The following is a 144,179-nucleotide window of genomic DNA, read 5'->3' as shown; positions in this document are numbered from 1 at the left end:
AAGAAACCTTTCTGGATCCCATTAATTTAAGTGGCTTCCCTCTGTTGATTCTTTCTAATTTATCTTGTCTGTAGCTTGTTCATATTACACTGTGGTCTCTTTGAAAGCTATCTTTTGCCTTTCTTTGTATTCCTAGGAGTTAACATAGTGCCAGTCACATAGTAGGCACTTAATAAAGTTCATTGGTTGACTGACTGACTGACTGACTGACTTGTAGTTCTCCTAGCCTCTAGGGTTATAGGATTTTGAAGTTTAAAAGGACCTTAGAGATCATCTAGTTACCAAGAGTTCTTAACCTTGTTATTCTGAGGAAGCCTATGGACTCTTTTCTAGGAAAAAAATATCTTAGGAATGGTAAGAATATAGGAATAGGCAGAAATAGGAATAATAATAGGAAATGCTAAGTTTCTGTTAGAGGCAAATGAAAATAAAGCTGTGATTCTTTTTTTCCTTTCTAAGTTAATGAACTTCCTTGAACTCTATGGGTCCATAGACTCCCAGTTAAGAGCTCGTCCATTCTCCTCATTTCCCATATGAGGCACAGAAAGGTTAAATGCCTCATCTAAGGTCACATAGTGCCAAGATTTTAGTCTCCTTTCCTCATCATGGGAGAAGAGGAGAGATGCCTGGACTAATTATCTTCTTTAAAAGCTGTTGAAACTGTCATTAAGAATTAATGGGGGGGCAGCTAGGTGGCACAGTGGCACCAGTCTTGAAGTCAGGGGGACCTGAGTTCAAATCCCACCTCAGACCAAACATTTGACACTTACTAGCTGTGTGACCCTGGGCAAGTCACTTAACCCCAATTGCCTTGGGGAAAAAAAAAGGCAAAAAAAAAAGAATTAATTGACTCCAGGAATTAAGGGAATTAAAGACTTGGCCTGGTGGCTTAGTATAAAAAAACCGTGAAGAGCTGCAGCACCTCCCTGATGCTTGACTTCCTAGTCATAGGCAATTCAGAGGTAGGGAAGCTGATTCTTCACTGAATATTCTTACTGAGTATCTTTCCCCTGCTATGTAAGACTGAGTAAAATCTCTCTTTGTTAGCGGTTAGATGGGCTTCTAATCTCACGAAGGAGGAAACTGGCCTGGTCAGCACAACTCCTTCATCCCATAACTATCCCTTCCACCACACCTTGCCACCTCTGACTGTTGTTGTTGTTTCTAGTGTTGTTGCTTATTTATGTGTTCATTTGTTTGTTTTTTAGGGACTGAGTCTCCCTATCTCAACCAGGTTGAAGTTCAGTGGCCATTCGTGAGCCCAATCCCATTAATGATTGGCATGGAAGCTTTGATATGCTACATTTCCTCCCTGGACCTCTTTGCCCTTCTTTAGGTAGCCTTCCTACCCCCAGCCCCAGCTCTTTATATTGATGACAGAATTAGAGTGCGTCCTCAGTTACCTTTGGTCCTACTGCAGTTCAAAACCCCAGCTCTCAAGTGATTTACCAGCCTCGGCCTTTTCAATAGCAGAGACTGCAGGCAGGCATCACCACATCCAGATATTTCTACCTATTCTAATGCACCCTACACTGTGCCCTCCCTCACCCCCCAAAAAAAATGTATGTCATGTCACTGGGCTATTCAGGAATCTACAATGGCTCCCTCCTATTTGGATGATTAAATCAAAAATCTTTGGCCATTCAAAGTCCCTCAATCATATGCTCCTGCCATTTATTTCATTTCATCTTTCTAGAATCAGGACAATCTCCTTGCTGCAAACTTCCCTCCACTTCCACCCCCTCCACCAGATACACACATACTTGTACCAAGCTCATCTCATCTCAGTGCCCTACCCCCTATCTGAAATGCACGCTTTCTTTTTCTTCAATAATTCAAATTCTCTATTTCCCTTTAGGCTGCTTTATTCAAGGGTCACTTCTCCCATAACGTTTTCCCAGACTGATCTCATTCAACACTAATGTGTTCCTTACTCTGAATTACTTTGGTAAATATTTTCATTCATTTATTTGTTTATTCATCAAACTAATATTTATTGAGCATCTAATGGGTACAAAGAACCATGGAAAAAATGCAAACAATAAGACACTCCATAGACTTTCAAGGAGCTTATGCTTTAGAGTAGCAGAGATAACACAGACCCTCCCACATAACTTCTTGTTCAATTATTTCAGTTATGTCTGACTCTTCTGTGACCCCATTTGGGGTTTTCTTGGCAAAAAATACTTGCCACTTCCTTCTCCAGCTCATTTTACAGATGAGGAAACTGAGGCAAGCAGGGATAAGTGACTTGCCCAGGGTCACACAACTAATAAGTGTCTGAGGTCAGATATGAACTAAGGTCCAACTGACTCCATGCTATTGTGCCCTAGATATCATCTTACAAAGTAGCATACGATACACCCTCTATAAATAATAAAGACATTAGTGCTCTAAAAGGTCAAAGAAAACTTCCTTATGGAGTAATCAGGAAAGACTTCATGGATGGGAGCACATTTAAGTTGGGCCTTAAAAATCAGTAGCTTGTCAACGGATGTTGCCTAAGATTTGCAAAGAGCCTTATAGATATTATCTCATTTAATCCTCACAGCAACTCTAAGAGATAGGTACTATTATTACCCCCATTTTATAGATGAGGAAACTGAGGCAGACAGAGGTTAAGTGACCTTCCCAGGGTCACACAGTTAGTAAGAGTCCAAGGCTAAATTTGAACTCAGTCTTCCTGACTCTAGGTCCAGCACTCTATCCACTATACCACCTAGCTGGGAATTTCATCTGGTATTCCAGGTGGAGAAAACAGAATTGGTAAAATGGCCCAGATAAGGGAATACATTAAACGTGATCAAGCAGTAGAAATTATTCAGTGTGGCTAGAGATGGGTTTGTATGGAAAGGAAGATGAGATACAGCCGGAAAAGTAGGTTGGGACCAGATGGTAGAAGGCTTTGAATAGCAGGCTCTGGAAACTGGACTTTAGTTTACAAGCAATGAGGATCCAGTAAAAGCTTTTAAGCAAAGGAGTGATACAATGAGTGTTGCTGTAGAAAAATAAATCTCATAGCAATGTGCAAAGCAATTAGGAGGGGAGAGACACTGGGCAGACACTGAGAGACCGGGCACAGTGAGGAAAGCTTTTGCAAGATTTTCACATACATTAAGAAGGACTTAAACTATAATGATGGCATTGGGAACAGAAAGGAAGGACAGACATGATGAAAATTACAAATGGATAATTTCTAGATTTGATTAGACAGATGGGGAGAAGGAGAAAAAGAGTCCAAGATGACTCCAAGGTTTTCAGGCTGGAGGATTGGGAGAATGGTAGTCCCTGCAGCAGAAATAGGGAAGTCAGAAGAATGAGCTAGTTTTGCTCAGGAAAATGATATTTTTCACTTAGGTTTATGTTAAATTGAAGATGATAGCAGGCATCCAGGTGCAAATCGGTTTTTTGAGCCTGATGGATGAAATACAGGAATTGTGATAGTCTTTTACTACAATACTTGCCATTTACATATATGTGTATATCACATACATATATAAGTAAATGTATATGTGTAAATTATATATGTAAAAGATTATCAAAATTCCATCAGCTTATATATACGTGTGTGTGTGTGTGTGTGTGTGTTGTGTGTGTGTGTGTTTATGGAAGGCAAAGGCTCAACAGTTAATCCTGGTTGCGTGAGTTCATAAAACTCCACTGTCTACCATCATGAGTTAGGCAGCCATCCAGAGAGGACAGGCATGATGGTGCAGATATATATAGATATAGAGATAGAGATAGAGATAGACATAGAGATAGAGATAGAGATAGAGATAGAGATAGAGATAGAGATAGATAGATAGATAGATAGATAGATAGATAGATGGTATGTGTGTGTGTGTGTGTGTATATATATATAAATATATATATATATATATACATATATATGGGGTGTGTGTATGTATGTGTGTGTGTATATGTGTATATATAAATAAATATATATATATACATATATATATATATATTCTGAGCTGTAACAAAGATGGTGCAAAAGTGCCTACTTCAGGGATACAGGAAAAATTATATGAAATATCACCTACTATTTTAAACATGCCATACCATGACATTATATAAGAGGATGAAATTCCAGACCATTGCCTTGGATACAAAATTAGCCTGTAATACTTTTCCTTAGGCCCATTCATTTAAGTTATCTATATGTAATTGCTGCTGAGACTTTTACTGTATCCCAAGCTTTCAAAATAAAAGTAGTTCCTCCAAGAGAATGCATTCCTGATGTAATCTGAGTCAAAGCCTGGTTACACAATATTCCTCTCATTAGTGGAATTTCTGAGAGGAATCCCATGCTAAGGGGTTTTGAGATTTAGAAGACACAGAGAATCTGAAAAAGCACAATTCCATTTCCCATACACATTTTCACACCATCACTTTCAGTCACCTTTGTAAACGGCAGAGATTACTGAGAATTGGGGATATGAATAGTTCCACTCGGTCGCTTATAAATGTAACCCTAAGTGGAACCGGGCAGCTAGGTGGTACCATGGATAGAGTGCCAGGCTTGGAGTCAGAAAGACTTATCTTCATGAGCTCAAATCTGGCCTCAAACACTTACTAGCTGTGTGACCCTGGGCAAGTCACTTCACCCTCTTTGCCTCAGTTTCCTCATCTGTAAAATGAGCTGGCAAAGAAAATGGCAAATCACTCCAATATCTCTGCCAAGAAAACTCCAAATGGGGTCACAAAAAGTTGGATATGACTGAAAAATGACTGAACAACAAAGGTGGAGCTACTATCCACAAACCTGGTCCTGTTCAGCAAGAAGAAGTTAGGCAAGTTTCACACTCACCCTGGAGGTTGGGTGTTCCAGTGACCAGAAATATTGAGGAAGTTTTTGGTAGTCAAGGAGTAGATGATCTCCCAATCACCACCACCCCTCTGCAGCATCATGCCTCTCCGCTCTGGATGGCTGCCTAACTTGCGAAGCTGGAGAGCGGTGTTTTGTGAACTCATGCAACCAGAATTAACTATTGAGCCCTCACCTTCCATAAACTCAGTCCCTTCCTTCAACTTTCCATATTTACACTGTGCTTTTGGAATGACAAGTCAGCTCCTCACAGGTAGTCTTGAAGTCTGTATGGAGGGTTTTCCTTCTTTGTATTGACTTTTTATCGAATAAGGATAAAATGATACCACATTTTAAAAAATCTACCATATGGCTATAAAACCTGCAGGCCATCCTAGAACCAAATTGCCTTTAACCAGTAAATAAACCACATTGACCAAGGAGCTCTCAGGAACACACAGTTCTGTTTATTTACTCATCTCAGGAGGGAAGAGAGTAAGTATTTGTATGGTGCCTACTATGTACCAGACACTGATTATATCATTTGATCAAGAACCCTGTGAAGTAGGTGCTATCGTCCTCATTTTACAATTGAGGAAACTGAGATTAAGTGACTTGCCTAGGGTCACACAACTAATAAATGTCTGAGGCTAGATTTGAACTCAAGTCTTCCTGACTTCAAGACTTTATCCACCATACTAACTGCTATCTCAGGGCCTCTTCTCTTTGGAGCAGGTAAAGAAGTATGAGAAAAACAATAAAGTTCCCAAGCGATCTTTGGCTCATGCATCCATTAGGACCAGTCAGTAGGTGAGGGACTCAGGAACTCTGAATCAGATTTTCAGCTCCTCCTCACAGTTGAGGGTATAGACTGGAAGAAACCTGATGTAATCTGATGCTCCCTTGGCTGCTGCTTACCTGGTCAATGTCTGAAAACTCCACCTGCTTCTCCATGGCTAACCCATCATTCCTAGTTTGGGGACATAGGCAAGGGCAGGTCAATCACTGAGAGAAGCTCCCTCCACCCCAGTTATTGTCTTGCTTCTTCTGTCCCTCTCATTTCTGACCTTGAGTCCTTCAGCTAAAATGTCTGGTAGCAAGACATATATCACATCCTTTCTCATCTCTTTGCTCTCTCTTAACTTTTCAACTTAATGAGTGGGTTTGAGCCAAGGCACAGAGATCTAATCATCAAATGGGCATAGACATTTAACTCTGTATTACAGGAGAAATTCTTCAATCATTGAGGGAGAAATTGAGGTATTTTATTGGCTCCTGAATCAATTGGAAGTGTTTCCTCAGTGAAAAACACCCCTCCCAGATGGCCATATGAGAGTTTCCTTGGGTAACAGTTCAAATGACCTGTTCAATCCAGCATAAATGAAAGGTTGGAGCTACAGCAATTCATTCAGCAAGAGGGAGATACAGCAATTCATTAAGCTGCTATATGAAAATTTTTATTTAATTTTTTTTTTTGCTATGATTTAAGTTCTGAATGTCTCCCTCCCTCTCACCACGCACCAGAGAAAGCCACCATTTCACACACACACACAAACACCATATGTATACATGTACACGTATGTATTATATATATATATATATATATATATATATACATATAGTGTATATATAAGTATATATGCATACTATGCATACTTCTACTTATCAGTTCTTTCTCTGGAGATAAATAGTATTTTCCTTCATGGGTCCTTTGTAGTTGATTTTAGTATTATAATACTCAGAATAACTTAGTCATTCGCATCGTTCTTCAAACAATATTGTTGTTACTGTATGCAGCTTTCTCTTGGTTCTGCTCATTTCGCTCTGCATTATTTCATGCAAGTCTTTCCATGTTTTTCTAAAATCAACAAGATCATCATTTCATATAGCACAGTAGTATTCCATCACAATCACATACCACAACTTGTTTAGCCATTCCCCAATTGATGGCCATCCCCTCAATTTCCAGTTCTTTGCCACCATAAAGAGAGCTGCTATAAATATTTTAGAACATTGAAGTTCTTTTCCTTTTTCCCTGATCATCTTGGAAAACAGACCTAATAGTGGCATTGCTGATCAAAGGGTGTACACAGTTTTATAACTCTTTTGGCATAATTCCAGAGCTCTGTGAAATTTAGAAGTCAATGTCATAGGATAACTGTTATTAAGAAACTGCTTTATGTTTGAGCCCATCCTCTCCAGGGACTGAAGTGGTATAAAGGAGAATGTGTCCCCAGATGTTGGGGAAAAGTTTGTTTTTCTATTCTTGCTATATTGATGCTAACTGATTAAGTGAAACTGAGATACTAATCACTGGTGGTTGACAATGGGAAGAATATTTTGGAATGGACTGATTGCATTAGACAACCCCAACCCTTCAACTGTATCTCTAGGATGCTGGGAGGGAGATATTAGGGGAGAGGAAATTCAGATGAGGATCCTCAGAGCTGATAAGAGCTGAATTAATAATAATCGACATGTCTACAGTGTTTTACAACATATATTGTCTCATTTGATCCTGAAAACAACTCTATGGGACAAGCACTATAGGTATTATTATTCTCATTTTATTGACGAGGAAATGAAGGCCAGAGAAATTGAACCACCTCTGCACAAAGTCTTGTAACTACTAAATGTTGGAACTGGGAATTAAGTCCATGTCTTTGAGATTCTGACTCCTACATTCTATCATACTATGCTGCCTCCCTGGTTGGTCAGAAACCAATACAGTACCTCCATTTCTTCCTCACTGTCTCTCTGGAGTACTGAAAAGTCTATCTTAGGCAAATGGCTGAGATTCAAAGTGCTCTAGGCTGTGAAAATCTGTGCTAGATACCAGCGTTACCAAAGATGGAAGACAGAAAAAAATCACTGGTTTAGATAAACAGGGAGATTCCCCATGGGAACACTCTTCATTTTGAGAGGTAGAGAGAGTGGAAAAGATCCCGGCACCAACTCACAAGTGCCTTGTCTCCTAAATTTGAGTCTAAGTACCTTTTAGGATAGAATTTGTAATTTCATTGTTGTAAGAAATTCCCTGGCAGAGCTGAGAAGAAAAGAAAACTAACAAGGAAGCAAAGAAAAGAGAGACAGCTCTCCACACAATGTGTAGTACTTATTATATAAGCTTTCTTGAAATGGAAATTTATTGCTATATTTATGTAAAACAATATATTTGTTGCTATACGTTTTGAATCCTCTCATGTTCTGTTATGAACATACCATGTCTTTTTTTCTTTCCTTATTATGTACCTAAGTTTCAATATTTAAGTTTATAATATATTTCTTTTTCTTTTCCTATTGTGTATTTAAGTTTAAAAAAAAAAAAGAAAGAGGAAATTCTCTACCAGTATGGGCAGGTAACTTCTCTACAACTTATGGTCTTAAAGACTTACCGTGGTCACCAAGAGGGTAAGTGACTTACTCAGCCTCACCTGACCACTCTACGTGAGAGGCCAGATTGGAACTTACATCTTCCCTACCCCAAGGCTGGCTCTCTCCACTAGGCCACACTGTCTCTCTTAAATCCCTTATGGGCAAGAGAAGTATATTCTATATCTTTAGTAGCCCCATTGAGAAGAGGGCTTTATATGGCATGAGTTTAAAGAATGCTTGCAAAATGAAGTCAAACTTCACAGTTAGGGACTCTTCTAAATGATCGTTTAGACAAGAGGAGAGCTGAATTCCACTTTTGTTTGAAGAAAGAAGAGTTTGCTGTAGGCATTAACAGTGCTGGGACTATAGGAAGAATGTTTAGGCTCCTGAAGAGACCATACCTTAATTACATATAAATAACTACTAGGCTGATTACAAATAACTTTCATGCATTCATTAAGCATATTCCCAAAGGACCTCTGCTAGGTCCTCAACAACTTGTTAGCATCCTTCAAATTAAAGTTTGCTTGTTCATTTTAAGTCATTGTTAAAATACTTTAAAGGCAGAAGGGATCTTGTTGATCTGGTTCAACCTCTTTATTTTACAAAGAAGGAATCTGGAAATCCAGGAGGTTTAGTCATTTGCACACCCATGATATGTTGATAGGTTGGTTGGCTGTCGTCCTTTGCTCTCGGAGAGGGCAAGAATGGCATCACTATGCTGGAGTCAAGTTACAGCGTGCCCGACTGTGACAGATCAGACCAATACAAGCTCAGAATGTTCTACCACAGGTTGGGCACAAACAGTCCTTGTGAACATTTGGGGTGGATTCTCTAAATCTGTGTGTCTTGCATTTCTTTTGAGCTATTTCAATTCTGCTTTGCTCATAGAGCGCAGAACCTTCTCTGATGTGGACACGCCATGCTGAGCGGTCTTGTACCAGGATATGAACTAAGGTACTGATTCTAATTACAGACTCTTTCCCAGTATCAAACAAGCCATCAGCTAGCATATATTAAGCATCTGTACCATGTGCCAGGCATTAATACTAGACCATGAGGAGAAAAAGACAAAATCAAAGTCCCTGCTCTCAAGGAGATTACATTCTCTTAGGGAAGTCAGTATGCATACATGCAAGAATATGCAAAATAAATAAATACATTTCTTTTTTTTTCCTAAATGCTTCTATCATTTTCTAATTCAGATTTCCCTAATTTAGACTGGCCTAACCTTTCTGTGATTTAATTTCTATATCTGTAAAAATGAGAAAGTTAGACCAAGATCTCTAACCTCTAATCTCTAAGACCTCTTCTGATTGTAACATTCGATGATGTGCAAGGGTAAGGTAACTGATTAACTCAACCTCATCCAACTTAAGATAAACCTCTGATCTTTCCCTAACTTCCTCTCCCAATGCTGTTCAGCCATAAACATTATATAGCTAATATTGTATGCTGTTTCATAACTCAAATATTTACCTTAAACTGAATTTTGTCTCAACTGCTAAGAGGTCAAGGGTTAATTAGAGATAGATATAAATACAAATTTTGGCAAAGATTCCATCCTCTGACATCCTATGGGGGTGTTACAAATTGGGAATCTCATCTCAGATTAATTTTTTTCTTTCCTTTTTTCCACTCTTGTTTGGGAGTTTAAATTAAATCCTGTACTAAAGTTTTATTTTTCCTTCTTCTTGCATTTGGCTTCCTTTGAAGTAGGATTGCCCACATTATTATTCAAGCATAAAATTTTAAGCATTATTTCTTTTAAACATTTTTATCAGAAAAATCGTAATTCTGATCTATGCCTCAGAGAAGACTATTGGTTTTGTAATTTCTATAATCTGGTGATAACTTTTACTGTTATGATTGTTTCTAATTTGATTTGCATTGTTGGAAGTGGTCAAATGGTTTGGTCAATTTTCATATTACTCTTCAGTGGTTGGATAAATATTTGCATTATGGGAAAATATTGTGAAGATATGAGAAAGGTATTTGAAAAATAATGTCCATTTGCAAAGATTGATATTAATAAGGGAGTACTGATATGGAAAAGAAGATGTATTTAACAAAGATGTTATAATAAACTTTATGAAGAACAAATTAAGAGAATAAGGGGAACTATAGATAAATATATGTGGGAATGACATCAAAAGCACCCATTAAGGAAGTACTTTGTGAATTGTTGGTCATTCAAACATTCAAGGATACCTGAAAAAATCCAGATACTACAGTACAGGAGCTTATTAGACATTAGACAACATTCTCAAAAGCAGCTTTGAAAATACAGTAGACTTTCATTAACATAATCCCAACTAATCAGGAACTGGGGGCTAAATATAGCTTTTTGAGCTTTATTTTTTTTTAAAGTTTCAATCAATAAATCAATCAAGTTCTAATTAAGAACCTACTATGTGCCAGGCACTATGCTAAGTACTGAGAATACAAAGATAAAAATGGCATTGTCCCTGCATTCACTGAATATCCATTGGGTGCAGGGGAGGGTGGGCAAAGAAATAAATGGCAGAATTTTTAGTAAATGTTTTATCTATTTAAAAGAAGAAAATGTGGTCAAACTCTTTATTAGTGTAGCAGTACACATCAACATTAATTTAATTTAATTTAATAAAAAACTGATAATCTAGGTAGAAATCACTCTTCTCTGCTCACTGAAGTATTTCTCTGTGATCACACTAGTAGAATTTTCTTCCTTCCCATAGAGCATTGTGCTAGATTTTTGGCATGGGGGTCCAGGGGAGAGGGGAGACAGATACAAGCACCAGGCCCTACCCTCAGAGATAAGACATATGCACAAACAATTATACTCCAAATTGAAACATAGTAATGATTATAGCTGATATTTCTTTAATGCTTTAAAGTTTGTGAATCACTTTACTTTGTCTGCATAGTACAGGAAATAGTGAGTCGGCCTTGAATCTAAGATTTGAGTTCAAGTCTTACCTTTGACACACATTGGCTGTGTGACTCTGAGTAAGTCACTTAATGTCTCAATGCCCTAGGCAGACCCCTAAGACTATAAGTTACCAAAAGTGGCTGATCTGTATTGGTTAGAGGTAGTTCCCTTGTCTGGGAATTGCTTCTACCAGTGAAATCACAAAACTAGTCTCTATCCCTAACCCTATCTCAACTGTACCTTTCAACATCTCTGTAACGTATTATTGCCCCCACTGAAGAAGAAGAAGAATAGCTAGCATTCAAAATGCCTACATTGTGCTAAGTGCTTTAGAATTATCTTATTTAATCCTCAAAATAGCCCTGTGAAATAGGTGTTATTATCCCCGTTTACAGATGAGGAAACTGAGGTCTTATTTACAGATGAGGAAACTGAGGCAGAACTTTAAGTGACTTGCCCAGGGTCACACAGCTGATATGGTGTCTGAAGCTGGATTTGAACATTGCACTGACCAACTGTTCTAGTAATAATACCTCACATTTATAGTTCTCTTTTCTTTTTGAAAATTTTCATATTTTTTCCACTTACATGTAAAAACACTTTTTAACATTTGTTTTCTTAAACGTTAAGTTCCAAATTCTCTCCCTCTCTCCTCTTCCCCTCTTTGAGAAGGCAAGTTGATATAGATTATTCATGTACGATCATGCGAAACATATTTCCATATTAGCCACATTGCAAAAGAAAACAGACCCCCCCCAAAAAAAAATAAAGTTTTTAAAAGCATGCTTCGATCTGTATTCAGACTCCATCAGTTCTTTCTCTGGAGGTGGATAGCATTTTCCAGCATAAGTCCTTTGAAATTGCTTTGGATCTTTGGGTTGCCGAGAGCAGCTAAGTCATTCACAGCTGATCATCATACAATATTGCCATTACTGTGTACACTGTTCTCCTGTTGGTCTATACCTAGTTTTTGTCAAGCTGCTTTCCAGTTTTCCCAGAAATTTTTTGTCAGTTAGTGAGTTCTTGTCCCAAAAGCTTGGATCTTTGTGTTTATCAACCACTAGATTATTATGGTCACTTACTTACTGTGTATTATGCATGTAATCTATTCCACTGATCCATGACCCTATTTTTTTTTGCCAGTACCAGATTGTTTTGATAATCATTGCTGTTTTTCAATCATTTTTCAATCATGTCCAACACTTTGTGACTCTATTTGGGTTTTTCTTGGCAAAGATATTAGAGTAATTTTCCATTTCCTTCTCTAGTTTTAGGTGCCCTCTTTTGATAACTGCCACTTTTTAATACAGTTTGGAATCTGGTACAGCCAGGAAGCTGACTTCTTTCCCACTTTCTTTCATCAATTGTCTTGATATTCTTGACCTTTTGTTCCCCCAAATGAATTTTGTTATTATTTTTCTAGCTATATAAAATAATTTTTGGTAGTTTAATTGGCATGGCACTGGTTAAATAAATTAATTTAAGTAGAATTGTAATCTTTATCATATTGGCTCAGTCTGCCCATGAATGGACAGCTAGGTGATGCAGTGGACAGATTGCCTGGCCTGGAGTCAGGAAGATCTATCTTCCTGAGTTCAAATGCGGCCTCACATGCTTTTTAGTTATGTGACCCTGGGCAAGTAACTTAAACTTGTTTACCTCAGTTTCCTTATCTATAAAATGAACTGGAGAGGAAATGGCAAACCACTCCAGCATCTTTGCCAAGAAAACCCCAAATGGGGCCACAAACAGTTGGACACAACTGAAAAACAACTAAACAACAACAACAACAAAAACATAAGCAATTAATATTTCTCCAATTGTTTAAATATTACTTTATTTGTATGAAAAGTGTCTTTATAGTTTCTGGGTTTGTCTTAGCAGGTAGACATCCTAGTATTTTATATTATCTACAGTTATATTAAATGGAATTTCTCTTTCTGTTTCTTAATGCTGGACTTTGTTAGGAATATACAGAAATGCTGATGATTTATGTGGGTTTACCTTATATCCTGCAACTTTTCTAAAGTTGTTAATTATTTCAACTAATTGTTTAAGGATTCTCCAAGTATACCATCATGTCATCTGCAAAGAGTGACAGTTTTGTTTCCTCATTGCCTATCCTAATTCCTTCAATTTCTTCTTCTCTTATTGCTATAGGTAGAATTTCTTGTACAATATTAAATAATAGTGGTGATAATAGGAATCCTAGCTTCATCTCTGATCTCATTGGGAAGACTTCCAGCTTATCCCCATTACAAATAATGCTTGCTTATGGTTTTAGATCGATACTACTTATCATTTTAAGGAAAGCTCCATTCCTATGCTTTCTAGTGTTTATAATAAGAATGTGTTGCATTTTGTCAAAAGCTTTTTCTACATTTATTGATTATGTTCATGATTTTTATTAGTTTTGTTATTGATAAGGTCAATTATATTGATAGTTTTTCTAATACTGAACCAGCCCTGCATTCCTGGTATACACCCCACCTGGTCATAGTGTATGGTCTTTGTGATATATTGCTGTAATCTCCTTTCCAGTATTTTTATTTTAAAATTTTGCACCAATTAGAGAAATTGGTCTGTCCATAATTTTCTCTTTGTTTTTGTCCTTCCTGGTTTAGGTATCAGCACAATACTTATGTTGTAAAAGTAATTTTGTAGAACTTCTTTGTTTATTTTTCCAAATAGTTTGCATAATATTGGGATTAACTGTTCTTTGAATGTTTGGTAGAATTATTTGTGAATCCACCTGGTCCTAAGGATTTTTTCTTAGGGAGCTCATTTATGGTTTGTTCAATTTCTTTTTTCTAAGATAGGGTTACTTACTTGTTCTATTTCCTCTTTTTTTAATGCAGGCAATTTATATTTTTGTAAATATTCATCCATTTCACTTAAGCTGTTAGATTTATTGGTTACTATTGGGCAAAGTAGCTCCTAAACATTGCTTTAATTTCCTCTTCATTGGTGAAGAATTCATCCTTTTAATTTAAAAAAAAAATTTTGGACTAGGCAATGGGGTTAAGTGATTGCCCAGAGTCACATAGCTAGTGAATGTTATGTGCCTGAGGCCAGATTTGAACTCAGGTTCTCCTGGGCCAGTACTCTATCCACTGCACCACCTAGCTGCCCTTTTAATTTTTGATAGTGGTAATTTGGTTTTCGTCTTTCTTTTCTTTAATCAAATTAACCAATGGTTTATCCATTTTATTGGGGGGGGGGTTCATAAAACCAGATCCTAGTTTTATTTACTAGTTCAATGATTTTCTTACTTTCAATTTTATTTATTTATGATTTTCAAGATTTCCAAGTTGGTGTTTAATTGGGGATTTTTAAGTTGTTCCTTTTCTAGGTTTTTTTTTAGTTACATGCCCAATTCATTGATCTGCTCTTTCTCTATTTTATTGATGGAAGCATTTAGAGATTTTAAAAAATTTCCCCTAAATACTGCTTTGGCTGCATCCCATAAATCTTGGTATGTTGTCTCATTGTTGCCATTCTCTTTAATGAAATTATTGATTGTTTCCATGATTAGTTCTTTGACCCACTCATTCTTTAGGATTAGATTATTTAGTTTCCAATTAATTTTAATCTATGTTTCCACAACCCTTTATTGAATGTAATTTTAATGCATTACAATCAGAAAATGATGCATTAATATTTCTGTTTTTCTTCATTTGGTTGTGAGATTTTTCTGTCGTAATATATGGTCATTGTGTGTGTGTGTGTGTGTGTGTGTGTGTGTGTGTGTGTGTGTGTAGTTGCTATGTACCTCTAAGAAAAAAACTTTATTCCTTTCTATTTTCATTCAATTTTCTCCAGAGGTCTATAATGTCTAACTTTTCTAAAATTCCATTTACCTCCTTACCTTTTTTCTTATTTATGTTTTGGTTAGATTTATCTAGTTCTGACAGGGGAAAGTTGAGGTCCCCCAAAAGTATAGTTTTACTGAAATATTTCCTCCTATAACTCATTTAACTTTTCCTTAAAGAATTTGGATGCTACATCATTTGGTGCATAGATGTTTATTATTGATATTGCTTCATTGTCTATGGTACCTTTTAGCAAAATGCAGTTTCCATGCTTATTTCTTTTAATTAGATATATTTTTGCTTTTGCTTTGTCTGAGATCATGATTGTTGTTTTTTTTAACTTCAGCTAAAGCATAATAGATTCTGCTCCAGCCCCTTACCTTTACTCTGTGTGTGTGTGTGTCTCTGCTTCAAATGTGTTTCTTGGGAACAACATATTGTTGGATTCTGGTTTTTAATCCACTCTGCTATGCACTTTCATTTTATGGGTAAGTTCATCCCATTCACATTCAATTATAATTAGTAACTGTGTATTTTCCACCATCTTCTTTCTCTCTCTCTCTCTCTCTCTCTCTCTCTCTCTCTCTCTCTCTCTCTCTCTCTTCTCTCCTCTCTCCTCTCTATCTGTCTCTTTCTATCTCCCCCCCATCTCTCTCTCTCTCTCTTTCTCTCTCTCTCTTTCTCTTTCTCTCTCCTTCTCTCCCTTCACCTTGCCCCTCCTCATAGGTCTGTTTTGCTTCTGACCACGAGTTCCCCAATCTTCCCTCCTTTCTCTTATCTCTCTCCCCTTCTATTTCCCTGTAGGGTAATATAGATTTCTATATTTAACTGAGTGTGTATGGTACTCCCTCTTTGAGCCAATGCCAATAACGGTAAAATTCAAGCATTGCCCACCACTCCCTCCCCATTTTTCTCTTCACTGTAAAAGCTTTTCACTTCATATCTCTTTCATGTAAGATGGTTTACCCCATTCTATCTCTCCCTTCCCCCTTATTTCAGTGCATTCCTTTTTCCCACTCCGTTTTATTTTTTTGAAACCATCCCATCATATTCAACTTACACTTATGCCCTCTCTCTATGTATCCTCCTTCTAACTTCCCTAATAATAGAAAGTTCTTAGGAGTTAAAAGTATAATCTTCCCATTTAGAAATGTAAGCAGTTTAAACCTATTGAATCTCTTAAGATTTCTCTTCGTATTTACTTTTTTATGCTTCTCTTGAGTCTTCTATTTTAAAATCAAATTCTCTATTCAGCTCTGGTGTTTTTGTTAGGAAAGTCTGACTGTTCTCTATTTCATTGAATATCCATTTCTCTCCCCTGCTCCTGATTGATTATATTCAGTTTTGTTAGGTAGATTTTTCTTGGTTGTAAGCCTAGCTCCTTTTTCTTCCAGAATATCATATTCCAAGATCTCCTTTAATGTAGAAGCTGCTAAATCATGTGTGATCCTGACTGTGACTTCACAATATTTGAATTGTTTCTTTCTGGGTGCTTACAATATTTTCTCTTTGCCTTTGGAATCTAGAGTTTGACTATAATATTCGTGGGAATTTTCATTTTAGGATCTCTTTCAGGAGGTAATTAGTGGATTCTTTCAATTTCTATTTTACCCTCTGGTTCTAGGATATCACAGCAGTTTTCCTTGAAAATTTCTTGAAATATGATGTCTAGGCCTTTTTTTGATCATGACTTTTAGATAGTCCAATAAATCTCAAATTCTCTCTCTTCAATCTATTTTCCAGATCAGTTGTTTTCAATAAGATAGTTCACATTTTCTTCTATTTTTTTCAATCTTTTGATTTTATTTTATTGTTTCTTGATGTCTTATGAGTCATTAGCTTCTACTTGCCCCATTCTAATTTTTAAAGAATTATTTTCTTCAGTGAGCTTTTGTAACTTTTTTCCATTTGGTCAGTTCTGCTTTCTAAGGAGTTATTCTCTTCAAAGGATTTTTATGCCTCTTATACCATTTGATCAATTCTGTTTTTAAAGGTGTTATTTTCTTCAGTAATTTTGTGTCTCCTTTACCAAGGTGTTGACTCTCTTTTCATAATTTTCTTGTATCAGGCTCATTTCTTTTCCCAGCTTTTCCTCTACCTCTCTTACTTGATTTTTAAAATCCTTTTTGAGCTCTTCCAGGAAATCTTTTTGGGTCTGTGACTGAGTCAGATTTTGCTTTGAAGCTTTGTCTATAATTGCTTTGACTGCATTGTCTTCTGCATTTGTGTCTTCATCTTCCCTGTGACCATAAGAGCTATTCTATGGTGGAGGTTTTTGTTGTTTTGTTTTTGTTGCTGTTTATTATTGTTTTGTTTTCATTGTTGTTTGGTCATTTTTCCAGCATATTTAGTGACTTTTAACTTTATGTTTAAATTGGGATCTCCTCCTGGCACAGAGAGTACGTTGTTCCAAGCTTCAGGCTTTCCATGCTATTGTTTCCAGGGCTAGCTCTGGGGATCTATAAGCTTCTGATTTTTCCAAGATGTTATGATATAAAAAGAGGGGTGGTCACTGCTCTCCTGGCCTGTGCCTTGTCTGTTAGGAGCTACAGACATTCTTTTCTATCCTGAAACTGTGACCATGGTCCTTGCTCCCCTGTGGCTACAAGTGTTTTTATTCCTCATGACCCTAGAATTGTGACTCCGACTCCTGCTCTCCTGAGGTTGTAAGCATCAGTGCTCCTTTCTGCCTTACATTTGAGACTCCCACCCCACCCCTCCACTCCCCATGAGTAATTACAAGCACTCTTCTCCACCGTGGAACTGTGACCCCCTGCAGCTGCAAATGCTAGTGTGCTAGTGATCCTCCTTGCCCTGGACCTGAGACCCAGAAATGCATATGGACAATGCAACAGAATCCTGTACCCAGTACCAGCAAAAGATCCCCTGTAATCTCCTTCTGACCAATTGTCTGACCCCATTACCATCTGTGGACTGAGAGCTCCAGAAGTGGCCTCCAATGCAACTGCCCACAGGGCGTGCTAATGGTTTGCCAGGTGCAGCCTACACTGCATTGCACTCCAGGCCTATCACCTCACAAGACAGATCTTTCCTGCTGACCTCCTAAGTTGTCTTGGGCTGGAAAATTACTCACCTCGACCTCTGCCACTCCAGAATTCTATTTGAGGCACGTTAGGAAGGAAGTTAGGAGTGCTCAGGTAAATCTCTGCCTTTAATCCACCATCTTGACTCTGCCCTCTTGTATAGTTCTAAAGTTTACAAAATGCATTAACTCATTTGATCCTCACCAAAATACGTGCACTAGTTATTACAGGTACTATTATCCTGATTTTACAGATGAAGAAGCTGAGGCCCATAGAATTTAATTGACTTGCTCATGGTCACACTGTTAATATAAGAAGAAGAATATAAAACCAGGTTCCTACTGATACGAGATCCAATGCTCTTTACTCTGTCATACTGTATATTGTATATATTATCACAGTATACAGCAATAGGAAATAATTGCATTGACCACCTAATAAAATCCCTACTCAAAAAAAAAATCTCTACTCTTACTACCCAATAAGTGGTCATCCAGTCTCTTCTTGAAGACTACCAAGAAAGGGGGGAACCCCACCCCCACCCTCACTTCTCCAGACAGTCCATCTCACTTTTAGACAGCTTCATCAGGAAATTTTTCCTGACATCTAGTTTAAACTTATTTCTTTGTAATTTCCACCCATGGCTCCTAGTTCTGGCCTCTAAGGCCAAATAGAACAAATGGAATCCCCTTCCAAATGAAAGCCCTTCAACTTGAACCCAACTGTCATGTCCCACCCTACCCCATCCCCCAAAGTCTTTTCCAGATTAAATGTGTTCGGTTCCTTCAGCCAATCCTCATGCATTCAACCCCTTTCATCATCCTGGTTGCCATTCTTTTAACACTGCCTAGTTTATCAATGTCCTTTTCTTTTCTTCTTTTTTTCAGAAAGACAACATTTATTGAGCACCTTTAGTGTGAAAGGCACAGTGCTCAGTACCAGGCCAAGATACAAAGATCAACACAGATAGACATTCTGCCTTCAAAAAGACTTAAAGTTCAATATGGGTTTATGTAATTAAAAAAACAAACAAACATGTAAAATAAAGGAACAATGACCTGTTCCAAGTCCTGACCAGCTGTCATTTCCACCTACCCCTAAATATAATTAATATCAGTTTTTAATTAACACTATCCCTTTAATGATTAGATATTTCAATCACTATTATTTAGTTCTCCATAGAGGATTAACTCAACCCAAATAGATACGGGAAGTCACTTCATTAATACTTTGAAAACTTTTAAAAAAGGGCAAAAATGAGTTTTCAATTGATAGGCCATCCCTTTAATGACCAGGCAATTTAATCATTATCAATCAGTTCTCCATAAAGAACCTTAACAATCCAAATAGATATAGGAAACCACTTCATTAATATTATGAAAACAGGGTAAACCCTGAAGGTGATGAATTAATTACTTTTGATTTGCTGAAAGCCTATAAAATACGGGCTAGCTATCCTTATCTTTATTACTTTGTATCCCTAATTTCCCTACTCCCAATTTGCCTGAGAATCCAGGCTGTTAGTAACTATTTTAGCCATAGTACTAATAACCAAGCCCTCCCAGAAATATCCAGCTGGACTTTCTCTCCATGACATACCAATCTCATTAAGTAGATGATTAAAGTTAGAACACTCAGCCACATCCTCAAGAACTTTTCCCACATGGGAAAAGCTTCACATAGCAAGAGAGGTGGTTTTACTCAAGTCTCCCCAAGGAACAGAGTGGAGTGTCTTTTTTCCTGTTAAGATGAAAACAATGAAACTCAGAACTGGATTACTTGGCTTTTTCTCTTCTCATCTCCTCCCATTTCAAAATTCGTGCACCTCTTAATGGAAAGCATCCTCTCAGAACTGCAGTTGGGTTCCACACATTCAAGCCTCAGTATAATCTTTTTTGTGGTCTTTGCCTTTTCCCAGAAAATTATTTTGCCACTCTGCTACTGATCAGATTGACTTTCCCCTTGCCTGTACAGGGATTCCTTGCCTTTCTTGTTCTGTGTCGCTTTGTGAGGCTGGTGCTTGCCACACTTTTTGCAGAAAGTTCTGTGGATTTCAGAGGCATTCGCCAAAGGGCAGCACTGTGCTTCCAACTGGGCTTTTCTGACGTCCAGGCTGCTGGGATCCCTTGGCTGAGCGCTCATAGGTGAACAGACAAAGAGCAGAAGACTACTGCTTAGCAGGACAGCGGAAGACTGATCAATGTCCTTTAATTGTGCTGATAAGAACTGAATATAACACTCTAGAAATCTGAGAAGAGTAGAAAACAGTGAGACTGTCATTCTCCCTTTCCCCTTTCCCCCATTCCTAAAATCTTATCTTAATGAACCCTAAGCTGGCATTAGATTTTAGTATTAGTTTTTTGGGTTTCATTACTGACCTTACTGACTCCTCTTGATCTTAAAGCCCATTGCACACTGCAGATCTTTTTCATAGTCACTTCTGTCTAAGCATATCTCTCCTCCAATTTTATAATTATCAACTTGATTTTTTTATACCCAAGTCAACATTTACCTGTATTGAATTTCATCTTTTTTTCAATCCAGCTCAATGCTATACCCTAACCCCATCTTTCTGGATTCTGATTTGTTAACCCATGTGTTAAATATCCATCCCAGCTTTGTGTCATATGCAAAATTGATGAATATAGGGTCTGTGTCCTTATCCAAGTCATCAATAAAAAAGTTAAAAATTCCAGGGCCTAGCAGCTAAGTTAGGGCACCAGGCCTGGCATCAGAAAGACTTAAGTTCAACCCATCCTCAGATACATACTAGCTGTGTGACCTGGGCAAATTCACCTCAGTTTCCCCATCTGTAAAATGAGCTGGAGAAGGAAATAGCTAATGACTCTAGTATCTTTGCCAAGAAAACCCTAAATGGGGTCACAAAGAGTCAGGCATCACTAAAATGACTGAACAATAACAAAGTGAAAGATCTGTGGGGCACTTACTCCACTGAGGTTCTTCTACCATGTTGACATTGAACCATTAATAATGATGCTTTGAGTCCAGCCACTCAACTAATCCAGCTAATTATTTTGTCATATTATTACTTAGATGACTCAGTGGATAGAGCTCTGGACTAGGAGTGAGGAAGACCTAAGTTCAAATCATGTCTGAGACACTTACTAGCTAAGCAAGTCATTCAACTTTTACCTACCTCAGTTTCTTCAACTGTAAAATGGGGATAACAATAACTCCTAATTCAGATGGCTGTTGTGAGGATCAAATGAGCTAACATTTGTATAGTGCTTTGCAAACCAAAAGGCACTATGTAAGTACTAGCAATTATTATTAATCCTCTTTAAGCCTCAGTTTCCTCAGATGCCCTTATCTAGTGGATCCATGGCCTCAGAGTCAGGATACCTATGTTCAAATCCCACCTGTGATACACACACACACACGCATACACTGGCTGTGTGACCAACCCTGAGCCAGTGCCTAAATATCTTAGTGCCTCAAACAACTCTCTAAGACTCAAAGTTGGAGAGCAGTGTTCGTCTGCATCAGAGAAGGCAATTACCTCACGTGAAACTCCCTACGTGGAGGAAATCACAGATGCCCCCATAGACATATTTATGTATATATGTATAAATCTATCTATTTATATATATATATATGTGTGTGTGTGTGTGTGTGTACATATGTATAAATCTATCTAGTTTTAGATAGATAGATTTATACATATGTACATACACACACACACACATACACACACACACATATATATATGTATATATATATATGTATACACACACACACATACATCTACCAAGTCCATATGTTGTAAGCGTATGAGGTGATCAATGTGAAAGCACTTGGCAAACTGGAAAACACATAAAATGTACAGAGTTATCATCACTCCATAAGCATTTACATGCATACTATGACTGGCATGAAATAAGGAAGAGCAAAATGAGCAGAACCAATTTGTGTACAGTACCACAAGAACAATTTGTGTTGTAAGAACTTGTGTTACGTAAGAACAACTCTGAGCAAATAAATCATTTTGACTATTATAAATACTCTAATTACAAAGGACATATGAAGGAAGATGCTACCTGCATCCTGAGAAAGAACTGATAAGTAGTAGCATGTATAGAATGATTTCACATCTATGTCTATATGCATACATATACATACATACATACATATTTATGTCTAATGGGTAGCCATGTCTGGGGGGAGGGGAGGAAGAAAAAAAAAAGAAATGCACATGATAACTTTATTATATATTTAAAAGGAATAGCAAGTTGTACATAATAGACTTGCAGTTTCATGGGCAATCATCTCTTTTATTATAATATGTTGTGGAAATGCTTATTGTACCCTATAAATTAAAATTTAAATACATAAAATTTTTTTAAATGCCTACTATGCACCTCACATGAGGATTTTACACCATAGCAGGTCTCAGTGCCCTCTCATCTTGGGTCACCAGTGCCTTGCTTGGTTCTAGGAGGCAGAGCCTGGTCAGCAAGATGCTGGAGGAGGGAAGAGAAGCTCCTCCCATTTCCCAAATGCTTCTCATACTCTTAAAATGATTCTGTCCGCCTGTCATTTGGCTCTCTGGGCTAAGGAGAGAGCAGCTCATTCCAAGTAGAGTGAGGAAAGGGAAGGACAAGAGGTAAGAATGATACCCATTTCTCAAAGCAAGGAGGTGGATGGGTGTGGAGGAGGTGGGGGTGGGGGAGGAGAAAGAGGAAGAAATACAAAACAGGCCTCTGGAGGCTTGGCTCCCGTCCCTATTCATGCTAGCAAATACTTTGGCAGTACTACTTTTCAACATTAAACCCAGATCCTGAAAACAATGCTTGTAACAAAAGACTTCTAACTTAGCTTAGGAAATATGCTTCTCCAAAGAGAGCCAGGGTTTGGGTGAGAGGAGGGATTATATTCAATGGCTGAGATATTAAAATCTCATCATTTACTGCATCCCATTGACACACTTCTACACTGTTAAGAGGCTGTCCTTGATCCACACAGAGACAATGGCGAAGAATGTGGCCATCATAGGAGCTGGGGTGAGTGGCCTGATCTCTCTAAAGTGCTGTCTGGATGAAGGACTTCAGCCCACTTGCTTCGAAAGGACTGAAGACATAGGAGGCCTATGGAGGTTCAAAGTAAGTGGCATCTCCTTGCTTACTAAATGGAGTGGATTGCTCATTGGTAAGCTGATTCTCTTTCATGATTATCCCTGATAAAAGACTTTGAAAGGTGATTTTTAAGCAAACGTCTTTCCAGCACTTCCATAAGCCACAAGTCAGATTGACATGTTTAAATTCATTTTCAGTCACTTTACATAGGCAAGACAAGTTAGCAAAGGGCTACGAGTCCAGCAGCAGACCACAGCCTATGTCTGACTTAAATTCAAGGTAAAGAAGAAGGCAGTGAGTTTCCAATTCCTGATAAGTCTTCAAGCAGCAAGTCATATTATTTGATTATGATTTGACCTTTCCATGCCTCAGTCTCCTCAGCTACAAAGTGAAGAATCATCATATCTATGGTATGGTGGCTAGATAGATGACCCCTAGCAATCAGGAAGACTTGAGTTCAAGTGCCACTTCTGACATACTAGCTATCATTTAAGCAAGTCACTTAACAGATCAATGCCTCAGACAATTAATACTTATGTTGTAGAAGAGTGGATGTTTGCTTCAGGTAGCAGTTTAACCAGAAGCTGGGGATCATTAATAGTCAGATGACTTCATTAAGAACAGCCTCATATTGCAGACTAATCACATTTCCTTTTTTGACCAGAAGATCAGGTTGAAAGATCTTGGGGATGTTTATTTGGATAAGAGAAGAAACAAAGGAAATTTGAAAACCCTCTGCGTGTATTTGCAGATTTATTCTGCCTGGGCAGTACCAGGATCAGTGGGTGCAAGCTGATGAGAGATGGATTTCAGCTAGATAGAAGAGACTAGATTGAATAACTGAAACCTATACCTGAAACCATAAGAGAAATGAGCCATCTCAGGAGCTAATGGGTTTACCCCTCCTAGGAGTCTTCAAGTGAAAGCTGGAAAGTTTTGTGGAATAGATTTCTGAGCAAGTATGAGTTGGATCAGAAGTCCCTCACAGCCAGAGGTACTGGAGCCAGTCAGAACTGCCTCCCAAGACTTGACTGGTAAATTTTCAGTGTGAACATTCACAGCTCAGAAATCAGCAAATGCTCTACAAATCAAGCCTTGATTCATTGTTGTTATTGATTTCCTAGACTTAAGAAAGTGATGGCATTGGGGGCAACTAGGTGGTGCAGTGGATAGAGCACCACCCTGGAGTCAAGAAGACCTGAGTTCAAATCCAGCCTCAGACACTTATTAGCTGTGTAACCTTAGGCAAGTCACTTAACCCCAACTGCCTCCCCGCCAAAAAAAAAAAAGAAGTGATGGAGAAAAAGTTAATAATGAAGATCAAACTTAAAAGTGTATTGTGCAGTTGTTTTACCAGCATACTTATACGCCAATCTCTAAGAACCTGTAATTATAAAGTCTTCATACAACTTCCCTGGAATACAATTGTCTTTTATTCAACCAAAATGACAATGATTCTTTTAAACTTTTTTTTCCCCAGAAAATTACTGACAAATATTTTTGTTGGGGGAGTTAACACAGTTGAACCAGTATTATCATTATTGGCTCTTTGATAAATCGTGTGATTTAGTGCTGGGAGAGACCTTAGAGATTATCTAGTGTGACACCATTTAAATATGAAGAAACTGAGGCTCTGATAGGTTGCTTGCTGTCCAGTCGTTTTTCAGTTGTGTCTAACTCTGTGTGACTCCATTTGGGGTCTTCTTGGCAGAGATACTGCAGTGGTTTGCCACTTCCTTCTCCAGCTCAGTAGATAGATGAGGAAACTGAGGCAAACAGGATGAAGGTCAGGGTCACACAGCTAGTAAGTGTCTAAGGCCACATGTGAACTCAAGAAGATGAGTCTTCCTGACCATAGACCTGGCACTCTATCTACTTCACAGCTTAGGGAGGAAGTATATTTCATTCCTTGTTCTCCAGGGATTTCAGTCAATTGTTTTTGTTTTTTATTTCCACATGGCATTGGCCTGCCAAACAACTGACTAAAAATTGTGACTGCTTCTGGACTGATATTAGGAAGAGTGGGAGTATGATCATCACTCTTGTTTTGATACTTGGACCATCTTGACCTACTTAAGGGATATCAGGGAATCCAATCAGGACCATTTTTGACCCCAATAGTTTTCATTACCAAATATGCATTTTAATAGCGAAGCATCACTGGTGTGTTTTATTATTTCCTGTTTTATAATTCAGTAGGCTTTCTTTTGGGGCGTTGGAGGGCAGGGGATAGGACAGAACTTTTCTTGGTGGTCACTCCCTCTAACCATAGGTGTTCCCCCAGGGTTCTCTCCTGGGTCCTCTTCTTTTACCCCCCTATACTACTTCATTTAGTGATCTCATCAGCTGTCATGGAGTTAATTACCATCTCTATGATGATGATTCTCAAATCTTTCTATCTTATCCTAACCTCTCTGCTGACCTCCAGTCTCACATTTCCAACTTCCTTTCAGACATCTCAGACTGGATGTGCAGTAGAAATCCTATACTCAGCATGTCCCAAACTGAATTCATTATCTTTCCTCCTAAACCCTTTCCCCCTCCAAACTTCTCTATTACTGTCTCTTTTATTTCAAGTACACACATTTATTCAGACTCTCATTAACTATAGCAGTGGCTGCAAGATATTTATGGTTAGGGATGGGGCAGTGAGTAGTAAATGAGGAATAATCCAGTCTTGGGGCCCAGTTGTGCCATAAAGAGGGAACCATGACAAGGGTCATGGATCACCTGAGTGGAACAAAAGGATGAGTGGGAGCCCTTGCAGTATCTGGGAAGGATGTACCTTGCACAAGACCAGAGCAGGCATGGCAAAGCCTGGCTGACAAAGAGCACAAGGAGAGATCCTCCCATCAAAATGTTTCTTGATCTTGAGGGAGGAAACCTCAAGGCCCTTGAGTTCATCATTGCATGCATAGCACAGAGAGTAGGCCAACGGTATAAATAATATTTTGGAGGGGGCAACTGGGCAAGGGGAAAGAGAACCCCACCTTGGCTGGAAAACCACCCCTACTGAGAATGAAGTCTCTTCTCCACTCTCATTCCCTCTCTACTATTTCTCAGGATGATGTGAAGCTTCCTAAATGTATCATGGAAGACAGGATGAAGTATCCCCCACCCCACCCCAACTTTCCCCTATACAAGGGAAGGGGGAGGGAAGACTATTTGCCCTGCTTGCCCCAGCCCTAGAAAACTAACTGGGTAAATTCTGTGCCTTTAGTTCTCCTTGAGTACCAGCTTGGCAGTCTTACAACTTCTGGGCTTCAGAACCTAGATTAACTCACAGGGCCTACCTAGGCTTCCTCAGGCAGGAGGAACAGAGGCAAAGCTTGCTAGTTTTCCAGGAACCCAAGTGACTTATTTCAAAAGATGTGAGATGTCGTTGGTGTGGGCATTTTCCTTCATTAGTACATTCTACCCTCTTTACACCTTAGTAGATTGTATTCACTAGTAGCTGTGGCCAAAAAGATGAACCATCTGGTGAGTGGCCTTCTGGTTATGAGCCCCTGCATGCTTACCTTGGCTCCATCCCATAGATCATCACTTTTCTTCCATGGTAAAACCTGTCAGAGCCTTCAAGAACCTAGGGTCACTTCACACCATCAGGAGGCATTAGAAGATTCTTTGGCCAACTCAAATGTCCCACAAAAGTTAAAAACATATATTTCAAACCCTATATGCTTACTAGGGTTGTGGAACAACTCCACAGAGCCTTCCTCACCCCTACTACCTTCCACCCCACTCCCAAGCAAGGAGAAAAAGAGTTGGATCCCCTGGAGAGGGAACTGTCTCCTGGAGCTTGCAGACTACCCAGTTCTTGGCATAAAAGACCAGGACAAGAATTCTGAAAGTGAGCCGTGGGCCCAAGCAAAACCTGATCTTAGATAAGGTGTCGTACATCTTCCCTCCCTCTTTACTTGTGCCTACCCCAATACTCTCCTCACTACCTACGCATTTTCAGCTCCCTCAAGACCCAGGACTTCCACTACCAGGTCAAAGGCACCAACTCAGCTTTAGCCAGTCTCTCTCCTCAATCTTAAGGGGTAACAAGAGGCTATGGAGAGGACACACTAAAGCTACTCAGGTCCAGGCCTGAAGGGGCATGCAGAAGGATAGTGCCTCTTGAGTCCAAGGTTCCCCTCAACCCTCTAAAATAGGCCACCCAAGATGCCAGTGGCCATGTGTCCCTACCCAGGAGCCTTTCAGTGGCTTATAACACAAACACAGTAAACCCACTGGGCCTGGGGAAGGCCTTTTGCGCAGGGCCTGGGGAAGGCCTTTTGCGCAAGGCCTGTTCTTGGACCCGTGATGTTGTATTTCCTAAAACTAGACCCAAGGCTAAAAAGACGGAATAAAATGTGAATATCTAATGACACACACATACACACACACACCAACTTGGTTTGGGGATGGGGGAGGTAGAGAGGGAGGCCAGGAGGGAAGCATGTTTTGCTTTGTTGGGAAGGAGGTTGGAAAGGGGTGGCTTTTTCTCAACATAGGGCTCATAAATAATCCGTCCCAAGAAAATCCTCTTAGTTGAGTGCCCATAGTTTCAGAATGTAGATGACCCCAATGTAGATGACTTCCTGAATCACTTTCTGTGATCATTCCACAGCCACAATACCTACAAGCCTTCTCTACCGCTATCTAGGGAGTCATCCTCCTCCCGGTCCCCCAAGCTTATAACCTAGGTGCCACCCCAACTCCTCACTATCTCTTACCCCCTCCATTTCTAAGCTATTGCCAAAGTCTTTCAATTTCATCTTTGTACCATCTCTAAAATAAGTCCCTTTCTCTCCTCTGACAAGGCTGACGCATCTTGATAATTACAATATCCTGCCAGTGGGTCTGCCTGCCTCAAGTCTCTTCCCACTTCAATCCATTCTACATTCAGCCACAAAGTGATTTTCCTAAAGCTCAGGCCTGACCATATCACCCTGCTACACAATAAACTCCAAGAACAGCTTTCATTCTCCTCCATGATCAAATACAAAGTCACCTATTTGGCATTCAAAGCCCTTCATAAGCCGCCCCACCACCACGCCTTCCCAGTCTTCTTTTATCCCTTTCCCTGTCACATACTCTTTGATCTAGTGACAATGACCTTCTGGCTGTTACATGAACAAGATACTCCAACTCTCAGCTCTGTCCCCCATGCCTGGAACACTCTCCCTCATCTCTACCTACTGACCTCCCTGTCTTCTTCTAAGTCCCAACTAAAATCCCACCTCCTACAGGAAGCCTTCCCCAATTCCTCTTAATTCCAGCACCTTCCCTCTGTTAATTATTTCCTATTTAATCCATATATAGCCCATTTATTTGTGTTTTCTTGTCACCTCCCCCATTAGATTGTGAGCTTCTTGACAGCAGGGACCATCTTTTACCTCTTTTTCTATCCCCAGCACTTAGTATAGTACCTGGCACAAAGTAAGTGCTTAACAAATATTTATCTACTTACTAAATGATTCATTGACTTGACAGGAGCAATAGTAATAATAATAGCTAGCATTTATATAAAGCTTTCAGGTTTGTGAAGCACTTTACAAGTGTTATCTCATTAGATCCTAACAACAGCTCTGGGAGGAAAGTGCAATTGTTATCCACATTTTACAGGTAAGGAAGCTGAGGCAGACAAGATAAATGACTTTTCCAGAGTCACACAGATAGCAGGTGCCCGAGGCAGGATCTGAACTCCAGTTCTTCCTCATTTTAGGTCTAATGCTACCCATTGCACCAACTAGCTGCCTTCTGATCAAGTTAAAACAAAAACTTTCTTACTTATTTTTGCTGTCAATTAAATTTCATCATGAATGAGCTTTCAAGGAAGCAGAGAAGATAGACAGCTCATGAAAGTCATCATCTACGTGGTCCAATTTGAGGGGTAGTGGGTAGGTCTTTTTGTCTAACATTATTTTCTCTATTAGCCTGTCCCTGAGGTCTGAAATGCCACCATTAGAAATTTCTCCCCTTATGCCTGCCTCTATACTGCATTTATATCTATGTCTATATATGTTGTTCAGTCGTGCCCAAATCTTCATGACCCCATTTGGGGGTTTTCTTGGCAAAGACACTGGAGTGGTTTGCCATTTCCTTTTCTAGCTCATCTGACAGATGAAGAAATCGAGGCCACAGGGTTAATGTGGGTCACACAAGAGAGGGCGGAGCCAAGATGGCGGAGTGAGAGCAGTGCCTTGCTTGAGCTCGCCCCCAAACCCTTCCAAATACCCATAAAAAATGGCTCTAAACAAATTCGAAGCAGCAGAACCCACAAAAAGGCAGAGTGAAACAAATTTCCAGCCCAAGACAACCTGGATGATTGATCAGAAAGGTATATCACACATGGCTAGTAGCAGAGCACAGTACAGCGTGGGCGCGCAGGCCACAGGGAACCTGCAGCAGGCCTCAGAGGACTGAATCACAGGCAGCTGTGGTGGTTTCCAGACCTCTTAACCCATGAACACCAAAGACAACTTAGAAAGTCAGTGGGAAAAGTCTGTTTCGCAGTGCTGAGACAGGAGCACGGGGTCTCAGCTCTAGTTCCCTGAGAACATGGCCCTGGTGGGGCAGCTGCCTCCTGAGCTTCTGACCGACAGACTGAGGGGGAATCCAGCGGCTGATTAGAGAGGGATTGCAGGGATCTCTTTGCCAGTTCTGAGGCAGGAATCTCTTGCTTTGCTCGTGCTTGGATCTAGGTCACAATTCTGGGCAGCGGTCCTGGGGTGAGGAGGAGCGCTGCCACGGTGGAGCTTGTACTGGCGGACAGTTCCAGAACAGAAAGGAGTGCTTGTGATCACTAATAGACCAGAGCACACCCCAGGAAAGGAGTAAACTACTTGCCCCTTATCATACCACCTTGGAAGAACTGAAAATTTACAAGCATCTCTGAAAACAGCTGTACAAACCCCCAAAGCTTGGGACAGTACATTCTCCACACTGGAAGCAGATTCTTACCTTAAAAAAGAGTTTAAAACTCAAGTAATTGGCCAGGATCATGAGCAAGCAGCACGAAAAGAGTCAGACTATATTATTTGGTGACAAATAAGATCAAAACATACAACCAGAAGAAGACAACAAAGTCAAAACTCCTACATCCAAAGCCTCCAAGAAAAATATGAATCAGTCCCAGGCCTTGGAAGACCTCAAAAGGGATTTTGAGAAGCAAGTAAGAGAAGTAGAGGAAAAACTGGGAAGAGAAATGAGAATGATGCAAGAAAATCATGAAAAACAAGTCAACAGCTTGCTAAAGGAGACCCAAAAAAATACTGAAGAAAATAACACCTGAAAAAATAGTCTAACCCAAATGGCAAAAGAGGTCCAAAAAGCCAATGAGGAGAATGCCCTAAAAAGCAAAATTGGCCAAATGGAAAAGGAAGTCCAAAAGATTACTGAAGAAAATACTTCCTTAAAAATTAGAATAGAGCAATTTGAAGATAGTGACTTTATGAGAAATCAAGATACTGTAAAACGAATCCAAAAGAATGAAAAAATAGAAGACAATGTGAAATATCTCATTTGAAAATCTGACCTGGAAAATAGATCCAGGAGAGAGAGATTTAAAAATTATTGGACTATCTGAAAACCATCATCAAAAAAAAGAGCCTAGACATCATCTTTCAAGAAATTATCAAGGAAAACTGCCCTGATATTTAGAACCAGAGGGCAAAATAGAAATTGAAAGAATCCACAGATCTCCTCCTGAAAGAGATCCCCAAAGGAAAACTCCTAGGAATATTGAGCCAAATTCCAGAGTTCCCAGGTCAAGGAGAAAATATTACAAGCTGACAGAAAGAAACAATTCAAGTATTATGGAAACACAATCAGGATAACACAAGATTTAGCAGCTTCTACATTAAAGTACCACAGGGCATGGAATATAATATGCCTGAGGGCTAAGGAGATAGGATTACAACCAAGAATCACCTACCAGCAGAAAAATCTGGTCATTCAGTGGAATAGAGGACTTTCAAGCATTCTTGATGAAAAGACCAGAGCTGAATAGAAAATTTGACTTTCAAATACAAGACTCAAGTGAACATGAAGAGGTAAACAGGAAAGAGAAATCATAAGAGACTTATTAAGGTTGAACTGTTTACATTCCTGCATGGAAAGATGATATTTATAACTCATTTGACCTTTGTCAGTATTAGGGTAGTTGGAGGGGAAAAAATTGTATGTATGTAGATAGGTAGATAGATAGATAGATAGATAGATAGATAGATAGATAGATAGATAGATAGATAGATAGAGGCACAGGGTGAGTTGAAGATTAAGGGGTCATATCTGAATAAAATTAAGGGATGAGAGAGATTATACGGAGAAGAAGAAAGGGAGAGGTAGAATGGGTAAATTATCTCAAAAAACAGAAAGAAAAGCTTTTACAATGGAGGGAAGGTGAGAGGGAATGAGTGAATCTTATTCTCATAGGATTTGGCTTAAGGAGGGAATAACATACATTCAATTGGGTATGGAAATCTGTCTTACCCTACAGGAAAATAGGGGAGAAGGGGACAAGAGAGCAGGGGATGATAGAGAGGAGGGCAGATTGGAAAGGGGTAATCAGAAGCAAATACTTCTGAGGAGGACAGGGTCAAAAGAAAGAATAGAATAAATGGGAGGCAGTATAGAATTAAGGGAAATAGAGTTAGTTTTTCACAACATGTTACCTTGGGAGTGTTTTGCATAACTGCACATGTACAAACTATATTGAGTTGCTTGCCTTTTCAATGAGGGTGGGTGGGGAGGAAGGAAGGGAGAAAATTTGGAACCCAAAGTTTTAAAAACATGTGTTTTTAAAAAAATGTTTTCACATGCAACTGGGAAATAAGAAATACAGGAAATGGGGTACAGAAGTCTATCCTGCCCTACAGGAAAATAGAAGGGAAGGGAATAAGAGAAGGGGGGGAGAGATAGAAGAGAGGGCAGACTAGGGGAAGGGATATTCAGAATGTATGCCATCTTGGGGTGTGGGGAGGTGCGAGATGGGGTGAAAATTTGGAACTCACAATCTTGTGGAAGTAAATATTGAAAACCAAAAATAAATAAATTTATATTAAAAAAAAATGAGGGTCACACAGTTAGTAAGTGTCTGAGGTCAGAGTTGAACTCAGGAAGATGAGTCTTCCTGAATTCAGGCCCAATGCGCCACCTACCTGCCTTTGTAACTGTGGGCAAATCCCTTAACTCCTTGTTATATATCCTCTCTTCCAAGATTAGGATAGCAATGCTTCTGCAAAAGGCTGCTGTTAGGAAAGTGCTTTTAATCTACAATATGCTTTATAGAAAAATTTAGGGGCATAGGTTTCTGGCCTGCTACTTAATAGATAGTACTTATTTATTTAAAAATATATTTCTGGAACACCCAACATTTTAACCACGGTAAACACCTCAAGTTAAAAAAATGTCTCAAATGCAACCCAAGATCTCATCAGAGGCTCTCTGGCGCCCCCTAGTGAGTTTTGGTAGCTTATGTATCTCAGAGAGCAGGGTTTATGCTGCCAGGTGAGAGCACAGTACGGTAGGTAGTATTGCATTCCCTTGCTCCATTTCATGCGGGTACCCAGGGCTTCTAGGAAGCCTTTTACCCTTTCTATTGGCTGTGCAGAACTTAACCAATAAATAAGCAGGTGGCAAGAACCATTTATACGATTTCACTCTGGAAAGGACTTTAGAGAACCTGGAATCCAAGCTCCCCATTTTACAGATGAGGAAATTGAGTCTCAGAGAAGCACAGATCATACAGATAAGTGGCAGAGCCAGTATGCATATTCATGTCTTGTGATTCCAAATTCAGGGCTCTTGGTCACTGTATTGCATTGCCCCTTTTCTTTCATGGCCCCCAACCTGCTTACTTTGGTTTCCATTTTTAAGATTCAAACAACTGATATGAGGCTACTACAGTTTGTGAAATTCATAGTTTGTAGAGTCTTAGAAACAGAAATTATGTAGTCTAACTTGTAATCGAAGAATGAATCCCATCTACAATATCTCCAGCTAAGTCAAACCATTTCTTGAACACTTCTGGCAACAGGGAAATCACTACTTCATGAGGCAGCCCACATCATTTGGAAAGAATGCTAGTTTTGGAGTCAGAGGAACTGGGTTCAAATCTTTGCCCCACCCTTGCTCATACAATCTGGGTGACCCTGGGCAAGTCAATAAACTCTCTAGTCCTCAATTTTCTCATCTATAAAATGAGGGGCATGGGCTAGAAGGCCACCCAGATTTCTTCCGACTCTGAGTCCGTGATCCTATGACTCAGGACAGCATTAATTGCTATTCAACATTTTCTTGTTTTTAAACTTCTTATAACTTCTATCTATTGGTCCACGTTGTTGTTGTTTAGTCATTTTCAGTCATGCCTGACTCTTCATGACCCCATTTGGGGTTTTCTTGGCAGAGATATCAGAGTAGTTTGCCATTTCCTTCTCCAGCTCATTTGAAGCAGTGTTAAGTAACCTTCCCAGGGTCACACAGTTAGTGTCTGAGGCTGGATTTGAACTCCAGGTCCTTTTGACTCCAGGCCCAGCCCTCTATCCACTGCACCAACTAGCTGCTCTGTTGGCACATATTAGGTGCTAAATAAATCTTTGAGGACTGATTGGTCTGTGTTTTCCCTCACTGAGATCACGCAGAGTAAATCTAATCACTGCCCTCCAAATATTTCAAAACAGTTTCCATGTTCCCCTTAAATCTTTGCTTCTCCAGACTAAATATTCCCAGTTCTTTCAAATGATCTGCATATGACATCTTAGATACTCTTCATAGTAACATCAATCCTGCGGCACGTCACAAAACTGAACTCAACAGTAGCCAGTGTTTCAGCCATGGCCTTCAATGCATTAATAAAGGCTGACTTGCCTCCCTGATCAACAATGAGGGGGATGATACCTCAGTAGTTCTCTGCCTGGGGCAGACAACTTCTGGACTATTGAGTTCAGGAGTTTGACCACAAGGTCAAGACAAGCTGTTTTGTCCACAGCAACTCACAAAAACCATTTACTAAGAAGAAGGGTGGTTATAATGTGCATCAGTCAAAGAGTCTTCCCTGTGCCATGGTGAAATCACAGGTTATTTAAAAAAACATGTTTAGAGGTTTTTTTAGCAATTGTGTCACTGAAAGTTCAGGCTATTAGCATATTGCCTTTCATAAATTTTATCCACCTTATCCAGTAAGTTAGATAACCTAACATTCACTGACGTGGAAAGAGAGCTAAAATTTACATATCAATATATGTATACATGTATATCTACACAGTATACATTTATAGTGTGTGGGTATACATATAGGTATACATGTATGTTATAGACATATACACATACTGTGTGCATGTGTGCGTATACATATATACATATCATATACACATACATGATATATACATATTCATACATACATGTATATACATATACTGTTCTATCATGGCCCATGTATGAGGTCAAGGATGTAAATGTACCTTGTGAACTAATGTTAATAGCTTCAACTACGTGACCTGGTAGATAGAGCATTGGGCCTGGAGTCAGGAGGACCTGACTTCAAATCTGCTGTGTGACCCTGGGACAGTCACTTAGCCTCAGTTTGCCTCAGATTCCTCAACTAGAATGGGAACAGTAATAGCACCCACCTCACAGGACTGTTGTGAGGATCACACACAATTTTTTTTTTTTAGGCAATTGGGGTTAAGTGACTTGCCCAGGGTCACACAGCTAGTGAGTGTCAAGTGTTTGGTCTGAGGTCAGATTTGAACTCAGGTCCTTATGACTTCAGGGCCGGTGCTCTATCCACTGGGCCCCCTAGCTGCCCAATCACACACAATTTTTGTAAAGCATTTGGCACATGATAGATGCTATAGATACGCTAGCTACATGCTAACTATTATTATATCAATGGAAGAATGTATGTGGGCAAATACCGTCCCAGTTTTCCACAAGGGGGGAAAGGTTGATGTCCATCCCTACCAAAATCTTAGAGCAAATTTGGTGCAGTCAAGTTTTCAAGGCCCAGAGCTCATCAAGATGTTCAGGCCTCAGATGTGTATGTTGAGCAAACTTTGACTGAATTATGATCCTGCTCCTTCCTTTTTGGGAATGGATGTCACAGAAAGCACAGCTTTCTTTGTGATACCGAAGAATCACAGAATCTCAGAATTAGAAGATACCTCGGGGGTCATCTTGTCCAACCTAAACCCTCTCCAAATGAAGTCATACACACGTTTGGCAGTCTGACAAAGCCTGTGGGCCCGTTCTTTAAATAATAAAAAAAAACACTAAATTTCAGTTAGAGGTTATTGAAAATAGTTGTGATTTTTTTTCCCATCCAAGTTCATGGACTCCTAAGTTAAGGACCTCTGCTCTACAACACCCCTGATAAATGGTCATTCAACTTTTTACTGAAGGTATCCAATGACAGAGAACCCACCATATCCTAAAGAAGCCCTTTTGGGGCAGATAGTTGGCACAGTGGACAGAGTACCAGCCCTAGAGTCAGGAAGACCTGAGTTCAAATCCTACCTCAGATACATAACACTCCCTAGCTGTGTGACTCTGGGCAGGTCACTTAACCCCAATTGCCTCACGAAGAAGAAGAAGAAGAAGAAGAAGAAGAAGAAGAAGAAGAAGAAGAAGAAGAAGAAGAAGAAGCCCTTTCCACTTCTGGTACATCTCTAATTATTAGAGGTTTTTTTCTCATGTCAAACCAAAATCTTCTCTCATCCATTTTTAATAGCTAATCCATCTGGTAATAAATAGAACAAGCCTAATATCTGTTCTATAATTGCCCTCAAATTCTTGAATAGAGCTATCATGCCATGTACCCACACATATACCCACACACACATGCACACATATATGCATGCATGCACTCACGTGCTTGTAAATCTTCTCTTCTGCATAAACATCCTCCATATCCCTTAACCTGATCTCCATATGCATCATGGCCACCTTTTCCTGGACACCCGTCAATGGCCTTCTAAAATGTGATACCCAGAACAGAATGCAACACGATGGATTCCAGGACCTCCCTCCTTCTGATTGCTATGTCTCACCTAATTTAGCCTAGGATTACACTATCTGCCCTTGAATTTATTAACTGCCTGCCTCCCGGGGCTCTTGTGATGATAGTGGCTTTTAAAACTCAAGGTCTTCTATCGAAGTAATGTGAGCTGTCATCATCATCTTCTTCTTCATCATTACATAGAGCTTAGCCTATAAGGAGATGCACTCCATCCTTTTACACATATTGCCAAAGCACTGATTTCTTGATCATTAGTTTAGAAATAGAATGAACCTCCATTAAGCAAACATGCAACTAGGTGGCACTCTGCCTTGAATCAAGAAATTCAAATCTAGTATCAGACACTTGCTTCCTGTGTGATCCTGGGCAAATCACTTAACCTCTGTCTGCCTCAGTTTCCTCAACTGTAAAATGAGAATAATAATAGCACCCACCTCCCAGGTTTGTTGCAATGAACAAATGAGAACTTAGCACAGTGCCTGATGCGTAGTAGGTGCGTATTTTTTTCCTCCCTTCCTTACCAGAGGCAGGTGGCACAGTGAATAAGCATGTTAGACTTGGAGTCGAGATGCCCTGAGTTCTAATCCTGCCTCAGACAATTACTAGCTGTGTGACCATGAACAAGGCAATTTAATTCTTTCAGCCTTAGCTTCCTTGTTTTTAAAATAGGGATAATAACAGTACCTACTGTGTAGCTTTGTTGTGAGGATCAAATGAGATAACACATGTAAAGTGCTTTGCAAACCTTACAACTCTGTAGAAACGCAACGTATTAGTAGCATTTGGTAGCTATTAAGTGTCAGGCACTGTGTTCGCTTTCTAGGTGACAAAGCTGTATAATAGAAGCATGTATCCAGATCAAAAGGACTGTACTGTACTCTATTCTGGTCACACAACATCTGGATTAGCATTTTCAATTCTAGGTGCCACATTTGGGGATTAATTATAATAGCTGACTTCCATGTTGTATTATTATGCTTAAGATTCTGCAAGCCAGGCTTTAGCAATATGTGAACTGAGAATTACCAGAAGAGCAGGTTGGTTTTTGAAAAGGCAGAGGAACAGGAGACCAAATTGCCAACATTTGCTGGATTATGGAGAAAGCAAGGGAATTCCAGAAAGAAAGAAAAAAAAATCTCCTTCTGCTTCATTGACTGTACTAAAGTCTTTGACTATGTGGATCACAGCAAAACGTAGCAAACCCTCGAAGAGATGGGAGTATCAGATCATCTTACTTGTCTCCTGAGGAAACTGAAGCAACAGTTAGAACCAAACATGGAACTGATTGGTTCAAGATTGGAAAAGGAATACCACAAGACCATATTGTTGCCTCATTTATTTAACTTAAATGCAGAATACAGCATGCAAAATGCCAGGCTGGGTGAATCAAAGCTGGAATTAAGATTGCTGGGAGAAGTATCAACAGTCTCAGATATGCAAAGGATACCATTTTGATGGCAAAAAGTGAAGAATTAAGAAGCCTCTTGATGAAGGTGAAAGAGGAGAGTATAAAAGCTGGCTTAAAGCTTAACAAAGATCATGGCATTTTGTCCCATTACTTCCTGGCAAATAAAAGGAGAAGAAATGGAAGCAATGTCAGATTTTATATTCTTGGGCTCAAAAATCAGGGCAGGCTGTGACTGTAGCCATGAAATTGAAAGACTACTGCTCCTTAGAAGGAAAGGTATGGCAAATCTGGAAAGGATACTAAAAAGCAGAGACAGCATCTTGCTGACAAAGGTCCACATAGTCAGAACTAGATAATGTCTGGCTGTGAGATTTGGACTATGAGGAAAGCTGAGCACCACAAAATCAATGCTTTAGAACTGTGCTGGAGAAGACTTTTGAGAGTTCCTTGGACAGTAAGGAGATCAAATCAGTCAATACTTGAAAATTCTAATTCAGACTATTCATTAGAAGGTCAAATAGTGAAGCTGAAGTTCAAATACTTTGGCCACATATTGAGAAGACAAGGCTCATTGGAAAAGCTCCTGATATTGATAAAAATTGAAGGCAAAAGGAAAAGGGGATAGCAGAGGATGAGATGGATAGATGGTGTCATGGAAGCAATGAACATGAGCTTGGATTGACTTTGGGAGGTAGTGGAGGATAGAAGGGCCTGGAGTGCTGTGGTCCATGGGGTCAGAGTTGGACACAGCTGAATGACTGAACAACATATTGTGTTTTATGTGGAAACTGAAGTGACTTCAGTTAGTCAATCAATAAACATGTATTATTGTTATTTAAGATAAATTTATTATTAAGTGCAGTCAGTACTGTACTAAGCCTAGGGATACAAAAAAAAAAAGGTAAAAATATGTTCTCTTCCCTGAAGGATCTCACATTTGAATAGCAGTGCAGATAACTGTACATACAAAATAAATACAGTATAAATAGAAAGTAATATCAGAGGGAAGGCACTGGCAGTGTTGGGAACTGTGACAGACCTCTTGCAGAAGAAGGTAAGATGTGAGCGGAGCCTTGAAGGGAGACAGGAGGCAGAGTACTAGAGGGATAGCACACAAGCAGGGGGAGCAGTAAGCAAAAAAGTCAAGCTTCAGGAGATAGAGTAAGAAGCATTACAACCTAGTCACCTGACCTATTTAGAGCATTAAACAGCCTCCACCTGACACATAACATCAAGTGTGTACTAACATTAAAAATAATTACTTACAGATGCCTGGTTTGTCTAGTATCTGCTTAGAAATAGTCTTAAGGCTGAAAGGGAACTTAAGCAGCAGTCAACTAGTTTAGCTTTCTAACCTACTAAGGAATTCCTTCTACACCACTCCCGAAGTAGGAGCCTCCACTTAAATACTTTTAGCAATGGGAGCCTTACCACTCATTACATTATTCCATTTGTAGTTGGGCATGGTGGTACACCTATAATCCCAGTTATTAGGAGTCTGAGGCTGGCTGATCTCTTGAGCTCAGGAGTTCTGAGATACAATAGGCTAAGCCAATTGGGTATCTGCACTGGGTTCAGCATTCATGGAGTGAGCCCCCAGGAAGGAGGGAGGAAAGGAAGGAAGGCTTTTTTAAGTGCCTGCTTTGTGCCAGGCACTGTACCAAGCACTTTACAAACATTATCTCACAACAGTGCTGGGAGGTAGGTTCAGTTATAATCCCATTTTACAGTTTAAGAAACTGAGGTAGATAGGTTAAATGATTTGCCCAGGGTCATACAGCTAGGAAGTGTCCGAGGCTGAATTTGAACTCAAGTCTTCCTGACTCCAGGTCCATTGTGCTATCAGTTGCCTCTAAGAATGTGTGTGTGTGTGTGTGTGTGTGTGTGTGTGTGTGTGTGTGTGTGTGTGTGTGTGTGTGCAGAGAGGGGCAGTGTTGCAGGTTTCCCAAGGGGAGGTAAACCAAGTCAAGTCAGAAACAGAGCTTCGCACTGATCAGTAGTGAAATCAAAGCCATTTGTAGTCCCCACTCTTCTAGCCTGGGCAACATGAGGCCTGTCAGTCTTTCAAAAAAAATCATTCCATTTGTAAGGCAGGTCTAGTGACTGTAATTATATGTAATTTTATTTAAATCAATCAATAAACATTTATTAAACCCCCTACTATGTTCCAGGCACTGTGCTAAGTTGTAGGGATACAAAAAGAGGCAAAAGACAGTCCTGCCCTCAAAGAGCTTACAACCTAACACAAGAGACAACATGCAAACAAATATATACAAAGCAAGCTATATCCAGGACAAAGAGGAAATAAAGAGGGGAGGTACTAGAATTAAGAAGAGTTGGGAAAGGCTTCCTGTAGAAGGTTAAGTGTTATAATAACCATTATAATTATTACAAGGTTATTGCATCTCCTGAGCCAAAATTTACTTCCTTAAAAATTCTACCCACTGATCCCAGTTACTTCATCTAGAGCCACGTGGACCAAGCCTAATTCTTTTAGATAACAGACCTTCAAATACTTGAAGAAGACACTAATGCTCTACGAGTCTCCTCTAAGCTAAATACTTCCAGCTCTTTCAGCCTTTCTTCATATGAACTGACTTTAGCTACCCTCCCTGCATGATCTTGGTTCTTCTCCTCTGCACTGGCTCAATTTTGTGAACTCAAGAGCCATTCACCTCTTGAAATATGGTGCCTATTTGTTGGTTCATTCATTCATTTGATAAATATTTACAGTATTTAGGAGGCATGAGAATACAAAAGTAAATTAGCTCCTACAAAGTCGTAAAAATCTAGGGGTTTTACCAGCATTTAGTAGGTCTGCCTTTTTTTGGATGCTAAATTGCAATTAATATAGCCTGAGAAACACTTGAGGTTTTGCAGCAATTTCATAATGCTCTATATTGAGATTACCTTTTGCAAAGCAAACTAAAAGCCCAGATATTTTGTTGTTTTATACATAAACATACAGAGAGAGAGAGAGAGAGAGAGGCACTCATATATATGCGGGGGTGTTCGCAATATACATGGGGGTGCATATATGCCAAATCTAACAAAATTAAACTTAACAGTAACAATCTCACACACATATATACACATGTATATAGACATATATATATATATATAGACATATATATATATATATATAGACATATAGACATACATACATACACACACACACACACACACACACATATATATATGCCGTGGTAGATCTACTTTATACTGAAGCAGTGTAGGACTTTGTATCTGTTACTGTTAAATTTCATTTTGTTAGATTCGACTCATTGTTCTAGCCTGTTGAAGTCTTTCCAAATCCTGAATCTCTACATAAGACATTAACTATCTCTCTCAATTTGGTGTTTCACCTTCAGATTTCATAAGTGTGCAATTTATCATCTTGATCCAAATTTTGGGCACACTTTACCCTCAATTCTGGCTTTTATTAAACCTGAGTATAACCTATAAAATATGTTATTTTTCCAGGATCTACTCATTTATACATTTTTTTCTTTTCAAAGAAATCTGTCCAAAAATACAATGTGTTACTTCAAGAGGTGGTAGGTTCCCCATCACTGAAAACTATCAAGCAGAATCTGGATAGCCTCATGGCTCATGTTTTAAGAGGGATTCTTTTTTAAGCATGGTTTGGATTAGATGGCTTCTGAGGTCCATTCCAAATCTAACAGTCTAGGATCTCATCTTATGGGTCAGATTTATTTGGACCAATATGGTATAGCTTCATCCCAGCCGTCAACAGAAATTCAAAGCAAGATGATGCTTTGAGCACCCACTATACAACTTTGTCCTATTTCATTTGACATCTGTCATCTCAATTCCCTGTCTGGCTTCCAAGGTCCCTTCAAGTTCTAAAGATGTAGCCTTATGAACAATACATATTTATTTTTCTCTTCTAGAACAAATAGTTTTTATCCAGTGCCCACTGGCTTGTACTTTAGAACAATGCTGTCTCCCCACTGAAGATTAAAAACATTAAACAGAACTAATTTGAAACACTGCTATTTCCTTTTGAGAAAAATAAGCACCACACCCCTGTTGAATCATCAGAAGTTTCCTTTCCTTGGATCAGAATACATCCTTCCTAGCTTAACCAACTTACAAATTAATTATATTTTGGTCCATCAGGCAGAGGTGAATTCATTTTGAATATAGACAACTGGTTGCAACATTCCAAATTACTCATTCTAAAATAACAAAGGGTAGAGATCATCTAAGTCATCTAAGACAGCCAAGTCATCCAAGACAAGTTTCTGCTAAATTTTTCCATAACATTTCAAGGAATAAATAATATCACTATAAGATAGGGGCCAGACATAAGATTTTATTGGTATAGGTAACTCCTAGGTGAGAGAACTCCCTCAGCCAATCCAAGTTGGCACTTTTTCTAGATAATCTATAGTCTTTAAGGGTTGCCCAGAGCACTGAAAAGCCAAGTTACTTGCTGAGGCTCATACAACCAGTATGGGTCAGAGGCAATGCTTGAAAGCAGGTCTTCCTGGCTCTGAGGCCAACTCTATCCACTATGGCAAGCTGCCTTTCAAATATACCAGTATTTTTTATAATAGCAAAGCCGTCTGTGACACACTTCCTCAATTTTTTTCATGATTTGTAAAAAGAACATCTTTAAAAACAAAACCAGCTTCCAACTGAAGTCCTAGGGTTCACCATGTAGTGATCCCTAGGTACTTGAAGGCTATGCCAGCATACTCTTACAGATCCTACCTACCGGAAAGGCTTTGAGTATGAGCCAGGCTATTGATTTCTGTCTTGAACAGGCAAGCCTAAATCAGAGAAAGGTCATCACCAGGTTGGCAGCAGGACAACTAATTCATAGACTATAGCAACTCACAAAGACTGTCTAGAAAGGCATGGAAGAATTTTAATTTGCATTGGCAACGGAGATCTGAGATACAGTATGCTAAGCCAATAATAAATGCATGGATCTTACAGTACTGAAAAAGTGTCTTAAAAAAAAGAATTCTGTACCTGCACACAGCAGTCCCCTTTAAATCATATATCCTCCTGAGTAACTTTCCTATGATAATTAACTTCATACAGTATTGGAGAAATCAAAGAACAAAATTTTTAGGTAATTTTACCCCTAAAGAAGGTCTCACAACATTCTTTCTCGTGTGGAAGCTTGTCATGTATCAAAAATTTCAACTGAATAGAGTCATTCCACTCCACTCCCCTAGGTCAAAGTTTTCTGGGATTTTGGAACTCTTCCCAGGAGAGGATATAAGCCTGGGTAGAAGATAAACCTATATGAGCCCCCAAAATGTTTTGTCCAATTGTTTGTAAACAGCTTCTTTATGTAGATCCAGTTTCACCATTAAAAACATACAACTAGCTCTCAATTATCAATATAATTGAATTAACATGGGATAGGGATAATCTCTCCTTCCTTATTGCTATTACTACTACACAAACCATAAGTAAGAGGTAATCTACAAGCATTTATTGAATTACCTACTTTGTCCCAGGCACTGTGTTAGGCATTGGGAATATAAATATAAAGAATGAAATAAATCCTACTCTTTAGGCACTTACATTGCAGTGGGGGAGACAGACAACAGGAACATATGGGAATAAACTAAGATAGAAACTAGATCTGTGATTTCATTGATAGAGCAAGCATCCTCTACCAATGCAGCTAGGCACCTTCTCTACAAATTATAGTCCTAAAAGCAATTTTTTAGGGCACTGGAAGATAAAATTTAAGTACAATGATTCTGGAGACTCATTTAATGGTATTTAGGACTCCTCCATAGTAATAGACTTCTCTAGTCACATCTCCACATCCTCTTCAAGATCCCTTGATAAATGTTAGCATTGGCTCCAAGAGTTATAGACTGTTCACTTGTCAAAGACAAGCAAATTAAAAATAATAAAAAGAGAAAGTAAGAACAGAACTTAAGTTCATTTGGTTAAAAATGTCAAATGTTTTTGTCCTTGGATGATTTCAGAGAAGTGTTTGTTTTCAGAAACTTGCAATTGAAAACACAAATGTTTTTGGCTCTGTTTTTGATTGGCTGAATTGAGAGGCTACACTCCCCATAGACCCTTGTTACACTAAAAGTTACATAAGGTTGTATGGCAAGGGTTCAAAAAAGGATATTTTAGTTCAATTTTTTTTAAGGCAACAGAATTCTCCAAATTGGATGATGGAAAATAAAACACTCCTGGATAGATCATGTAGAAATTGATTTTATCCTTCAGCTAATAAAGGGCAGAAAATAAGTCATGATAAATATCTTTTGTGTTTTCTTGACAGGCAAGGAATAAATAAAAACAAGGTGTTTTTTTTTAATTTCACATACTTCGTACGCTTTATACTTTTAAAGTCCATTCACTTCTATTATCCCATCTGATACAGAGATTATGTGAACTTGGTAAAGTACATATTATTATTTATTGTCATTTATTATTTTTATAAATGTCATATTTGTATGATGTTTATGGTCAATGTTCTTATTAAATCTTTCATAAAGGAGAAAAAACCAAGGAACAGAGAGGCCGAATAATTTCTCCACAAATAGATAACCAAGGCAAAGATCCAAAGGATATAGTCTAGTATTATAAATACATGCTGTATTTATAAAGGTGATTATTTTTAACCCCAGGGTAGAACTTTATATTCATCTCTCCTGAATTTCACATCATTAAAATTTGCCCAGTGTTCTGATCTGTTGAAAATATTCTGCACCCTGAACCTGTACTAGCATCTCAACTATCCCTTCTGCTCTGTAATACCTGCAAATTCAGTAGTTTCCATCCTTGCTTTCATCCAAGTCATTGGTTAAAAAAAATATTTCACTGAGTATGAGAGTAAGACCACTGACAGTCCTGCGGGACCCCACCTGGGTTTCCTGGAAGCTGACGTTGTCCCATCACAGAATCACAGTTTCACAATTGGAAGAGTCCTCAATGACTATCTCATGACCCCAGAGGAATCTCTAGTACAACATATCCAGCCAACTTCTACTTGAACACCTCCAATATGTGGAAACCTGTGATCTCCCAAAGCAACCCATTTCATTTGTAGAGATAGACAATTGTTAAAACATTTTCTCCTGACATTGAGACTAAATTTGCCTTTTTCAAATTCCTAGCTCTTGTCTTCAGGGGCCAAACTAAATAGGTCTAATCCATCTTTCCATGACAGCTCCTCCATTACTAAGATATAGCTATTATGTCCCTTCCGCACCTTCTCTTCTCTATTTAAAAAAAATCCCTATTTCCTTTAGGCAGAGGTTAAATGAGATGGATAGATACAGTCATGGAAGCAATGAGCATGAGCTTGGACAGACTTTGGGAGATAGCAGACGGCAGAAGGGCCTGGTTGTGCTGTGGTCCATGGGGTCACAAAGAGTCTGATGTGACTGAATGACTGAACAACAATAGGATGAATGTAGAGGCCAGCAGTGATTACAGGTGTTCTGAATATCCAAGCCACTCTTCCTAGTTCTAACAACTTCTTCATCTACCCTATTGGATTTGGACAACAGTGGTCTAGAAGGCCCTCAAAGGCAGCAGGGCACAGTGTTTCAAGTGTGGGACTTGGATTCAGGAAGACCTGGGTTTGATTTACTCCTCAGATACTTACTCTCAAAAGAAAAGTGAGTTGTGCAGATTTAGAGACATTGCCACTCCAAATGTTCATGTGGACTATTTGTGCCTGACCTATGGTAGAGCCTTCCAAGTTCATATTGGTCTGATCAGCCATAGTCAGACATACCATACCTTGCCTCCAACATAAGGATGTCATTTTAGTCCTCTTTGAGAAGAAAGACAACAACTAACCAGATACTTCCTAGCTGTGTGACCTTAGGTGTGAGTCACCCTTACCTCTCTGAGATTGCTGACTTACCTGTAAAATTGGGATAATTATACCTGTAATCATTTACCTTACTAAATCATTTTGAGGGCCCAAATGAACTATTACTACTGCTATTTCCTGCAGTGGATAGAATGGATGTTGGGAAACATGTTCCTAGTCAGCTAGTTCTGCTGCTAACTCCCCATGCATCTTAGAACAGTTCGTGTAATTTCACAGTCTCATCTATAAAATGAGGGAGTTCTCTGAAGGTCTTTTCCACCTATACCATACTATGATTATATCATCCTTCCTCTTTTAAGCCAAAGGAGAAAAAATAGAGGAAAGAGAGAGGGGGTCTCTTTCCCTTTTAAGCTGACTCTTCTGACTTGTTAAAAAAAAAAAGCAAGGGGAGAGAGGACTGCCAGTTACTATAGGAGCTTGTTCCTACTTCCACCACCCTATCTGAAGCTAATTTAAAATATAATGAGAATAAGGAATCATTTTAGCTCAGTAAAAATTATCAGGACATGAAGAGACAAGAATTTTTGTTCTTTATGAAATATTTCCATTTTGGGAAAATCGGTTATGTAAGTAACTCCCACCTCAAACTTGCCAAGGGCATAGTTCCTAATGATTCTTGCTCAATAGAAAAGATTTCATTTATAAATAACATTTTAGCTTTGATACTGTTCTGAGTACAAGCTTTACAACATCATATTTGGTTCATTCAGAGCCCAACGGCTATTCTTAAGCTTGGTTGTCACATTCCTTCAGACTCTAATACCTGAACATGCCTCACAAGAACACTGGACTCCCACCACTTGGAAAAATCACATCATTTTATTAGTCATAATAAAATGTACTGAGGACTTCATGTGTTCTTACTGGCATACTAGATCTTGGGAAAGATCAACAAAGTTATTATTCATGGAATTCACTCATATAACATACATTTATCAAGTCAAGAAATTCTACTAGGTTCTGGAGATATAAACATTTAAACAAGCACATCTCTGCCCACAAGGTACTTTTACATTCTATTAAGACTGGTGGGAGAGAAAATGATATGTACATAGATTAAGTAGAACGCAAGGTAGGAAGTGATGGAGCCGATGGAGACAGTCAGACAAAGTGCTTCAAGAAAATCTGGAGAGGAAGCAAATACTTTCAACTGGGGCCATCAGGGAATACTTCATGGAGGAGGTCACATCTAAATAAAATTAGCTTTGAAAAAAGATAAGACTTACCCTTCCTTATTATATATTATCTCACCTTCACACACTCTGTGGTCCAGTCATACTGGCCTTTACACTGGCTGTCTCTTATACAACACTCCTCTGCCCCCACACCTGGAACATATGTCTTCCTCGTTGCTGCCTTTTAGAATTCCTAATTTCTCCTAAATTTAATTCTATCTGCCTCGGTTTCCTCATCTGTAAAATGAACTAAAAAAGGAAATGACAAAACTGTTCCAATATCTTTGTCAAGAAAACTCCAAAAAGGGGGTCATGAAGAGTCAGACTGAAAACAATTAAATAACAAATGCTACAGTTATAGATGCGAAACTGGAGTTGAGAGAGTTACAGTTACATAGAGAGATGTGGAAGTATACAACATCACCACAGAAGATAGTGCAAAGGATAAAGAGAAGAGGGTTCAGGAAGATGCCTTGGAGAATACCAGTACTTAGGGTTGGAAGAAGGATAATAAATGAGAAAAATACTCCAAGAAGCCATCAGACAGATAGGAAGGGCAACAGGAGAAAGAAATGTCATAGAGAATAAGGGAGAAGAAAATATATAACAGTGCCAAAGTTAGTGGGGAAGAGTGGGAGGGAGTCAAGAAGGGAGATCCCAGGCCACTTTGAGGTTATTTGGTGAGGATGGGCCAGGGCCAGAAATGGCCTCTGGGAGGGTGGAAACTCCTGGGGCTTCCTATTTGAAAGAACCATTTTTGCTAACTAGATGCTGACAGCTAAGGGTTGTCCTCTAAATTTTGTTGCTCTAGGATAAAGTCTCAGTCACATTGCCCTAGGAAAAATCTGCATGCAACCAGGGGCCTCAATTTCAGTAGGAAAATAGGAGGACAGGCTATGTGCCGAGAGATAGGAAGACAGGAAAGGTAATGGAGGCTTTAGGAGAGAAGAGGCTCGGATAGACCTCTGTGGGAAATGCGACAAAAACGGGAAAAGATGGATAACAACATGTAGCAACAAGGGGCCAACAGAGGGTAGAAATGAAGTTTCACAACTTGGTTCAGGGGAAAACAATCATTTTACGCCTTAGTTTGTTTTGGAAAGTAATTGCAAACTCGGGCCAATTTTGAGCTTGGATTCTGTTTGTTGTTCTAAGCAACAAGACAGGCTTCTAGACAGATAACCAAGGGATGATGCTGATTAGATTATATGGAGACCTAACCAGCTGTGGTCCTAACTGTTGTCACTGAATGCCATTTCTATACTAGAGATGAAGTAGTTTTGGGGTGAGAATTAGTGATCTAACATCCATCTAGCTTTCTTGGGAATGATTGTGAGTTGATGGAATAATCACACTATGAGGTCATGAACCTCATGAACAAACATGAACCATCACATGAAGGAGAGAAGTGCTGGACTCATCAGGCTTACTTCTTTAGAAATAGATTTTAATGATGCCTTTTGTCTGTACATCACAATTGTTTCCCACTCTCCACCCCATAAGAGTGAACTCTGCCTTGTGACAAAGAAACAGTCCAATAAAAAATAATCCATACCAGGACTGCATCTGACAGTGTACATATCATTCTCTCTTCATAGATCTGTCCCCAAATTTACTTGAGGATAAATAGGTGGTACAGTGGATAGAGCTCTGGGCTTGGAATCAGGAAGATTCATCTTCCTAAGTTCAAATCTCTCCTCAGACACTTATTATCTATGTGATGAGGACAAGTCACTTGACCCTGTTTGCCTCAATTGCTTTATCTGAAACATGAGCTGGAGAAGGAAATGACAAATCACTCTAGTATTTTGCCAAGAAAACTCCCCAAATGGGGTTGTGAATAGTTGAACACAACTGAGATGATTCAACAACAACAGATTTATTTTCCAAAATCAATATGCAAATAGATCACCCCATCTCAGTAACTGAGTAGCTTTATCTAGAAGAGAGATTCTTAACCTTTTCAGTGTCATGGAGTACTTGGGCATTCTGGGGAATCCTTTCTAAGGATGAAATATACAGGATTGCAAAAGAAAACAATTATATTGATGTACAGTTATGAAAATTTTTTTTTAAAAAATAAGTTCACAAACCTCAGGTTAAGACTTCTCCTCTAAAATAATTTAGATCATTCACAGTCAATATTGAATTCAAATCATAAGAAAAGATAAGGCTTTTATCCCATGGTGAATGTTATTTGATAGTAAGAACAAGCATTTGCACTTCTTTGAAGACTTCCTCAAGTATGAAAAGTGTTGCCCAAACAAGGTCATCAGAACCTTGTGGGCAATCTTTTCTTATTCTTCCTTCCTTTACCACCTCCCCTTTTCTACCTACTATGCTGAATCAAAAATGATAATGCCTCGTTTTTTAAAATGCACAGAAGAGAAAAAAACAAAGACCACAAGGAAACACAAATAAGCCAGACAGCTTTAAAAGTTACATATTGGATTTATTATGCATTTCAAATGAAAAGCAAAGTATGTCATAGAGATTTTGTTTTGTGTACAATATTCTTTTTCTGTTCTGCTTTGTATATGAAAATACCCATTTTATTTGGTGTTTAAGTATAGAATGTATTTTTTAATCATTCCCCCTTCTTGCCAAAATGTCTGTTCACATGGAATTTCATATTTGTATTTATTTGCATTTTTTATTTATTTTGAAAACACGTAAAATATGATGATAATAATAACAAAGATGGAGATGATAGCGTTTATATAGTGCTTTCAGGTTTGCAAAGCACTCTACAAATATTATCTCATTTTATCTTTGCAACAACCCTGGATGGTAAATTCTATTGTTATCCTCATTTTACAGATGATGAAACTGAGGCAGACAGAAGTAAGTGACTTGTCCAGAGTCACCCAGCTAGTAAGAGTCTGAGGCTGGATTATATCCCTCATTAAAATATAAGGGAGTTGATAGTACTGATTGTTCTGTTCTTTGTAGCACAGTACCTAGTAATAGGAGATGCCTACTAAACGATTGTCGATTCATTATCCGAGTAAAATAGCACTATTTCCTAGGTTTGTGGGATTTTTTCCTTTAAAAATGAACAAAATATCTGCTCAAGTTCTCCTACACATTTTAATCCCCACATTTGAAGATAAATGGCTCTCCAAATAAGTGAATATATAGTAAGCCAGCATCCAAATGAGAGGAAATCAGGAAGAGTACAAAAACAGAATTCATGCACCCAAATGAGATTCCTGGAAGGATATTGTTTCCAATTGATCTGGGATGTACATTTGCAAAGCAATTATCTTCTGTGTAGTTTGGAGGTGGGAATGAGTCCTCAAGGATGACTCCCCAGCTTTCTCCTTTTGTTAAGGGTATGAGTCCTTCCCCTGACTGCCACTTCAGCTTATAAAGTCACAGAAGGTCTTAGACTCTAGAATATAATCATAAGGTATAAATAAAGAGTGTAAAGAAGGCATTAAGGAGGTTTTCAATGACCCCAACTCAAAGGTTTGAAAAGAATTCCTTAATTAACTTAAGAGGATGATAAGGCTTTGGCCTTTGAATGAATACAACTAATACCACATAAGAAACTCACACACAAACACATATTTATATAAGGTGGCACAGTGGATAGAGTGCCAGATCTGAAGTCAGGAAGACTCATTTTCATGAGTTCAAATCCAGCCTCAGATATTTACTATCTGTGTTACCCTGGGCAAGTCATGCAACCCTGTTTGCCTCAGTTCCTCATCTGTCAAATGAGCTGGAGAAGGAAATGGCAAACTACTCCAGTATCTTTGCCAAGAAAACCCCAAAATGGGGTCACAAAGAGTTAGACACAACTGAAAAAAACTAAACAACAAAAACTACCCTCCTCTCCTCTGAACTTCTCTGTTACTATGTGGGATATATCATTCTCCTAGTCACTCTAGGCTCAGAACATCAGTATCATCCCCTAATTCTCATTCTCACCCACCCACATGTACAATCTGTTGCTAAGTATTATTTTTACTTTCACAACATCTCCCCTACATGTCCTCTTCTATCTAGTCACGCTGTTTCCACCTTAGTACAAGGTTTTATCACATCACACTCAGACTGTTGCAGTAGCCTTCTGAATGGTCTCCTTGCTTCAACTTTCCAGCTGCCAAAGTGATCTTCCTAAAGCTTGAGTCTGAACTTGATAACCCCATACTCAATTAGCTCTATTGGCACCCTATTACCTCCAAGATCAAATACAAAATTGTCTGCTTCTCTTTTCAAATTTATTTTATTTAAAATTTTTTAAACCCTTCACCATCTTGCCCCTTCCTACTTTATAGTCTTTCTGCACTTCCCCCTTCCACGTACTCTATAATCCAGAGATATTGGCCTTGTTGCTGTTTCTTGCACAAAACATGTCATCTTCTCACTTTGTGACTTTTCACTGGCTGTCCTCCATGCCTGGAATGCTCTCCCCTTTCGCCCTCACCTTCACCTCATGAAGCTCCTGGCTTACCTTGAAGACATATCAAATCCCACATTCTGCAGTAAACCTTCCCCAGTCTCCCCACCACCACCATTGATATTGCTTTCCCTATGAGATTATCTTCAATTTTACATAGATGATAGATAGATAAACATACAGATAGATAGATAGATAGATGGTTGGATGGATAGATGGACAAACAGACAGACAGATAGATAAATTTTCAAAGCACTTTACATGTATCACTAGTACCTCACCCAGTGCCTGGCACAAAGCAAGTGTTTAATAGATGCTTGATGATTGTATAGCATCTACTCTAGAATAACTTTCCCCAACTCCCACTCAAAATGGCAGATTGGGTTCCCCCAGAGGGCAATGAGTACCATTCTCTTCAGAGGCTTAGGAGTAAACATCGGGGTTTGTGATATTGTAATGCTATCACTCATGAGTCCCTGATATTGATTACCCAGTTGACATTGATTGGTTTTTACAAAGGAATATTTCCTTAGAAGTTATAGCAAGGATAGAAGTACAAATAATAACCTCCCCCAAAAAATAGGGCCATCCTCTTCCCTTTGTGTATATTTGGTACCTGGAATGAGTAAGTTCAAACTTTGAGTCCAAAGTAAGTGAGGCACCCATTATTTAAGGAATATGTGTGGCCAAGGGGTACTATTAAGCCTGGGAGTCCTTTTCTCATTTCATGGAGTCCCCTCCACCTTCATTTCTTGATGTGGATGCATTGCTCCCTTACACAGCAAGGTTAGCACCTTGAAAGACTCAGTGTCTCAACTGCCAGGTCAAACAAGGTCCTCAAGGCTGAGTTTTCACCAACTGTGGCTACTACCAACTTTGGTCACTAAGGCAACTCTGTCTCCAGATAATCATTCACCTTCACCTAAAAATCAGGGAAAAAAAATAAACACACACACACACAAGCATAATGCACCCAAGGACACATAGTGACTGGGTAGGAGATAAGGCAGCCCATCCCATTTAGTAGCTTACAACTGTCCTCACTCAAAAGTCTCTAAGGAAGAGAGAAGCATAATAAGGGCAATCCTTTTATAGTCAAATGGAATTTGGGTGCTATCATCGGTCCTTTCAGCTGCAGAGCCGACCAGAAAATTCTTCCTTATGACATATCACCAGCCCCTCTATCCTTCGTGGCCTAAAGAAGGCTCCCCAGAGTTCCTTGGGATTGGATTGAAACCAAGATGGTAACAAGCATAGACTTTAAGGACTGGGTCCTTGTTGGTCAGTCAGCCATTACAAATTAATGCCTAGGAAGAGGAGTGATTGCTTTCCTTACAGAGACCTGGAACCTTCCTTAAAGCCCTACTGCAATGCCTTGTTATGATGCAAAAGTGATCCTGGGTTCCTTAGGTCTATATCAGAAGAACATAAGTTCTAGAAGTCTTATCAAGTTACTTTTAAACAAATTTTTCCTTGTAATGTGGAAAACGAAGCTTAGGGATGATTGTGAAAGAAAGGCACTCATCTCTGCATTCACATGAGGAGTCTAAGTTAAGAAGCAGATATTTTGTTTTATGGATAGAAGTGCTCAATGGCACTAAATTAAGGTTAAACTATCAAAGGATCTGTCAAGGGAACATTCCATGCAAAAATGGGCACGATAAAAGACAAAAAATGGTAGGGACTTAACAGAAGCAAAAGAGATTAAGAAGAGGTGGCAACAATACATGAAAGAACAATACAAAAAAGATCTTTAAATCACTAATAACTATGATTGTGTGGTTATTGATCTAGAATCATACATCTTAGAGAATGAAGTCGAGTGGGCCTTAGGAAGCATTACTAACAATGCTAGTGGAGATGATGGAATTCCAGCTGTGCTATCTAAAATCTTAAAAGATGATGCTGCTAAAGTGAAGTACTCAATATACCAGCAAATTTGGAAAACTCAACAGTGGCCACTAGATTGGAAAAGATCGGTTTGTTTCCCAATCCTAAAGAAGGGCGATGCTAAGGAATGTTCAAATTACCAAACAATTCCACTTATTTCATACACCAGCAAGGTTTTGCTTAAGATTCTGCAAATTAGGCTTTAGCAATATGTGAACTGAGAATCACCAGAAGAGCAGGTTGGTTTTCAAAGAAGCAGAGGAACTAGAGACTAAATTGCCAACATTCGCTGGATTAGGGAAAAAGCAAGGGAGTTCCAGAAAAACATCTACTTCTACTTCATTGGCTACATTAAGCCTTTCACTATGTGAATCACAGAAAAATGTGGCAAATTCTCAAAGAGACGGGAGTACCAGATCACCTTACATGTCTCCTAAGGAACCTGTATGCAAGCCAAGAAGCAAGAGTTAGAACTGAATGTGGAACAACTTATTGGTTTAAGATAAAAAAGGAGTATGCTAAGGCTATATATTGTTATCTTGTTTGTTTAAATTATATGCAAAGTACATGACGCAAAATGCCAGGCTGGGTGAATCAAAAGACGGAGTTAAGGTTGCCAGGAGAAATATCAACAATCTCATGTATGCAGATGATACCACTCTGATGGCAGAAAGTGAAGAAGAATTAAGAAGCCTCTGATGACGGTAAAAGAAGGGCGTGTAAAAGCTGGCTTGAAACTTAACATCAGAAAAAACAAAGATCCTGGTAACTGGTCCCATCACTTCCTGGAAAATATAAGGAGAAGAAATGGAAGGAGTATCAAAGTTTATATTCTTGGGCTCAAACATCACTGCAGATGGCAGCTGCAATCACGAAATTAAAATATACTTTCTCCTTGGGAAGAAAGCTGTGGCAAATAAGTACAGCATACTAAAAAAGCAGACACCACCTCACTGACAAAGGTCCATAAAGTAAAGATATCATTTTTCCAGTAGCTACGTATGACTGTAAGAGTTGGACTATGGGGACAGCTGAGCACAGCAGAACTGACGCTTCTGAATTGTGGTAATGCAGAAGACTTTTGAGAGTCCCTTGGACAGCAAGGAGATTAAAACAGTGAATACTTAAAAAAAATAATTCAGACTATTGTCTGGAAGGTCAAATGCTGAAGCTAAAACCTGGCCACATAACAAGAAGACAGGATCCATTGGAAAAGTCGCTGATGTTGGGAAAGATTAATGGCAAAAGGAGAAGGGGATGGTGGAGGAAGAGATGGATAGCGTTATGAAGGTAACAAACATGAGCTTGGACAGAAATTTTAAAACAGTAAAGTATAGAAGAACCTGGCGTGCTATGGTCCATGGGGTCACAAAAAGTCAGATATGACTGAACAATTGAAAAACAACAAATAGAGGTAACTAGAAGTATAGCTGCTTATCATCTGAATGTAGAATAGAGATTCTTTTTTCCGCCAAAGACAAGATTTATTAAAGATCCACCATATTGGCAAGACTCTTAAGGAATCTGAACATTAGTGAGCTATTGGCTAGGTTATGAGAATCTGAGCACCTTAATGGAGATGAGATGGACCTTATACACAGGAAGACTGTGGGAGGGATCTAGCACTGGCCAAGTAGTCTGGGGTGACTGAAGGAGGGGTCTGGAAGAAGGGGGTATCTTGACGGGTTGGGGTGACTAGAGGAGGGGTCTAGGGAAGATCTTGGTGGGAGTGACTGGGAGGTAGAATGGGGTCTAGATAAGATCAAGCAAGGGTAGGAAGTGGGACCATCTGAAGGTAATAAACAATAGAGGGCTAGGCTCAATTAAGGGTAACAAAGAATTGGGAGATTGGGTGTAGGCAATAAGGAAAAGCCAGCTGATAGGATTATAGCCTCAAACCAACAGCAGAGATTTGGCTGTGTGGGAAAGTCCAGGGCTTTTTCCTTTTAGGGGTTCAAATCCTATCCTCATCATTCCCTAGAATAGAGTTTTAATCTATGAGTGAGCAATGTCTCCCAGGATCGTTATATGTAGAAGGAAGTATAAAGGACCAAACATGGAGTCCTGGGCCAAGGAATAATCACATTTCTTTTTTGTCAAAAATTAGGAAGACTGCATGTTGTCATGGAAAGAGCTTTGGACTAAAGAAAGCAGAGTGAAAAAAAAAATACACAAGAACTACAATAACACAAATAAAATCAATCCATAAAGTCAATAAAACTATGGTCAAATACAATGGTCAATGTGATACTATCAAAATTAAAACATACATCCTTCCTTTCCAATAACAATCAATAAATTTTTGGCAGACTGCATTTTGGAGTAGGGACTGCTAAGGAAACTGATTGGGTCTTGTTGAGAAGTGTCCCTTTTGTTGACATAAAAGTATTTTTTTTCAAGAAATATCACTGTTATCTGGCAGACCCGGGTTCAAGTCTAGTATGCCACCTTGTGGATGTGTAATCTTGGGTAACAGGTCACATGAACAGTTAAGTGCTGAAGATGAAACTTGAATCCAGGACTTCTGACTCTTTCCTCTACACACACTGCCTCTAAGAGCATGGATAAAATGAAGGGATTAGGTGGGATGATCTCTAAGACTCCCTCTGATTCTAAAGTTCTATGAATCTGTAACTCTATAAATTATTTAACTGCTCTGTGTCCTTCAGTTTCCTCATCTGTAAAATAGAGAGGAAAAATCCTTATGAGGTCAGAATTATAGAATCAGTACCCACATTTGGAGATTAGGAAACTGAGGTACAGAGAGTTTACATGATTGAGCCATGATCACATAACTATTTAAGTGTAAGAGGCAAGACTCAGACCTAGATTTTCCTGCCTTCCCTCTGATAATTATTTCCTATTTATCTTGTATATAGCTTGCTTTGTATATTTGTTTCCATATTGTCTCCCCCAATAAATTGTAAACTCCTTGAGGATAAGAACTATCTTTTGCCTCTTTTTGTATCCCAGCACTTAGCACAGTACATGGGACAAATAAGGCATTTAATAAATATTTATTGATTGGCTAATTGATGGACATTATGTTCCGTATTCTATCCACAAAGCTGCACTGACTCTAAATTGCTAGATTTGCTATATAATATAAAATACAATTGTTATATAATATAAAAATCATACCATTATTTAAAATAAAGTATCAACCTTTTGAATTTTTTGTATTTATTTTAATCAATACTCATTTTTTCTATAGGAAGAAGTGGAAGAAGGCCGTGCCAGTATCTATAAATCTGTTATCACCAATACCTGCAAAGAAATGTCCTGTTTCAGCGACTTCCCAATGCCTGATGATTTCCCAAACTTCCTACGCAACTCTAAGCTCTTGGAGTATTTCCGGATTTTTGCCCAAAAGTTTCATCTCCTGAAATATATTCAGTTTCAGGTATTCTATATATTGGTGGAAAAGTCTTGTATATTTAAGTTCTGCTCATATTTAAATAGAGCTATGTTTTCTAATAGGATGCTATGAGGGGACAGTAAAGGCTTGGGGGGGAATTACTGAACTAGAAATAAGAAATGTCAGATCTGAATTCTGGTTCAGCCACTGTCCAGGTGTGCACCCATGCAGAACTCATTTCATCTTTCTTGTAGCAAAACTGGAAGTCTGGAAAGATACTGTTCCCTGTAAGAAAAATGCAAAAATTAGGAAGAAGGCATAACGAATTCCATTTTGAATATGTTGAGTTTGCAAGGTCTGTAAGTCTTCAGTTGAAAATGTCCAAAAGGCTATTGACAATGCAGGGGAGGAGCTCAGGAGAGATACTACAATTGGATCCTGAGAGAGAAAGAAAGGAAGTGAAAAGTAAGGCCATTCATGTAATTATAGTTTCCATTGTAGGAGACAATATTATATGGTGGCTTGAGCATGACTGGGACTAAGGAGACTAGTCTTTGCTCCACTGCTTGCTAATTTCACATTATTTCCCTTTTTAGGGCTCAGTTTCCTCATCTGTTAAAACGATGCTTGCACTATCTACTTCACAAAATTGACATGAGAATCAAATGAGGCAATTATGTGAAAGTGTAGGTAAATCACTCTACAAATGGTATTCTTATTCAGGTTATTACATACATTCCCACCAAAAGAGTTTAGCTTGACTTTCACTGAAAGTAATTATTTTAAAAATCATATAAATGGGCCATTTTTCTGCCCTCCATTTTCCATGAAGTGCTGCCTATGCGCGATGTCTTAGAAATCTGATGACTAAATCCATTCTTTAATCATTGTTCATGTTGGCATAATATGATGATTTTATAGAACACTTTGCAGCCTTCTCCACAATACCTCTATGAGGGTGATGCTACAAGCATGTTTATCACTCCCATTTTACAGATGAGAAAACTGAAGTTCTAGAAGGGTAAGTGGTTCATTCTCATTTGAGGAATCATAATACTAATGGCTCTCATTTCTGAAGTGCTTTAAGATTTAATAAAGTTTTTCATCAAAGTGATTCTGGAAGGTAGGTAGCAATTTAAGTAGAATAATGACTAATAAATTGGCAGAATAGCCACGTGCGTGCACGCACATGTACGCATACATACACACAACCAGATTAGAAACACAAAGAAGACTTTAAATTATAAGAATCAAGATTCCTCTAGATATTAATTACCAATACCCTGCATTAAGATTGAGCAGCTAATGAATTTATCCACTTATCCTTCAAAAGAGTTGGCATATATCAACAAATAGCAATGCATAATATATAGTTACTTAATAAATCATGAATGAATAAATGGACACATATATGAGGTTTTTTTAATTAAACAAACATCAATTACATGTGCATGGCACTATGCTAGATGCTATGAATACAAAGAACAAAATGGAGGCAGGGGGAGTCTCTGCCCTCATTAAGCTTACAATCCAGTGTGGTGGAAAACATGTAAAAGGCCCTATCTTAAGAGTAGAAAAAGATTCTGTAAATTTGCTATTGTATCATTTGCCAGAGAAGAGAATTCAGCCTAAAGCATCTACATCTTAGACCCTGTCCAAGCAGTTAAGGACACATGCATCTATTTTCTCTTTACATTATAAAAATTCATAGTTTCTATGTTTTTAAATGAATTACAGAAGTACAATATCAAAATTTTAAAATATATTATAAACATATAATACATTATAAATATCTTATATCTTTGAATAAATTGGATTAGAAGGGTGCGTAATATGCTGTCAATATTTTCAGAGGCAATCATGTTATTATGAAATTGTGTTGATAACTTTTCTAAAGTAATGAAATGGGAGGAGAAGGTAGAGGCAGGTCTGGATATGAGATTTCATGGGTGTGAAGAGCTCCCAGGCGAGGAAAATCCCTTCTCCAATGGAGATCAGCTACTTTTACTCTTCAAGTGTTACCAGGGGCACTGAAATGTTGCATGGTTTGCCAAGGGTCATATAGCTAGTATGTGCCAGAGGCAAGACTTTAACCAATAGCTTATGGACTCTGAGGCCAGCCTTTTATGTGATAAACAACCCTGTTGTTGTTATTCAGTCGTTTTTTAGTCATGTTTTACTCTTTTTGTGACCCCATTTGGGGTTTTCTTGGCAAAGATACTAGAGTGGTTTGCCATTCCATTCTCCAGCTCATTTTATTTCTGAGGAACAGGAGGCAAACAGGGTCTTAAGTTACTTGCCCAGGGTCACACAGATAGTAACTGTCTGAAGCCAGTTTGAACTCAGGAAGATGAGTCTTCTTGAGCCACCTAGCTGAACATGTAACCCTGCCTCTTTGTAATATATAATGCAAGTCACAAATAAATGTTAAATACCACTTAGATACCTAAGAAACACTGACTCCAGAGTCAGAAGCCCACAGCTGGAATCCCACTCTGCCATTAACCACCTGAGTGACCTTGAACACATCACTGAATCTCTTAGGACTTCACTCTCTTCACCTGCAAATGAGCAGATTGGTCTCAATGGTCTCTGAAGCCTCTTCTAGCTCTAAATCCTGTGGTAGGGCCAGGGGTCAGCTTAGGTTGGAGGCTGACTTTGAAGGGCTACTTAATGCTTTGTAATTATCTGGCATAATGGATAATAGAGTACTTTATAAATATTTAGTGCTGCCAATATCACTATAAGATACGTAGTTCCTCAGAGCTTTAAACCAATAACCAGGAAAAGAGAAGTGCTTGTGCTCTCCCTCTGTTTCTCTCTGTCTCTCTCTGTCTCTCTCTGTCTCTCTCTGTCTCTCTCTCTGTCTCTCTCTGTCTCTCTCTCTCTCTCTCTCTCTCTCTCTCTCTCTCTCTCTCTGTCTCTCTCTCTCTCTCTCTGTCTCTCTCTCTCTCTGTCTCTCTCTCTCTCTCTCTCTGTCTCTCTCTCTCTCTCTCTCTCTCTCTCTCTCTCTCTCTCTCTTTCTTTCTCCTCTTCTCTCCTCTCTGTCATCTCACTTATCTCTACTTATCTCTCCTCTCCTCTTTTCTCTTCCCTTCTTTTCTCTTCTCTCTCTCATATTGTTCTGATTCTTTCTCCCTTCTCTTCTCTCTCCTCTCCTCTCTTCTTCTTCTTCTTCTTCTTCTTCTTCTTCTTCTTCTTCATCAGTAAAGAGAGTGCTCATACCAATGAAACCATGGCTCTTTCAAATATGAAAACACCCAAGTAGCATTCTACTTTAACAAGATGTGTGTACTGTATAGTAATTATTTCTTAAGGCTTTTGCTCTTTAAAAGTCTCTTTGCCTATCAAACCAGGCAAAGGGCTGGCCATTGTTTGTGGATTGTTACTGTCTCTCTAACCAGAATTTAATCTCCTAAAGGAACAAGCCATTACTTTCTTATCTTTACATCTCCGCCAGGTCTTACTTAATATAAGCAAACACCACACAGTCATTAACTTTTGATTAAAAGAGTAATTCCCACTGCACCACTATTTGTTGAAGTATTGCAAAATGCTAGCCTTTTAAAAATCTAATAAATAATCTATATATGATGACCTTACTCTTGGGTCAGTAATAAACTATATAACCTTGGGCAAATAATTTCACCACTCTTTGCTTGTCTTTCTTCAGGGTTAAAGTCAACAGTTCAATCTAGCTTTTGTTCTTTAGCTTTTGGGGGTCATGGACTACTTTGGTAATCTGATAAAGCCTATGGGCACCTTATCAGAATGTCATTTATTGTTTGTTTGTTTGTTTTTTAGGCAATTGGGATTAAGTGACTTACCCAGGGTCACATAGCTAGTAAGTGTCAAGTGTTTGGTCTGAGACCAGATTTGAACTCAGGGTCCTCCTGACTCCAGGGCCAGTACTCTATCCACTGTGCCACCTAGCTGTCCCCAGAATGTCATTTTTAAATGCATAAAATAAAATACATAGAATGACAAAGAAAAACAGTTGTATTGAAATAGCTGTCAATTTTTTTAATAAAAAAAAGTTCACGGATTCTCCCAATTAAGAATCCCTCTACAGGATGTTCTCTGAGATCCCTTCTTGTCTAATATTTTAAGAATTGAGAAGAGCTTATTCATCAGTCTCTTTCCTAATCAATCTGAAATTAACTCTGATAAAAAGATATCAGACCTTTACATCACTTCCTCCCACCAGAATAGCATGAGGTACACTTCAGCACTTATTAATTACCTACTATATACATGAAATTATGCTAGGCACTGAGGATGCAAAGATGAAAAGAGGCATGGTTCTTGCCCTCAAGGAAGTTACAATCTAGTATAATGACTGTATCCACATCATTATAAATAAAGGTAGAGTATAATGGAGCAATGGAGAGATTCAGGCTCCTTCTAAGGAAGGAGTGGTTATTTCTATTTCCCCTAGGCTTATTTCCCTTCTCTCTGCCTTCCTTCTGATATTACCTCAAATTTACACTATTTATATCTTACATGTAATATTGTTGTTTGCGTGTTCTCTCACCCATTAGAATGTGAATTCCTTGAGGTCAGGGACCATGCTTTTGGCTCTTTGCATCCCCAGGACTTAGCACAGTGCCTGGCAAATAGTAGCCATTCATTTAATGTGAGAAAGCCCCCTGGAAGAGCTGGCACCTCAGCTGGTCCTAGAAAGAAGAGAAGCATTTCAACTAGTGGAAGAAGGTGTAGGAGACCATACTAGGCATGAGGTGCATCCTTTGTAACTGCTGAGAGGTCACAGAGGGGAGGATGAGATCACATAGCACTTAGTAGACTAGTCTTCCTGGAACTTAGAATGAATGGAGGGGAATAGTGTGAAATAAAGCTAGAAAGGTATGGCTTGGAGTAATATCTTGGAGGGTCTTAAAATCCAGGCTATGAAGTTTGTTTTGATCTTATATGCCAGAGGGAACCACTGAAGATTGTTAAGCAGGGCAACAGTGCAATTAGAGTAATCAACAAGCATTTATTAAGTGTTTATGATGTGCCATGTACTGTGTTAAGAGATGAGAATACAAATATGAATAAAGTAGGAAGTTCCTTGCCCTCAGTACATTCTAATAGGGAAAGAACACATAAAAGGAAGGTAACTGAAAAGGTAATTCAGTCCATGTTACTTCCCATAATTGACTACCTAAAAACTAAATTTCTAGGGAGTGGAAGAGAGGGAGAATGTACCAGGGAGAGATGAGTGGAGCCTGAAGAAGAAGGAAAATATGACTAACCTCTGTATTCAACTTAAAATGGAGGCTCTAGAGGAACCAATCAATCAGAAGAAGGGATCATAGGGGTGGAATGAACTTTCACAGTGAGGAAGCTTTTGTAGGATGGTGGAGAAAGTCCAGGGAGTTAGGAGTGGAGCTTAGAGAATGAAGATATGGCTAGTCTGAGCACTTTCCTTTAAATGGATGTTCTAGGAGGAACCACCCAGTTTGAGGCAGCATAGTGTGGAAGAAAAAGAGTGCCAGATTTGGAAACTGGATCTGGGTCCAAATCCTGGTTCTGGTACCTAGTACCTGTATAACATTCACCTCTCTGGGCCTCCGTTTCCTCATACATAAAATGAGCAAGTCTAAAGTCCTTTCTACCTCTCAGTCTATGACCTATGCATTAATCAATCAATAAACATTCATTAAGCACCTAATATATATCAGATATCATGATAGGCACTGAGAACATAGATACTGAGAACTGGTCTTTTGAGCAAGGATTGTGAAGGATTGTTGGGATCAGAGAGAAGCTAGAGTCAGAGAGACTGTTGAAGGGGCTATTATAATAAACCATATAGATTGGTCTAGAGCAGCGGTTGGTAAACTATGACTCAAGAGCCAAATCCAGTCCCACTGTCCTTTTCTGTCCAGCCTGAGGTGCCAGCTCTTCCAGGGGGCTTTCTCCTTGAATGAACTCTGACGATAGTAAAGTTCAAGCATTGCCCCATCCCCCTATTTTCCCCTCCATTATAAAAGTTCTTCCTTTTGTGTCTCTTTTATGTGAGATAGTTTTCCCCATTCTTCCTCTCCCTTCCCACTTCTCCCAAAGCATCTCTCTTTCTCACCCCTTCATTTTTTTAAGATCATCCCAACATAATCAACTCACACTCATGCCTTCTGTCAGTGTAGACATCCTCTAACTAATAAAGTTCTCAGGAGTTTCAAGTATAATATTCCCCTATAGAAATGTAAACAGTTAAATTTTTTTGAGTCTTTTACAATTACTCTTTCATGTTTACCTTTTTATGCTTCTCTTGAGTCTTGTGTTTGAATGTCACGTTTTCCATTCAGCTCTGGTGTTTTCAGTGGGAATACTTGAAATTCCTCCATTTCATTGAATATCCATTTTTTTTCCTCTGAAAGATTATATTCAGTTTTGCTGGGTAAGTTATTCTTGGTTGTAATCCTAGCTCCTTTGCCTTTTAGAAAATCATATTCTAAGTCCTCTGCTCCTTTAATGTAGAAGCTGCTAAATCTTGTGTGATCCTGACTATAGTTCCACAGTATTTGAAATGTTTTTTTCAAATTGGTTGCAATATTATCTCCTGGGTACCTGAAAGTTTTCATTTTGGGATCTCTTTTAAGAAGTGATTAGTAGATTCTTTAAATTTCTATATTAACTTCTGAATGTAAGATACCAGAACAGTTTTCCTTAATAATTTCTTGAGGGGGCGGAGCCAAGATGGCAGAGTGAAAGCAGCAACTTGCTTGAGCTCTACCCCAAACCCCTCCAAATACCTATAAAAATGGCTCTAAACAAATTCCAGCCCAAGACAACCTGGACGATTGATCAGAAAGGTGTATCTCACCGGGCTGGGAGTGGAGCTCAGCACGACGTGGGCGCGCAGGCCACAGGGAACCTGCAGCAGGCCTCAGAGGACTGAATCGCAGGTAGCTGTGGCAGTTTCCAGACTCCTCAATCCATGAATGCCAAAGACAACTTAGAAGGTCAGTGGGAACAGTCTGTTTCTGCAGTGCTGAGAGAGCAGCACGGGGTCTCAGCTCCATTCCCCAAGAGCGTGGCCCTTTGGTTGGCAGCTGCTTCCCAAGCTTCTGGCCCACAGACTGAGGGGGAATCCAGCGGCTGATCAGAGAGGGATTGCAGGGATCTCTTTGCCGGTTCTGAGGCAGGAATCTCTTGCTTGCCTGTGCTTGGATCTGGGTCACAGTTCTGGACAGGGGTCCTGGGGTGAGGAGGAGTGCTGACACGGTGGAGCTTGTAGTGGCTGTGGAAAGGAAACCTTCCTCACAGTCCCAGGACAGAAAGGAGTGCTTGTGGTCACTGATAGACCACAGCACAGGCCAGGAAAGGAGTAAACACCTTGCCCCTTATCATACCACCTTGCAAGAACTGAAAATAACAAGTATCTGTGAAACAGCTATATAAACCCCCAAAGCTTGGGACAGTACATTCTCCACATTGGAAGCAGACTCTTACCTTGACAAAGAGTTTAAAACTCAAGTAATCAGCTGGGATCGTAAGCAAGCAGAGCAAAAAAGTCAGACTATATTATCTTACTTTGGTGACAAAGAAGATCAAAATATACAACCAGAAGCAGACAACAAAGTCAGAGCTCCTACATCCAAAGCCTCCAAGGAAAAGATGAATCAGTCCCAGGCCTTGGAAGAGTCAAAAGGGATTTTGAGAAGCAAGTAAGGGAAGTAGAGGAAAAACTGGGAAGAGAAATGAGAATGATGCAAGAAAATCATGAAAAACAAGTCAACAGCTTGCTAAAGGAGACCCAAAAAAATACTGAAGAAAATAACACCTGAAAAAACAGCCTAACCCAAATGGCAAAAGAGGTTCAAAAAGCCAATGAGGAAGAGAATGCCCTAAAAAGCAAAACTGGCCAAATGGAAAAGTCCAAAAGATTACTGAAGAAAATGCTTCCTTAAAAATTAGAATAGAGCAATTGGAAGTTAGTGACTTTATGAGAAATCAAGACACTGTAAAACAAACCCAAAAGAATGAAAAATAGAAACAATGTGAAATATCTCATTGGAAAAACAACTGACCTGGAAAATAGATCCAGGAGGAGAATTTAAAAATTATTGGACTGTCTGAAAGCCATGATCAAAAAAATAGCCTAGACATCATCTTTCAAGAAATTATCAAGGACAACTGCCCTGATACAGTAGAACCAGAGGGCAAAATAGAAATTGAAAGAATCCATAGATCTCCTCCTGAAAGAGATCCCCAAAGGAAAACTCCTAGGAATATTGTAGCCAAATTCCAGAGTTCCCAGGTCAAGGAGAAAATATTACAAGCTGACAGAAAGAAACAATTCAAGTACTGTGGAAACACAATCAGGATAACACAAGATCTAGCAGCTTCTACATTAAGGGATGAGAGAGGTTTATAGTCAGAGAAGAAGAAAGGGAGAGGTAGAATGGGGTAAATTATCTCACGCAAAAAACAACAGAAAAGAAAATGCTCTTACAGTGGATGGGAAATGGGGGAAGGTGAGAGGGAATAAGTGAATCTTATTCTCATAGGATTTGGCTTAAGGAGGGAATAACATACACATTCAATTGGATAAGGAAATCTGTCTTACCCTATGGGAAAATAGGGGGGAAAGGGGACAAGAGAGCAGGGAGATGATAGAGAGGAGGGCAGATTGGAAAATGGGGTAATCAGAAGCAAATACTTCTGAAGAGGGACAGGGTCAAAAGAAAGACTAGAATAAATGGGAGGGCAGCATAGGATTAAGGGAAATAGAGTTAGTTTTTCACAACATGTCTACTATGGAAGTGTTTTGCATAACTGCACATGTATACCTATATTGAGTTGCTTGCCTTTTTAATGAGGGTAGGTGGGGAGGGAGGAAGGGAGAATATCTGAAACCTAAAGTTTTAAAAACATATGTTTAAAAAAAGTTTTCATGTGCTACTGGGAAATAAGAAATACAGAAAATGGGGTACAAAAGTCTGTCCTACCGTAAAGGAAAATAGAAGGGGAAGGGGATAAGAGAAGGGGGGAAGAGATAGAGGAGAGGGCAGACTAGGGGAAGGGATATTCAGAGTGCATGCCATCTTGGGGTGGGGGGAGGGGTGAGATGGGGTGAAAATTTGGAACTCAAAATCTTGTGGAAGTAAATATTGAAAACTGAAAATAAATAAATTTATTTAAAAAAGAGAGAACTAGAAAAAACAATAATTTCTTGAAATATGATGCTTATGTTCTTTTTTTCTTATCATGGCTTTCAGATAGCCCAATAATTCTTAAATTATCTCTCTTGATCTATTTTCCAGGTCAGTTGTTTTGCCTATGAAATATTTCACATTTTCTTCTATTTTTTTTTTTACTCTTTTGACTTTGTTTTATTTTTCCTGATGTCTTTTGGAATTATTAGCTTCCACTTGGCCAAATTCTACTATTTAAGGAATTATTTTTTTCAGTGAGCTATTGTACCTTTTTTTTTATTTACTCAATTCTGCTTTTTTAATGAGTTCTTTCCCTCAGTGAGTTTTTTTTACTTCCTCTTCCATTTGACTGATTCTGCTTTTTAAGGAGTTCTTTTCTATAGTGAATTATTGTGCCACTTTTACCATCAGGGCAATTCTGTTTTTGAAGGTGTTATTTTCTTCAGTATTTTTGTGCCTCTTTCACCAAGCTATAAATTCTCTTTTCATAATTTTCTTGCATAATTTTCTTTCCCAATTTTTCCTCTACTATTCTTTACTTTTTCTTTACTGTTTCCAGGAATTCTTGTTGGGCTTGGGTCCAATTAACAGTTTTCTTTCAGACTTTGTTTGCAGCTCGTTTCATATTTTTGTCATCTTACGAGTTTATGTCTTGGTCTCCCCTGCCACCATAGCAGCTCTTTATGATCACGTTTTGTTGTTGTTGTTGTTTGCTTATTTTTCCAACCTATTTATTGACTTTGAACTTCATGTTAAAATTGGACTCAGCTCACCTGGGAGTGGGCAGGCACTGTTCCAAGTTTTAGGCTTTTTCATGCTGCTGTTTTCAGAGATAGTGCTGGAGGTCTGCAAGTTTTTGGTGCTTCCAAAGTCAGTGTGCTCCAGGGAGAGGTGGGGTCTCTCCTGGTCTGTGCTCTGGTCTTTACCCAGAAAGGGATCCTACCCCTCTGCAGCCACAAGCACTAGTACTCCTCTTGGCCCTGGAACTGGGACCAGGACCCCCGCTCCATTGTAACCAACCAAAGGCACTCTTCTCTGCCCTAGAACTGCCACCAGGAACTACATATGGGCAATACAGTTGCCAATCATCAACAGCTGTACCCAGGACTAGCAAAGGGTCCCCTGTAATTTCTTTCAACCAGTTTGCTGAGCCCCTTACTTTCTCTGGGCTGAGAGTTCCAAAGCTGCTGCTACCACTACTGCTGCCTCTGCCACTCTTTCAGCCACCTGAAAGGCCTACCACTGGTGTTCCTGCCATACCTCAAGCAAGATCCTGCCCTGCTGTCACAGACCTCTGTTGCCAACCTCCTACATTGTCTTAGGCTGGAAAAGTGCTTCGCTCTGACCTTTTGTTAGCTCTGCTGTTCAAAAATTTGATGTGAACAGTTATTATGGAAGGAAATGTTGGGAGAGTTTGCCTGGGTTGCTCCCTGTGCTCCACCATCTTGGCTCTCAATAAACTTTATTTTTCAATGTAAAAACCATTCTTAGCTAGTGGGTCATATAAAAATAGGCAGTGGACCATACAAAAATAGGCTGCAGTCCAGATTTAGCCCACAGGCCTAAGTTTGCTGACCCTAGAGAACTGGTGAATAATAGTCCCTTTTTTCTATTTATTTCAGACTACTGTGAGCAATGTTAAAAAACACCATGACTTTTCTTCTACCAGCAAATGGGATGTTATTATTGAGAGAAACGGGAAGGAGGAATTGGCTACCTTTGATGCAGTGATGGTTTGCAGGGTCATCACGTAGTTTCCAACATGCCGCTAGACTCATTTCCAGGTGAGCCTTGATTTCCGAAAACTCTTTTCAAGTATGTCTGTGCAACTGGTATGTGTTTGGGGCAAGAGGTAGACCTCACTGCTGTTTCAGATCCAATGTTAAAGCTATGAGAGGTAGCATCAGATGGTGTCTAGTGTGTAAAGAAGGGCTTGGTTCAAATCCTACCCATGAAGTATCAAACCTGTGAAGTTAGCTGTCGAACCCTAAGCAAGTCACTTAGTCTTTATATGCTTCAGACCACTCCGTACGAGATTACTTATGGGATTCCTCTTCTTTTGTAGATAGGTTGTCAACTGCATCATTGGAATTCTGTAGATAATATAAAACATTTTCATAATATAATATAAATAATATATAATATAATAATATGATAAATTATATGATATATTATACGTACACATAATATAAAACTATTTCAATTTCAATAAAAACATTTTCTGGCTTTGTTTCTATTTGCTTGCTTGAGTCCTGAAAATACTAGGAGAAAGTATTTGATCACACAAAGAGATTTGCCTGGGGCCTATTTGTTGTTGTTTTTTTAAACTCTGACATGGATATGGACCAGCAGCTTTTGGACCTTAGCCATTACAGGAATCATGTTGGAGTTAGGGATAAGCAGAGGAAAGCACAAGAAAATTCCAATTCCCTTTTTGTTCAAGTGGGAAAACACAAAGAAGGATTTGATTTTTCCAACCAGCTGAAATTCCTGCAGGCTGTTTGATTTTATGCATGATTCAATGATTTCCACTCAATGATTTACCACTATGAGCTCTTTATGCAATTCAGCTAAAATATCCGGGTCATCAGATTTCACTGAGTCATCAAATGGTAAGACATTTCTCCAGCAAGCCCTATCCAGGGCCCAAAAATCACCCCTGGGGGCTCTAAGATCCCTTTTCTATGTCCATTTTGGGATGCGGTTATCTTTTGAACCATGTGTCTTCCTGAGCCTTTCTCCTTCTCCCCGAAAAGATGCATGAATACTTGATAATTTAATGGGTTCTTTAGAAAAGGTAAAGGAGGAGGGGCAACCTCTGCCCATGAGAATATATTCACTGAGGCTGGAAAGAGGTCAGATTTCTAAAAGAGACTCCTGAAGGGGGCAGCAATAGGGACTGATGGTGACATTATGTAATGTCAAAGAGAGGGAAAATAGTTGGTACTGGCAGCTGGCTATCACTACTTCCCACCATTTCCTTCTAACAGATCCTAGGATTCCTGTGGGCCACCAAGGAAATGACTACATGTCTTCTAAAGTGGTCTTACTCAGTTCTTCATGTTCAAAAACCATTTAAAATATTAATAATCTATTAAGTGCAAGGTACAGAGAATTATAAAGACATAACTGATGAAAAGCCTGCCCTCAAGGAGCTTACTTCTACTCTCTTCAGAGAAACAGTGGGTAACCAGCAAACAAAGAAATCTGTATTTTATAGGATTCTACTCTGACGCATAGGAGCAATTAGGTGACGCAGTAGATAGATATAGTGACAGGCCTGGAGTCAGGAAGATTCTTCTTCCTGAGTTCAAATCTGGCCTCAGACATTTACCAGCTGTGTGACCCTGGGCAAGTCACTTCAGCCTGTTTGCCTCAGTTTCCTCACCTATAAAATGAGCTGGAGAAGAAAAGGGCAGACCACTCCAGTATCTTTGCTAAGAAAACTCCAAAGGGGCTCACGAAAAGTCGACCCAACTGAAAACTACTAACCAACTACACTGATGGATAGCATCTTTAATTCAATTTGATAAGTATTTAGCAAGCACCCACCTCATATTTTCATGGGGCAATGGAACACTAGATTTGGTTTCAGAATGCTTAGATCCAAATCCTCATTCTACTGCTTGCTACATAGAATGGTGAATCACTCCACCTCCCTGGCTCTCAGTCTTCTCACCTGTAAAACCAGAAAGGTATGGCTAGATTACCTGTAAGATCCCTTCCTTCTCTAAATTTATGATCCTTTGTGTAAGACATTGTATAGTTTCTAATACTGGTGGTTTTTTAAAGTTTTACCCAGACCTATGATTTTATTAGGCAGCCATGGCACCATAGTACAAAGAGCATTAGGTTTGGAACCAGGAAGACTCATCTTCCTGAATTCAAAAACAGCCTCAGACACTTCCTAGCTGTATGACCCTGGACAAGTCACTTAACACTGTTTGCCTCAGTTTCCTCATCTGTAAAATGAGTGCAGAAGGAAATGGCAAACCACTCCAGTATCTTTGCCAAAAAAAAAATCTCAAATGGGGTCACAAAGAGTTAGACACAACTGAAAAAAAAAATGAACAACAAATGATTTTATTAGTGTCATATACCCAGAAGGTGTTAGAAATAGAACTTGAACCCAGGGTCCTGACTTTCCTGAGGCCAGCTCTCTATCCACTACACTACAATCCTGGACATATAAAGTCAAAACAACACAAGGTCCTTGCCCTCAAGGAGCTCACCCAACCTCACCACTTTGTCACCAATTTTCTGCATGATCTTGAGCTAATCATGTGACCTCTCTGTTCCTGACTTTTTTCCATCACCCAAAATGAGAATAACAATAGCATCTGCTCAATTCCCAATTTTGTATGAACATTATATTAAATGGGATCATGTTTTAGAAAGATCTCTGAAATTTTTAAGGGATAAGCTTAAGTAGCAGGCCAATTGAGAACAGGCTGAGTTTAATGTTCAGAGCAAGGGTCTGATTTTGATTCTGACTGATTAAGAACATTTGTTTATTCCTAGTAAAAATGTAAGCGTCAGTCCTTAAGTTCTGACTCTTTGCTTCTCAGGCCAGATGTTAAAAGTCCTGTGATTTAAAAAGGCAAATACCTCCAGTACCCAAATATTGGTTTGGGGGTTAATTTATTCTTTGCATTTGCCAGTTGGCATTACTGAAGGTTTAACTCAAAGAACAGAAAGCAGAGGAGAATGGTAATTGAACCTAGAAGGCAAAGACAGAAATGGAAATTATTTTGCAAGAAGCTGATGGCATCACATTGACATAATTGCCCTACCAAGAAATTCATATCCTTTCTCTTCCTTCCCTTACAGGTATTGAGAGGTTTAAAGGCCAGTATTTCCACAGCCGCCAATACAAGAATCCAGAAGGATTTGAGGGAAAGAGAATTCTGGTGATTGGGTCTGGAAATTCAGCTTCAGATATTGCAGCTGAGCTGTGTAAGAAGGCTAATCAGGTGTGATGTTTTAGATAACTTCATTTGTCTCAGTGAAAATCTGTAGACAAACCTAATTTGGGATTTGTCACTTGAGTGGTACAGACCAAACTGGCCTATGTTCAGCCCTACTTGGTATTGCTTTTCAGGTATTTATGAGCACGAGGCACGGCTCCTGGGTCATGAGCCGCATTTCTGACCATGGCTATCCCTGGGACATGGTGTTCCACACCAGATTCAGCACCATGATCAGAAATACCCTCCCACCAAAGACTGTGAAATGGATGATGGAGACACAGATGAATCGGTGGTTTGACCATGAAAACTATGGCCTGGTACCTGAAAACAAGTAAAGTGATTTTGCTTTTCTAAGTTCCCTGACAGGTAAAGGCACTAGTATCTGTAGGATAGAGAGCCCCAAAATGAAACTTTCTTGCTATAATCATCTTCCAGCATGATGGCCTCTAGACGCTTCTGTTCCTTGCAGATCCCAGGAACTATCAATAGGGCAGTGAACTTCACCTAAAATCAGAATGTTCAATAATGAAATGGTAATGAGCCAGTGAGCGCTCTTTCCTTAAGGGTTCAAACAAAGGCAATGAACCCCGCTGCTGGGGTTCTCTTACAGAAGAGGTTCTCGTAGGGTTAGGTAAAAGATTGGAATGGAAAACTTCTGAGGTCTCCAGCAGTTGATGATTCTTAGCCTATTGGGAATGTAGTTGAGGTTGATTCATCAAAGACTTCATTTTGACTTATACTACTACTACTACTAATAATAATATTGGGTAGCTAGGTGGCACAGTGGATGGAGCGCTAGGCCTGCAGTAAGGAAGGCCTGATTTAAAATTGGGTCTCAAACACTTCTATCTGTGTGACCCTGGGCAAGTTACTTAACCTCCCTTTGCCTCAGTTTCCTCATTTGTAAAGTAGGGATAATGATAGCACCTACCTTGCAGGGTTGTTGTAAGGATCAAATGAGAAAATAATTGTAAAATGCTTAGCACAGTGCTAGTCACATAGTATGTGCAATATAAGTGTTAGCTATTAATAATGATTAATGATATAATTATTCTATTAATAATGATGAATATAATTATAAGAATTAATTATTATGATATTATTAATAGTAATAACCTCAGCCATTGTGATCATGTTCACATAAGAGCTTTCCCCGTGGATGGCTTAGGAAAAAATTGCTTCTGAGATTTTTCTACATAGCAAGTACTACATAAATGTTGCCTACTACTAATAACATTATTAATAATTAACAATAGAATAAATAATAATATTATTATTAATAACATCAACCATTGCCCTGTTCACACAAAGACTTTCCCCACAGATGGCTTAGGAGAAAAGCAGTTCTGAGATTTTCTCTACACTTTCAACTTTCTTTAAAGCATCACTCTCGTAAAATACAAATAATCACTACAGTCAGTGTGGAAATGAGAAATAGAAAGAACATTGAAGTAGGAGTCAAGTAGACATGGGCTCTGGTGCTAGCTCTTCCATTAATTAGCTTTGTAATCTTGGCCAAGTCATTTCAATTCTCTAGGCCTCAGTTTCCCCATCTATAAAATGAGAGGGTAGACTGAGACGATCATTGAGAGTCCTTTTAGACCAAAAAGCAACGATTCCCCAAAAGTCTATCTCTTTTTTACAATTTGGAAATCTTTCACTGGATGTCAAAGCTTGGAGATGTTTGACCAGTCTATTCTAGTCAAATGTATCCACGAGCCCACAAATTTGGCTACTGGCATAAGAAACTGAAATAAGTCCCAGAAGTTCCACCATAAAAGCAATTATAGAAACAAAAGCCACAAGTCCTCAGGTTATGTGAGGCACAGGGACAGGATTTGGAATTCACAATCGGAAAACTTTATTTTATCTTCATTTATTTTCATTCTCCATTCTACATAGATCATTTACCTAAATACCTCACAAATTTCAAAATTAACAGATATACATCTTTTTTTCATGATTTCTGTTTCCTACTCACTCTCAGATGAGGTTTTTACAAAGCAGCAAAATAATGAAGAAGAAGGCAGCAGAAGGAAGAATAGCAGATGAGTAGTCTAATTACTCCCAAAGTAGATGATCAAGAAGGTACACTTTCAGGTGATATATTTGTCCTGATATATATCACCCTCATGACTTATCCTCTTTATCACCCCCTTTTAACAGAGCAGAAGCTATGACACAGGGCTACAACTAGAACTAGATTATAAGGGCTAGGAGAAACTCAGCAAATTACAAAGGATATCAGGGATTGTTGAGAAAGCTTTTTATAGGACCACTCGCACATAAGATAGAACGAGCTTGGACCCATTTCAGCAGAAATGTTTTGTAGTGTTTTGTTCTGTGTGTTTTAGGTACCTGATGAAAGAGCCGGTGTTTAACGATGATCTCCCCAGTCGGATCCTCTATGGGGCCATCACAGTAAAAACCACTGTAAAGGAGCTCACGGAAACCTCTGCCATCTTTGAGGATGGAAGTATAGAGGACATTGACGTGATTGTTTTTGCCACAGGATATCAGATTTCTTTTCCCTTTCTTGATGAGTCCATTGTCAAAGTGGAGCACAACCGGGTGAGATTGTACAAGTACATTTTCCCTCCTGACCTGGAGAAATCAACTCTGGCATTCATTGGCCTTATCCAGCCTCTGGGATCCATCTTCCCAACCTCTGAACTCCAAGCTCGCTGGGTGACAAGAATTTTCAAAGGTGAATGAGTGTACATGTATGGCCAGGAATTAAAATCCTGGCATGTTTTGCTTAATAGTTGAGTACCATAAAGATGTTATTTCTGTCTACTAGAACAACCCACAAGAAGGAGTATCATGTTGGGTATTATTGCTGTGTCTGCACTCATCACTTACAGAGATGCAATAGCTGCAATTGTGAGGGAGACAGTAGTTCATAGAGGACAAAGTATTGGACTAGGAATAAGGAAAATTGGGGGTCATATCCCATTGATGACACTTACTAGCTGTTTGAACTTGAATCTGGGCTTCAATTTCTTTATCTGTAAGATGAGGATATTAATAACTCTCACACTTGCCCCATGGTTGTTACAAAATTCAAATGAGATAATTTTTGTAAAGTACTTTAAAACTTTACAACACTCTAGAAATGTCCATTGCTATTAGAGATAAGGACTGAAGCTGTGATATCATTAATGTAGGGAATGCCTAAAAGTCGGCACTTTCTTTGTACCTGAGCCTTAGCTCAGTTGGATATCAAACCCAAATAGAAATGATACCTGTGGGCTGCATATTGACTTAGTGTTGTATTGTATTTTTATTGATTCTAGCCTCAAGTTTGACACCTCTGGTCTTAGAGAGAGGCCTGGGGCACTGAGAAATTGAGGGATTTGAGTGTGGTCACAAAGGAGTGGGGGGGTGTGTCTCTGTGTGTGTGTGTCTCTGTGTGTGTGTGTGTGTGTGTGTGTGTGTGTGTGTGTGTGTGCGATGGAGGCTTAGAGGTCAGTCCTACAACCACTCAATTACTCTGTCACTCAGTTCTCATAATTCCTCTCAAAAGGGGAAATCATCAAAAGTAGCATAGAATCCATTCAGACCTGCTATGAAAGGCTAGGATTCCAGTTTGCAAGAAAAATCACTTGAGTTTCTGCAAATTCTTTGGATTATCTTAGAATCAAGAGACAAGAGTATGGCCCGTTCTTGATTTCTTGCTTTTTGAGATAGTCATCCATTTGGAGCCCAGCCACTATTATAGAAAGGTTCAATGGCCACCCAGAGAATAGCCATAGAACTCATTTCATTCCTCAGGAGGCATTCCCTACCACAACCTCACCCAACTACCTACGAAAGCCCCATAAGGGGATCTGTTATTTTCATTAGCTATTTTTTTTGTTCAGTTGTTTTCAGTTACGTCCAATTCTTCATGACCCCATTTGGGGTTTTCTTGGCAAAGATACTGGAGTAGTTTGCCATTTCCTTCTCCAGCTCATTTTACAGTTGAGAAAACTGAGGCAAACAGGGTTAAGTTACTTATCCAGAGTCACACAACTAGGAAGTGTCCAAGGTCAGATTAGAACTCAAAAAGATGAGTCTTCTGATTCAGGCCCAGAATGCTATCCATTGTACCACCCAGCTGCCTCTTAATTATATCATGGGTTGAATATTGTTTCTGTAGAGTTAAAAGCTTTTGTCATCAAACATTCCTGACTACTGGCCCAGTTTAATTTGGCTTTCAGACATCCTGAAGTGTCACTGCTGATGCATAAATTCTTGGAGCTCTGTAGATGAGAGAAATTTGGCAGATACATTGTGGGCCTCTGTCACTATAAATCTACATTCCTGACTTTTGACTACAAAAAGACTAAGTATGACTGACCTGCACAGTAAGTATCTTTATGGGACCAAATCACCACAAATCTACCTTTTCTGTTCTAGGGCTGTGTACACTACCCTCAGAGAGCACTATGAAAGCAAGCATTGAGACGAGGAATGAAAAAAGAATTGAACTGTAAGAAATAGCACGTGACCATTCAACTAAGGTCTATTTGACTTAGGGATGTTAACTCCTGTTAAGATTGAAAGCTTTCTTTCAATTCCCTTACCTCTGCTGTTTGAACCTTGAATTGGGGAAAGTCTCCTAGAGCTTTGGGGAGTGGAGGGAGGTGAAGCGAAAGTAAAAGTTTCAGGAAATATACTTTTGAGTGTCATGAGGAATTGAGAGGGGAGATCTGGGGTCAGATATTTCAGGCTTTTGGATTAAACTTTCAAGTTGCATGACCATCTTTGCCTTTGGCAGCCTTTGGCTGCCTGCAGAAAATGCTTTATTGGCCTTGACACTCTGTTGAAAGATGATTGTCCTTGAAATTTGCATATGATACAAGTGAAAAGGGTGGACCATGGGAGTCCCTGATCAAAGAATATATGGTGTCAGCCATTATAATTGTCTCAGAAAGAATTTCCCCAACCAAACTGAGGAGATTATAGGTTTTAGGCCATTATTTGAAGACAGCTGATGGGACACAGGGTACTCCTAATGATCAGCTTAATTAGGATCAGCCATACCTCCTCTTGATATAGAAAAACAAAATGGCTACATCTTTCTGAAGTTCTGAACTATTGAGGACTTACTGAGTTTTCTCTGGTGACTTCATCCAAATTGGAAAGATGGAGGCAGATCTTTCTTTTCCACCCTCCTACCATGAAGAGACAGTTCTAGTAACTAGGAACCAGTGAAAAGAGCTTCCCACAGAGGACATGTCCTTCAGCCAGATGCAGCCTGTTCCACGTTTGAGGATTTGCAATTTAACATAGGTCTATATCCCATAATCTTATGTGGCCAGCAAATTTAGCAAGTCAAACAGGGGTTCCACTAATTATCCCTGCTCTAGAATACAATACGATACGATACGATACGATACGATACGATACGATACGATACGATACGATACGATACGATACGATGCGATACGATACGGTACGATACGATACGGTACAGTACGAAACGATACGATGTAATACAATACAAAGTAATGCAATACGATACAATATAATACAATGCAATCAATGGGTACATATTGAGCACATTACGGTGCTAGAAAATGTGCTACACACTGGGAAGACAAAGAGAGAAATCATTTCCTCAAGGAGCTTACATTCTACTGGATGCTTTGGGATGTAATGCTTTGGAAATACTTGTGTCCCTGTAAAGAGATTTAGAAAGTTGAGGGAGCTAAGTAAACAGAACCTGACCTTATGATAGGCTGGACAAAAGAATGTTTAGATGCCAATTGTCCACATCACATTTCATATACAGTGAAACTCACTCACCACTTTGTCTGAAACCAAGAAAAGAAACTGAATAGTCACACTATGAAGGGAGCAGTAGAAGGAAGACTTTAAGGGTAATGACTATGGTGAATGAGAATGATATGGATGACTAATAATTCTACACCCAGTAAATAATCCTACAAGATGGAAGTCGTGGTCAAGTCTTTAGGGGAAAGCAATGGTTTTTTGTTGGGTTTTTTTTGTTGTTGTTGTTGTTCTTGTATTTCCAAGTGCCTAGCATAGAACTTTGCATTTAGTAAGTTCTTAATGTTGTTACTAGGCACATAGTGAGTGCCTAATAAATGCTTGTTAATTGATTTTAATTGAATTTAACTGAACTGAATTGAGTTCATGGCTACCAAATTACTTATTTCATAGAAGTAGTTGCTATTCCTTAGAGACATCAATGAAAGGTTATCAATTATGTGATGTAATTATGTAATAGCCTCACACTTTCCACTGGCTATGGAAAAAAAAAGAAATTAGTAAGAGAGAAAGAGTAAAATCTTTGTAGATACTTCTGAATATAACCTATGATGCTTTGTTTTTGTTTATCCTGCATTTAGGTTTGGAAAGAGCCTGAGCCAGACTTTGCAAACCAATTACATTGACTACTTGGATGAACTTGCCACAGAGATAGGAGCCAAACCTGACATTCTCTCACTCTTTATAAAAGACCCTAAACTGGCCCTGAAGATTTACTTTGGGCCCTGCAATCCATATCAGTATCGCCTTGATGGCCCTGGGAAGTGGAAGGAAGCCAGAAATGCCATCTTCACCCAGGAACAAAGGCTTCTAAAGCCTTTGAAGACTCGAGTTGTGAAGGATTCGTCCATGGCTTCTATTGCTTCTTTGTGGAAAGTCCTGGGCCTTACTGCTATTGTGTTGGCCTTTTTTTTCACTATGTATTAGGTATGGGGTCCTAGCTATGAAAGTTGAGGGAGAGGGTTTCCTGGATTTTAGTAGGAAAAGTACAAGTTCCTTGAGGGTAGTACTGTTTGGGTTTTTTATCTTTGTCACCCAATTGCCTAATATCAAGTCAAATCAAGTCAACAAGAATTTATTAAAAACGTACTATGTGCCAGCCAATTTTCTAAGGACTGGAGAAATAAAGAAAGGAAAAAGTCAGTCCTTGTTCTCAAAGAGCTTGTAGTGTAATAAATGTTTGTTGTCTAATTGAATTGAAGACAAATAAATATGGAGATATATATATATATATATATGCGCATATATATGCATACATATATATATATATATATATACATACATACATATATGGAAAAAAATGCTTGAAAACTCCCTGGCTATATGCTCAACTTTATCATAATAGAGATAAGTAAAGGATGATGTGGAAAATTAGTGAGTTATTATTAGAAAGCAGCTTTATGGATAATATATTAAAAACTAATTACAGCATTAAAATATTTTACCATCCCATCCTTCCCACAGTGGGTGACAAAAGTTTAAATGTCATTCTTTTTTTTTTTTTAGCATACAGCATAATAAATATCATTGCCAGCCATGAGCATGTGGTAGTTATGGGGTAAAGTCATAGATCACGCATATCCCTTGATTCTAAGCTGTAAGATAATTAAAACAGCAGCAGATTATTTAAAACCATTTCTCTTGAGTCACATCCTTGACAGCCTCCCCATCTGGTGTCCATCTGGTAAATTCCTCTCTGCTCTGAACTCAGACTCAAGTTCTTGGCAAAGCCCCCAAAATGCTGAAGGGAAGTGTTTGAGCAGAGATTATACGCATGGACAGAGATCGATTGGAAGTACCCATGCCATCTTTTCACCCAATCCTTAAATTTTAACAAATCATCACATTCTTTCAGTTGTGGTCACAGGAAAACCTGCTTTTTTTTATAGGTCATTTAGCAGCAGACATAAATAGGAATAGTATAATCAAAAGAGGATTGAATTGGGGATTGGGGGACTGGGCTCAAAAGCCCGTTCTGCTATGTCTTACCTGGGGCAAGCCACCATTAATCTTCATGGGACTCTGCTTCCTCAAATATATAAGGAGGGGCCAGATTGAATTCTCTCTCAAGTCCCTTACAGCTCTAAATCTACTATCCTATGCACTCTAGACTTCTATCATGCCCAGCTCTTCATCTTGAAGCCATGCTCCAATTCTGGAATTCCCACATTGGAAGTGCTGTCCGTCCCTATAGCCTCTTCCTCTCATTGGATGGCTCCTACCAGAACCTCCATTTAAGGAAGGTGCCCAGGCCAGCCATGTCTCATTCCTCTCCAGGCTGCATTCTAGACTTTCTTTTACAGCCCCCTTGGGTACCTTTGTATCTCTTCCTTTTAACCTTCTCTTTATGTTTCGCCTTCCTCTATTAGAATGTAAGCTCTTTGAAGGCAGAGACAATTTTTCTTTCTATTTGTGTCTGTATTCCTAGCACTTATCACAGTGTCTGCTGGTACCCAGTAAGTGCTTAATTGATTTTTTGGTTTTTTATTGACAATTACCACTAATAAACCTCACTATTATTAATGGAACACTTTATTAATAAATAATTTGATCAACAGAGCACTTAATTATATTTGTTATCATGCCTCCAATGCTTTTTGTAGGCATCACATATTAATAAACTCTTCTTGCAAATATTAAATCAAGTGGATTGTCATCATTTGATTCCATGACTTCTTTGTGGGGCCATTCTTCCCATGAGCTTAGGATACTAGGCCCTTTAGTATAGAAATACCTTCCAAGACAAGTTAAAGCATGGAGATGTCTAAGGTCAAAACAAAACTTTCTCTTCAGTTCCCCAAAGCTTTGGTTGAAATTATTCATAATTTTGAACTGGGCTTCTTCTGTTGGGGCTTCAAACCAGTTGTGTATATGTATTCTTTCTCAGTCAAGAAGACATCCTTTTCTGCAACATTTTGGCATGCTGAAGAGGTGAAGCTGTGGACATTTGGACATGTGGGGAAAAGTGCAAATGGTATATAGGGTTGTTTCTTGATGAAAAACTGATTGCTTTGCCAGTTATTAAATATAAATCCTATTAATGGTCATGTTCAGCATATACTGCAATCAGATCCTGACATTTTGATGCAGTATTAATGGGACAAGAAAAGAAAGGAAATGCAAATTTCAGAAAGAATGCCATTTATTCTACCTAACCAAATTTTTTCTTCCAGAAAACTTTCAAGAAGAGACAGAAATCCTTAAAATCTTTTCAAGCATGTGGAATATATGGAGTTTTGCAAAGGAGTTTCTGAAGAACGCTGCTTTTATATGACCCATTTAGCAATAACTTAGATGATGTTGTATAATATTTGAATACATGTAAGTTTAAATCTTGCAGCCTCATGCTAACCTTGGGGATGTTAGAAGTCTTATTGCCAGTGGTTGAATGATTTGCTTAAGTTACAAAAATGCTAAGTGCCATCAGGTCTTCATGACACTAAATCCAGCCCTCTATGCATTCCAGCATTCTGCCTCTCCTGAGTTTCTATCTGCCTTCTGATAGCACCAATTCTCAAACTCTGCCAGGCAGAGGATTTTTTTCCTAGTTAATAAAAGAATGAGCCTACAAGTTCTTCAGTTATCTTTTCTAACCCTCAATGACAAATTCATTCTTACAGTTAACTCCCCTCTCACTGTTTGAGGTGTTGCTAGTGTCCTCAGACTGCCTATGTGACCAAGGACAAGAAAGTCAATAAACTTTTAGGCACCTCAGCCATTCCCCAAGACCATAAATTGTAAGGTAGAGATTTGCATTGGTAGAAAGGATGGCTCCTCATCAGGGAGTTCCATTTATCAATGAAATTAACAACAAAATAACAGATCTAGTCCTAGGTTATTTTGAGAGACAGTATGGTATAGTGGAAACCCACCTTGGATCTTGGAAAATGTGCTTCTGAAACATTCTGGCCTTGTGACCCTGGGCAAGATACTTAAGGTCCCTACACTTACCAACATCACAAGTCTGGAGAGGAAAAAAGAAAACAAGCTGCTTCTTATCATAAAAGAAAATTTAAAGATTAAATCAATACTACTGGGCATGGTGGTACACATTGGAATCCCAGCTACTGGGAGGCAGAGGACAGAGAATCACTACTAACTAGTAGTGGACTAAGTTGATCAGGTGTGTATACTAAGTTCAGCATTAATATAGTGAGTCCCCAGGAACAGGTAGCTACCATATTGCCTAAGGAGGGGCAAACTGTCCCATGTAGAAAATGGAGCAGATCTAGGGTTTGGGGATATGACCCCAAAATGGCATAGTGTGGTATATGCAGGGAGGAGAAAGTAAGAGGCTATAACCCTGAAGAAACAGTTCCAGGATGTAGACTCAAGAATAAGTAAATAAATTCAAGTCTACTCAATCAATAAACATTTATTAAGTGTCTGCTATGTGCCAGGCACTGTGCTAAGCACTGGAGATACAAAGAAAGGCAAAAGACAGTTCCTACACTCAAGCAGCTCACAATGTACCACACTCACTTTGAAATCACAGTCTTCAGAACTGGGCAGGTTCAACATGGAGAGACAACAGGAAGGGTGCTGGGGTTAGAGTCAGAAGACAGGTACAAATATTCGTCTGTAACTTATCTAAACAATGAATTTCACCCTTTGGAGCCTCAGTTTCCTTGTCTGTGAAATAAAGGAGTTGGACTAAATGGCTGCTAGGTCCCTTTCAGCTTTGAATGTATGTTACGATGATCTCACAAAAGTGTGGACACTTAGCAAAAGGAAAATAACCATGCAAGAGGTGTTCTTGGCTGCCAACCCTGCTGCAGGCAGTCAACCAGAGGCTAATTGAATCAGAGTCAAAGATTCCTCTGATACTGAAGATCTAATACTGGCTGCCAACCAGAGTCCATGTGAACAAGGTTATTGAAGAATAGGAACTTAGCACAATTTCATAGCTGTAGCAATGGGACAGAAAGGACCGTGTATACTGGGGAATTCTCAATATTCAGCATTTTATTAAGTAGCTTGAGGTCCATCTCCCTAAATGGCCTATTGAGTAAATTTGTATCTCTTATTTTACCAAGCCATTTGTGACTGGCACACACACATCCTGCCTTGTATTCTTAGGAGGTCAAGGAACTCTAGGAAGAGGCCCCATTGAGCTTGCCTTTGAGGAGTGGGACAACTAGTCTGGAATCCTAGGAAGATGGGAGAGTGAGAAGAAACCTAGGGCACAGCTCTCCCACTACCATACCAAACTACTAAAATAGCCCAAAATGGAACAATACAACAATGACAAGAAAAGAAAAAAGTTCAAAGAACCCAGCACAGTTTTTTTTCTCATGTAAAAAAGTAACTGAAAACAATCACTAATCTGTTGTTTCTGTTTACACTTCCATTGCTTCCAACAACAAAGTACAATGTGAGCTCTGAGGGAAAAGGTCATTATCAACATGATAGAATAGAATATCAATATGATAGAATAGGAAAGCTTCATAGAGCTCCCCCTTGCTGACGCAGCCTGAATTCACCCAGTCATGGGCAGCAATGTGGCTACTGCAATTTTAAGTACTCAACTCTTGAAATTATCTACACAGTTTGCCAGGGAGAACCTCACTACCAGGGTCTGTTGAAGCCAATGTCCAAGGCTCAAAAAAGAAAGAAAAAGGACAGTTGTTGGAAGAGCATGGAGCCTGAGGAATAAGAAAGTCGGGGCGGGGGGGGGGGAAGAATTCCAGAAAAACAGCACTGAGTAAAATTAACTAAAATAGTGCCCAGAGAAAATATTGTTCATCCTTCATTTTCAAGGAGTACCGATGACATCACAGGATGATGTTTTGACTCACGCATAAATTGGATTTAAGTGAGGCAGAGTTGCACAAAGTCATGAGTCTCACTCTCTCTTGCAGAGTCATGTAGGTCTAGCGGCAAGACAAAAGTCAGGATGACTGGCAATGGTCCAGGATCCAGTGGTATCTTCAATATCTCACTGTGCTCTAAGTACTCCATAGCACCTGCTTCAACCACCTTCATGGCCGTTGGAACAAATTGCTTTTGTCCACCTGTTCCACCGGGAGAAGGCTCCGCATGACTCACCAGACATTAGTCTTAGACCTACCGATCGTCCTCAACTTGGTTTAGCCAGTCTGCCGAGATGGTGTTATCAAGGTGTGGCCACTGTCCATGTCACAGCTTCTTGGAATCACAGGTGAGAGTTGGGTGGCAAGTGAACACCAAAGATGGATGAGCAGCCTGGGAAAGGGTTCAGCAAGCCCTCACACCGGAGGTGCTCATCCTCCCTGATATAGGTAGCCTTACCCAACACAGGTAGACAGTAAAAGGAGTGAGAGTAATGTGGACAAATGAATCAAGGACAAAAGCCTCTCAGGGCTTTTTTCCCCTACAGTGTCCTGAGACATACATATCTGATGCCTTCATAGCCAAACCCAGTGTAAGAGATCAAGAAAGGCAATTGAAGAGAAAACAAAATGGCACTCAGAAGAGTGAAACTGGCCAAGGTGAAGATGAAGCCCTACTATAATGGCCACTCCACATCTCCCTGCAGTAGTGACCCAATTGGTCACTCTCACCCTCTGATGAAAACATACCTTGTCCAGCCCTTACTGTTTGATACAATAAAGGACAGGCAATAACAGGAAGGGGAGGGGAGAAAAAGCACTAGTTCTTCAGACTGACCTATATTAATTAGCTTACTGTTTAGTCTGATTCGAATTTATTTTCATGCTTAGCACAGTGACTGGCACCTTTATAAATGCAACGACTTGGCAGATTGTTGCTAAACCAGACAAGACTTTGGATAATTAAGACTATTAGCCAGCTTTGATCTTTGTGCAAACACAGGCGTTTAAGAAAAGACTTAATATTAGCCTGCAATTAAAGAGCTGTCAGTCCGCCTTTCTTTGGTAGAGGTTCTAGCTTTTAAGTCATTTGAGATTGGAACTAAGATGGACCAAAAGCAGCCCTAATGAAAATAGTCCAGAAGATAGTAGTAGGGAATAAAGCCTCTGATTGTGATGTCCAGCAGTCAACAACAACCAGCAAAACAATGCATCCAAGAGAGATGCAATAAGGCAAATGGAGGATTGCTCAACTGAGACTATTTTCCTAGCAATAACCACAATACTAGTAAGGATAAATAGGACAGCTGACAGATTCAGCAGACCAGTTCAGCAAAGGAATCCAGTAGAGATGTCATGTCCAATAGAGAGAAAATCCAGAATGAATAGTGGGGGCATCTCTGGTTCTGTGCCATCTGAGGTATGTGAAGTATCTCAAGTATCTCCAATGTGTGTGTTCATGTATTATCCCTTTAGATGGCCATTCTCTCCACTGGTGTGTGCATTTGTAGGAAAGGGTGATTGATATGAAGAATATATCGATAAGAAGAATATTATAATTTCTTTTATTACTATTTCATTAAACACCTTTGCTTCAAACTAGTTGTGTCCTGACTGATGAGGGAAACAGTAAACATCGGGAAGGACTGATAAGTTATAGTTTTGAGTGAATGAAGACACAGAAATCCTTGAGACTACAGTGAGTATTCAAGGGGAGCAACCCCAATGTTACAAGTGTGTTAGCATAAGTTACTTCATATCTCTGGACCTTCTTCATACCTGTAAAATGAAGGGGTTGTACTAACCGACTTTAAAGGTCCCTTCCATCTCTAAATCTACAATCTTAAATTGAAGCCCTATAGAAAAGAGAGCACATTGTCATCAGAGATTGTTTCTCTGTAATTTTACCCTTAGAATAAATGAATCAATAAGTTAATATTTAAGCCAACAACTTCTCTAGGGCAATGTCTCTCCCGTAAAGACTTATATACTCTGCCTCATTGCCTGAAAGAAGATGAGATTTAGATACCAAGGCCAACATCACTTCTTCCTAGGCTGTTGTTTCCTTCTCTGTTGGCTCCTTGTAAGTAACTTGGATCACAGTATCTGGACAATCCGTTTCCCACATCTTTAAGTAGGAAATAAAGCCTGTCCACCTGACTGGGGCAAAGCCAGCTGGGAACTAAGAGCAGGAAACATAGAAAGTAAGTATTCCCCTTGGAGCTCTGGAGCCTTTGGGTGGGCCCATTGGTGGTGGGATGGAAGAGGAGTTGTCCCTATTTAGCAGTTGAGCTTTCAGCAGCAGAATCATCTAGAAGAACTCTCTCCCTGCCTGGTAACCCTGGGGGGAAAAAATACAAAAAAAAAAAACCCCTTCCATGCTTGTAGCTCCAAGTTAAGTATAAGGGATTTTGAAAATCCTGTTTTGGAATGATAGTCAATTATCTTCTGGCTACATTGAGAACGACCCAGCTGGAGAAATCATTAAAATTATGGGATAAAAGAACCACAACTTAGATTTCCTGCACAGAGAAAATAGAAAATATTTTGAAAAAGAGGCTCAGGGTTTGTTTCGTTCTGTTCTGTTTTTTCTATTTTAGTTTTATTTGTTGGTTTGTTTTCCTGACAGCCTCCAATCAGCAAATCTAACATGGTCTAGGATAGTGACTTGGGACTTTGTCCTCCAAATTTTTTGTATTTGGTTGAGCTACCAAGACACCTTTTGGCATCGAACAAAAATTTACCAATAGGTGGCACTATTTTCATTTTATGCTAATGCTTCAGGTTCCAATCGTGTGCCCCATGGTCAAGATTTCTTATTTTCATTGTAGCATCAGAAGTCTTCTCCTCCTAACCTCCTGATAGTCAAGATCACTCTCAGCCCACATTCCTTTTGTCTTATATTTTCTCTCTAGAATAGAAACTAGGATTTTGCTTCAGGCTATTTACCTGTTACCATTTCTATGCAGTGTCTAGGACAAAGCAGAACACTCCTGACTCCTTCCATTTTGCTAGGAAAAATCTGATTTTAAATCTTGGCTCTGCCACGTAGACTCCTATAAATTTAGCCCCAGTTTCCTGTGAAATGGGAATAATGATACTTTCAATGACAGACAATATGGTGTAGTGGATAGAAAGCCCAGCCTCAAAGTCAAGAAAACCTGGGTCCAAATTCTGACTGTGTAACTGCGGGCAAATCGCTTAAGCTCTCAGTGACCTAGGCAATGTTCCAAAACCATAAACTGTGAAATTATTCATATTTGTTTTGATAAAAGGAGTTTCTCAAAGGGTGTTGTTGGACTAGTAAACACTAGTAAATATGCCATTTCTTAGGTAGGAGACACAGGAGGTCTTCTAGTACCTCTCTCACTAGCGGGTTCGCTTTTGATCCAGTCACACAGGAAGACAGGAATGGAATCATAATAAGGGGTTAAATAAGCTTCCTTTATTCTAGTCTAGTCTTCTCAAAGGGAGTTTGCTGATAATGGGAGCTCCAACAACCCTTCTCACTGCGGCCGGCATAAAGGGGGAGCAACTATCCCTCTGTCTGGATGGGGTCAGTTGAGACCAGCACAACTTGTGCTCTCCCCTAAATCCCCTCAAGCCTCAATGGGAGCCAGTTGAGGCAAACACACAGATTCTCCCTCCCAAGCCTTGATGGGGGCTGATCAAGGCACGTATAGCATTCAGCCTGCACATTCACCCCTAAGGGGTTTCCCACTCACTGACCAGTGCCCACTTGCTTAATAGGGCAACAGACAAAGAAGATACATTGCCAACAATAGCCTCTCAATTTTACACTGCTTCACCCCTGTATCTTCTATGACTGCACAGTAGAAACTGTTTTGAACCACCATCGTAAGAACTCAAATCTAACACCTGGGAAATGGAGATTGTTATGGCTATGGATTCTGGGAAGAAAACGCTAAGAAAGAATAACAAAAAATCGACTTTACACACACTAAAATTCACCTTACTTACACTCCACTCCTCCAGGATTCTGGCCTTACAATCTACACAGGTAACAATATGGCTCTTACAGTGTACACAGGTGACACTTTTAGGGGTCCTCGAGCCAAGAAGCCAAAGCATAACATCCACAATCCACAACAACATAACAACAACATAAACTGCAACAATATACAACAACAACGTGCTAAAATAACAACAACATAGATTCCAGCAACATAGACATTACGTTGGGCACCATCAGGTTTGCAAAAACAGCATGTCACCAGAGTGGCCACAAGGCCTAAAACAGAACATAGCACTCAATATGTAATACATAGCACAGTATATTTCATTTCCTAGCACACAATATGTAACATAGTATACCTCCCTTATACATTCTTTGGGGGACCAAGGTCTTCCTTTAACACAGCACATCCCCAGGGCAGCAGAGAAATGCAGCACACTCCTCCCTTAGGTCACAGCTCATTTCTGGGCCACAATCCCCTCAGTCAAAGCAAAGAGTCCAATCCTCTTCCTGAAAGTCTTCTAGGGGGTGCATCTTTCTCTTGCTTGGGGCTTGCACTCTGCCGTTGCAGGCTCCCACCTGGTATTCCCGGGCGTGCTCACAGTTCAGTAAGCCAGAAAGTCCAAGTCTTGGTACTGCTCCAGCCCCTGCCACAAGGTCTGGGGGGCAGCTGGGTGACAAAACCAACAGGGTGGGTCCCCAGGGGTTACAGCACGTCCCCCATCCCACCACAGACAACTCCACCCCTGAGTCCCAACTCATCCCAGGGGGATGTAGCAGGAAAGCATGCTCAGTGTTCCTACCTTGCTGAAAAGATTCGGAGCTGAGACCCTAGCTCTGTGGCTCTCTGCTCCTGCGGCGGGTCCTGCCTCACATTGGGAGGGACTGCTTCACCTCTCAGCAGCTCCCTGCTTCTGCCTGGGTCCAGACACAGTAGGCTCCGGGATCTCCTGCCCCCCGCTTCTGTCTCTGGCCCGCACCACCCCAACTCCAGGACAGCTCTCCCTCCTCCTGCACAGGGGCAGTGGTGCCCACCTGGGCTCTGGGCACAGCACACTTCCAGGGCCTCTGCCCCACCCCCCACTCAGGGGCCTCACCTCCCAGGGTGGGGCTGTTCCAGCCAGGGCTCTGGGCATCTTGTCTTCCCCCTTCACAGAGAAAGGGGCTACTCTCGTCTGGCTCTGACTCCAGCCACGGCCTTGGCTCTGAGAAGTTCAAAAGAAACGTCTCAGGTCAAGCTTCCCCCTCTACCTCTAGCTGCTGCTTAGCTTTAATTAACCCTTTCCTGTATTACAAGCTTCTCCTTTAGTGCAGGGAAACTTAAGAGGAAATTTTCCCACGCACTTTTACCTTTCACAATAACAAATCCAAGTCTTCTCCGGCTCATCTGATAACTCTGGCTCTTGAGCAGAGGGAATAACAAATATCTGAGCCCTAAGAATCTGGGTCTCAGTCTCTAATGTTTCTTGGGCTTTCTCACATGCCCCTTTTTCCTCCCACTCCTGGGATAAAGCAGTCCATACCTTCTGTAACTGGGCTTCCACTGACAGTAGCTTGGCTGTACTTTTTCTCACAATGATTAACTTTAGCCAGACTACCATACAAGAAACTGAAATGCCTGCTTTCATCTCCCAGACCCTACAGTCACAGTCACAATCACAGTCACAGTCACCTCTGGCTCGTCTCCTCACGAGTGCAGGTGCAGTAGGGAAGGGGAAGGAGAGGTTATCTCCACGGGGCTCCACGCTGGGCCCCCACTGCTGCACCTCGCTTGTTTCCTCTCAGGCTGCTGTTGCCTGCTCAGAGGCCCGCTGCCTCTGCCACTGCTCCAGGGTCTCTCTGGACTGGTCCAGAATGCTGTTGCATCTGACTCTCTGCATACTGCATACTGACTCTCTCACTCCTTTGGGGTCTCCCACAGAATTCCTATAACTCCCACAGCCTTTCTAGCTCCCTTCTTATCAAGGATACCCCCAAATTTTCTCAAAGCCTCTAGGGGTAAGGGGCACATCCTTCCACGCCTAGGAAGGGGCCCATAATCCATCCTCCCATCCCTGGGGAGAAATCCATAGAACCATAGTTACAAAAAATAACAAAATCACAGGAAGACATCCTGAGGTGCATATCCCAGAACCACTAAACCCCATATTTCCTTCTTGCTTTCAGTCTGTCTGCACAGATCCTCTCAACTACGCCCGGTGTTGGACAAATAAACACCAATATGCCATTTCTTTGGTAGGAGACTCAGGAGGGCTTCTAGCACCTCTCTCACTAGCACATTCTTTTGATCCATTCACACAGGAAGACAGGAATGGAGTCATAATAATGGGTTAAATAAGCTTACTTTATTCTAGTTTAGTCTTCTCAAAAGGAGTTTGCTTACAATGGGAGCTCCAACTCTTAACAGCATTCCTAACCACACCTGAGAAGTAGAGATTGCTATGGCTATGGATACTGGGAAGAAAATGCTAAGAAAGAATAACAAAAAATTCACCTTACACACACTAAAATTCACCTCACTTACAGGTTTTAACTAAAACAAATAAATCATAAGTCCTGAAGTATGATAAGATATGATATGATAATTTCAAAAAAAAATTTTCGATTATCTGCTTACTCTGTAACAAAATGGTCGTTCCCCAAAGCTCTTATCTTCCAGAACTGCCATAACATTGCCACTGCACCAAATAAAAAGCAGAAAATGGAAAATCATAGGACTAAACCAGTGTCCATGGCATGGTTTTCTCACACACATATAAAGACAGCAAACTGGTTAAATCTTTTAATCTCCATAAGACTTTTTCCTGCTTTTCTGGAAAAGTCAGGGATGGGTGGAGCATTTCTATTTATGGTAAGGATCAATTCTAGGACAAGAGGTCCCAGCAGAAGGAACAACTGAAGAAAGTCTTCTTGATCCTTGCCTGGCACAAGAGACCATGGTCAAGCGAGTTGCAATTGTGGGAGCTGGTGTGAGCGGCCTCACCTCCATCAAAAGCTGCTTAGAAGAGGGGCTGGAGCCCACCTGCTTCGAAAGGAGCAGTGACATTGGAGGGCTATGGCAATTCACAGTAAGTGATATTTCTTAACTCCTCTATCAAGCATGCTGACTAAGGCAACTTTGTGGCAAGGTGACCTTGGTCACTTTACCTCTCTGGACTTCAGTTTCCCAATGTATAACATGAGAGCCTTCTCTCAGATAATCTCCAAGGTCCTTTCTCTGTCTGTCTATATAATTGTTCTGTAACATTTGAGATCTACCCACTGGGAGAATTCTATTGGTACTAGGAGAGAATAATAACAGCTAGCATTTATGTAGTGCTCTAAGGTCTACAAAGCACTTTATTTGTCTTAATCTTGTTTGATCCTGACAACAACCCTGTGGAGATAGATATTATTATTATCCCCATTTTACAGAGAAGAAAACTGAGGTTGAGGGAGATCAAGTGACTTACCCAGGAATTCTACATTTCATTCTCTCACATAGGTTTCCCTTTTCTTTTCTTAAACATAATCTGTGATTTCATTAATATGGGGAAGTTCAATGAGGAAGCTCCCTCTGCTGCAGAATAGTTCTGTGATGTGAGAGAGTTGCCTAAGGCATTGTGAAGTAAAATTACTTGTCCAGGATCAGAAAGACGAGTATAAGCCAGATGTGGGACTTGAACCCACACCTTCCTTCCTGACTCTAGGGCCCTTCCCCCATGCTTTCTTTTTCTCTCACAGTTACAGGAAAGCAAATTCCACTGAAAAGTTTGTATTTCTCCCCATGTCATTTTGAACATTGACTTGTTGAGAGTTTTAATTTCTGGGGAATAATAACAATTCCCCCTTTGTGATGTTTCTGCAGGAATATGTTGAAGAGGGCAGAGCTAGCCTTTATAAATCTGTTGTTACTAACAGCAGCAAAGAGATGTCCTGTTTCTCAGACTTTCCTTTCCCAGAGGATTTTCCAAACTTTTTGCCACACGCCCGATTTTTGGAATACCTCAAGATGCATGCAAACAAGTTCAACCTTCTGAAATGTATCCAATTCAAGGTATGTCACTAATTGTTTGATTGGCAGAAAAGTAGTTTTATACATGTCTTCTTTTGTTGCTTCCTATCTCAGACTCAAGTTCTATGCTTGAGATTGAGAAACTGGCAAAGATCAGTGCTACTTGGCAGGATTCCTTCATCCCCTGGAGACTCTTCAATTAACCTGTGGAGGGAAATATGTCTTCATGCTATATAACCCACATGTAGAATCCTGTCTATGTATGGTCTTTATCTGAATGGCCTTAGGGTCTAATCCAGATAGAGTTATGGTTCCTAAAATATCTACACTATATCTATATCCTAACTATATCTACAATTGCTGGGTCTATATTTTTGTTGATTGTACATCACGACTTCTTGAAGGGGATGGGGAACAATGATATTTGAATACTCTGGTTTCTCTTTTTTAGACCATTGTCTGCAATGTGAAAAAATGTCCTGATTTCTCCACCTCTGGCCAGTGGGAGGTAATCACTGAACATGAAGGGAAGCAAGAGTCAGCCATATTTGATGCTGTCATGGTCTGTACTGGTTATCTCACTGACCCGTTTTTGCCGCTAGATACTACACCAGGTATAGTATTATCTTCGAAGTACTTCCATTTGAAAAAAAAACTCTTCTTATTGATATGGCTTTGTTTTGGATTTTTTGAAAAAAAAGTCACTGTGATATACAATGTGAGTGTACCCCCAACGTACTTTCACAGGCCCTGTTTTCTTCTTATTCTCTGTCTCATGGTGACCTCATCAACTGTCAGGGACTTAATTAGCATTTCTTTTCAAATGACTCATAGATGTATATATCTTTTATTAGCATTTCTTTCTCCTCAGTTCCAGTCACACATCACAAATCGCTTATTGAACATTTCAAAATGGATTACTGTAGGTATTCCTAACTCAAAATGTCCAAAATATAACTCATTGTATCACCCAACTTTCTTCCATACTTCTTTAAGTCACCCAAGTTCACAATCTGTCTCATCCTCAATATCCCACTCTTCGTCACTCTATATATCCAATAAAGGGCCAGATCTTTTCATTCCTCCTCAACATCTCTGGCATCTATGCCCTTCTCTCAAGTCATCCAGCCATCACCTTTTCAGATCCTCATCACCTTTCCTCTAACCTACTACAATAGCCTGCTGATGCATCTCCATCCTCCATATCACTGGCTGACTATATGACTTCTCTATTCAATAAATCCCAGTGGCTTCCTGTTCCCTCTATGATAAAATTAATTGTCATTTAAACTTCTTCACAACAGGATTCCAATCAGTTTTTCCAGCCTTATTCTACATCACTCCCTTTCACACGTTCTATGGTCCAATCAATCTGGTTTTCTTACCCTGTCTCACACAAGACTGATTTTACTCACTTGCAAGTGAAACCTTCCATATATATATATATATATATATACATCGTCTCTCCCCCATTAGAACGTGAGCTCCTTGAGAGGAAGGACCATCTTGCTTTCAGATTTGTATCCCCAGTGCTTGCTTTTCACATAGGAAACATTTAACAAATGTTTTATACATTCATTCAAGACACTCCATCTCTAACCTCTGCATCTGTGCACTGACTCTGTCCGATGACTAAAAAAAAACCCCTTCAATTCTACCTCTTAAAATCTGCAGTTTCCTTCAAAGTTTGGTTCAAGTATCGTATTCTACATGAGGCCTTTCCTGATTTCTCCTAGCCACTAGTATCATCTCCCCCAAATTTACCTTGTATTTATTTTTTTTTCAGAAACCTTGTATAGCCTTATAAATGTACATGTTATCTCCCATGAAGGAATACAAGGTCCTTGAAAGGAGGGACTGTTTCATTTTTATCTGTATCCTCAGAACCTATCACAGTGTATGGGATATAGTAGGAGGTTAATAAGCATACTGATTAATAACTATTCCTTCCCAATAACCCTCTCTCCCCAAGAATCCTCCTTTATCAATCAGTTAATGTGCCAGACACTGTACTAAGTGCCAAGGACCCATTACAACCATACAGCAAAGCTTGTTTTGAAAAAAGTCAGTCCCTGCCCTCAGGGAACTTACAATCTAAAGGTGGATGACAACACATAAAAGGGGTCTGAAAAGGGGGAAGTGAAGGGCAAAGAAGGTACCTAATGTGCAGGCATGGTGGAAAAGTCAAAGAAGTCTCAGAATTTCCTAGGGCATGGTAGAAAAGTTAGAGAAATGTTAAAAAGAGAAACAGTTATGTGAAACAGACCATGTCCAGGCAGGAAATACATTCCACCATCAGTCCTCTGGGATCAAGATTGGTCATTATATTCATCTGAATTCTGATGTTTTTCAATGCTATTTTCCTTTGTATTATTGTGGTCATTTTGTATATTCATCCCTTATGTCTGCTTTCTTTGATCTGAATAAGTTCATTTATTCAAAAAGTATTTTCTAGGTGCCTACTATGAGCCAGGTAGCATGGGAGATACAGTCTTCCTTAACATCTCTGAATTCCTTAAATTCATTTTTTGATGCAATAGTATTCCATTACATTCAAATAGCACTGTTACTTCAGCCATTCCTCCTCTGTTGGGCATCTCCATTTTTTTTCTTTTTAATATCACAAAAATATTGCTAGGAATATTTCCCTAATTCAGGGAACTGTTAAAAATATTTCCGTGAATATGAATATTTGTATGGCACAGTGTCTAGAACATTATATGTGTTTGCGTCATTCTTTACTTTTAGGAAAATTAGTCAGTTCACAAAAGGGTCAGGTTTGAAGGCATAGGCACCCACTTCGGTGTTTGTGTTTTAATGGCATGATGTACATATGTATGGTTTTAAAAGTCACTTTTATCAAAGCACTTTGCAAACCTTAAAGAACTATATAAATGTTTTATTTTATATCTTTATTATTGCCATTCTTTCTAGGAATCTCCTCATTCATTAATTCATTTTATCACCATGCAAGGTAGATAGGGCAGATATCATTATCCTAATTATACAAGGAAATGAAACCCAAAGTCATATGTTGGTTGCTTTGAATAAACTGGAATTTGGACTTGCTTGAAGTAGAAGCCCCATGTAGGAAAGAGCACTGAATTTGGAGTAAGAGGACTAGAGTTTGAATCTCAAATCTTCTAGTTAATATCTTATATGACACTGGACAAGTCATTTCATCTCTATGGGCCTCAGTTTTCTCATCTGTAAAATGAGTTTGGACTCATTATCAATCAAGGAACCATCCACCTCTATATTCTAGAATCTAATCATACATTCTAAAGGACTGATATATGGGCTTTATTTATAATTGCCTGTGACTGTGAGTTTTACCAAATAACAATAGAACCTTGATAAAGCCACAAGGCGTGTTACACAAATCTTTCTTTTTAATATTTGGGTTTTTTTAAAGTTTTGATTTCCAAGTTCTGTCTCTCCTCTCCCCACTCCCTGAGACAGTAAGCAATCAGATACAGGTCATACATGTGCAATCATATAAAACATTTCCATGTCATTTTGTGCAAGAAGACTTGAATAAAATAAAAAGAATGAAAGAAAGTAAAAACTTTCATGCTTCAGATTGTATTCAAACGATATCAGTTCTTTCTCTGGAGGCATAGTATGAGTCAGCATTAGTACTATGGGATTTTCTTCTATCATTGCATGGCTGAGAATAGCTAAGTCATTCACACTTCTTCATTGAACAATATTGCTATTAACATGTACAATGTTCTTGTTCTGTTCACTTCACTTTGCATCAGTTCGTGTAAGTCTTTCCAGGTTTTTCTGAAATCATCCTGCTTGACATTTTTATAGCAGAATAATGTTCCATTACAATCATATACCACAGCTTGTTTAGCCGTTCCCCAATTGATTGGCATCCCTTTGATTTCTAATTCTAAGCCACCACAAAAAGATTAGACAAGTTCTTTCCAGACCTTCTCTGAGCATCTGGCTGGCTCACCACTTTTTCTCAGAAGAGTTGGTTTCCCACAAAGCAGAAATATATTTGATTGCATAACAACAGTTCCAAAAATTATTTTCCATTCACTATTCCTTTTTCGTTTGGTGCTTCATGATCCACTAACCTTTGACATTAAATAAACCAAGCTAAGCCATCCATATCACCAGTTGATTTCAGCCAGAAGACAAAATAACCACCCCATGTCATTGAGCTAATTGAAACTAAATAGCAATGTCTTATTATCCTAATGTTGATACAGGATGAGGGGCCTGCTACAGAAAGCCAGTAGGTTTAGATCGAGTTTCAGGCAGTCTCCAAATCGACCCTGATTGGAATTAATGTCTCAGTCTCCATGGTAAATACCATAACAATAAATTTACTCTCTATATTCTATTTTCTTGCCAGTTTGGAAGAGTAACAGCTGACATCTGTTTATGTTTAACAATTACTGTCATAATCTGGGTCCAAGGGGCCAGGCATTGTCTCTTTCTCTATTAAAGAGACTCTCATTCTGGAGCTAGATGGACATGATCCAGATTGAATTCTAGGGGAATATGATTACCTAAAAAGGACAAGTTCTTTTTTCCTCTCATTTTTTAGCTCTTTATATCCTTATCCTGGGGCTTTAGGGGGAAAATTGCTTAAACTTTCAGTTTGGCTCATGTCTAGGTTTTGCTTAAAGTGGGAGGAGGAAAGTACTAGAATGTATTCACTATGTGTTCTAGATCAGGTATAGGACAGCTATTTATCTCCTTCACACAAAAGAAATGCTAAATACAAAGATTCTTTAGCAAGAATTGGCAGAACCTTTAAAAAAAAGGATTCAGTAACTTATAGCTATCATTATACTCTCCTAAAATTTGAAATTAAACCACAAAATACAAAGCGTTTTATAGAACTTGTGAATAAGTATTTTCATTTCTTCTCAGCTCTGTAGTCTCTCCCCATGTCTTCTGGCAATCCAAATCATGGCTTGAGCTCATTCTCCTTTCTATGTTCGTCATCTCCTCTGAGAAGCACTGCAGTGGATATTGTGCTTGCGGTATCATATCTTATAATGCAGCCAGCATTGCCTGACAGTCCCAGGAGATCTGACCTCTGGAAGTCAAAAAGCTGCCTCTGATGCTAGAGGGTCTATCTCAAGATCACTACTCAAACACTTATGATCATTGAAAGAACACAAAACAAAAGAAGCAGTCTGGGCTTTGGGATCCTACCTGTACTTTAGCTATTATGTACTTATAATGCACTTTTTTTCTACTAGCATAAGGGAAAGGCTAAGTTACTCCTCTCCAACCCTTGTTGTGAAACCTAATGAGAGAGAACTATTTGTTCCAGTGACAGTAAGGAAAAGAGCAAGCTAAAAGATATCTCTCCTTATTAAATTAATGTAGCCTCCTGCCTTGCCACCAACATGCAGCTAAGGAACCAATGGGAAGATAGCTCCATTATCCCAAAGCACTCAAGTCCTACAGTGCTGAGCCAGCACATGTCATCATCCAGAAACAGGCAGGGCAGCACATCGCCATCTATATGCCATGTGGCTATGCTGATAACACTTTGAGATTTGCAAAGTGATCAAAGGTATTATCTTATTCAATCCTCAGATCTTCCCTTTCCAGTAAGCATAGCAGTCATTGCTATACATGACTTATAGATGAGGAAACCAACATTAAGAGAGATTGAGTGACTTGTCTTTGGTCATACAATTTGAGAGGGCATGAGTGAAATTTGAACCTATGTAGCCCTGACATGAAATCCACTGTGTTTTCCATTGTGTTACAATATCTTTCATAAGCAGTGAAAGTACAGGACCGTATCAACTGAGCCCTTTGCAAGTGTTTCATCTGTTCTACTAAATTATACATTCCTTTTGGAAGTAAAATGTCTTTTAAATCTTTGTGAGCCCCTAGTGGCTAGCATTATGCAATAGAAGATAGTAATTTATGTGTTCAATGAAGATCATAATTTACAATTCAAATTCATTTTGCTGTGATAAATACATTCAGCATATTGGCATTACTGTATGAGTTGAGGCATGGAAGAAAGAGGCATGACATTCATTAAAAATGGACTTAAAAGGGCAGCTAGGTGGCACAGTGGATACAGCACCGGCCCCCGCAGCCAGGAGGACCTGAGTTCAAATCCAGTCTCAGACACTTGACACTTACTAGCTGTGTGACCTGGGCAAATCACTTAACCCAAAAAAAAAAAAAAGGAACTTCATTAAAGCTATCTATAGTCACATGAAAAAATTTTCTAAATCACTTTTGATTAGAGAAATGCAAATCAAAACAACTCTGAGGGACCACATCACACCTATCAGATTGGCCAACATGACAAAACAGGAAAATGATAAATGTTGGAGAAGACGTGGGAAAATTGGAACACTAATGCATTGTTGGTGGAATTGTGAACTGATCTAACCATTTTGGAGAGCAATTTGGAACTATGCCCAAAAGGCTATAAAACTGTGCATACCCTTTGACCCAGCAATAGGACTTCTAAGGCTATATCCCAGAGAGATCATACAAATGGGAAAAGGATCTTCATGTACAAAAATATTTATAGCAGCTCTTTTTGTGGTGGCAACGAATTCAAAATTGAGAGGATGCCCATCAATTGGGGAATGGCTGAACAAGTTGTGGTATATGAATGTAATGGAATACTATTGTGCTATAAGAAATGAACAGGTAGACTTCAGAAAAACCTGGAAAGACTTGCGTGGTCTGATGCTGAGTGAAGTGAGCAGAACCAGAACATTGTACACAGTAACAGCCACACTGTGTGATGACTGATTTTGATAGACTTGGCTCTTCTCAGCAATGCAAGGATCTAAGACAACTCCAAAAGACTCACAATGGAAAGTGCTATCCACATCCAAAGAAAGAACTATGGAGTCTGAATGCAGATCAAAGCATACTATTTGCTCTTTTTGTTTTCCTTCTGTTTTGTTTTGTTTCTTCTTTCTTGTGGTTCCTCCTATAGGTTCTAATTCTTCTTTACAACATGACTAATGTGAAAATATGTTTAAAAAAAGTGGACTTCTTTGAACATGGTGAATGTGCTTCTGAACAGTTGCATGTAAATCAAAATTTTACAAAATAATTCTTTTTTCTATAACATTACAAAACACTTTATACTTTAATGCTTCAGATGATCTCTGACCTCAGCCATAAACCTACTACTTCCACTGACACCTGAGTTCAAATCCCATTTCTGACAGCTGAAAAAAAAATTAAACTAAAAGTAGCTTGGGGAGGCAATGTTACATACAACATACTGATAAACAGAAGAAAGAATAAGAAAATTCAAAAGGAGACACGGACTAGTAGGGCAATGTAGGAAACAATATGCCAAATTTGAGATTAACTAAACCAATAACAATAAGTAGGTAACATTGCAATAGCATTCCCTATGTGCCAGGCACTGTGCAAAGCACTTTATAAATATCATTACATATGAGCTTCATAACAACCCAGGGAGGTAATAGACACTATTATTATCCCCATTTTACAATTGAAGAAACGGAGGTTAAGTGACTTGCCCAAAGTCTCAAAGTTAGTAAATGTTTGAGGCCAGATTTTACCTCTGGTCTTCCTGACTCTAGGTTCAGCACTCTATCCACTGAACCAACCAACTGTATGTAATGGAGATTTATGTTTTCATAAACAGTACTTTTTTCCATGCTTATTTGGATAAGGAAATGTGTATGTGTTGATTTTTGTCAATTGTATGATAAAAAATATTTTACCCCTTTAGAATGAATTTTCCTAAAGAATAGGGACTGTCTTTTTTTGTTGCTGTTTGTACTTACACATGCAGTACTCCACAGTTCCTGGGACACAGTAAGTATTTATTAAGCGCTTTATCTATCTATCTGCCTATCTATCTGTCTGCTTATTTATCTATCCTTCTGCCCATCTATTTACTTATGTATTTCTGGTAACCTCCAGGTTATCTATATTCTTTCTCAATTGAGGTGCCTCAGAAGGCTAAAATCCTTTTAACCCTAAGGGTATGATAATCACATCTAGCCCAAAAGGTAGTAAAAAAAAAAACATAGCAAAAACCTATAACCTAGGATTGAGTGTTTTTGTTTTTCCTTTTCTCTGATATCTCCAGCTACCACCCAAAATTCTTGACCCCAATAAACTATTTGATTTGTTATTTGAAAATTCCTTTGAACTCTAGTCAAATCCTCGGTCTGCATCGCCTCGAGCCATTTTTACACAATACATCCACAGAGGATCCATGTAGGGATGGAGTAATGAGTTTCCATGAGTCTCCCTTCCCCTAAAAGCTCCCGGTTGCCCTGCAAATGAACCCAGGTTCAAGAACAAAAGTAGGTCTAATGACTTCTGTTTTAGTTCCTTTGTTATAAATTCTTGCCCTTATTGTACCTACCTACCAACATCAGAATTGCTGGACTTTGTTTAGCCTTGCTGCCGACAACAGACTTCACCAATGTCTTTTCATGAGTCTATGATACAGTAAGTTTAAAGACACAGACATACAGCATTCCTGCAAATAGGATGGACTTTGGTTATCTTCCTTTGGCTCAGTTGGCTTACCCTGACATGAAGTCAAATACAATCCCAGCTCCAGGTTAAGAGAGGAGAGAATAAGGAAGAATGTAAAAGAGAGGGACTGAAGGGGTAGCTAGGTAGCTGAGTGGGCACAGTGCAGTGAAATGGCAAGCCACTCCATTGTCTTTGCCAAGAAAACCCCAAATGGGCTCACAAAGAGTCAGACATGGCTTAAATCAGTGAACAACAACAAACAATGCTTTATTAATCAGAAATAAGAAAGAACAATGGATCTGGGGAGAGAAGATCTGGTTTTCATTCTTCCTCTACTTCTTACCTTTATGACCTTGGACAAGACTTTTGGCATATGCTTTCCTCATCTGAAAAATGGACTAGATGATGGATATGGACTGGATAAACTAAGTCCCCTTCTAGTTCTTAAACCATTAAGGCAAGAAAGCACTTTTTTATACCACACCTCTGTGAGGGAGACAATGGTGCAAATATTAATACCACCATTTCACAGATGAGAAGACTGAGACCCAAAAATACTTAAGTGGCTTGACAGGGTCACACAAATAGTATCTGAGCCAGGATTCAAATCTAAGTCTGACTGCAAACACCATATTTTATTACTATACTCTACAGCCTTAATGAACTAGTGGGCTCATGAGGGGATAATTTTATGATGCCAATTATTTCATAGTATCATAAAATGTCAGAGTTGGGAAAGACCTTAATGGCCATCTAGTCCAATGCACTCCCAAGCAAGAATTTCCACCACTTCCAGAGTTAATTCCCCTTATGGATAACTCTGTTAGGAAGTTTTACAAGATCAAGTTTCCTCTTTGCAACTTCTAGTCAGTAGTCCTCATCTTCACCCAGACCAAACAGACCAGATATAATCCCTCTTGTGCATGGTGGACCTTCAAATACTAGTAGGCATAGTATCACCCCAAACCAATGTAATTGCCTGAATGACAGATTTTATTCACAGAGCTTGTCAAATCCCTCATTTCCTACCCTTGTAGGTATCAACACCTTTAAAGGGCAGTACTTTCACAGCCGGGAGTACAAGCATCCTGATCTGTTCAAGGATAAGAGAGTCCTTGTGATTGGCATGGGCAACTCTGGCACAGACATTGCTGTGGATGCCAGTCGTGTAGCTAAAAAGGTATGGACCTTGAGGCTACTAATTGTAATGAAAATGTCACATAAAATGTGCTGATGTGCTGAATGGCCTTTTAAAAATGTAGTTCCCCTTCATTACTGGTCAATTTCACTATAAATTCTGAATTTTTTATTTCTCTAGAAAGGAAAGAAGAGAGAGAGGTGGGGGCAGGGAAAGGTCCTCATCATGACATCCCTATTTTTGTTAATGACATCCAAAATTTTTCAATCACCAAGCACTTGGAGTCACAATGACAAAGATTCAAATCCTACCTCTGAGAATTACTAGCTGTGTGACCCCAAGGAAGTCCTTTCACCTCTCTCAGCCTCAAATTTTCTCATTCTTAAACAGGAAAAATAATAGCATACATCCACTGAGTTGTTGTAAGGCTCAAATGAGATAATGTTTGTCAAATCTTTGCAAAAAGTTAAAATGTTATATGACTATCTGTTATTTGGCCCCCTTAAGACTCAATTTGTCCATTTATGAAGTGGACATAATATGTACAGAGATGTTGTGAAGATCAAGTGAGATAATGTCTGTAAAGCCCTTTGCAAACCTTAAAGCACAATATAAACCATAAAGTTATTTGAGTTATTTTAGCAAACTGAAGGGAGACAAAGAAAGAAGATTTGGGGACTGCCAGAGCATTCAGTGCTTCTAACTTGATAACTACAAATGATGTTTATATGACACTTTAAGGTTTACAAAGTGCTTTCAATGATAATTATAATAATAACTGGCATTTAAATAGTTCTTTAATTTTTACAAAGAACTTTACAAATATTAACCCATGTGAACTTTACAGCAACCACATGAAATAAATGCTAAACAATATATCTGTTTGCTTCTAGGTCTTGCTCAGCACCACTGGAGGTGCATGGGTGATAAATCGGGTTTTTGACCATGGCTATCCTTCGGACATGGTGTTCACTTCTCGATTTCAAAACACATTAAGAAATTGCTTCCCAACTCCAGTTCTAAACTGGTTAATCGGAAAAAAGGCGAATAGCTGGTTTAATCATACAAACTATGGTTTGGTTCCAGAAAGCAGGTAATTTCTTGGCTTCTATTTTGTGCTCTCATAAAGGAGGGACTATAAATTTCTCAGAGTATAGAACCACATCCAAAACTCAATTTCAGCAAAGGATAGATGTGTGGGCTTTTGTTCCATTAGCAGGTAGAAATTGCGTCCTATAGTTTCCATTTGCAGTCTCTTTAATGGCCACAAGATAGACCCTCAATGAGACAAACTCAATTCAATTTAGCAAACATATAATAAGGACCTAATGTGTACTGTGGGAACAAAGATAGCTGTGACATTAACCTCTCAAGTCTTATAGAGGGCATGTACACAATCAGATACGAGGACCAGAATAAGATAAATAGATAGGAGAGGATAAGCAAAATTCCATGAGTAATTTGAGGAGAGAAAAATTATATCTACTAGGTCTCATCTGCTGGGGTGGTAAAATGGAGAAGAAGTGGGTGGGTAGGGTTGACAAAAGAAGAGAGGAAGAGACACAAATTAACTGGCATTTATTATGCATCTACTATATAACAGGCATTGGTGATATAAAGCTTCTGACGATATGAAGATAAAAAAGAAACAGTCCCAACACTCAAGGGACTTACATTATATCAGTGTAGAAAACATGCATATACATGAGCATAGAAAGATAAATATAAGAGAGTGCTATGTAAAATAAGTTACATGCATATACATATATTATATACAAATATAATTATATATATATACAAATGTACATGCATGTGTATATATGTGTGTATACATACATATATGAGAGATTATATATATTCACATACATACATACATTCATACATATATATGTATATGTATGTGTGTGTGTGTGTATATATATATATATATAATATATATATATATATATATATATGTATGTATATGTATGTGAGAGAGATCTGTGTGGAATTTCAAAAGAAGAGTGCTGTGCTGTGGAAAAATCTCCAGTTACTCTCAGAAGGTACAGTGTCAGAAGGTAGATAGAACTAATCAGGAATCACTGAAATTTGGAAAAAAACATAGGAGTGCTGAAGTGTAGGCAGAAACCTGAAGGTCCACCTCCTAGGTGTCCTCGCTCTGTTTCAATGTTGGTCAGCCAGTAGTCTACAAAGAGGAAGTCAGTATCAGAAATTTATAAATCCATCCCTACACAACTTCCTTCTCTCAAACCTGATACCTCATATTCATTGAAAGGGGAGAATTCCAGAACCAAAAGCAGGATCAGAGGGAGGTCAGAGGATAAATGAGGCGTATTATTCATTGGTGAACCTCTTCTTTCTCTGCTTTTATTTAGGACTTTCCTAAGAGAACCTGTACTGAATGGTGAGCTTCCAGGATGCATAATTACTGGGAAGGTATTGATCAAACCCAGTGTGGAGACAGTGAAGGAAAACTCTGTGGTGTTTAAGAATACTCCAGAAGAAGAACCCATTGACATAATTGTTTTTGCCACAGGATATACTTTTGCTTTTCCTTTCCTTGATGAGTCAATAGTGAAAGTTGAAAATGATCAGGCATCTTTGTATAAGTACATATTCCCTGCACATCTAGAAAAACCAACCCTGGCTGTCATTGGTCTCATCAAGCCTACAGCATCCTTGGTTTGCACAACAGAAGTACAAGCCCGATGGGCCACAAGAGTCCTAAAGGGTATGTAGATGGAAAACATAAGTGAGCAAAAGAGCAAGAGGGAAAAAAATCAAAGATAGTGGGAGGGCAGGGTGGTTTTCAAACTTTGTCTGTGTTGAAATGATGGCTGATTGATTTTAGAGACTAGAAATCTTGATAACTTACCAGTCCCCATTTAAAACAGACAGATTTAAAAACAGCTGGATTTATATGAGTACTGACTGAGTCACAGGGTAATGATGACTTACATTATATCTCTGAATGCCAAGAAAGTAGAGACTACAAAATACAGGCTGTTCTATCTGCATGCATAACCTAGCTATTTTTGTGAAATTAATGGGCCTAAGTAAGACACCAAAATGGTAATTTTAGTGAAATTATTTTAGTAAACCTAGTTACTTGGTACAGTAATATTGGAGATAGGTAGGTCTATAACTACTGATTAAGATGTTAATGTCAGAGCAGAAGAGGTTGCTTATGTAGTTAGTACCCTCAGAGATCTCTCCTTGACACCTGCTATCATTTTTCTCAATGACTTGGATGAAGGCATGGATGGTATACTCAAATGTGCCAATGATAGAAAAGTGAGAAGGGACTGACAGCACACTGGATTGTGAACCAAAAACATCTTGACAGGCTAGAACACTGGGCAAATCTAATAAGTAAATCTTCAATTAAGTGAAATTTAAAGTCCTACAACTTGGTTGAAAAATCAACTTCACAAATACAAGATGAAGAAAATGTAACCTGAAGCAATTTAGGTAGAAAGAGAAAGATCTGGCAGGTTTCGTGCTAGAAACTTAATATGAGTCAATAGTGTGATAAGGCAGTCAAAAACAAAGTTCATGTGATTCCAGCTTTCATTAAGGGAAGCATGACTTCCACAACAAGAGTAGTGATTGTTGGGGCAGCCGGGTGGCACAATAGATAGAGCGCTGGCCCTGAAGTCAGGAGGACCTGAGTTCAAATGTGACCTCAGACTAAACACCTAGCTGTGTGACCCCAGGCAAGTCACTTAACCCTTATTGCCAAAAAAAAAAACAAAAAAGAGTAGTGACTGTCTAACTGTACTCAGCCATGAGCAGACCATATCTAATGTGTTCTGGTTACTTTTGGGCATCATATTTTACCAAGAAAATTGATAAACTGGAGAGCATCACAAACAGGATGATAAGAATGATGTAGCTCAGACCTTGAGACCTTGCCATATAAGAGTCTCTTAAAGGCACTGGGGAAGTGTAGCCTAGCAAAAAGAGGCATGGAATACACATGGTAACAACATTTACACTTACAAAAATATACATATCTGACTTGACCTCAGAAGACTTACCTAAGAATGATGGGTGAAAGTTACAAGGAGTCATTTATGCTTGATTTCAGGGTAAAAAAATTCTAACAATTAGAACTATCCACAAATAGAATGAGCTGCCTTGGAAAGTAGTAAGTTCATTCTCATTGGAGGATAACCGTTATTCCAGTGTATTACAGAGATCTTTATTTAGGTATGGTTTGGATTGCCTGGCTTATGAGGTATTTTCTAACTTCGAGATTTGATGATAAAGGCCAAACAACTGGTCAGTTGAGTCACATTTTAGTTTTCTGCTGGTTACATTGACATCATACACACAAAGACATGGTAAGCCTAAGTCACAAGGATTGTCTTGTGACTTAACAACAACTTGCCTTTGCGGAAGGTTTGAATGTCTAGGAACTTGAACCATTGGTTTTGTCACTTTCTTGGGTGCAAGAAAAGCAGTGGCCAGCCTCACAATTATAAGTTGTGGTACTTCATATGGTTTGCCCAGAGTTCTAATAGATGCCTAAAGGAAATCTTTAATTTTATTTTGTAGGCTTGAATAAACTACCATCACCAGAGGCCATGAGAGAAGACATTAACAAAAGGAAAGCTAATAAAGCCACTGGGTAGGCTATGTCCCTTAATTGCTTGCATATCACAGTGAACTGTTTCCCTTAAGGGTCAATGATTGCTGTCTTAACTGCAGATAGCAAAAAGTACTGAATTTAAACCAGAAGGAAAATGGAGCCTGAAGAATTTTGGAAGAGTTCCAGGGCAACCTTTATTAGGAGTTGCAGGTGAAAGAAGAAATGAGGGGACCAACATGTCATGGCAATGAGGATACTGGATCATCACTATCTATCATGTCAAAGAATTAAGGACTTCAGAATAGGAATAGGGACTTTACCTGTGATTTAATTGGCATAAACAACTCCAAGGTTAGGAAATTCCCTCAACCAAAGCAGGTCAGCACCTTCTCTGAAACTTGCGGTTTTAGAGAGCAGTGTAGAAAAGTGAAAGGTTAAGTGATTTTTCCCAGGAACACATAGCCAGTCAGAGGCAGAACTTTTAACCAAGGCCATCCTGAATTTAAAGATATCCTTTATCCTATACCATACTGACTCCCATGGACCTAGAATTTCAGAATACATGACTGTAGGAGTGATGTTAAGGAAGTTAACATCATTCTTTGGTCTGGGGCCAGCAAGAGATACTGAATTATGACCATCTGGACAGCATGGTCCCAGGGTGGCTGTTCCACAGCTGAGTGGTCTATCTCCTCTAGGGCATGATTTCTGGAGGTTTGGTTGAGAGATTACAGCACTAGCAGAAAGGATATTGAAAAGAAAGCTAGGATGAAGCATGGTTGGCTCTGGGGCTGGCTAGGTAGAGTTTGACTCTTACCAACTGGAACAGTCCAGCCCTAGGGGAGTAGTTCCAAAGTAGTGTTTTTAAAATGGGTTCACTTCATAGTTAGGAATAGGAGAAGAATTTTGAGACCAGGAGACATATTAGCATATGTTAGAAAGAAAGACAAATCATGGATATGATTTTGTATTTTAGGAAGAGAATTTCGGTTTTACCTGTAATAAGATGACTTTTTTCTTTTCCTTTTTTTCACAAAGTTTTGGTTTACACTTTGATCTACCTTTGCAAGAAGATGCTGCCATATACCTAGATGAGCTGTTGTCCTTCATCGATGCAAAGCCTAACTTGTTATCTCTGTTCCTGGTGGACCCACTACTGGCTTTTAAGGTTTTCTTTGGCCCACTTACCCCATACCAGTACCGTCTGACTGGCCCAGGGAAGTGGGATGGAGCCAGGAATGCCATTCTGACCCAGTGGGACCGGACAATCAAGCCAACAAAAACTCGAGTTGTACAAGAGCCTCCGGATACTTTTTCCTACCTACCCAAAGTCTTCAGCTTTTTGGCTCTACTTGTCGCTGTATTTCTTATTTTCCAATAGTTGAAGCCCTTGGTTCCGTAGAACAAATGCACAGGGTAGTAGAGTAATCTCCTAGATCCTCCATCAGAGCAGAGCCTTCACTCTTGGGGTTCTCCCCAGAATAACTAACTTGAGGCCTCATTTTTCTCACCTGGAATCCACATGCACTCTAGAAACTCTATGGAAGCCCTATTGGCCAATAGTGTTCAGTGCGTATTTTTCCCACCCTTGTACCTCTCCAGCTGTATACTGACCTCCATATTCTACCAACCTATGGGAAGGAAAATTTTCTGCAAACATTAAAGCATTATATAAATGTGAACTATGATTATGGGAATTGTTTTTATATATATTATCTACATTTAATGCCAGTGGAATAAAATAGTATTTTCTGATTTTGGTAGTTTCAGAGGAGATACCAATCTGAGTAGTTAAACTTCCTTCTCCTTTATGAAATCTTAATTCAATTTGTGTACCATAGGCAGCCGAAGCTTTACAAATACTAGGTGTGTGTAGAGGTTTTATGCTGGGCTTTTCACTAAAGAACAATAAAGGAAGCAGTGAACAATTTCAAGTGTTGTTTTAATCTCTTTATTGTTGGGAAGTGGAAGACAGGGTATTTATAAAGAGGTAAATGGGGGGGGTGAGGCAGGGAGAAAACAAAGGGAAGGGAGATAATGTCTACACAGGATGACCTTGAACTCTGGGTGGATTAAGTAAATATCTATGTGGCACACACACACACACACACACACACACACACACACACACACACACACACACAAAGATCGAAGCTTCTTAACCTGTATTAAGCTGCTGTGAGCCTCAGCTCAATCAATATGAAATAATTTGGCCTCATAAACTGGGAGTAACTCAATCCTTCCAAGTAGTTTCAAATGAATTCAATGCCCCAAGAAGCCAATAGCCCTATCTCACTCTCATAAGCCTATGTACATAATTTTACTTCCTATCAAATGAACATTGTCTCTGAGAGCTTCACCTTGTGACACTACTATGAAGAATGAGGGAGACTTTCTGTTCAGATTCATGACCAAACAATATTTAGACTCAGAACTTCTCGAAGAACAATGCAATTCTCCATATCTCATTATGTACTGGATTTCTATTACATCTTTTCACCACAATGTTTAGGCTACCCTGCCCATAAAAGCCATTATGGACGTCAATTATTACTGTGCTCAAGAATGAGCGGCAAAGAGAGATACTCAAAGGGGAAAGGTAGGGAGAGAGAATAAGAAGACATATTGGGGATATAGTAGTGTCAGAGAACAGAGATTATATAAATTGGACCTAGTATCAGCTAGGTCTGCACAAAGTGCACCTTGGTGGTTGTACTAGGAAGATCATAGGTTTAGATCTGGAAGAAAACTGAGAGGGTTTTTAATCCAACTCCACTTACTTTACAGATGAAGAAACTGAGGCTAAGTGAAATGCCCATGGTAGTAAGTGGTAGAGACAGGATTTGAACCTGGGTTCTCTAAATCCCAAGCCGTTGCTCTTCCCATTGTGTTATACCATGTTGGAGTTGGTTTAATTACGCCTCCAAAATCAATAAGAAAGGTCTTTTCATGAGACATTCAGTCATTTCATTTTGCTGGGTTTGTTGTTAGCGTTTGTTAAATGACCGTTATGAAGATAATTACAGTTTATACACTAATATTTGTTGCAGAGCACTAGGAAATCAAGAAATACTATCCAGAACTCATTAAGATCCTTTAGATCAAGTTAACGTATACCTTGTATCTTCTTTGTGGCCCTCACCACCCTCCACAGTTGTTACGGTGGAAACTTGTGAGTCAGAATGAGTTATCTCACACAGAACAGAAGATGACCCATAGGACCAGAGAAGGGCAAATGTTACATTTTCAAATAATGGAAGTGGAGAAGTCTGCAAACTCCAGGCCAACGAGGTTGACCTTGATTCCTGACAAAATTTCAAATGTATTAGTAGAGGTATGCTGCATAAATATTTAGAAAGGGAAACAATAATCACTAAACCAGCATGATTTCACCAAAAATAGATGTTCCTAGACTAACTTCATTTCTTATTCTGATATTAGACTGGTAGAACAGGAGGATGTTCTAAATAGTAAACCTATTTTTTAGTAAAATTGACTGGGCTTAAAAAAGAAAAACAACAATACTACCAGAGTGTGAGACACATTAATATCTCAGTTAGGTAAGTCTGTTTCTTTTTTTAAAAAAAGAATGATTTAACATTACATATTTAGATAGTTATTTAAAAGGAATGGTTTAATATACATTAAGATAGTTGTTTAAAAGGAATGATTTCACATTATACATTTAAATTATTGATATAATTTTTTCAGTCCTCTTTCTACTACATCAGAGGTGTCAAACACTCCCCCACACAGACAGCATTATTCCCCAACACTCCCAAATGTGGCTGAACCAGATTAAAATGTAATTAGGAAATAGTTAACAAAATAATTCAAAGTGCAATAGAACATAGATAATATTAATACATATGTGGGTTTATAAGTCAATATGCCATCCTTACTGATGGATTAGTGGTCCCATTTCTATTTGAGTTTGACACCGCTGTACTCCACCTGCCTACTGTACTCTTGAGTAAAATAGAGGACCATCAAATCAACCAAACAAAGGTATCACAACTCCAAAAAGTCTGGGAGTAACTTATTTAAATAGCTGTCTAAATTGTATATTTCTTTGCAGAGGCAGAATAGTAGAGGAAAGGTAACTGAAACTGTCACAAAAGGAAGATTGAGATTTTGAAAGAATCCAGAAATTCAGCTCTCCCTCAGGGTCTCCTTCAGCAGTGAGCTGCTGACCATGTTTTACCCTAGACCAAAGCTTCTTAAACTGTGGGGCATGACTCCCATATCGGGTCACATAACTGAATGTGGGGGTCTCGAAAAATTTGGCAACAGTAAAAGGTTTCTGAATGCGCAACGACCAAAAATTAATTCAATATCAAACACATAATGAATCTGAGCTGTTTCTGGCAGCATTTGCCATGTTGCATCATGTGACTTCACTACAGCTTTGGTTCTGAACACACAATATGCACACTTTGCTCTGTGCATGCCGTTACACCACACAATGCCAACAAACACCACCAGAAACACCTTGGCTTAGATTCGAGACTATTGTATGCTATGAATTGCAGTGTTTTTACTGTACATTCAAAGTTTTCTGCTCTTACAGAAACATAATATTTTAATTATGGAAAATAAAGACATAATATTTTCCTACCATCATTCTTCAGCATGTAAATATCAAATTAATATATTTTGGGGTTGTATTGTGTTAGAATGTTTGATTTTTTAAAAAATTGCTGTTATCTGCTTCTTTTACATTAATGTGTTTAATTGCAGCAAGTAAAGACAAAAGCCTTTTAATAATATTTCTCCATCATCACCACAGTATGTGTATGTAAGTGTGAATATCGATTTTTTAAATTAAACACAAGCAAATATAATTTCATAAACTAAATCTAGTATTTATTTGAGAATTATTAGCAATATGTATTTATATTTAAGGACAAAAATATTTTTCGGTTATGGATAAGTGGCTAAATTTAGAAAGGAGAGGTAAAGATGCTGATGACAGTGTGGCAGTCTTTGCTAACAGGTGTTAGTACACTTAAATTGACAAGAAAAATAAAATATTTCTAATCATTTTTGCAATACGAATTTACTTCTAATAATGATGTATGTGATGAAGTTTTGGCTGTGGAGAGCATGAAACCATCCAAACTAAAATAACATCTTAATACATAGTATGCAGCATATTGCAATAAAGCAAAAGAATATTTTAATTACTTTTAAAATCTTCAAATAAAGAAAAATAATGTTTTGAGAAATTTATTACTGTCAATGAAAAGTATTTACTTGCCTCTTATGGAACTTCTTGTTTAATTGCAAAAACTAAAAAGCCCTACGCAATAAGAGAAGATCTCATGTCACCTGCTGCTATTAAAATGTCAGAAATAGTTCATGGGGAAAAGTATGGGAATGAAATTCATAAAATATATATATATATATATGTATATATATATATATATATATCTTAAAATCAATGTATTTTTCATGAATGAAGGTTTACAGTAGAAGATTGCACTGAAGTCTGCACAGACAGTGTTGGAGCAATGATAGTTGAGAATGTTGGATTTGTAGCAAGTTAAAGCTGGTGGCAATGAACATATCACTTTTACTCAATGCATGATCCATCAGGAGGTATGCATAGCTAAAAAAATATCACCAGAGTTACATGTTGTGCTTCACAATACAATCAAAATCATTAACTTCATTAAAAACTGTGCCCTTAACAGTCATTTGCTTTCAAACCTTTGGAAAGACATGGACTCCAATTACAAAAGCTTATTGCTACATGTAGAGGTAAGGTGGCTCTCAAGAGGAAGAAGATTAAACAGATTATTGAAATCGATAGATAAAGTTCTATTTTTGACTGAGCAGAAATCTGATTTTGTTATTTTTTTCATAATGACTTACGGCTTTCAAAACTGTGTTATTTGTCAGATATTTTCAAAAAACAATGAAAACTCAACATGTCGCTTCAAGGAAAATATTGTAACATTTATTTCAAAAGACAAAATTTAAAGTTTCACTAAAAATTAACATATGGTAGAATAGAGTGGAAATGGTTCTTTGGAAATGTTTAAAACTACAGATAGTTTTATAATTGAAAATAACTTTCCCGAAGATTCAATTGTAAGAGTTATAATTGATCATCTGCAGTGCCTGGAGATACAGTTTCAGAAAAATCTCCCTTCAAAATTTTATTCTAAAACACTAAGTCAGGTTCCTAAACCATACTCAATTAAAATTAAAAAAAATTCCAGTCATCTGCCATTAAAAGCTCAAGAAGAATTTGTTGAATTATCAAGCCACCAGGTTTAAAACTTGAGTTTCCTAAAAATTCATTTAATGAATTTTAGCTTGGGATTAGGACAGAAATTCCAACAATTTTTGAAATGGTCCTAAACATACTTCTGCAATTTTGTACTATGTATTTATACAAAACAGCATTCTTGGCATTTGCGATTATAAAATCAAAATGTTGATCAATTCTGAAAAACATCAAAGAGCTCTACATCCTGCAGTATCATATATTGGACCAAGATCTAATGCTTTATGTTAAAAAAAAAAACAAGCACATCCATCTCATTAATATGCAAACTTGCTTTTGTCTTTAATAAATAGTAAAATTATATGTATAACAAAGAATTGTTGTAAAGTACATTTCTTTATGATTTATTATCAGTAAATGTTTGATTTGTATACCTATTTAATACACCTATGTACCCAGGATGACGTAAAAATTTCTCAGGCAAAAAAGGGTCATGAGTAAAAAAGTTTAAGAAGTCCTGCCCTAGACCACTTTCTGGGACTTAGATATCATGATGTAAGCTGGACTTCCTTCACTTTCTTTCACAAGTCTCTAAATCAGATTTAACAATTCTGAAAGTAGATTTTCTGTCCTTTATACAACAAAAGAAATGTAATAATGGAAAGCAGTGTGGATATCCTTTAACTACTTCAACTGAAAAGAATGTTTCATTTTTTATTTGCTCTGACAAGCAAGAATAAGTGACTTGCCCAGGGTCACACAGCTAATATGTGTCTGAGGTCAGAGTTGCTCATGAAGATGTCTTCCTGATTCTAAGTCCAGTGCTCTATCCACTGTGCCACCTAGCTGCTCTTCCTCTCTGTACTACTCTGTTTAAAAAAAAATCACTAGGTTGGAGTAGATGACCTCTAAGGTCCCTTTCAGCTTTAGCATTCTAGGATTCCTCTAAAAAAATTTTTAGGAATGAAAAATCTTAAAGTCAGAATGTTGACAAGATCACACAACTACCCCCAGTGCGTGACATGGCAGCAAAAGCTCTAGATCTGGAATAAGTGGACCTTGGTACAAATTCCCCTCTGCTACCTACTACCTCTGCAGGGATATAATGAGATTTTTCATTGGTCAAAATACCACACCAAAGAAATAATAATTTATTAATACCAGGCATGCATAATAAAAACAAGTTTGGAGCTAAATGGATGAGAACAAAGATTTTGCCTTCTTAGCTTCCTGTTTATTCTAATTCAAATTTATTTTCATGCGTAGCACAGTACCTGGCAGTTTTATAAATGCTATTCAGCAGAGTGATGCTAAACCAGACAAAATATTGGATAACTAAGACTATTAGCTAGTTATTTGTAACGCAGAGCTTGATTTTTGTGCAGTCACAGGAGTGTAAGAAAAGACTTAATATTAGCCAGCCTGGCTCTTATTAGCTACGGGTGGTGGCTTTGATTTAAGAGCTGTCAGTCGGGGCAGCTAGGTGGCGCAGTAGATAGAGCTCTAGCCTTGGAGTCAGGAGGACCTGAGTTCAAATCCAACCTTGGCCACTTAACACCTGCTAGCTGTGTGACCCTGGGCAAGTGACTTAACCTCGATAGCCTCACCAAAAAAAAAAAAAGGTATCAGATTGCCTTTATATGGTAGAGGTTCTAGCAATTAAGTCATTGGAGATTGGAACTGAGATGGCCCAAAAGTAGCCCTAATAAAAACAGTCCAGAATATAGTAGTAGGGAATAAAGTCCTGATTGTGATGTCCAGCAGTCAACAACAACCAGCAAAACAATGCATCCAGCAGAGATGCAACAAGGCCAATGGACCAATGCTCAGCTGAGACTATTTACCCAGCAATAACCACAGTAACCATAGGGGTAAATAGGACAGCAGACAGATTCAAAGGTACCCAGCAAAGACGCCATGTCCAATAGGGAATACACCCAGAATGAACAATGGGGCATCTCTGGTTCTGTACCATCTGAGGTATGTGAATTTACCTTCTACAAGTATTTCCATTGTGTATGCTCATGCATTAGTATCCTTTTACATGGCCACTCTCTCCACGGATGTATACATTTGTAGGAAAGGGTGTTCTACATTGATACATTGATAGAATATTTTATAATAATTACTTTTATTATGCTATTTCATCAAAGGCCCTTTCTTCAAACTAGTTGTGTCCTCTGATGAGAGAAACAATAAACATTGGGGAGGACTCATAAGTTACGGTTTTGAGTGAATGAAAACACCCAGAAATCCTTGAGACTACAGTCAGTATTCAAGGGGACCCACCCCAATGTTACAAGTGTGTTAGCATAAGTTACTTCTTATCTCTGGACCTTTTTCTTACCTGTAAAATGAAGGGGTTGTATTAACAGACTTCAATGTTCCCTTCCAGTTCTAAATCTACAACCCTAAATTGAAGCCCTGCAGAAAAGAAAGCACGTTGTCGTCAAAGATCATCCTCGGAAATTTTACTCTTGGAATAAGTTAATCAACAAGTTAATATTTAACCAAGAACTCAACTAAGGTGAATGTCTCTCCCATAGAGTCTAAAATGTCACATGCTCTTCCTCATTGCCTGAAACAAAGACATCCAAATGATGAGATTTAGATACCAAGGCCAACATCACTTCTTCCTCGGCTGATGTCTCCTTCTCTGTTGGCTCCTTGTAAGTAACTTGGATCGCAGTATCTGGACAATCCGTTTCCCACACCTTTAAGTAGGAAATAAAGCCTGCCCACCTGACTGGGGCAAAGCCAACTGGGAACTAAGAGCAGGAAGTGTAAAAAGTAAGTATTCCCCTTGGAGCTCTGGAGCCTTTGGGTGGGCCCATTGGTGGTGAGAAGGAAGAGGAGTTGTCCCTATTTAGCAGTTGAGCTTCCAGCAGCAGAATTGTCTTGGAAGAACTCTCTCCCTGCCTGGTAATCCTGGGGGAAAAATATAATAACACAAAACAATGCAAAAAACCCTTCCGTTCTCTTAGCTTAAGTTAGTATAAGGGATTTTGAAGATCCTATTTTGGAATGATAGTCAATCATCTTCTGGCTACCTTGAGAATGACCCAGCTGGAGAAATCATTAAGTTATGGGATAAAAGAGCTACAACTTAGATTTCCTGTGCAGAGAAAGTAAAGAATATTTTGAAGAAGAGGCTCAGGGCTTGTTTTGTTCTGTTCTTTTTTTTCTGTTTTAGTTTTATGTGTGGTTTGTTTTCTCGACAGCCTCCAATCAGCAAATTTAGCATGGTCTGGGATGGTGGCTTGGGACTTTGTCCTCCAAATCTTTTATATGTGGTTGAACTACCAGGATACCCTCTGGCATCTAACAAAAGTTTGCCAATGGACAGTCCTGTTTTCATTTTATGCTAGTGCTTTAGGTTCCAATCTTGTGCCCCATGGTCAAGATTTCTTATTTTCATGGTAGCATCAGAAGTCTTCTCCTCCTCCTAACCCCCTGGCAGTCAAGATCACTCTCAGTCCACAATTCTTTTATCTTACATTTTCCCTCTAGAACAGAAACTAGGATTTTGCTACAGGTTAGATCACATTGAAAACTACATGTTACTATTTCTATGTTGTTTCTAGGACAAAGGCTGTACACTCCCTACTCCTTCCATTTTACTAGGAAAAATCTGATTTTGAATCTTAGCTTTGCCACTTAGATTCTTTAAAATTTATCTAAGCCTCAGTTTCCTCATCTGTGAAATGGGAATGATACTTTCAGTGACAGACAATACGGTGCGGTGGATAGAAAGCCCAGCCTCAAAGTCAAGAAAACCTGAGTCCTGGTTCTGCCTTTAAGACATACTGATAGGAGCAGCTAGGTGGTACAGTGCATAGAGCATCGGCCTGGATTCAGGAAGACCTGAGTTCAAATCTGGCCTCAGACAAATAACACTTACTAGCTACATGTCTCTGGGCAAGTCACTTAACCCCATTGCCTAGCCAAAAAAAAAAAAAAAGACATACTGACCTTAATTCTGGGCAAATCATTTAAGCTCTCAGTGACGTAGACAAGGTTCTGCAACCATAAACTGTGGGATAATTTGTATCTGCTTTGATAGAAGGCGTTTCTCAAAGGGTGTTAACTATACCAAATAAATCAAAAGTCCAGAACAAAAAACTTTGTTTTAATTCTTGCAATATTTACTTATGTTGTAACAAAATGATTTTATAAAGTCTTACAAGACTATATGAATGTAAATTATTATCGTGAGCTGGGAAGGCTGTCTGTCTTAACATAGGCTGGACAATCTCAACTTTTACTATCTCCATTTGACAGATTCATGCTTTTTCTCTAAGGTTCTCATAGATGCAGACACACTTACATGTGCTCATAAGTATTTCATCAACGCTTCTTATAGATTCTCCTGGAAAGCTCTCTTTTCTATAGGAAAATCTCTCTATAGGAGAGATAACTGTGATCCCACAATGGTGCCATTTCCGTGTGATGCATCGGTCATAGCTCTCTCACCAAAGCTCCCTAGGGCCTGGAATCACTCTGTAGAGTTCACCACTAGTAGGCAAGACTTCATGACCTCTCCAGTTACTTAGTTTTGAAGGAAATTAGGGATTTTAAGAGGCCAAAAAAGGAGTGAAAACCAGGCCTAGGCAAGGACCTGTGCAAATGCCAGAAGATGAGAGATGGAATGTCTTAGGGACAGCAAGAAGGCCAGTGGGGCTGGACCATAGTTTATACACAGGAAGGGATTAACATGTAATAAGTCTGGAAAGGCAGTTAAGGGTCAGGTAGCAGAGTGTTTTAAATGCCAAACAGAGGAATTTATATTCCAATCTAGGCAAAAGGGAGCCATTATAATTTATCAAAAGGGAAATGAGGTGGTCTGACCCAGGTTTTAGGAAAATCACTTGGACTCTATGTGGAAAATAGATTGGAGTAGGGAGAAATGAAGCAAGTAAACCAGTTAAGAGCCTATTTCAATGGTACAGTTGAGAAGGGAAAAGGGCCTAAATAGGATAATGATTGTGTGAGCATATAAGAGGGAAAATGTGAAAGATACAGAGAAAGAATCAACAAACTTGGCAATTGATTTAAGTTTTAAGGTGAGAGTAAACAGGTGAGGAAGACTTGTAGATTATGAACCTGGAAGGATTGTAATTCCCTTGAAAGAATTAGTGTTGGTTGGAGAGTGGTGGGTTAAAAGCAAAAGATAACGAGCTTGGTTTGGGGCATGTTGAATTTGAGATGGTAATGTGACATCCAGGTGGAAATCTCCTCTAGATAGTTGGAGATGCATGACTGGATTTCCAAAAGAGAGATTAGTAGTATGCACAGAAATCAGCATTAAGCCCATGGAAATTAATAAGGTCACCAAGTGAAAGTGTAGAGAAAAAAGAGAGGGCTCAGGGCAAGGTCCATGGCCTTAAGCAATGTCCAGAGTTAGAGGGTGCAATATGGATCATTATCCAACAATGGATCCATAAGCCATCTTCTTTAGTAGCATCAGAATAATCTCTTATTGCTGTTAAATGACTGTGAGGGGTAATGAGGCAATTAATGACTCTAACATATAAAATGATTATAAATATCACTGCGTATATAAGTAATGTACATTGGGTGATTTTGCAGGAGAGTTTGCTTGATAAGTGGATGATTTGTGGAGGGTGTCCGTGTGTATACTGGCAAGTTCATAGGTGGGTCACACTCTGAAAAAGGTTAGGAGAAACTGTTTTAATGGATTAAAGAATGTGTTAGGAAATGACAGGCTTGGTCTATAGGAGGCACTGTTGCATAGTGAATAGAACTGCACGTGGAGTCAGGAAGATCTGGATTCAAACCTGGCCTTGGATATTCACTAGTTGTGTGTCCCTGGAAAAGTCACTTGACTTCTGTCAGTTTCAATTTCCTCATCTGTAAAATGTGGGAAATAATAGGTACAGAAGTTAGCCATAAGGGTTATTGAATAAAGGAAGGAGGAAGAGGGAGAAGAGGAGTAAAAGGAAGGGGAGGAGAAGGAGGAAGTTGTTTGGAACTTAAAGGTCAAAGATTGGATTTGGAGAGAAGAAACACATGAGGACTTCAGAAGTTGAAGAAAGAAGAAAGGGACTCATCCTGAAAGAGAAGGAGATGGGTTGAAAGAGAAGAAAGAAGAAGGAGCTGTGCAGAAGGATATGGAGGGAAGACATAGGGGCAGAAGAAGAACACTAGATGGAAATGGAAAAGGACTAGGAAAAAAAAAGGAGAGGTGGAAGGAATAGAAGAAAGGTCTTAAGGAGGAGAAAATAATAAGTAAGGAAAGGTAAGTGAAATGATTTGGTAAGATAAGAGATTAATGGGAGAAAAGATAGCAACAGTTTTGAAATCGAAGACCTCCATGAGTGGCTTGGCCCAAGCACTCTGTAAGAGTGCTGATAACCAGACACTAAACCAATGATCTCTCTCCAATGAAGTACACAAAGTAAGGAAAATCTACAGGCATTTTGGTGCACTGGCTAAATGATGGCTCCCTGTGCCCTGAGATCCAACTGGTCTCATTACTAGAAGAGAAGCTAAAGGGTCTTAAGGGCATCCTTCTAGTCTCCAGGTTATCAAGGAAGATGGAGTTTTCCTTTTTAAAAAGAATGAAGGGCTCTAATAAGAAAACAAAAAGAATCATCTGAAAAAGCAAAGGGAAAACAATATATGTTAAGATTTTGGAGAATGAAAAAATGTCATACAAATGACAAAGGAAAGTAGAAGGACCCCTGAAGCCAACAAATAGGTACTAGACTCTTCCAGAAGAGGAAAGAGTTGGGCATTTTGAGGAATGATGTCCTGCAAATAATGATGCTATGGATCCATAGGAACTGTCAGGTAATAGAACATCTTCAAATCATCAAAGGTAGAAAAAATGATGGTGTATGACTGATGGGCACTGGACCAGCGATCTGTTGACCTAACGAAAATAAAGATGTCTTCTGTCTTCCTAGGGCATGCATCTAAAATGGGCTAAGGGAATTTCTCAAGATTTGTCAAACTGAATGTCTAGTACCGACTTCTGGAAATTCCCCTTGGGCATAAATGGTATTGGCAGAAGGAAACAAAAAAAAAACAGATTATCAAATCTTAGGCAAAAAACTTTGCAGACATGGGTATGGTTTACATCACTGATACACACCAAAGGCAAAGGATTATGAAAAGAGAACACTTGGGAAGGAACTAGATGGTTAAAAAGATTGTATCTGTGGGGCAGCTAGATGGTGCAGTGGATAGAGCACCAGCGCTGGAGTCAGGAGGACCTGAGTTCAAATCCTGACACTTGATGCTTTTGATACTATGTGTGACCCTGGGCAAGTCACATGACCTCATTGCCTAGCAAAGAAAATAAAAAGATTGCATCTGAGAATGCAATTTAGATTTTGGATCACAGCTTTAAAATCTAGGAATGATTAGCTCTTTTTCAGGAATGGAATGCATCTAACAAAAGGCTGCTAGGAACGCTGGAAATCTTGTAAATCTAATCAAAATTAAATTGAAAAGGATGAGAGAGAGAGAGAGAGAGAGAGAAGAGAGAGAGAGAGAGAGAGAGAGAGAGAGAGAGAGGAAATTGTCTGTGCAATAAACTAAATGCTAGAGAGTAGCTTCAATGCAGGATGAAGATTGGTAGTAAAGACACACAGAAAACAGAAGGACAGAACACATAAGAGTGGAATCTGATTAAAAAAAAAAAAACATGGCCTCGGATATTTCTCCCCTAGATATTTCCCTCCTAAATCCTCTCTTCTTACAAATTTTTCTAGTATTGTAAAGGGCACCACCATCCTCCAAGTCTGATAAACTGGAAACCTGAGCGTCTTCCTTGACTTCTCTAATCCTACCTATTATAATAGTTCACAGGTTGGTCTCAGTTCTTCACGTCTCTCCCCACTGCACTCTATCCTTCACTCACCTGCCTAAGTGATCTTGCTATGTTATCCCACTTCATTCAGTGAACTCCAATGGCTCCCCCTTAATGCCAGGATCAAATACAAAATCCTCTGTTTGGCTTTTAGAGCCCTTCATAACTTGGTCCCTTCCTCACCTTTCTAGTCTCCTTCCACTTTACTCTTTCATCCAGCAGCCCTGGCTTCTTTTCTTCCTTGCACAGGAGGCTCCATCTCCCAAGTCCGTGTATTTTTCCTGTCTGTCTCCCATGCCAATAATGTTCTCCCCCCTCATCTCTGCCTCTTGGCTTCCCTGACTTCCTTCAAGTCTCAGCTAAAAGCCCACCTTCTACAAGAAGCATTTCTCAGCCCCCTCTTAATGCTAATGCCAATAATTCAGTCTCAGAAAAGAAAGAGAATGAGTTGCCAAACAATTATTTATTGGAGGAGAGTGGTACTTCTGGTTCTAATGGATTCACAGGAGAATTCTATCAAACTTTTAAAGAACTAGCTCCAATACCACATAAATTACCCTCAAAAATTAAGAAAGAAAGCAGTTTATCAGATTCCTTTTGCAAAATAAACATAGTCCTAATGCTAGTGACTTTCCTCTGAGTTTATCTCCAACTTATCCTTTGTGTGTGTATATCAGCCCCTTGAGGGCAGGACTGTTTTAGTCTTTCTTTGTATCCCAGCACTTGCCATCAGGCCTGGACTATGGTAAGTACTTAACAAATGGTCTAGACACAGGAGCACAAAGGACAGATGACAAGCATGAGTTCGAGCTCCTAATCCAAGGAGACAAATTGAACTTCACAGATGTCACTGTGCCTGGGTGGCATGTGACCCATGAATGGAATATAGCTCAGAAAGATTATTTGAAAGAAACAGGGGAGGTTGGGATTTGGAGGAAGTGAGAGAGGCAGGGAAACAGCCTTGTATATATTTTTAAATATATCATTTTCTCACCTATAAAATGAAGTGTTCTCCCTCTTCACTCCCTCTTGAAATCCTTAACTGCTTCAAGGCTATAACCACCTAGAAGAACCTTTCCTGTTTCTCTCATCCATTACCCTTCTCCCCCCAAAAATACATGTCTTTTTATGTATTTATTTCTTTGTTTGTTTGTTTATTGTGTATAAGCCAACTCCCCTTCCCCCAATAGAATATAAGCTAATTGAGAACACAGATAATTTTATTTTTTTCTTGGATCCCCCGAATCTGTTACAGTGCCTAGCACATAGTAGACATTTAATAATTGCTTATTGAATTAAATTAATTGTCTCTAAGGGCCCTTCCAAATCTAATCTATGATAAGGAATGTGGTGATAAAAGGAAATACAGGACTAAATAAGAGAAATGGGGCAGAGAACATTGGGGTAGAGAAAAATAGCAGCAGACATAGAAGCAATAGCATAACGAACAGACCACCAAAGAAAGAAGAAATAGTGGGAGGCTTGTATTTTAATCTGCATGCATACATTGCCGGGTACAGGAGTGCTTTAGTAAAAACTGTGTTGACAGGCAATATCTCACAGACATTTATTTTTTAAAGCAGGAAGAAAACCTATAGTGCCTTCTCCTTTGTAGTTCTTCCCTTTCTCTCTTTTCCTCTCTCCCTCCCTCTGTTATTCCACTATCCCATTTCCTTCTTCCCTTAAAAGGAGAATTTGGAAAAATGAACAAGAATAAATGCTCCCCCCTTCCAAATAGTTTGAATAATCCTAGATATACTGCTGCAAAAGGAAGCTGATCCTATAAGATCTGTTTCTATTCTGTTGATCTGAGAAGTTGGGGCATTCATTTGCTTATCCTCAATTAAGAATTTATTTGACATGTACTCCTTTATACACTTCTTTATTGCTTAGCTACAGCTGCTGAGTGACCCACAGGGTCATGAATTGAAACATGGGAGGGATCTTAGAAACCATTCAGACATATTAGCCCAAAGTCCACAGCTGACAAATAGCACAGCCAAGTTTCAGAACTGGTTTTTTTCTGAACTTGAATCAAGCGTTCTTTTGACTGTACCATTCTGGTCCCTGGCTCGCCTCTGTGACTTACCATCCCAGGGACATCCAACAGTGACAGTCCTGGGATGTGCCCATGTGATCAGCATTTCTATCCATAAAGTCTCATCAGTTCCCTGACTGTCCCACCGATGAAAACAACACACATCTCCGAAGCAATAAAGTGAGATAGCACTGAGCTCTTGAAGTAGGAATGGCATTTGCACAGGGGTGCATGGGCTACATCACAGCAGGCAGAGGCTTTAGGGGTGGCAGTACTCAAGTGAGAAGGGAAGCATGAAGGAGGAAGCATGATATGATTTGTTTTAAAGGGCTGTGTAATGATTCTGGAAGAAACAAGGGCTATCATTCTGGTTCTGCAAACAACCACTCTTGGGACCTTGGACTTGCCTCTTTGGGCTTCAGTTCTCACCTAGCAAGTGAGGTATTGCACTAGATGTTCTACCAGGTCCCCTCCATTCTGTACTCTACTGATGAATCCAGGAGGGTAGCACTGGGAATGGGGAGGAGCATGATCCCAGGTTTCAAGGTTACTCCAACTTTCATGCACAATTTGGACTTTTCCCCAAAGCTCTTATCTTCCAGAATTGCCCTAACGTTGCCACTATTCCAGATAAGAAGCATAAAATGGAAAAGAATAGGACTAAACCAGTGTCCATGGCATGGTTTTCTCACACCCATACAAAGAGAGCAGTTGTAGATGATCCCAATTGGTTAAAACTTTTAACCTCCGTAAGACTTTTTCCTGCTTTGCTGGAAAAGTCAGGGGTGGGTGGAGCATTTCTATTTATGAGAAGGATCAGTTCTAGGAGGAGAGGTCCCAGCAGAAGGAACAACTGAAGAAACTCTTCTTGATCCTTGCCTGACACAAGAGACCATGGTCAAGCGAGTTGCAATTGTGGAGCTGGTGTGAGTGGCCTCGCCTCTATCAAATGCTGCTTGGAAGAGGGGCTGGAGCCCACCTGCTTTGAAAGGAGCAGTGACATTGGAGGGCTATGGCAATTCACAGTAAGTGATATTTCTTAACTCCTCTATTAAGCATGCTGACCAAGGCAACTATGTGGCAAGGTGACTTTGGTCACTTTACCTCTCTGGCCCTCAGTTTCCCAATCTATAACATGAGAGCCTTCTCTCAGATAATCTCCAAGGTCTTTTCTCTGTCTGTCTATGGAATTGTTCTGTAACATTTGAGATCTACCCACTGGGAGAATTCTATTGGTAGGACAGAATAATAATAGCTAGCATTTATGTAGTGCTCTAAGGTCTACAAAGCACTTTATATGTCTTAATCTTATTTGATCCTGACAATAACCATGTGGAGATAGACATTATTATTATCCCCGTTTTACAGAGAAGAAAACTGAAGTTGAGGGAGATCAAGTGACTTACCCAGGAATTCTACATTTCATTCTCTCACATAGGTTTCCCTTTTCTTTTCTTAAACTTAATCTGTGATTTCATTAATATGGGGAAGTTCCAATGAGGAAGCTCCCTCTGCTGCAGATAGTTCTGTGATATGAGAGAGTTGCCTAAGGCATTGTGAAGTAGAATTACTTGTCCAGGATCAGAAAGACGAGTATAAGCCAGATGTGGGACTTGAACCCACACCTTCCTTCCTGACTCTAGGGCCCTTCCCCCATGCTTTCTTTTTCTCTCACAGTTACAGGAAAGCAAATTCCACTGAAAAGTTTGTATTTCTCCCCATGTCATTTTGAACATTGACTTGTTGAGAGTTTTAATTTCTGGGGAATAATAACAATTCCCCCTTTGTGATGTTTTTACAGGAATATGTTGAAGAGGGCAGAGCTAGCCTTTATAAATCTGTTGTTACTAACAGCAGCAAAGAGATGTCCTGTTTCTCAGACTTTCCTTTCCCAGAGGATTTTCCAAACTTTTTGCCACACGCCCGATTTTTGGAATACCTCAAGATGTATGCAAACAAGTTCAACCTTCTGAAATGGATCCAATTGAAGGTACGTCACTAGGAGTTGTTTGATTGGCAGAAAGCTACTTTATACATATCTTCCTTTGGTGCTTCATGTTTGAGACCCAAGTTCTGTGCTTGAGATTGAGAAACTGGCAAAGATCAGTGCTACTTGGCAGGATTCCTTCACTCCCTGGGGCTCTTCAATTAACCTGTGGGGGGAAATATGTCTTTGTGGCATATAACCCACCTGTAGAATCCTGTCTATGTATGGTCTTTATCTGAATGGCCACAGGCTCTAATCCAGATAGATTTACAGTTTATGACACAGTCCTACACTCACAATTCCTGGGTCTATATTTTTGCTTCTTGTATATCATGACTTCTTGAAGGGGGTGGGGAGGAATGATATCTGCGTACTCTGGATTCCTTTTTTTCAGACTATTGTCTGCAGTGTGAAAAAACGTCCAGATTTCTCCACGTCTGGCCAGTGGGAGGTAACCACTGAACATAAAGGGAAGCAAGAGTCAGCCATATTTGATGCTGTCATGGTCTGCACTGGTTATCTCACTGACCCGTTTTTGCCACTAGATACTACACCAGGTATAGTATTGTCTTCTAAATTCCTCCATTAAAAAAAAATCCCTTCTAATTGATATGTCTTTGTTTTGGGTTTAAAAAAATAATCACTGTGATATACAATGTGGGTGTACTTCCAAAGCACTGTTCCGGGCCCTGCTTTCTTCTTATTCCCTGTCCTTGGTGACTTCATCAACTGCCGTCAAATGTCAGCAACATGTTAGCAACTTTATTCAGATAACTCACAGATGTATATATCATTTATTAGTATTTCTTTCTTCTGAGTTTCAGCCACACATCACAAATTGCCTATTGAGCATTTCAAAATGGATTACTGTAGGTATTCCTAACTCGAAATGTCCAAAATATAACTCATTGTATCACCCAACTTTCTTCCATACTTCTTTAAGTTCACAATCTGTCTCATCCTCAATATCTCACTCTCCATCACTTTACACATCTAATAAGGGGCCAGATCTTTTCATTCCTCCTCAACATCTCTGACAACTATGCCCTTCTTTCCAGTCATCCAGCCATCACCCTATTTGAGATCCTCATCACCTTTTCCCTAGCCTACTACAATAGCCTCCTGATGCATCTCCATCCTCCATATCACTGTCTGGCTATGTGACTTCTCTATTCAATAAATTCCAGTGGCTTCCTGTTCCCTCTATGACAAAATCAATTGTCATTTAAACTTCTTCACAACAGGTTTCCAAACAGCTTTTCCAGCCTTATTCCACATCACTCCCTTTCACACTTTCTGTGGTCCACTGGTTTTCTTACTCTCACACAAGACTGATTTCACAGACTGGCAGCTGAAACCTTCCATATACATTGTCTCTCCTCCATTAGAACACGAGCTCCTTGAGAGAAAGGACCATTTTACTTTCAGATTTGTATTCTCAGTGCTTGCTTTTCACACAGTAAGCATTTAACAAACGTTTTATGTATTCATTCAAGACACTCCATCTCTAACCTCTGTGTCTTTGCACTGACTCTACCCAATGACTAAAAAAACTCCACCTTCAATTCTACCTCTTAAAATCTCCAGTTTCATTCAAAGTTTGGTTCAAGTATCATATTCTACATGAGGCCTTTCCTGATTTCTTCTAGCTACCAGTGTCATCTCCCCCAAAATTACTTTGTATTTATTTTTTAGAAACCTTGTATATCCTTATATATGTACATATTATCTCCCCTGAAATATCATAAGATCTTGAAAGGAGGGACTGTTTCATTTTTATCTCTGTCCTCAGAATCTATCACAATGCCTGGCATATAGTAGGGGATTAATATATGTACTGATTGATTGATCACTATTACTTCCCAAGAATCCCCTCTGCCCCAGTATCCTCTTTTATCAATTAGTCAATAAATATTTCCTAAGTGCCTGCTATGTGCCAGACACTGTACTAAGTGACAGGGACACATAACTATCATATACCACAGCTTGTTTTGAAAAAAGTCAGTTGTTGCCCTCAGGGAGCTTACAATCTAAAGGGCGATGACAGCACACAAAAGGAAGATGAAAAGGGAGAAGGTGAAGGACAAGAAAGGTACCTGATGTGCTGGCATGGTGGAAAAGTCAAAGAAGTCTCAAAATTTCCTAGGGCATGGTAGAAAAGTCAGAAAATGTTAATACATTTCACCATTGGTGCTCTGGGATCAAGACCGGTCATTACATTCATCTGAATTCTGATGTCTTTCAATGCTCTTTTCCTTTGTGTATTGTAGTCATTCTGTATATTCATCCCTTATGTCTGCTTTCTTTGCTCTGCATAAGTTCATTCATTCAAAAAGCATTTTCTAGGTGCCTATTATGAGCCAGGGAGCATGGGAGATACAGTCTTCCTTAACATCTCTGAATTCCTTATATTCATTTTTTGATGCAATAGTATTCCATTACATTCAAATAGCACTATTACTTCAGCCATCCTTCCTCTGTTGGGCATCTCCTTTTTTTTCCTTTAAAAGTCACAAAAATATTGCTAGGAATATTTCCTTAATTCAGAGAACTGTTACAAAATTTCAATGAATATGTATATTTCTATAGCACAGTGTGTGGAACATTATACGTGGTTGTTTCATTCTTTATTCTTAGGAAAATTAGTCAATTCAACAAAAGGGACAGGTTTGAAGGCATAAGTACCTACTTGGGTGTTTTTGTTTTAATGTATGCATGCATATGTACGCTTTTAAAAATCACTTTTATCAAGGCACTTTGCCAACCTTAAAGCACTATGTAAATGTTTTCTTTTATATCTTTATTATTACCATTCTTTCTAGGAATCCCCTCATTCATTAACTCATTAATTAATTATCCCCATGCAAGGTAGATAGGGCAGATATCATTTTCCTAATTATGTAGGGAAATGAAACCCAAAGTCATATGTTGGTCTCTTTGGTAAACTGGAATTTGGACTTGTTTGAAGTACAAGCATTGTGTAGGAGAGAGCACTGAATTTGGAATAAGAAGATTAGAGTTTGAATCTCAGATCTTCTAGTTAATATCTTATATGATGCTGGACAAGTCATTTCATCTCTATGGGCCTCAGTTTTCTCATCTGTAAAATGAGTTTGGACTCATTATCAATCAAGGAACCATCCACCTCTATATTCTAGAATCTAATCGTACATTCTAAAGAACTGATATACAGACTTTATTTCAAATCACCTATGACTATGAGTTTGCCAAATAACAATACGACCTTGATAAAGCCACAAGGCATGTTACACAAACTCTTTCTTTTTAATATTTGGGGTTTTTTTAAGTTTTGATTTCCAAGTTCTAACCCTCCTTTCCCTCTTCCTGAGATGGTAAGCAAGCAGATACAGCTTATATATGTGTAATCATGTCGAACATTTCCACATTATTCATTTTGTACAAGAAGACATGAATAAAAGAAAAGGAACGAAAGAAAGTGAAAACTAGCATGCTTCAGTCTGTTTTAAAACAATATCAGTTCTTTCTCTGGAGGCATAGTATGCTTCAGCATTAGTACTTTGGGATTTTCTTCTATCATTGCATGGCTGAGAATAGCTAAGTCATTCACAGTTCTTCATTGAACAATATGGCTGTTAATGTGTATAATGTTCTCCTCATTCTGTTCACTTCACCTTGCATCAGTTCATGTAAGTCTTTCCAGGTTTTTCTGAAACCATCCTGCTTATCCTTTCTTATAGCATAATAATATTCCATTACAATCATATACCACAGCTTATTTAGCCATTCCCCAATGGATTGGCATCCCTTTGATTTCTAATTTTTAACCACCACAGAAAGAGTTGACAAACTCTTTCCAGACCTTCTCCCAGCATCTGGCTGGCTCGCCACTTTTTCTCAGAAGAGTTGGTTTCACACAAAGCAGAAATATATCTGATTGTGTAACAACAGCTCCAGAAATTGTTTTCCAGCAACTAGTCTTTTTTCATTTAGTGCTTCATGATTCACTGACCTTTGATATTAAATAAACCAAACTAAGCCATCCATATCACCAGTTGATTTCAACCAAAAGGCAAGATGACCACCCCATGTCACTGAGCCAACTGAAACTAAGTAGTAATCTCTTATTATCCTAAAGGTGATACAGGATGAAGGACCTGCTACAGGTTTAGATCGAGTTTCAGGCAGTCTCCAAATCAACTCTGATTGGAATAATTCTCTCAGTCTCCATGGGTAAATACCGTGCCTATAAATATATTGTCTATGATCAGGACCTCTATTTTCTTGCCAGTTATGAATAGTAACAGCTGACATCTGTTTATGTTTAACAATTACGGTCACAATCTGGGTCCAAGGGGCTAGGCATTGTCTCTTACAGAGCCAGGTGGACATTGTCCAGATTGAGCTCTAGGGGAGCATGATTACATAAAAAGAAGGATAAGTTCTTTTTCTCTCACTCTTTAGCTCTTTATATCTTTATCCTAGGGCTTTAGGGGAGAAAATGACTTAAAGTTTCAGTTTGGCTCATGTCTAGGTTTTGCTTAAAGTGGGAGGAGGAAAGTATAGCACATACTCACTATGCATTCTGGATCAGGTATAGGACAGTTATTTATTTCCTTCACACAAATGTAATGCTAAACACAAAGGTTTTTTTTTTTGCTTTTTGGTGAGGTAATCAGGGTTAAGTGACTTGCCCAGGGTCACACAGTTAGTAAGTGTAATGTGTCTAGATATAAAGATTCTTAAGCAAGAATTGGCAGAAACTTTAACAAAGGATTCAGTAACATAACTATCATTGTACTCTCCTAAATGTTTGATATTTGAATAGTAAAACATGAAGCATTTTATAGAACTTCTGAATAAGTATTTTCATTTCTTCTCAGCTCTGTAGTCTCTTCCCCATCACTTCTGGGGAAGAGGTACCTTGCAAGCCATCCAGATCATGGCTTCGGCTCATTCTCCTATCAGTGGTCATCTTCTCCTCTGAGAAGCACTGCAGTGGATATTGTGCTTGTGGTATCATATCTTATAATGCAGCCAGCATTTCCTGACAGTCCCAGGAGATCTGACCTCTGGAAGTCAAAAAGCTGCCTCTGATGCTACAGAGGTCCATCTCAAGATCACTGCTCAATCACTTATGCTCACTGAAAGAACACAAAGCAGAAGAGGCAGTCAGGGTTCTGGGATCCCATCTTAGGCTTGCTAAACCAACCTGTGCTTTAGCTATTATGTGCTCATAATGCACTTTTTCTGCTAAGGTGGGGGAAAGGCCAAGTTATGCCTCTCCTACCCCTCTTGTGAAGCCTAATGAGAGGGAACCATTTGTTCCAGTGACAGTAAGGAAAAGTGCAAGCTAAAAGATGTCTATCATTATTAAATTAATGTCACCATCATGCAGCTAAGAAACCAGTGGGAGGATAGCTCCGATGTCTCAAGTTCCACAGTGCCGAGCCAGCACATGTAGTCATCCAGAAACAGGCAGGGCAGCACCAGGAGGTAGCTGCACATCCCTATCTATATGTCATGTGGGTATACTCATAACGCTTTGAGGTTTGCAGAGTGATCAAAGATATTTTCTCATTCAATCCTCAGATCCTCCCTTTCTAGTAGGCACAGCAGACATGAGTTTTAGATGAGGAAAACAACATTAAGAGAGACTGAATGACTTGTCTGTGGTCATACAACTGGAGAGGGTCACGAATGGAATCTGAACCTAAGTCAGTCCTGACACTAGATCTAGCATATTTTCCATTCTGCCATGATGTCTTTCACAAGCAGTGAAAGTACAGGACCACATCAACTGAGACCTTTGCAAGTATTTCATCTCTCCTACTAAATTACACATTCCTTCTGGGAGGTAAAAGGTCTTTTAAATCTTTGTAACTAAGCCAACAACACCACCCCATTGCCTAGCGTTATGCAATAGAAGATACTAATTTATGTGTTTAATGAAGAGAATAATTTACATTTCAAGTTCATTTTGCTATGATAAACACCTTCAGCATCAGATTGGCTCTACTGTATGAGTTGCGGCATGAAAGAAAGAGGCTTGACATTCATTAAAAGTGGACTTCATTGAACGTGGTGAATGTGCTTCCCAAAAGTTGCATGTAAATTAAATTTTTATAAAATTATTCTTTTTTTCCTATAGCATCAGAAAACACTTTATACTTTAATGCTTCAGATGATCTAGGACCTCAGTTGTAAACCTACTATTTCCACAAACTCCTGGGTTCACATCCCATTTCTGACAGCTCAAAAAAACAAACAAAAAAAGAGGAGAGCAAGAAAAAACTACCCTAACAGTAGCTTGGGGAAGCAATATAATGTAAGGAGAATGTACTGATAAACAGAAGAAAGAAGGAAATTTGAAGGAGATATAGAGTCGTAGGGCAGTATAGTACATTATGCTAAATTTGAGATAAACCAAATGAATAACAACAATAAATAACATTATTATAGCATTTAGCTATTTATTATAGCATTTAGCTATTTAGCACACTATGCTAAATTTGAGATAAACCAAACCAATAACAACAATAAATGACTAGCATTATTATAGCATTCGCTATGTGTCCAACAAGATGCTAAGCACTTTATAAATATCATATCATACAAGCTTCATAACAATCTGGGGAGGTAATAAGCACTCTTATTATCCCCATTTTACAGTTGAGGAAACTGAGGTTAAGTGACTTGTCCAAAGTCACAAAGCTAGTAAATGTTTGAGGTCAGATTTGACCTCTGGTCTTCCTGACCCCAGGATCAGCATTCTATCCACTGAACCATCTGGTTATATGTAGTGGAGATTTACGGTTTCATAAACAGTCCTTTTCCTGTACTTATTTGGGTAAGGAAATTGGTTGGTTGGCTGTTGAATTTTGTCAATTTTATGATAAAAATATTTTCCCCATTAGAATGAAGTCTCCTAGAGAATAGGGACTGGCTTTTTTGTTGTTGCTTGTACTTATACTTCCAGTACTCACACGTTCCTGGAACATAGCAAGTATTTATTAAGTGCTTTATCTACCTATCAGCCTGTTTATCTATCTATCTATCCATTCATCTATCTATCCATTCATCTATCCATTCATCTATCTATCCATCCATCTATCCATTCATCTATCTATACTATTTATCTAATCTAAAAAAGGAAGTCCATTGACTCTGGGGTCAGAGGTCCTGAATTCAGTGCCCACATCTGACACTCTTGTATGTCCTGAGACATCATTTGACCTCCCTGCACCTCAGTTTCCTACTTAAAAGAAAGGTTGGACCAGATACCTTCTGATGTCTTCTAGTTCTAAGTCTTCTTAGCAAGCATCCTGTGATATGATAAGGTGAAGACAAGAGATTACAACCTCTCTGTGCCTTGACAGTTTTATCAGCTACTGATGCAAAAAAAAAAAATTATTTACTTTTTTAAGCCCCTCCCCTCCAAAGAAGGATTTCAGGGTATAATCAACACCCACTCCTTTCCAGTCACTAGTTGTTAGTATCTCTAAGCAGTGAACAATGAAATGCTTGGCTGGATGAATCCCTTTGATTAAACTGAGACAATTTACTCGACAGAGGGGGAAAGAGATCACCATTCAATGAGCACTTACAAGCACAAGGGACTTTCAGCGAGATTTTACCTCAATGGAAACACTGGAATCCATCAGAAATGGGTCCTATAAATTGAATGTAACACCCAGTCCCTGTTCAAATGTGGGTCTCCAGAAAGTTACAGTAGGTTTAAAAGATTTTGTGGCTCTGTACTCAATCAAAATCATAATTCACAAGCTCCTACTTTTGTGTTTACATGGTCAACCAGAAAAGACATATTGGCTCAGAGGAAGCTGCATTTAACCATATTAAGGGATGACAAAATATCCCCTCATACCCTGAGGGATACCAGCAATGAACAGAGGGAGGGCATAAATACAAAGAACACATATGATCAAGGAATGTGAATGGGGAGACACATATGTAGAGACCTTTGTGGTCAAAGAATATACACAAATAGAGAAACACGGTAAACAAATATGGCCTGAGCACACAGATGGAGTGTACTCACATAGCACATTTTTGGCCAAAGTACCCATGGGACTGGGGCAACTCAGCACTTCTATTGTTCTAATGACTGTTGTTCAGTCATTTTTCAGTCGTGTCCAATTCTCTGTGAGCACATTGGCAGAAATACTGAAGTGGTTTGCCATTTTCTTCTCCAGCTCATTTTGCAGAGGAGGAAATTGAGGCAAACAGGATTAAGTGATTTGGCTAGGGTCACACAGCTAGTAGGTGTCCTCTAATACTACAGAGTTGCTACTATCCTCTGGTGATGCAATTGTGCTACACTGCTGCTCTTTGGGAGGCATCACTGCATTGCAGCTTCACTCGCTGCTGAGCGCTGAACCCCACCATGTCTGCGAGGCATTACGTCTCTCTGTTCACCGTATGGCCTGGCTCTCCACTCCACATTTGTGCAGTCTCTTTCTGTCTGACTACTGGGATCCCTGAGCTGCTCTCTGCTGCCATCTCCTGGTCATCAGCTCTTCCACCTCCAGGTTTCTTACACTCTCTCAACTAGGGTGCCTCAAAAGGCTAAAATCCTTTTAACCTTCATGTCCTAAGGGTATGATAATCTCACCTAGCCCAAAAGGCAGTAAAATAAAAAATAGCAGAAACCTTCAGCCTAGGAATAAGGGTTTTTGTTCCTCCTTTTCTCTGATATCTCTAGCTGCCACCCAAAATCTTTGACCCCAATAAATTATTTGACTTGTTATTTGAAAATTCCTTTGAACTCCAGTCATATTCTCAGTCAGCATCACCTGGAGCCATTTTACACAACACCTCCACAGAGGATCCACAGGGGGATGGATTTAAGAGTTTCCATGAGTCTCCCTTTCCCTAAAAACTCCTGGTTGCCCTGCAAATGAACACAAGTTCAAGAACAAAAGTAGGTCTAATGACTCCTTAGTTCCTTTATTATAAATTCATGCCTTTATTGTACCTACCTACCAACAGCAAAATTTGGGGGTTTTTTTTAGCCTTGCTGACAACAACAGTCCTCACCAAAGTCTTTTCATGAGTCAATAATACAATAAGTTTAAAGACACAGACACAGTATTCCTGCAAATAGGATGGAATTCAATTATCTCTCTTTGTCTCAGTTGCTCCAGGTTAAGAGAGGAGAGAATAAAACAGAATGCAAAAGAGAGGGACTGAAGGGATGGCTAGGTAGCTCAGTGGATACAGTGCAGGGACTGGAGTCAGGAAGATCTGAATTCAAATCTAGCCTCAGATACTTACTGTGTGACTATGAGCAAGTCACTTAACCCTTGGTTGCCTCAGTTTACTCATCTATAAAATGAGGATAATAATAGCACCTTACCCTCCAGGATTGTTTTGAGGATCAAATGAGATAATGTTTGTAAAGTGCTTAGCATGGCAACTGAGCAGCTAGGTGGTACAGTGGATAGAGTGCCAGGACTGGAGTCAGGAAGAACTTAATTCTATTCCAGCCTCATACACCTACTAGCTGTGTGACCCTAGACAAGTCACTTAACCCTGTTTGCCTCAGTTTCCTCATCTGTAAAATTAGCTGGAGAAGGAAATGGCAAACCACTATAGTATTTTTGCCAAGAAAAGCCCAAATGGGACCACAAAGAGTCGGACACGACTGAAATAACTGAACAACAAACAATGCTTTATTAATCACAGATAAGGAAGAACAATGGATTTGGGGAGAGAAGATCTGGTCTTCATTTCTCTTCTACTTATTACCTTTATGACCTTGAACAACACTTTTGGAATACGGCTTCCTCATCTGAAAAATAGACTAGATGATGGATATGGACTGGATGGACTAAGGCTCCTGCTAGTTCTTAACTCTTTAAGGCTAGAAAGCACTTCTTTATACCACACCTCTGTGAGGCAGACAATGGTGGAAATATTGTTATCACCATTTCACAGTTGAGACCAGGACCCAAAATATTAAAGTGGCTTGACCAGGGTCATCCAAATAGTATTTGAGCCAGGATTCAAACCTAAGTCTGAATGCAAACACCATATTTTATCACCACGCTAGTATGGCCTTAACGAAGAAGTGTGCTCATGAGTGAATAATTTTATGTTGCTAATTATTTCACAGTATCACAGAATTTCAGAGTTGAGAGAGACCCCAGTGGCCATCTAGCCCAAAGCATTCCAAGCAAGAATCTCCACCATTTCCAGAGGCAGTTAATTCACCTTTGGGACAGCTCTAATCGTTAGGAAGTTTTACAAGATCAAGTTTCCTCTTTACAACTTCTAGTCAGTAGTCCTCATCCTCACCCAGACCAAACAGACCGGATATAATCCTTCTTCTATATGGTGGACCTTCAAATACTATTATCTTTTAAGTGAGGCATAATATCACCCCAAACCAATGTAATTGCCTGAAGGATAGGTGTTATTCACAGAGCTTGTCAAATCCCTCATTTTCTCTCTTTGGTTTTCCCTTGCAGGTATCAACACCTTTAAAGGTCAGTACTTTCACAGCCGGGAGTACAAGCATCCTGATCTGTTCAAGGATAAGAGAGTCCTTGTGATTGGCATGGGCAACTCTGGCACAGACATTGCTGTGGAGGCCAGTCATGTGGCTAAAAAGGTATGGACCTTCAGGTTACTAGTCGTAATGAAAATGTCATGTAAAATGTGCTGATGTGCTGAATGGCCATTAAAAATGTAGCTCCCCTTCATTATTGGTCAACTTCACTGCAAATTCTAAATTTATTATTTCTCTAGAAAGGAAGGAAGGAAAGTAGAAAGGAAGGAAGGAAGGAAGGAAGGAAGGAAGGAAGGAAGGAAGGAAGGAAGGAAGGAAGGAAGGAAGGAAGGAAGGGAGGGTGGAAGGAAGGAAGGGAGGGTGGAAGGAAGGAAGGAAGGAAGGAAGGGAGGGGTGGGAGGAAGGAAGGGAGGGTGGGAGGAAGGAAGGGAGGGTGGGGGAAGGAAGGGAGGGAGGGAGGCAAGGAGGGTGGAGGGAAGGAGGGTGGGAAGGAAGGAAGGAAGGAAGGAAGGAAGGAAGGAAGGAAGGAGGGAGGGAGGAGGAAAGGAGGGAGGGAGGAAGGAAGGGAGGGAAGAAGGAGGGAGGGAGGAAGGAAGGGAGGGAGGGAGGCAAGGAGGGTGGGAGGGAAGGAGGTGGGAAGGAAGGAAGGAAGGAAGGAAGGAAGGAAGGAAGGAAGGCAGGGAGGGAGGAAAAAGGAAGGAAGGAAGGAGGGAGGGAGGAAGGAAGGAAGGAAGGAAGGAAGGGAGGGAGGAAGGAAGGAAGGAAGGAAGGAAGGAAGGAAGGAAGGAAGGAAGGGAGGAAGGAAGGAGGGAGGGAAGGAAGGGAGGAGGAAGGAAGGAAGGAAGGAAGGAAGGAAGGAAGGAAGGAAGGAAGGGAGGGAGGGAGGGAGGGAGGGAGGAAGGGAGGAAGGAAGGAAGGAAGGAAGGAAGGAAGGAAGGAAGGAAGGAAGGAAGGAAGGAAGAAGGGAGGGAGGGAAGGAGGAAGGAAGGGAGGATGGAAGGAAGGGGAGGAGGGAGGAAGGAAGGGAGGAAGGAAGGAAGGAAGGAAGGAAGGAAGGAAGGGAGGGAGGGAGGGAGGAAGGAAGGGAGTGAGGAAGGGAGAAGGGAGGAAGGGAGGAGAAGGAAGGAGGAGGGAGGAAGGAAGGAAGGAAGGAGGAAGGAGGGAGGAAGGAAGGAGGAAGGAAGGGAGGGAGGAAGGGAGGAAGGAAGGAAGGGAGGAAGGAAGGAAGGAAGGAAGGAAGGAAGGATGGAAGGAAGGAAGGAAGGAGGAAGGAAGGAAGGAAGGAAGGAAGGATGGGAAGGGAGGGAGGAAGGAAGGAAGGAAGAAGGAAGAAGGAAGGAAGGAAGGAGGGGAGGGGGAGGGAGGGAGGAAGGAGGAAGGAAGGGAGGAGGGAGGGAGGGAGGAAGGAGAAGAACGAAGAACGAAGGATGGAAGGGAGGGAGGGAGGAAGGGAGAGGAGGGAAGGAGGAGGAGAAGGAAGGAAAAAGGATGGAAGAAGGGAGGAAGAGAAGAGAAAGAAAGAAAGAAAGAAAGAAAGAAAAAAAAGAAAGAAAGAAAGAAAGAAAGAAAAAGAAAGAAAAAAGAAAGAAAGAAAGAAAGAAAGAAAGAAAGAAGAATGGTTCTCATCATGACATCCCTATTTTTGTTAATGACACCCAAAATTTTTCATTGACCAAGAACTTGGAGTCACAATGACCAAGACTCAAATCCTGCTTCTGAGAATTACTAGTTTCATGACCCCAAGCAAGTCTTTTAACCTCTCTCAGCCCTAAATTTTCTGATTTATAAAACAGGAACAATAATAGCACCCATTCACTGAGTTGCTGTATGGATTAAATGAGTTCATGTTTATCAAGTTTTTGCAAAAAGTTAAAATGTTATATGACTATCTGTTATTTGGCCCCTATGAGACTCAATTTGCCCATTTATGAAGTAGACATAATATGTACAGAGATGTGAAGATCAAATGAGACAATATCTGTAAAACCCTCTGCAAACCTTAAAGCATAATACAAACCATAAAGTTATTTAAGTTATTTTAGCAAACTGGAGGGGCGGGGATGACAAAAGATTTGGGAACTGGCAGAGCATTCAGTGCCTCTAACTTGATAATTACAACTGATGTTTTATATGGCACTATAAGGTTTACAACGTGCTTCAAATGATAATAATAATAGTAACTGGCATTTAAATAACTGGCTTTAAGGTTTGCAAAGATCTTTACAAATACTAATTGATTTGATCCTTGCAGCAACTACATGAAGTAAATGTTAAACAATTTCTCTGTTTGCTTCTAGGTGTTGCTCAGCACTACTAGAGGTTCATGGGTGATAAATCGGGTTTTTGACCATGGCTATCCTTGGGACATGGTGTTCACTTCTCGATTTAGAAGCGTATTAAGAAATTCCCTCCCAACTTCAGTTGTAAACTGGTTAATCGGCAAAAAGGCAAATAGCTGGTTCGATCACGCAAACTATGGTTTGGTTCCAGAAAACTGGTAATTTCTTGGCTTCTGTTTTGTGCTCTTAGAAAGGAGGGACCCCAGATTTCTCAATAACTTTTGCAAAGCTGGACTGCTGCAGCTGCTACTGCAAGACATTTTTATTTTTTTATAAAAATTTTGGGGAAAAAAAGAGTATAGAACCGCATCCAAGGCTAAATTAAAGCAAGGGATAGATACATGGGCTTTTGTTCCATTGGTAAGGAGAAATTGCATCCTATTGCTTCCATTCGCACTCTCCTTAATGACCACCAGATAGACCTCAACAAGGCAATCTCCATTCAATTCAGCAAACATATAATAAGAAACTAATGTGCACTGTGGGAGCAAAGATAGCTGTGACATTAACCTCTCAAGATGCTTAGTCTTATAGAAGGCATGTACACAATCACATAGAAGGGCCAGAATGAGATAGATAGATAGGAGAGGCTAAGCAAAATTCCATGAGTAATTCAAAGAAAGAAAAATTTCATCTACTAGGGCTCATCAGCTGGGGTGGCAAGATGGAGGAGAAGGGAGCAGGTGTGGTTAGCAAAGTGAGGGAGGGAGAGACACAAACTAACTGGCATTTATTAAATACCTACTCTGTGCCAGGCATTGGCAATATAAAGTTTCTGAGGATAGGAAGAAAAAAAAGAAACAGTCCCAACACTCAAGGCACTTACATAAGTTATATACATCTACACATATACAATATACAAATATAATTGAATACATACATATGTGCATTTATGTGCGTATGTGTATATACATATATGACAGATTATATACATACATACACGTATACAAACATACATATATAGATACAGATATAGATATAGACATAGATATAGATATAGATATAGATATAGACATACACATACACATAGATATAGATATAGATATAGATATAGATATAGATATAGATATAGATATAGATATAGATATAGATATAGATATAGATATAGATATAGATATAGATATAGATATAGATATAGATATAGATATAGATATAGATATAGATATAGATATGAGAGACCTGCTTGCAACTTCAGAAGAAAAGTGCTGTGGGAATATCTCTAGTTATTCTCAGAAGGTATGGAGTCAAACTAGATAGAAATAATCAGGAATCACTGAAATTTGGAAAAAAACATAGGAGTGCTGAAGGGCAGGCAGAAACCTGAAGGTCCACCACTTAGGTGTCCTCACCCTGTTTCAATGTGGGTCAGGCAGTAGTCTATAAGGAGGAAGTCAGTATCAGAAATTTATAAATCCTTCCCTTCACAACTTTTTTCTCTCAAGCCTGACACCTCATATTCATTGAAAAGGGAGAATTCCAGAATCAAAGCCATGATCAGGAGGTGAGAGGATAAATGAGACATATATTCATTGGTGAACCTCTTCCTTCTCTGCTTTTATTTAGGACTTTCCTAAGAGAACCTATACTGAATGATGAGCTTCCAGGATGCATAATTACTGGAAAGGTGTTGGTCAAACCCAGTGTGGAGACAGTGAAGGAAAACTCCGTGCTATTTAAGAATACTCCAGAAGAAGAGCCTATTGATATAATTGTCTTTGCCACAGGATATACTTTTGCTTTTCCTTTCCTTGATGAGTCTGTAGTGAAAGTTGAAAACAATCAGGCCTCTTTGTATAAGTATGTATTCCCTGCACATCTGGAAAAACCAACCCTGGCTGTCATTGGCCTCATCAAGCCTTTGGGATCCTTGGTTTGCACATCAGAAGTACAAGCCAGATGGGTCACACGGGTCCTAAAGGGTATGTAGCTGGAAAACATAAGTGGGCGAAGGGGCAAGGGTGAAAAAAAAGCAAAGATGGTGGGAGGGCAGGGTGGTTTTCAAACTTTGTCTAAGTTGAAATGATGACTGATTGATTTTAGAGACTAGAAATCTTGATAACTCACCAGTCCCCATTTAAAACGGACAGAAATTCTAAAAGCTGAATTTATATTAGTATTAACTAAGCCACAGGGTAATGATGACTTACATTATATCTCTAAATGCAAACAAAATAGAGATTACAAAATATTGGCTTTGTCTATCTACATAAAAGTTCATCAGCTATTTTTGTGAAATTAATGGGCCTAATTAAAACACCAAAATGGTGATCTTAGTGAAAATCTTTAGTCATACTAGTTGCTTGGTACAGTGATATGAGTTAGTAAGTACTGATTAAAATGTTGATATGAGAGTTACTAACTGGTAATTAAGATTTTGATGTCACAGCAGAAGAGGTTGCTCATGCAGTTCCCTCAGAGATCTCTCTTGATACTCGCTATCATTTTTCTCAAAGACTTGGGTGAAGGCATGGATGGCATACTCAAATGTGCCAATGATACAAAAATGAGAAGAGACTGACAGCACACTGGATTGTGAACCAAAAACATCTTGACAGGCTAGAACACTGGGCAAATCTAATAAGTAAACCTTTAATCAAGTGAAATGTAAAGTCCTACACCTGGGTTGAAAAATCAACTTCACAAATACAAAATGGAGAAAATGTAACTTGAAGCAATTTAGATAGAAAAAGAAAGATCTGGCAGGTTGCACGCTAGAAATTTAATATGAGTCAACAGTGTGATAAGGCCGTCAAAAACGACGTTCCTGGGATTCCAAATTTAATTAAGGGAAGCATGACTTCCAGAACAAGAGTAGTGATTGTCTAACTGAACTCTGCCATGGTCAGACAATATCTAGTGTTCTGGTTACTAGGCATCATATTTTACCAAGAAAATTGATAAACTGGAGAGTATCACAAGCAGGATAAGAATGGTGTAGCTCAGACCTTGACACCCTGTTATATAAGAGTCTCTTAAAGGCACTGGGGAAGTGTAGCCGAGCAAAAAGAGGCATGGAATACACATGGTAACAATATTTACAAAAATATGCTTACCTGACTTGGCCTCAGAAGACTTTACTGAGAACAATGGGTGAAAGTCGCAAGGAGACGTTTATGCTTGATTTCAAGGGGGAAAAAAATCTAACAATTAGAACTATCCACGAATGGAATGAGCTGCCTCGGAAAGTAATGACTTCCTTCTTAGTGGAGGATGACCGTTATTCCAGCATACGGCAAAAGGCATCGTTTAGATTGACTGGCTTATGAGGTATTCTGTAACTTTGAGATTTGATGATGAAGTCTAAACAACTGGTCAGTTAAGTTACATTTGGTTTTCTGCCAGTTACCTTGACATCATACACACAAAGACATAGTAAGCCTAAGTCACAAGGATTGTCTTGTGACTTATTAATGACAACTTGACGTTGAGGAAGGTTTGAATGTCTAGGAACCTGAACCATCGGTTTTGTTACTCTCTTGGGTGGAAGAAAAACAGTGGCCAACTTCACAATTACAAGTTGTGGTACTTCGTATGGTTTGCCCAGAGTTCTAATAGATGCCTAAAGGAAATCTTTAATTTTATTTTGTAGGCTTGAATAAACTACCATCACCAGAGGCCATGAGAGAAGACATTAACAAAAGGAAAGCCAATAAAGCCACCGGGTAGGCTACGTCCCTTAATTACTTGCATATACTATTTTAATTTACAACTAGAGTTTTCAAAACTTTTCAATATTCACAGAAGGCATTTCCCTAAAGGATCAGTGATTAGAGTCATAGAGTAATGGCAAAAAGCAGTGAATTTCTAACAGAAGGAAAATGGAGCATCAAGAACTCTGGAAGAGTTCCAGGGCAGCCTTTATTAGGAGTTGCAGGTGAAAGAGGAAATGAGGGCACCCAACATGTCATGGCAATGAGGACACTAGATCATCACTATCTATTGTGTCAAAGAACTAAGGACTTCAGAATAGGGATAGAGATTTTACCTGTGATTTAATTGGCATCAACAACTCCAAGGTTAGAAAATTCCCTCAACCAAAGCAGGTCAGCACCTTTTCTGAAACTTTGGCTTTAGAAAGTTATGTAGAGAAGTGAAAGGTTAAGTGATTTTCCCAGGAACACATGGGGAGTCAGAGGCAGAACTTTTGACCAAGGTCATCTTGAGTTTAGAAACAGTTCTTTATCCACTATGTTCTGACTCCCATTCACCTAGAATTTCAGAATACATGATAGTACAAGGGATGTTAAGGAAGTTAACATCATGGTTTCATCTGGGGCCAGTAAGAGATAGTAAATTATCACCAATCTGGGCGGCATGGTCCCAGGGTGGCTGTTTCACAGCTGAGTGGCCTATGTCTTCCAGGCATGATTTCTGGAGGTTTGGTTGAGAGATTACAGCACTAACAGAAAGGATATTGAGAAGAAACCTAGGATGAAGCATGATTGACTCTGGGGCTGGTTAGATAGAGTTTGACTCTTACCAATCAGAACAGCCCAGCCCTAGGGGAGTAGTTCCAAAGTAGTGTCTTTAAAAGGAGTTCACTTTATACTTAGGAAGAGGAGAAGAATTTTGAGACTAGGAGACATATTAGTACATGTTAGAATGAAAGACAAATCATGGATGTGATTCTGAATTTTAGGAAGAGAATTTCAGTTTTACCCATAATAAGATGACCTTTTTTTTTCCTTCTCTGCTTCACAAAGGTTTGGTTTATACTTCAAACTGGTTTTGCAAACAGATTGTGTCATATACCTAGATGAGCTATTGTCCTTCATCGATGCAAAGCCTAACTTGTTATCTCTGCTCCTGGTGGACCCACTACTGGCTTTTAAGGTTTTCTTTGGCCCATGTACCCCATACCAGTACCGTCTGACTGGCCCAGGGAAGTGGGATGGAGCCAGGAATGCCATTCTGACCCAGTGGGACCGGACAATCAAGCCAACAAAAACTCGAGTTGTACAAGAGCCTCCAGATACTTTTTCCTACCTACTCAAAGTCTTCAGCTTTTTGGCTCTGCTTGTTGCTATATTTCTTATTTTCCAATAGCTGAAGCCTTTGCTTCCTTAGAACAAATGCACAGGGTAGTAGAGTAATCTCCTAGATCCTCCATCAGAGCAAAGCCTTCACTCTGTGGGTCTTTCCCAAAATAACCAACTTGAGGCCTTATTCTTCCCACCTGAAATCAACATGCACTCTAGAAACTCTATAGAAGCCCTACTGGCCAACAGTGTTCAGTGTATACTTTTCCCACCCTTGTCCCTCTCCAGCTCTATATTGACCTCTATATTCTACCAACCTATGTGGAGGAAAGTTTTCTGCAAACTTTCAAACAATACATAAGTGTAAGCTATGATTGTGGGAATTCTTTTTTATCTTTATTATCTACATTAATGCCAGTGGAATAAAATAGTTTTTCCTGGGGCAGCTAGGTGGTACAGTGGATAGAGCACTGACCCTGAAGTCAGGAGGACCTGAGTTCAAATCTGCCCTCAGACCAAAGACTTGACACTTACTAGCTGTGTCACCCTGGGCAAGTCACTTAATCCCTACTGCCTAACCAAAAATAATAATAATAATAAAATAGTTTTTCCTGATTTGGTAGTTTCAGAGGAGATACCAATCTAAGTAGCTACACTTCCTTCTCCTTTGTGAAATCTTGTTAATTCAATTTGTGTACCATAGGCAGCTGAAGCTTTACAAATACTATGTCTGTGTAGAGGTTGTATGCTATGCATTTCACTGAAAAACAATAAAAGAAACAATGAACATTTTCAAATGTTTTTAATCTCTTTATTGTTGGGGGGAAGAAGAGAGATTTTAAAAAGAGTTGCATTAGGGGTAAGGTAAGGAAAGAAGATGGGAGGTAATGTCTACTGAGGACCAACATGAAGACTAGGTGTATTAAGTAAATATCTAAGTCACACACACACACACACACACACACACACACACACACACACACACACAGACTGAAGTTTCCCAACCTGTATTAAGTTTCTGTGAGTTCCAACTAAATCAATATGTATTGATTTGGTCTCATAATCTGGGAGTAATTCAATCCTTCCAAGTAGTTTCAAATGAATTCAATGCCCCAGGACAGCCCTACCTCACTCTCCTAAGCATAGGTATGCGATATCACTTCCTATCAAATGAACACTGCCTCTGAGAACTTCATCTTGTGACACTCCTGTGGGGAACAAGAAGGAATTTCTGGTCAGATTCATGACTCCAAACAACATTTAGGCTCAGTATTTCTAAAAGAACAATGCAATTCATATATCTTACGTACTGGATTTCTGTAACATCTTTTCACCACAAAGCTAAGACTACCCTGCCCAGAAGAGACATTATGGACATTATTTATTACTGTGCTCAAGAGTGAGTTGCAAAGTTAGATACTGAAAGAGGAAAGGTAGGGAGAGAGAAAAGGAAGAAGACATATCAGGGAAGCAAAAGTAACTGTGGTGTCAGAGAATAGATATTATACAAATTGGACTTTGTATCAGCTAAGTTTATACAAAGTACACCTCCTACTAGAAAGATTATAGGTTTAGACCTGGAAGAGAACTGAGAGGGTTTTTAATCCAATCTCCCTCACTTTACAGATGAAGAAACTGAGGCTGAGTGAAACACCCAAGGTAGTAAGTGGAGAGATAGGATTTGAACCTGGGTTCTCTAAATTACAAGCCATTGCTCTTCTCATTATGTTATGCTGTGTTGGAGTTGGTTTAGTTGTGCATCCAAAATCAACAAAAAAAGATCTTTTCATGGGACACTCAGTCATTTCATTTTGCTGGGTTTGTGGTTAATGTTTGCTAAATGGCCATTGTGAAGATAATTACAGTTTATACAGTAATATTTTTTGCAGAGAATGAAGAAATTGAGAAATACTATCCAGAACTCATTAAGATCCTCTAAATCAAGTTAACATATATCTTTGGAGGAGACACAGATCTTTTTTCCAGCCCTAACCACCCTCCACAAATGTTATGGTGGAGACTTGTGAGTCAGAACGAGCTATCTCACATGGAACAAAAGATGACCCACGGGACCAGGAAGGGCAAATGTTACATTTTCAAATAACAGAAGTGGGTGAAGTCTGCAAACTCTAGGCCAGTGACATTGACCTCAATTCCTGACAAAATTTCAAATGTATTAGTAGAGGAATGCTGCATAAATATTTAGAAAGGAAAACAAAAATCACTAAGAACCAGCATGAGTTCACCAAAAATAGATGTTATGTGACTTCACTGCAGCCTTGGTTCTCAACACACAACATGCGCACTTTGCATTGTGCATGACTTTACACCTGCAATGCCAACAAACACTGCCCAAAACACTTTGACTCAGAATCAAGTATGTTATGAATTGCAGTATTTTCATTTACTGTATGTACAATTTTCTGCTCTTACAAAAAACATAATATTTTATTGCAAAGTAAAGACTTTTAATATTTTTCTACCATCATTCCTCAGCATGTAAGTATCAAACTAGTATATCTTTGGATTGTATTGTGTTAGAATATTTGATTTTCAAAATTGCCATTATCTCCTTTCATAGATGTAAGTATTTAATTGCAGCAAGTAAAGACAAAAGCCCTTTAATAATATTTCTCCATCATCACCACAGTATGTGTATGTAAGTATGAATATAAATTTTTAAATTAAGCACAAAAGTAATTTCATAAACTAAAGCTAGTATTTGTTTAAGAAATTATTAGCAATATTTACTTATATTTTAGGACAAAATATTTTTTGGCTATGGTTAAGAGGTAAATTTAGACAGAAGAGGTAAAAAATACTGCTATCAGGGTGGCAAAATCTTTGCTACCAGGTTGTTGTACATCTAAATTGACAAGAAAAAGAAAATAGTTTGAATCATTTTGGCAATGTGGATATGCTTCTAATAATGATGATGGTATGGAAAAACCTCTTTGCTTAATTTATAATGAAGTTTTGGTCACAAAGAGCATGAAACCAGCCAAACTAAAATGACTTCTTAATACCAAGCATGCAGCATACCATAATAAACCAAAGGAATATTTTGAATGACTTTTAAAATCTTGAAATAAAGTAAAAGAACGTTTTAAGAAATTTGTTACTGTCAATGCAAAGCATTTACTTGCATCTTATGAAAATTCTTATTTAATTGCAAAAACCAAAAATCCCTATGCAATAGAAGAAGATCTCATGTTACCTTCTGCTATCAAAATGTCAGAAATAGTTCATGGGAAAAACTATGGGGATGAAATTCCTTTATTGAACAATACTGTTTCCAGAAGAATTTCTGAAATTAGTAATGACCAACTCTAGCAGCTTATTACCAGGCTTAAAGGCAGCCAAAGTTTGCAATTCTTTTGATGAAACAACTGATATTTCTTACAAGGCACAGTTGTTACTTCCTGTAAGATATGTTTATGAAAGAAATATACATGAGGAATTATTGTTTTGTCACCCTTTGGAAGGGCACACAAGAGCGGATGATATATATCTTAAAGTGATGAATTTTTCACAAATGAAGGTTTACAGTGAAAAAATGGCATTGGAGTCTATACAGACAGTGCTGGATCAATGATGGGTGAGAATATTGGATTTGTAGCAAAAACTTAAATTCTGGTGGCAATGAATATATCACTTTAACTCAGTGCAAGATCCATCAGGAGGCACTCGTAGCCAACAAAATAAATAAGTATATGTGTACATACATACATACATATATATATATATATACACACACACACACACACACACACACACATGTCATCAGAGATAGATGGTGTGCTTCACAATACTGTTAAAATCATTAACTTCATTAAAAGCTGTGACCTTAACAGTCATTTGCTTTCAAACCTTTGGAAAGACATGGACTCCAATTACAAAAGCTTGTTACTACATGCAGAGGTGAGGTGGCTCTCAAGAGGCAGAAAGTTAAATAGATTATTGAAACTGAAAGTTGAAGTTGTCCTATTTTTGACTGAGCAGAAATCTAATTTTGTTAATTTTCTTCATAATGATTCATGGCTTTCAAAACTGTGTTATTTGTCAAATATTTTTTAAAAATTCAATGATTTAAACATGTCACTTCAAGGGAAAAAATGTAACATTTATGTTAAAAGATAAAATTGAAAGGTTTACGAAAAAAGTTAACATGGAAAAAGAGGGTGGAAATGGT

At 39.1% G+C, this 144,179-nt stretch overlaps 3 protein-coding genes, 1 long non-coding RNA gene and 1 pseudogene across 4 annotated transcripts; 3 read left to right on the top strand and 2 right to left on the bottom strand.

The window, feature by feature from the left end:
• Positions 1-19,716: 19,716 nt before the first annotated feature.
• On the bottom strand, positions 19,717-20,094 carry LOC110196984 (large ribosomal subunit protein eL42-like; annotated as a pseudogene).
• Positions 20,095-22,441: 2,347 nt separating this feature from the next.
• On the top strand, positions 22,442-78,701 carry LOC110196968 (flavin containing dimethylaniline monoxygenase 2). The gene is given in 10 exon segments (XM_078156501.1): positions 22,442-22,576; positions 22,936-23,072; positions 56,005-56,193; positions 66,935-67,049; positions 67,052-67,096; positions 70,143-70,285; positions 70,414-70,613; positions 72,637-72,989; positions 74,684-74,756; positions 76,642-78,701. Coding segments are annotated over 9 exon segments (1,596 nt in total). The 5' UTR covers positions 22,442-22,576; positions 22,936-22,940; the 3' UTR covers positions 76,988-78,701.
• On the bottom strand, positions 56,200-67,114 carry LOC144457832 (uncharacterized). Its single transcript, XR_013487368.1, has 3 exons — positions 67,030-67,114; positions 62,408-62,524; positions 56,200-56,433 (listed from the first exon to the last, which is right to left on the bottom strand). It is a non-coding gene; the product is annotated as an uncharacterized LOC144457832 (long non-coding RNA).
• Positions 78,702-83,502: 4,801 nt separating the features above from the next.
• LOC110196967 (flavin-containing monooxygenase 1-like) lies at positions 83,503-105,996 on the top strand. Its single transcript, XM_020970483.2, has 9 exons — positions 83,503-84,074; positions 88,715-88,914; positions 89,694-89,882; positions 90,292-90,454; positions 99,368-99,510; positions 100,362-100,561; positions 101,844-102,199; positions 104,029-104,101; positions 105,101-105,996. Exons 2-9 carry the CDS (start codon positions 88,783-88,785, stop codon positions 105,441-105,443), a joined length of 1,599 nt encoding a protein of 532 aa, XP_020826142.1. The 5' UTR covers positions 83,503-84,074; positions 88,715-88,782; the 3' UTR covers positions 105,444-105,996.
• Positions 105,997-112,858: 6,862 nt separating this feature from the next.
• On the top strand, positions 112,859-140,784 carry LOC110196992 (flavin-containing monooxygenase 1-like). Its single transcript, XM_020970507.2, is given in 10 exon segments — positions 112,859-113,087; positions 120,993-121,085; positions 121,088-121,197; positions 121,974-122,162; positions 122,554-122,716; positions 132,629-132,771; positions 134,967-135,166; positions 136,572-136,927; positions 138,598-138,670; positions 139,712-140,784. Coding segments are annotated over 9 exon segments (1,596 nt in total). The 5' UTR covers positions 112,859-113,087; positions 120,993-121,066; the 3' UTR covers positions 140,055-140,784.
• Positions 140,785-144,179: the final 3,395 nt, after the last annotated feature.

This window comes from Phascolarctos cinereus, unplaced genomic scaffold, assembly GCF_003287225.1.
Source record: "Phascolarctos cinereus isolate Bilbo 61053 unplaced genomic scaffold, phaCin_HiC Scaffold_5;HRSCAF=322, whole genome shotgun sequence".
Classification (NCBI taxonomy): domain Eukaryota; kingdom Metazoa; phylum Chordata; class Mammalia; order Diprotodontia; family Phascolarctidae; genus Phascolarctos; species Phascolarctos cinereus.
The sequence above is the reverse complement of the archived record's forward strand: the minus strand, read 5'-3'. Positions and strand labels throughout refer to the sequence as shown.

Bases quoted from the DNA above. Each gene is read 5' to 3' on its own strand.
- LOC110196967 (XM_020970483.2), top strand. From the start codon at position 88,783: ATGGTCAAGCGAGTTGCAATTGTGGGAGCTGGTGTGAGCGGCCTCACC. The intron at 89,883-90,291 runs GTATGTCACTAA...TCTCTTTTTTAG, and splicing joins TGAAATGTATCCAATTCAAG to ACCATTGTCTGCAATGTGAA. The intron at 99,511-100,361 runs GTATGGACCTTG...GTTTGCTTCTAG, and splicing joins CCAGTCGTGTAGCTAAAAAG to GTCTTGCTCAGCACCACTGG.